At 44.2% G+C, this 144,179-nt stretch overlaps 1 protein-coding gene and 2 long non-coding RNA genes across 8 annotated transcripts; 2 read left to right on the top strand and 1 right to left on the bottom strand.

Annotated features, from left to right (window-relative positions):
* The first annotated feature begins 66,222 nt into the window (after nt 1-66,222).
* On the top strand, nt 66,223-73,372 carry LOC105856158 (uncharacterized). The gene is made up of 2 exons (XR_001146978.3): nt 66,223-66,642; nt 73,224-73,372. It is a non-coding gene; the product is annotated as an uncharacterized LOC105856158 (long non-coding RNA).
* An 8,493-nt stretch (nt 73,373-81,865) lies between these two features.
* POU3F3 (POU class 3 homeobox 3) lies at nt 81,866-83,430 on the bottom strand. Its single transcript, XM_012737665.3, has one exon. It carries the CDS (start codon nt 83,415-83,417, stop codon nt 81,918-81,920), a length of 1,500 nt encoding a protein of 499 aa, XP_012593119.1. The 5' UTR covers nt 83,418-83,430; the 3' UTR covers nt 81,866-81,917.
* A 2,242-nt stretch (nt 83,431-85,672) lies between these two features.
* LOC142870070 (uncharacterized) lies at nt 85,673-138,151 on the top strand. 6 transcript variants are annotated; one of them, XR_012918618.1, is made up of 6 exons: nt 86,686-87,608; nt 112,971-113,056; nt 125,650-125,725; nt 125,866-126,021; nt 130,061-134,198; nt 134,676-138,151. It is a non-coding gene; the product is annotated as an uncharacterized LOC142870070 (long non-coding RNA). The 6 variants fall into 6 exon arrangements; XR_012918617.1 differs by having other exon boundaries at nt 86,705-87,608; nt 130,061-130,865; nt 131,934-138,151; XR_012918620.1 differs by lacking the exons at nt 86,686-87,608; nt 112,971-113,056; nt 134,676-138,151 and adding exons at nt 85,673-85,812; nt 121,306-121,373 and having other exon boundaries at nt 130,061-130,328.
* The last annotated feature ends 6,028 nt before the right edge of the window (nt 138,152-144,179 follow it).

Here is a 144,179-nt window from a genome sequence, read left to right as displayed (position 1 = left end):
TGGCTCTATTTCAGCCCTTATCATAGTCCACATCAATTTAGGGGGGCTATGTGTGAGTGTGAGTCTCCCCCCATCCCCTCTACTGAAATGGGGTTCCCCACAGACACAGTGCCCCTGGAGAAGCCCTGTGACCTCCTCCTTCAGCAGCGGTGCTCACTGACACCTGGGGTTTGTCCCTGCGTTTGTAACTCGCCAGGGTTTGCAGTCAGTGCCAGACCAGCCGGGAGCTGGCTGCTTTCATAGTCCAGTGTTCTTTCCACTACAACACGCTGCCTCATAGAAATGTCTGAATTTATTTATTTTTTTAAAGATAAGCAGATGGATAATTATTCTCACCACAAAGGAATTTGCTATGATAAGAAAGCATTCACTGTCTAGGCTCCTCCAGATAGAAAACTCTCTGGTGGATTAAAAATATGGTGGGCTTTACAGATATCCGACTGACTACTCTTTCAAACTCACCTGCTCTGTAAAGTGAAAGGGGCACATAAAAACTCAGAACATACCAAGTGGGTTAAACAGTCACATCCTAGGAGTGTTAGTTAAGGAAAGTGGCATGGCCAGGTGAGGAAGGGCCACTCTGCACTGCTCTTGAGTTCAAGGTGAGCTTTCTGTGCAAGAAGCACTGTGCCAAATGCTCCATGCATGTTATGCTGATAAATCCTTAGGACAACCTCGAGAGATAAGAACAAAGATTATCCCCGTTTTATAGACCAGAAAACCGAGGCACTGAGAGGTTAGGTAGCTGGCTTGAGGTCAGGTCACTCATTGACCCAAACCACAATGGACTTTGCAAGAAAATGGAGATACCAGCTTGAAACCAAACTTAAAATTAAAAAAATAAAATACAGCAGCTAGACATTCACTGACTTAAAAATAGAGAAAGCATATTGACCTTCTGGTTTTGAAATTGTTTAATAACTGGAAACCAATTTCCAACTTGAGTTTGGCACAATTTTAAGGGGTCAGTCAAGAGGAATACAAAATCTCATTTTTAAAAGACAGTAGCTGCATTTTCAAGGCAATGCCATCCATCTGAGGTGGAGGGAGGCAGAGACAAAGGAGGTGTACTTTAAGCTTTTATAACTAATGTACGTATCAAGTAGAATATAAAGAAAATCCATATAGTTTTCCTAATTGTACAGTATTCAAAACATCCCTTTTTAAGGATTAGGAAAATATTCAGGTAATTATTTGTTCTATTCAACCATTTAATTACATGAATATCTTTTTCAAAATGCCCAACTACAATCTCAGAGGATATGAGTGAGCCATGTCTTCTTTATAATACTACTACTAATAAGCAAAAAGTAAATACAATTTGTTGTTTAAATAGCTTTCCTCTTTTCTTTGGCCACCCGGGCCTTCATTTCATTTAATTAAACTGTTCATTGCTGGTGAGACTATCTCTTGGCATTGCTTTCGGATACCTGGATTTCCTGATGTGCAAAAGAACAGTCCTTGAGGTTTGATACTGAATTGTGTGGTTGGATGGAGATGGGTCTGGAAACATTCTCCCTCCTACTTTGTGTGTGATAAGAGATTTGCTGAGCTTTCAGTGGCTTCTGCCTGTTTCCAGCATCTAGTGTCTTGCTTTCCATGCTGGATTCACCAACTTATAGAAAGCAAATGCTTTATAAAAATCACAAAGCACGACACAGGTACCCTACTGGATGTTTGGCAACTTTTTGCAGTTACCTGCTGCTGTGTAGGGTGTTCACTTTCGTAACTGAATACTTAAGTCTAGAAAGTTGCTTGGTTTCCACCCTCGCATCAGGGCGTTCTCTGGCCATTCCCCGGGTGGGAGCATCGTGGGGCTGGAGTGGCACGGGGTGGGGTGTGGGCTAGCAAAGGCAGGGACGACTGCCCACCTTTGATGCCTTTTCCAGCATGATGCCCTGACTAATGAGCAGAGGCCACTAATGGACAGCAAGGTTGGGTCTCTCCTTTCCCAGAGAGTGAGCCCCTTGCCCTCCTGGTCCCCACTAGCCTGCGGGCACCCAGCCTGCCTCCCGAATGGATAACTTCCGGCTCGCTGTGCTGCTCCCTGCCCTGGTGCCAGTGGCCGTGAATGACCTTGATTTTGTGTGTATTTATTTTATTTTGAATTTCTCCACCCTGGATCTTTCTACCTCCAAACCCCACTCCCCGCCTGCTGGCCCCATGTGGAGATGTTTCTTGAAATGTTAGATTCTTTCTTCCTCTATCCACCCCCCCCTCCAGTTCTGGAAGCATTTTGTTTCTGTACTGCTTTGTGAAGCTGGTGCTGAGTCCAGATCCTTGGGGCTTTAAAGTTGAATTAATTATTAAACAGGAAGGGAGCAGTACTTTCAGCAGGCGCCAAGTAACTATCCTTAAACTGCAACCTGGCACTGTTTTTCCCACCCTTGTGCTGTGGTTTGCTGAAGGCAACTGGAGATTTTTATTCTAGTTTTAATCAAGCATTTCTGTAAGTTTTCACGCAGTTAAGATTTGGCAGCAAAGGGCTGGGAAGTCAGACTTCATCACCTCCTGACCAGTTTGGCAAAAAAAAAAAAAAAATTAAAAAATAAGAAGTACATTTCCAGTTCATAAATCAATCTGAAATTGCTCACTTTCAACTGTTCACCTTTCCAGAGAACAGGGTGGGCTTTTCTCTCAAATAAATATATATTTTATATTGTTTAGTTCCCATTTGTAGAGAATGGTGCTTTTCAAATAAAACCATCAGAACACTGATTTTTGTTGCTTTGCAATTGTTATAATCATTGCTTTAATTTAGGGGCTATAGTGAAGATGTCAAATCTGTATTTAAAGGTTTCATGAAGACGCACCATAGAATTTCTTAATTTTCTGAGTGTAGGCATTGATACTTTTCAGAAATTCACAACTTATTGGAGTTGATGCTTTGTGAAATTCTTAGAAGTGTAAATGAATCTGGTTTTTTCTAACTCGTCTTTTCAACAAGCCAGTGGACCATACTTTTTTGCTTATTATAAGTAAATTTATTGGCTTATTATAATTAAACCTATTGACTGGTGGGATTTGCAGTCAAAATGTAGATACTGGGTATGGGCATTCCACTGAATGCCCATTCTCTTGTGGACGGGACAGCGCCAGTATTTTCTAGAGAAAACCAAGCCCTCGATATAGGTATCAAAATTATAGCCTTAAATGGCAGGGAGAAGCTATTGGGAACTCACATGTTGATTTTCACCTGGCTTCTGGTGTTGGGTGGCTGACCTTTCCCAGTCTCGGCCGACTGGCTTTCCACAGGAAGCTGATAGGAAGCTGCTCAGCTCCATTAAGTCTCACCCTGTAGCTGAACAGCGGTGCCGTTCAGTGCTGTGGGGTGGGGAAGGAGGAAGCGCTATCTGGGTGCAGCTGGGTGTGTGGGCAGGAGTGTGAAGCAGCCTCAAGAGAAAAGAGAACAAAGATTTGGTTAAAAATTTAGATTCATGCATATAAATTTGGAACAGGGCAAAAAAAAAAAGTAAGCCCGATGCACACAACCCTCCTGTACCCCTCCCAGCCGGCTTGTGATGAAGTGTGCATGTGAGAGCAGCTCAGAACGAAACACGGTACAGCCATGTCACCCCTAACAATGTGCTTGGAAGCCTTGCACCAGATATATCCTTAGAACTTTTTAAAAATGAGATACTCTGTGAGCCTTGCAATCCAAATATTATTTTAAAATACTTGCTTTTCCTTCAGGAATATATATATATATATACATATATATATATATATATTCTTCCTAATAATTCTCGATTTTTAAGAATATATAAAATTTTTACCACATATATATTATCTACATTTTGACTGCAAGTTCCACCAGTCAATAGGTTTAATTATAATAAGCCAATAAATTTACTTATAATAAGCAAAAAAGTATGGTCCACTGGCTTGTTGAAAAGACGAGTTAGAAGAAACCAGATTCATTTACACTTCTAAGAATTTCACAAAGCTCAAAATTCTAACCATAGATTTTCCTGAATTTCCATATAATTTTCCATATAATTTATTTCCATATAATTTTCCTGAATTGCCACCTTTTCCAGGGACTGATCCTTTCTCAATAAATCACCCTCTGTCCTTGGCGTTGACATTGTTGTGGGGCTCCTACTCTCAGGATGTCAAATTTGATCATATTATTTAGGTTTCTGTAATGGCCACACTGGAATCATTATGTTTATAACCACAGTAAATAATTTAAGACCCAGATTGCAAAGATGTAGTCCTCATCAACTAATATTTGGAAAATACATTTATTAAATGCACAACTTGTGTACAATTCCGATCTGTTCTTTATGTCCCATTTTCTTATCATTAAATATATTCCAAGCCCGTTTTAAAATTAAACAATACCATTTCTGGTCTTTGATTATATAAAGGTTCTTGTCCTTTTTATTTGGAGATGGGCTGATACTCTCATTTCTCACCCATAGAGAGTTTAAGAAATTTTTAAAAAATACCTTATCTAAAATAACCTCTCAGGAGCTGGACTTCTGTGTTTAGATATTAGAGCACTTTCACTTAGTTGGAAATGAAAACTAGCCAACAATAATAACAACCCTCTAAACAAAAAAATAAAATGAGTATGGAGATTACCAAATTGGAGATTATACGCATTGCTTTTGAAACGCCTTTTTGTTCCCCTACCTTTAAGGAAAACTATAAAAATGTTGTTGTTTGCATCGTGTGCACTAGCCTATGGTTTCCTGTGAACTTTCTTCTCTGCTAAAAAGAAGGAACTAAGAAATGTGCTTCCGTCTGATTTGTGTCAAATATGATCCAAAAAAATAACGAGGCCTTCCTTTCGTTACGAGGAATATTTACGTAATAGGTTGTCCCCGAGCAGTCGTCACCTTTCCTTGCACAATACACCCAACTGCTAATGCCAGGCAGCGAGGGCTTCTCCGCCATGTGAACAGCTCCGATCCCGACTCGGGGTGAGTCCAGCGCCTGCCGGGACTACGGCCATCTCTGCAGGTGTATGGGCTGCAGCCCTAGGCTAGACTGTCTCTGCTTCCCCAATGGTCTCAGAGCCCTTCTGCAGCCCAGATGGTTCCAATTTGAGGCCTACACTCAGTGCTGGAGCTGTATTGAGTTTCTTCCCTGAAACCAACAAAACCTGCTTCAGCATTTTGCTTGGATTAAAATATTTGTCCCTTTTTTCACAGGGCAGAAGGAGGACTCCCGAAGCCTCCGAAGGAAGGAAATCATTACAGGGCCCTACAGAAGTAGGTCATGTGCTACAGCTGCTCATAGTTTAAGAGGAAGAAACATGGGACCTCAAACCTGGAACACGACTCTTTCAAAATGCTTGTGAGCAACCCAAGAAAAACATCCTCCCGAGGCTTATCTAATAACCATGATCTATAATCGTCTCAATGTGTGCTCATGTTTCCTCAGGAGTTTGCACCTACTTCCCAGAGCTAACGAGATGCCGAAACAGAACACACAAAAAATTTAATGAAGGAGATTTAATAGTTTGTGTTAAAGTTAATATGGTCCATTAGGAGCTGTCATTTTTATAAACAGTGAAGATATGTTACCCTATTCTTGGGTGTAAAGTCATTCCATACAGGACCTGTAAACATTCGGTAATGATCTGTAGAACATGCATGAACGACAATTAAAGCACCACTTGAAAAGTCTGTTTTTCTCACATATTTGGTTTCTTGCTAAATAAACTCGTAAAGATCATACATGTGTAAGCATACGCTTACATTATAAAAATCACGTGTGTGCATTTCGTTAAGAAAATCAAAAAAGAGATTTATCTTCTAAGTGTTTTTGGTTTCCATAGGCTTGAGAAATATTAGAAATGATTAGTTAAATTAGGAGCACGGTTTCTATTTTTTTAGTTCATACTATAATAAAACAAGCACTCTTCATGGTAGTTTTAGAAGACATAAAATTAATAGTTCACGATGTCATGAAAGGCATGATTAAAACCTTTAAAAGCTTTAAATAAAAAAGTTTCTATAAAATCTATATCTGTTACAAAAATAGTACATTCTTTAATGACTCAGAGTTTTGTTTTGAAATTTAGTGTTTTAACTGTAGCAAAGACAAGACTTTAGAATTTGTATACTTTTTGAGGCTCACTGAATATGTTTGAGAAAATGCAATCTGATTGACTTTCTCTGACTTTGTAAATAGAATTTGCTTTCTTGCTTTCTTTTTTTTTTTTTTAAGACAAATGATTCACTTTCATAGGTTTTAGGTTTGGCAAACTATGATGAAAAAATCTTACAACCCCCTAACATTTTCCTCTGCCTACAGAGGGGAAGGAGGGGAGGAGAGGAAAGAAAGGAAAGGTCCAGATTAAAATTATTCTAGTTATTCACATAGACTTGAAAGCTCCAGTGACGAGTTTTGAGAAGTAGCCTCAGGCAGAACTTGCTATCAAAGAAGGCCAGGAACAAAAAACATTTAAAAGCAGATTACAAATCCCTTCTAACAAAGCAAAATCAAATCACTGATCGATAGGTGCAGCTGGGTTTAAATTGTTTCCTTAAAAAGGCTTTAAAAACTTTCTTGAGTGATAGGCTGGAGGTTGAACCTTTTATGCTTTGGCGCAAACTCCTTCTGGAAAAGTCTTTCCCATCTCTTCCAGGGAGGCTTCTCTTGGGATGAGCCGGAGTTGCTCTCTTCTCACTTAACAGGGGCCTCTGGCTGGAAAAGGCTGGCAACTCGGTTTCCAGGAAAGGGAAAGACATTCTTTGATCTATGTTGAGCTCTCTAAGATATTTTAGCTACTAGTCCCAACAGCATAGCTGGATTCCCCATGGTCATCTATGAACTATCTGTGCAATGCTCAAACCGGGGTGCTGTAAGGTCAACTTGGAGGCTAAAGAAAATCTTCAGCAAAGAAAGGCCCCAGACCCCAGGTCACGTAAGCCACAAAAATGCACTGTGCAGATTGTGGCTGGTTTTCTAGATCAAGGCCATGTGGAGGATGTCGAAGTGTACCTCCCAGCATCAGACGTAACTCAGATGATCCGGCTCTTTTAGGGACTGATTTCAAACAGGACTTTTAAGAACAAGGGGAGAAAGAAAAGAGAGAAAACCAATGAGCAAGTAGTGTTCAATTTATTCACATATGTTCCAAATGGCACAGAGATAAGCACAAAGGGTTCTGGCACATTTTTTAATGATTTTATTATCACCAGACAAGAATTGAAAGATCGTCCAGATGCTATTGGGAAGACAGGAAAAGATTTTTAATAATAATAATAATAATAATACCACGAATGGTTCCCTGCTCCTATAAACAGCCAAGGCTGACCAATGAGATCTTTGAAGTTAGGCCTATTGGCAAACCAGATTGATTAACAAAGGAAAGTTGAGATGATGTAGGAAAAAAGAAAACTTTTAGAAAAAGTGGTTCTTGGTCTGGCTCTCTCCTTCTCTCTGTAAGCGTCGCTCGACTAAGGTGGATTGTCATTTTAGAGGACGATTAAGTGGGTGAAGAAACGAGGTTTACATTCACGGAAACATAAGGCGGAGCGGTGGCTCGGCTGCGCCCTCCTCAGGCAGCCCCTGCTGTGCTCACAGCACACGTGGAAAATGGGGATCATTCCCGGGCCTGAGCCAGAGCGGGGTCACAGACCTGCCCTTTCCCTGCTCTTGGCTCCTCCTCCTTCGTAACATCCACCTTAGTGTGTAGCATTCTGCATGCACTCTCGCAAATGCCCTGGCCACTCTGGTCGGAAGAAAGCTCTCTCTTTCTGGGGTTGTCGAGGAAATAACTGGTGGCCTGGAAAATGGGTTTACGATCTATTTATGCATGTGCATGTGTGTGTGTGTGTGTGTCTGTCATCTTTCTAGGTGGATTGTAAGCTTCCTGACAGTGGGGACCACAGTCTTTCTGCTCAGGGCTGTGATCTCCTAATCGCTCAGGAAAAATTGATCCATTGCTGGGTGGCTAATAACGAAGCTGAAAATAGATGGTCAAAGTGGCATGCCCAGGGAAGGCAGGTAAGGGCTAAAATCTTATCCAAGGACCCCAACTCTGTTCAGTGATACCACTTTTGCAAGTATTGCTCAAAGCAGCCTCTACCTATGGAATGATCGAAGCAAAACCTTTTCAGAAAAGGCAACTTCCCTTTTACAGCACCGCAGTTCCTCATGAATTTCCCTCCTGAAGATGAGAGTGTGGGGACTTGGACTCCTCCGTGCCCTGATTCACCGTCATACTGTCCTTTGACTCTGTTAGGGTAAGATCTTCCATTATCTGGCAAAAAGAGTAAAACTCTCATTTCATTGAATGCACTGGAGTTGTACAGGCAGGACGGATCATTTACTTTCGGTTACGACTGTTATTTCAGCTGCCCAGTCTTTATTTGCTAGGCATTACGAATGCTAAAGCACACATTTGTTTCCCGGCCAAATATTATCGGACCTACCTTGCTACCCCAAGAAAATTTTCTGTAGCAACAGCACTGTTTTGTAATGTTGTAAATAATCTCTCCCTCCACAAAATTTTACATGACCACCGTAAAAATAAATGTGGATATCTGAGTTTTATAGTTGAAAAATTTAAATGGGTACTTGTAAATTAGATTCTCAAAATTCTAGCAATATCTGTTTATCTTTTTGCTTATCATTCTTTAATTTTTAACAAAGGGACCTCCTATTGCTTACAACAAAATGGAAACAAGCACAATATCTAGAGGTCTGGTAAGTCTGCGAGTGCTGATCTGGGGCTGCCCCTGCAACCAGAACTTCTGCCTTTGCCCTGGGTGTGACTTGAAGGGTGAGACTCTTGCCCATTAGCTCTTTTGTCTCATTCGTGTGTCACTGAAATCGTTTTTGCATGTGGCACAAATCATATCATAAAGAGGCAAATTAATCTGTTTAATGCAAAAAAACATTGATTGAGTACCCAATATGTACAATACTAGTGACAGAAAAGCCACAAAAAAAGCACGACATTTGGAAATGTGGTCATGTCTACCTTTTCTTCTTCATGTCAATAATTGGAGACAGAGTCAGCATGTGCCTTGCTCTGTAACCAAGGGGCTGTTTCCCTTAATAATTCGCTGTGTGTTTAAAGGCAGGATCATCCCTGGATTACTGCAGTCTTAGACAACACACTAACGTTTACTAATAAGAGAATGGAAATTAAAAATGTAAATTAGTGCTTGGGCTTTTTAAAATGTATGTATATGTCAGATAACCACTTATTTTCCACTGAATTGATATGTCTTGAGATACTGTAGGCAGAGGCCGAACACATATTATGATAGTATGTCTCATTTTTACTAATATTTGGTTTGAGCGACTGGCTCAAAGTGATCCAAGCAAGAACATACATAAAGTGAAAGTAATCACAGTGTGAAAATGCTGGTGAGCCCCACAATGCTTGCCAGGTTGAAACAATTCCACCTGCATTCGCCACCCTCCCTCCTCCACCCGTTCTCCTCACAGAATTTCCTGCCTTAGTTTTCTCTAGTTCTATACAGACAGATACCGTGTCTCACCAATCTCAGCTTCCTTTTGCTCTTGACTTGCTCTTTCTGGCCTGGGAACTTTTTCTTGTCATTCAGTCACTCTAGAGTCTCGTCCTCCTCTTTCCAAAACAACTTTCTAAAGCTTTGATTTAAGTAAAAACTCTAGTAAACTACTGGTAAGCATTGGGTAAATAACCTTTGTGAAATAAAATTTATTTAATCAAACTTGGAACTACTTTATCTGATGACAAGCTATGCCATCATTCACTTTGTGATATTTCTAGAAACTACAAATAAATGCCAATGTAATCTGGTCCCTTCACTTTCGAAGGACATTTGAGTTCTTAAATACTCAGTTTTCCGGTTTTTATTATGTTCATATACTTATCTGGAACAAGAGCTCTGCATGTATGTGTGCTTGTGTGTGATGCACAGACACGTACATGTGTTATTGTGTGGATTGTAAATTCCTTCAGCAGGACAAGAACCATCTTCTTCTTTTTGTTTTGTCGTGAGTCCTATTTTCACTGAATAACTATGATTGCAGGAGTCCCTTAATAAATGTTGTAAAATTACTGGAAGTTTTTTTACTTAGGGAAAATTCCTGTCACTTCAGTAAATACTTTACTTTGGAAAGAAAGATAGGATCGAATGTTCAAAGTAGCCTAACTCTGTGCTAGTTCCACTCTATAATATGTGCCCATTTAATACAAAAGCCTAATAAAAAAGAATTAATGAAGAAAATGAGTAGTTTTATTTATTTATTTATTTATTTATTTATTTATTTTAATTTTATTTTTTTTGAAATAGAGTCTTGCTTTGTTGCCCAGGCTAGAGTGAGTGCTGTGGTGTCAGCCTAGCTCACAGCAACCTGAGACTCCTGGGCTCAAGCAATCCTCCTGCCTCAGCCTCCAGAGTACCTGGGACTACAGGCATGTGCCACCATGCCCAGCTAATTTTTTGTATTTATATTAGTTGGCCAATTAATTTCTTTCTATTTATAGTAGAGACGGGGTCTCCCTCTTGCTCAGGCTGGTTTTGAACTCCTGACCTCGAGCAATCCGCCCGCCTCGGCCTCCCAGAGTGCTAGGATTACAGGCATGAGCCACTGCGCCCCATGTGAAAATGAGTAGTTTTAAAGGTAAATTTTATTCAATGTTTCTATCTCATTTTAGATACATTTTGAAATGGATAGTAACATAGTTTATAATCAGATAAACTGTAGTCTCCGGTTTCATTGAAACATTTTGTGTGTGTGTTCTATGAAGGCTATTCAACCAAATAAGTGATTATCCAAAGTGTCACTTGATTATTTATTTTTTATGAGTATGAATATAATTTTTAATTCTAATTTTCTCATTTAAAACTCTTGGCCTAGGAATTATACTACCACACCAAAAGGCGAGTTAGAAAAGGAACAAAGGGCATCATCATTTGTGTTGCATTCAAGGAAACTTATTTTATTCAGGAAATAAAGAATCTCTGCCTGCATGCATAAGAGATCAGAAACAAAACAGTGGTGTCATCCACAAGGACAAGGTGAATCTAACGTATTCCCATCAGATGTCCTGAGAAAGCTTTTGAATTTTATTTTTGAAATTCGCTCAGATATATAAAGCCCCAGTAGAGAGTAAACAGTATACTGGAGTTCAATAATCCAGGTGACAGTTCTAGTGTCTAACTTGGGAGGAAAGAAACATACAAATTCTGAATGAGGTTAAGGAATGGGCTCCTATTAATCCACTAAGAGATTTCTGTAGGGGAATTTCTACAGGTTTCAGCTCATTACAATGAGGTAGCAAGTGTAGTTCTATGGAGACACCTAGTAAAATTCCCCATGAACTGGTAACAAACCCAGCTCCTTGTATATCTAATGCCATTGCTTCTACCCAGTAGTCAGCCAAAAACCCCCACAGCAATGTACTATTATTTTCCTAAGTAAAAGCAAATGAATGAAAATCTAAATCATCCAACTTGTGCCTTAAAAAGGCACACATTGATAGAAAGTCACAGTGGGAAGTACCTAGTTTGTTGTCTGAATTAAATACAAATTTACACACCCAAATGACTAAAATAATGAAAGTGATAGATTAGTGTATTGATGCATAATCACTGTCTAGAATGCAGAACTTATAAGCAGCCTGATTTTGAGAACAATTACTTGTAATTAAAGCTGTGCTGGTTACCAAAAAAATAATAATAAATAGAGAACTCCTTTGTGTATAACACCAATTAATTACTTTTTTTTTTTCAGCAAGAATAGCTCTTAAATGTCTGTGCTGCTATTTATATCTGACCACATCCAGGAGTGGTATGAAATTGTATTGCCTCACAGTATTCCCAGAATGCTGCTTGTAACTCATGATTTTCAGCCAGTTTTCCTTAAACCCATTTAAAAAAACAATAACATCCATAAGACTCTAATGTAAGGGGGGTATTATGATTCTTGTTTTCTTAATAATTAATAAAAGCAAATGCCTAGACCCAGCTAGACAGTTTGCAAACCAATTTCCCTAGCTACTGTCCTCCCCTGAATACTATGAATAATGATTAAATTATAACCACAGTTATGCTCAGGTGTAGCAAGTTTTTTGTTTGTTTTTACTTTGCAAGGACTCAAAATATGACTCTATTTTATTTAGCCTCACAACAGCCCTGTGGGTCTATTTATTTAGCCCTTCTGGGTCAATCTACAATTGGAGATGATGGTGACTGGCAACAGTGTATCTGGATACTCATCCTTGCCTTCTGGTAGTAGGGCAGGGGCAGCCAGACGCCAGGGGCTGCGGGAGAGGCTGGTGTCCAGCCACCTTCGTGGTCCCCAAAATCTGACTACTGGCCTGTTCATCCACTCTCACTCACCATCTTGAGGTCTCTGCTGAGACTGGCCCTAGTGGGAAGCCATGCACAACTACATCACTCATTCTCCTCTTCCACTAAGTGACAGAGAAAGTTCTAAATTTTCCAGAATGGTCCTTTTTTTCAGGTGAATTTGTTATTCATTGTGTAGCTGACGGGGGCTGAATTTGTTTCCTATTGTGAATGTGCCCCTACATCAGGTGAATAAATCAGCTGTGGGGTTCTGGGGTTCTGGGTCAAGATCTGGAGTTCAGGGAAAAAAAAGTCACTGTAGGAAACAAATTAAAATAAATGCAAATATGGGTTTTATTTGGACAGGATGTCTCTGAGTGGCATTTTTCTTTACCACTCTGTTTTTCCAAGGTGTCGGTGACAACTTGCAATGAATGGCAATGCATTGTCATGGTTAAAGAGGTAGGTAGGACTGGAGTCTCGCTGCAGGGGTTCAGTTCCTGGCTTCATCCCTTAGCGCTGTACAACTTTAAGAGATTTATCTTCTTCAAGGTCTCTGCAGGTTCTATCAGTAACACTTTAATAATAAGACTGCTGTGAAGATCAAGTAAAGAAACATATATTTAAAATGTTTTTACAGTGCGTGACCCAAAAGAACTAAGAAGCTTTAGCTACTGTCATTAATTAGTTGCATTTCAAAAAATTATAAACACACAAAAATAAATTATTTCCTCATGATTTTTGTGTCTCAAACTCTTCTAATATCGATCTCTTCTTTGGTTTAAGACATTAAGGCAGATGGTTTTCCTTAAATGCATTTCAAAAATAATAACAGCTATAAGACTCACACATAAGAGGGGTGTTAGGATTCTTGTCTTCTTTATAATCAATAAAAAACAAATACCTAGATCCAGTGAGACATGTTAAATATGGACCTGGATATATTTTTAGGACATTTATCAAGAAGGACGCACACAAAACTCTTAATAGTGATTTCCTCTGTGGAAGCAGACAGTCAGGAGAAGGCAGGAAAACTTTATCTTCCATATTTTTCTGTAGCATTTGGATTTTTACTGTGTGTAGGTGTATATTTTGCATCGTCTATTACAATTATACTCATTCACCCATCGGTGGAAATGCACTTTTCAAATTAACCAGCACAGGATTCTGAGAGACAGGATGGTGTGAGTGAAGGCGCCTTGTTGGAAGCATGGAGAAGCCCCTAACCCATCTAAGGACATCGTGAGGACACACTGGGCTGCTGAGTGGGTTGGGCCCTAGACCCCACCGCTGACCGCAGCATGTCCTGATACAGGAATTACATACGGCATGTGTAATTTGGGTTCAGTCAGACCTGACATTGAACACTGGTCTGGACACCAGGGAGCTGTATGCCCTTGAGGAAGTTATTTAATTTCTCTGTGCAGCAATTTTCTCACTGGATTTTTTTTAAAGGAAGATCATAATGTCTATTCCATTTCTCCACTTCTACGTGTGTTGTGAATACCATATGATGGGGTCAATACACCTTAGCTTTTCTTCCCCTCCCCTAACTACTTGTCCAGTCAACTAGGACAATTTTTAAAAAATTTTAAACCTGCTAGTGTTTTTCAGAGAGTTAAATCCCTATCACTTTTTCTCTCTCCATCCCCTCTCTTGTTCTCCCTGCACTCTCACCTCTGTGTTTGTGTGTGTGTCTTTAAAAAGCTACCAAAAGAAAGCATACCGAACCTGGTTGTTATGAAGTGAATGTTTGTGTGCCCCAAAGATTCCTGTGTTGAAGGTCTAATGCCTGAGATGATGGTATATAATGGAAGGGGAAACTTAGGAAGGTGTCGGAGGTCTTGAAGGCAGAGCCCTCGTGAAGGGCGTTAGTTCCCTTATAAAAGAGACCCCAGGGAAATCCCATGCCTGTTCCAGCAGTGAGCACACAGTGAGGACAGTCATCTATGAACCAGGACAAGTACCGAATCTGCCGGCACCTTGACCTGGCCCAAAACTGTAAGAAATAAATTTTGTTGTTCACACAACCCAGTTTATGGTATTTTGTCATAGCAGCCTGAATTGACTAAGACACTAGTCCAAAACAGTTTTTTAAACAAACAAACAAAATAACTCCCCATCAGGAAATTCTACCTAAGAATCTAAACCTGAGCCAGGCATGGTGGCACACACTTGTAGTCCCAGCTACTTGGGAGGCAGGAGGATCTCTTGAGCCCAGGGTTTGAGGTTGCAGTGAGTTATGATGACACCACTGCACTGTAGCCTGGGTGACAAAGCAAGACTGTATCTAAAAAAATAAATAAATAAATAAACATAAATAAATATATAATAAATAGTCTAAAGCCCTTATGGTAGGGCTAATGTTCTCTGATTTTGTCAGAGTGTAAGTTCAGCCAGCAACTAGTCTTCCCTCAAACTTTGAGGAAAATTAATAGCCTTTCCTCTTTAACCTTAATTCTAAGCTAGAGAATCACTAATCAGTTGGATTTCCTTTGTGACCTTACTTCTTGCAGTTTTTAAATTATTTCTAGATTTAAGCACTTTTCTCCTACACTTTCTCCGGGTTCTGCACGGCTCACAGTTGTGGCACCCAGTTCCACATATTCAGAGAGAATATGTACAATGTCCTCCTCTCTGTGCTCTTTTGCTTCTATTTGAGAGTTAGTGTAGAGGCATGAATCAGGAGAGACAGAGGGAGTCTTGGACATTTCTTATCCAGTCTTTTCCCTTCTTCTCGTATTTCCAATCTCTCCAGCACACCCTTCCAATACCCAGGATCAATTTTACATCCATTCCCTTTGAAGACTCTTCTCACCTTATTATCATACAGTGACCTAATATGCAAATCATCTAAAGTGTTCTCCAACAAAGACATAAAAGGTTACCTTTCCCAGGCACAATTAACGTCCCAAAATGCCCACCAAAATGAAGATTGGATTTGCTGGTGGAGATGTTGGTTTCCCAGTTCTTCCCATCACTGTAGGCATGCATACAAAACCCAAAGCAGGAAACCCTGGATTGCTCCAAGGTATGCCAAGCATGAATATTCTCTTTTTCAGTGATTGCCTTCTCATCAAAGGGCTTCAGAACCTACACTGTAAGTTCTCTCTGTGCCCTGAAAGTTGCTGGATTAAAGTATCTCTGCAGTGCAAAAATTGCTGTATCTTTAATGTTCCACACTTTATAAAAATGTGCTGCACCTAATAGATACACAAGTCTATGTTCAATATTCTAGATTCATGAAGGAAGATGTGAAACTAATGGCCTTTTACAAACTGGCAAAATTTGGGTGCTGGTTTATGGAATTAGTGAGTAGTGTAGCCAGCAGAGGCTGCATTTCATAACCAAACAGAGTTATGTGTAGTTCAAAAGGGCAAGATTTCAGGAGCGTGGTAAATCAATTCCGAAAAAGAGTGAATGAATAGATCAAAAGATGGAGAGATGAGATTATGAAGTGTCCCGAGTAAAAGATGATTTGGAAAATGGTTTTGGTTAAAAATTTCAAAGGAGAAGGATCAACAATTATTTCATATTGTTGAAAATCCCATTAATACAAATTCAGATATAATTGTGAAATGTGATACTTCTTGGAGACAAATCTTATCATTAATCCAAAGCAATGAGAATGAAGGCATCCGTTTGGGCTGAGGGAGGACCGGCTGGAGGCAAACCTTAAATACCAATTGTGTTCGGAGGCAGAAGATTGGGGTCAGAGTTAACAACCCCCCCCCCACAATCGATTTTCTACATAGCAGCCAAAATGCATTTGTAAGAAAATCAAATTAATATAATCATGTCCCCACTCTAGCTAGAATTGGTCAGTAGCTTCTCATTATTCTAGAAATCCAAAATCTGTACAACGATCTATACATAGGAGGATTGCCTGGGAGAGTCTGGTTTGTGCCTTTTGTCCTGGTGTGATTTTTAAAATAATATATCTTTTTATTATGGTAAAATATACATAACAAAATTTGCCATCTCAACTATTTTTAAGTGCATAGTTCAGTGTGTCAAGTACATTCACATTATTGTGCAACCATCACTACCATCCATCTCCAGAACCTCTTTTCATCTTGCAAAAGTGAAACTCTGTACCCATTAAACATTAACTCTCCATTTTCCTCTCCCCCAATCCCTGCAACCAGGATTCTGCTTTTCTGTCTCTATGAATTTGACTACTCTAGGTACTTCATTTAAGTGGAAACATACAGTGTTTGTCTTTTCATGACTGGCTTATTTATAAATACTCCTCCTCGCTTCTGGTTACTATTTGCATGGAATATCTTTTTTTTTGAGACAGAGTCTCACTCTGTTGCCCAGGCTAGAGTGAGTGCCGTGGCGTCAGCCTAGCTCACAGCAACCTCAAACTCCTGGGCTCAAGCAATCCTGCTGCCTCAGCCTCCCGAGTAGCTGGGACTACAGGCATGCGCCACCATGCCCAGCTAATTTTTTCTATTATATTAGTTGGCCAATTAATTTTTTTCTATTTATAGTAGAGTCAGGGTCTTGCTCTTGCTCAGGCTGGTTTCGAACTCCTGACCTCGAGCAATCCACCTGCCTCGGCCTCCCAGAGCATGGAATATCTTTTTCCAACCTTTCACTTTCAACCTATTTGGTCTCTAAATCTAAAGTCTCTTATAGATAGCACATAGTTGGATCATGTGTTTAAAATCCATTCTGCAAATCTTTGTCTTTTTTTTTTTTTTGAGATAAAATCTTGCTGTGTTGATTGGAGAGTTTTTTAATCCATTTACATTTATAGTAATTACTCATAAGGAGGGATTTGCTGGTGTCATTTTGCTATTTGTTTTCTGTTTGCCTTCTAGCTTTTTTTGTTTTGTCCCTCATTTCTTGTATTATTGTCTCCTTTTGGGTTTAATTGATTTTTTTTACAGTAAAATGTTTGAATTCCATTCTCATTTCCTTTTGTGTATACTTTATAGCTATATTCTTTGTGGTTACCATGAAGATTACAATTGACATTCTAATGTCATAACACCCCAACTTTAACTTATACCAACTTAACTTCAATAACATATGAAAACTGTGCCTCTATACAGCTCCTTCATTGCATCTTTTAAGTTATTGATGTTATAAAGTTACATGTTTATACATTGTGTCTCAAAAATATAGCTATCAAACTTTTAAATATATTAATCTCTTACATTATATAGAAAACAAAATGGGAGTTACAATCCAAGATTATAATAATACTGACTTTTAAACTAATAGGTTTTTTAAAAAAATGTATCATTCTCTTAAATCACCTTAAGGATTCAGCAATTCCTGTAGGGCAGGTCTATTGGTGATTAATTCCCTCAGCTTTTGTTTATCTGGGAATGTCTTAATTGCTTCCTCACTTTTGAAAGACATTTTCGCTGGATATGGGATTCTTGCTTGACAATCTTTTCTTTCTGCATTTTGAATATATCAACCTTCTGGCTTTTGAAATTTCAGATGAGAAATTTGTTCATAATCTTGTTGAAGAACACTTGTATGTGATGAATTACTTCTCTGTTGTTGCTTCCAAGATTCTCTCTGTCTTTGGCTTTTCACATCTTGATTATAATGAGTCTTAGTGTGAGTCTCATTGAATTCATCCTACTGGGAGTTCATTGAGCTTCTTGGATATTTATATTCATGTCTATAATCAAATTTGGGAAATTTTTATCCATTATTTTTTCTAATAATCTCTCTATTTCATTCTCTTTCTTTTCTCCTTTTGGAACTCCCACAATGTGTTTGTTGGTCTACTTGATGGTGTCCCACATGTCTTTTAGGCTCTGTTCAGTTTTCTTTCCTCTCTTTTCTTTGTGTTCTTCAGACTCAATAATTTTAATTGTCTTATTTTCAACTTCACCAATCTTTTTCTTCTTCCTGCTCAAATCTGCCTTTGAATCCCTCTAGTGAATTTTTCATTTTGGTTATTGTACTTTTCAGTTTTAGAATGTCTTTTTGGTTTCTTTGATATTTTCATTGCATTCCTATGTAATTTTTCTTGACATTTTATTGGTTTATTTTTTTTCCTTTGCATGAGCCATACTTTCCTATTTCTTTGTATGCCCTTTGATGTTTTTTTTAAAAATTGAAAACAGGATATTTAAATATGATAATATAGTAACTGGAAATCAGATTCTCCCCCTTCCTTGGGGTTTGATGATTTTTATTTGGATTTTATTCTTTGATTGTTGTAAGTTATCTCTGTGCCAGGGATTGGCATGAAGTGTAAATTTAAGGTCTTTTCAGGTCTTTTTTAAAGCCTACATCTATGCCTGGGTATGTACCGTGACTTTCTACATTCTCAATTATGTGGTTGGTTTGGAATGTCCTAGACTTTAACTGTTTGGCTCCCAAAAGAGGAAAAAAGAAAAAAATGAAGTGAGAGGAGCACCAGCCCTTTAATCCTATGGAAGTTGCTTTTGTCCAAAAGGAAGGGGCTTGCAATAGTTGTGGAGGCATTGCAACAATAACTGCTTGCTTATGCACCTGCACTTCCAAAATCAGAAGCAGCAATCAGCAATCAGAACATAGATCTCCAGTTTGTTGGAGGACAGCTACCACCCTAGCTACCACAAGCTGTTGGCAAGCTGTACACAAACACATGCATGGCTGCCAGCCCTGGAACTGGGGATAGATAGTTGCTATGAGCTGAAATAGATCGAAACTAACTACAATTTACCATTCAAGCCTTCCTCTGGAAGTTGCAAGCCTTCAAATATAGTCCAGAGTTCCAAAATAGTTACATGAGACAGATTCTGCAATTGCTCTCTAGGTGGAGAGACAGATTCCTGGTGCTTCCTACTCTGCCATCTTCCCAGAATCCTTTCCAGTCCTGGGGTGATTTTTGATGGCATCCTCTTCATGCACGTGAGCATCCAGTTTGAACATGACACATGAAGCCTGTGCCATCAGCCTCATATTATGTCCTCCTCCCCTCCATTACTGCTGGTCAGCTACACAGCTGGTCAGCCTCACTGTGTTCTTCTCTTCTTTCTCTTAGTAATAGCCCAGTAATAGCCACTGGTTAGCTGAGTCCATTGTCTCATGGAGTAGAGACTATTTCTCAGCCTCCCTAGCGACCCAGTGTGGCCATTGACTGTTAGACAAAAATGTGTGTGCAAAAATGATGGACACAAGTTCCACATAGAGTCCTTAAAGGGAGGAGGTATGTCCTTCTTCTTCCCTCTTCCTGAGCCTGCTGTGTGTAACTCGGATGTGAGGAAAGACTTCCTGGACCACAAGGCTGAGACACTGGACCTCCTGACATCGTGGAGACACTGGACAGCTGTGAATGACAGAGCCCCACACCCTCCCCAGGCCACCTACCTCCTGATAGTTACATAAGTGAGAATAAGAGGGCCAATGTCTATTTACTTTAAGTCACTTTTATTTTAGATCCCTTTTACATCAGCTACATTACATCATATCCAAATAAAACAGAATTTGATACAGGAAGTGCCTAAAATATGTGGCCTTGACTTTTGAGTGGAAGTCAGTTATAAAGACTCAGAAATTGCAGGCTGGAGGGCCAGTGCCCCTTTTTCTGGTAGAACAAAATGCTTGGTGAAACTGTCTTTCGCAATAACCTGGGGGTCAGATCACATACTGACCAATCTTAGCTCTATGGAAAATTGAGAATTCTGATGGGTATTGGCTGCTTCTTGCTGCTTTTTTGCAAAGCCCTAAATGGGAGAGATGAACTCAGGCTAGAGACAGTCTGCTGGCAAGCAGTGATGGAAGGGGATTTTGTTTTGCAAAGGGCAGGGCTCAATGTCTGTAGCATAAAATGTAGGTTGACTGAGAGACTGCTTTAAAAAAATCAGCTGTTCCTGTGCCCCAGAATGAAACCATTATAAGTAAAGCTACAGGCTTAGGGGAGATAAGTTTGTGACCCAAAGTCTTTTTCATGCAGTTGTTTTGTTTTTGCCAGACAGTGGGTAGTGGGGAAAGAAGGCAGAGGTGGAGTGAAGTGGGGGGAGAAGGAGGAGGACTGAGAAGAGAGAGAAGAGAAGAAAAGTGGAGTAAATGCCAGTTCAGTGTCAAACACTGGATCAAATGTTTGTGCCTTTTCTTCTCGAGCCCATTGTTTCAGAGGGTCTCAAATTGCTATCATTAAGTTGAGAGAAGACATGGATAGAACACAAGGCTAATAAATAAAAAAACAAAGGCCTCAGGTTTAGGAACTACTGTTAATAGGTTGAAGTTACCTGCATATGGCACTGAGCAGAAGCAGCTAGACCAGGAGATGATTGAGTGTTTGAGGTAACTATATTGCTAAAGAAGTCAGATGTTTGACCTGCCCAAGCCTGTGGCCATTCCACCCCTAAAGCCACTGCTGGGCCCCTGAAATGGAACTGGCAGGAAGTGGGCTGTGAAAGCTGACCTGAACAGCTGCCAAGGACAAACTCACCAATGCTCATCTCAGATGTTGCCACAAAGGAGAGTGGATTAAGTCTACAGGCCAAAGTCCAAGAACACTGGAGACAACATGCAGGGGTGTTCCTCCCAGAAAGCAGGATCTGGGGCTGCCAGACAGACCCACACACGTGTGCACACTCCCACTTTTCACTCTGCAGACAGGGCAGATAGCTTAACATTTTTTTTTTTTTTTTATGAGTGAGTGATCACCATAAATTTTTTATCTTTCTCTTTCCAAATTGTGGCAAAAGGTATTCTTACAATTTCACTGGATATTAGGGCTGCCCTAAAAAGTACCACAAATGAGGTAGCTTAAACCACAGAGATTTATTATCTCACAGTTTGGGAGGCTGGAAGTCTGAGGGTTGTTTCCTTCAGAGACTGTGAGAAAGAATCTGTTTTGGGCTTAGCTTCTGGTGGTTTGCTGGCAATCTTTTGTGTTTCTAGTCGTGTCTGTCTTTCTGTTCATGTGCATTCGTCCTGTGTGCCTGTCTGTGTCCAAATGTCCCCGTGTTATAAGGATACCAGTCTTGTTGGATTAGGGCCCACCCTATGCCAATATGGCCTCATCTTATCTAATTACATCTGCAACAATTCTGTTTCCAAATAAGTTCTCATTCTGAGTGACTGTGGGTTAGGACTTCAACATATGCCTGAATGGGGAGACACAATTCAACCCACAGCACTCTGTTTCTTCTCCTCCATTGTATAATGGGAACATCAGGGACAGACAATTTGTCTCTTATTTTGCAGGTCCGCAGAAAGGAGTTCCAAATCTGGGCCCACTGGAGGGAACTCAGCATCGCCAAGAGGCTCTGAACCAGATGCAGCATCCAGATATGGTTTTGGAATTTTATCACTTGTGAAGTTGGTGGGTGTATTCCAAGCAGAAGAAGGTTATGTACAGCTCTTTGGGTGGACAAAGGAACAAATCATAGCAGAAATTATTGTGCTCTCATAAGAGCAGAGTCTCCAGTTTTTATCTAGGTACATGGCCGCTAAGAATAAAGACCATATTGTCAGCCTCCCTTGCAGCTAGGTGTGGCTTTGGAACTAAATTTGGGCCAGTGTGCAACTTCCCAGTCATATCCTGAAAGGGAGAAGCTATGTCTTCCTTTTCTTGACCCATCCCCCAATCTGCTGTTCAGAACACAGGTGTAGGGGCAGCCCCTATGAGCTCTGAGGACAAGGGTGGCTCCCTGGTGAGGGAGCCAGACAGAAGCCTGGCTCCTGGGACCTGGAACATACACATCGCCCCAGTCCTGGACTGCTTAGTCATGTAGTGTTCCAAGAGAAAATGAGCTTCACGCTACCTGGGGCCAGGTGTATAGTTTTCAAATGACACTGACTTTTCCTTGGTTCCTTAAAAAGCCAGGTTTCTCCCAATTTGAAGCCTTTGCACAGACTGTGCTCACTTCCTCCCCTTCTCTACTGTCCCCTTCTCTAAATCCCAGCCCCCAAATTTCACCCAAACATCACTTCTTCACAGTGACCTTCCTGTTACCCCCAGGCTTGTCCAGGCCCCTCTCTTGTGTACCCTTACAACATCCTACACCTCTCCTTTATAGCACAGAAATCAATTATAACTAAGCATGAGCAGAATTATTTCATCAATAGTTGTCTCTATGACCATATTATAAGCTCCTGAGAGGTGAGTGGTCACATTAGGTTGGTGCAAAAGTAACTGAAGTTTTAGCACCATTGAAATTTGCCGTTTGATGTTGGAATATATTCTTAAATAAATGTGGTTATGTTATACATCATTTTAATGTGCATTTCTTGATTTATGTTTTTCTGCTAATGACTTATTACTTGCTGTTTATTTTATATTTATCTTAGGCTATGGAAATGATATTAGACAAAAAGCAAATTTGAGGGGTTTTCTTTTTTTTTTTTTGAGTTCAAAATGTGTCGTAAAGCAGCTGACACAACTCACAACCTCAACAACACATTTGGCCCAGGATCTGCTAATGAACATACAGTACAGTGGTGGTTCAAGAAGTTTTGCAAAGGAGATGGGAGCCTTGAAGATGAGGAGCACAGTGGCTGGCCATTGGAAGTTGACAAAGACCAACTGAGAGCAATCATTGAAACTGATCCTCATACAGCTACAGAAGTTGCCAAAATACTCTCCGTTGACCATTCTACAGTCATTCAGCATTTAAAGCAAATTGGAAAGGTGAAAAAGCATGGTAAGTGGGTGCCTCATGAGCTGACCAAAAATCAAAAAAATCATTGTTTTGAAGTGTTGGCTTCCCTTCTTGTACACGACAACAACGAACCATTTCTCAATCAGATTGTGACATGTGATGAAAAGTGGATTTTATACAACAATCAGGGATGCCCAGCTCAGTGGTTGGATGGGGAAGAAGCTCCAAAGCACTTCCCAAAACCAAACTTGCACACAAAAAAAGATCACGGTCACTGTTTGGTGGTCTGCTGCTGGTCTGATCCACTATGGGTTTCTGAATCCTGGCGAAACCATTACATTTGAGAAGTATGCTCAGCAAATCAATCAGATGTACCCAAAACTTCAATACCTGCAGCTGGCATTGGTCAACAGAAAAGACCCAATTCTTCTCCACGACAATGCCTGACTACAAATTGCACAACCAATGCTTCAGAAGTTGAAGGAATCAGGCTACAAAACTTTGCCTCATCCACTATATTCGTCTGATCTCTCACAAACCAACTACCACTTCTTCAAGCATCTGGACAACTTTTTGCAGGGAAAACTAATATTAATATCAGTTAGGGTTCTCCATAGAAACAGAACCAATAGGATACATGTTCATATATAGATATCTAGAAAGAGATTTATTGAAGGTATTGGCTCACGTAATTGTGGAGGTTGAGAAGTTACATAATCTGCCTTCTGCAAGCCAGAGACCCAGGAAAGCTGGGTCCAAATCCAAAAACCTAAAACCAGGGGAGCAAATGGTGAAGGTCTTGTCCAAGTCTGAAGGCCTGAGGACCAGCATCACTGAGGTCTGAGGGCAGGAGAAGATGGATGTCCCAGTTCAAGAAGATAGAGGGCAAGCACCCTTTCTCTGCCTTTTTTTTTTTTTTTTTTAAAGAGATTTATTCTGAGCCAAATTTGAGGACCATGACCCGGAGCCACTGCCAAGAGGCCTTGGGCAAGTGGACTCCATTTCTCTGCCTTTTTGTTCTATCCAGGTCCCAGAGGGATTGGATGAGGTCCACGCACATTGGTAACAGGGATCTGCTTTTCTCAGTCTACTGGTTCAAAGGCAAATCTCTTCTGAGAACACCCTCATGAACATACCCAGAAGTAAAGTTTTACCAGCTATCTGGGCATCCCTTAGCCCAGCCAGACTGACCCATAAGATTAACCTTCAAAGCAGTGCATGACTTGCTCTCATGGTGGGCAACCTCTGAGATGGCCCCAGGTCATCCTTACTATCTGGGACTCCCATTCTTATGGAATCTCCTCCCCTTGTGTGTGGGCTGGCCTTATTGGCTAGCTTTGTTAGAATATGGTAGAAGTAATCAGAGGTCATTTGTGAGATTAAGCAATATTAGTAAAAAGGCTGTGCTTCTCTCCTGGGTGATCTAGCAGGAAGCCATCTACCATGTTGGCAGGCAACCCTGCAAAGAGAGTTCACACAAGTGAGCTTAGGAGTAGATTCTTCAGCCCCTGTTGTGACTTGATATGAACGCAGCCTCAGCTGACAGTTTGACCACAATTGCATGAGAAATTCTGAAGCAGAGGCACCCATGTAAGCCATGCCCACACTCCTGAGCCACAGGAACTGTGAGCTGTTTCTTGTGTTAAGCTGCTAAGTGTTGGGTTAATTTGTTACCCAGCAAGAACTGACTAATACACTTGCTCACCACTCATCCCCAGCGCCTGTCCAAATGTTTAGCACAAAGTAGGCTATCGATTAATGCTAGTTGAATAGATAACGTATACATCAAGGGGTTCTTTAATCAGGAACTCATGTAAAACTCTTGTGCTCTCTAAATCTTGATCTCTTCATTATTAGAACAAGTTAGATTCACCTTTAAATGAGTATTAAATAAAGTCTTATGTGTTAGAGTATCTCATAAGGGATGGCACACATATTAAAATTGTTTAATTTTTTATGTTTGCTCTATGTTCTAGAAATGATTTAAGGGACTGATGATTTTATTTTATGTGAAGGGCCACCTTTGCTGTGGTTGCATATTGCATGTCTATTGCTTTATGTGATAATTTCCTTTAAATACTTCACAACCAACCCTGTGAAGTTAAGATATGTGAGCACATTTGCTTTAAACACCACCCTGGGAGCGTTATTTAGCATTTGAAAGAACCTAAGCAGAAACCCATAGCTCAGGGTGATTAGTTATAAGGTGAAGGACTTTCACCAAGAAGTCCCATTCCAGAGGCAAGTATTTCAAACCTCTAAATGTGCCCTCCAGAGTTTGTCAATTAGTATAATGATTTTAGGAACAGCTTCTCTTTGGCGAAATGAGCAGTATTGAAGAAGAATCACGGTTGGCTTGAGGGATTTGGGGGATCGCCACCACGCTTATGTCAGTGAGGGTCTGGAGCAGCCGGGGCCCTGGTCCCCTGCTTAGAGGCCTCTGCGGAGCTGACTGAGAGGACAGCGGGCTTCTGGGAACACCCTGTGCCCTCCACAGGGTGAGCCTTTCATTCCGAGTGGAAGACAGAGAGCAGGGACTTCTCTGAGCTTGTCAGCATGGGTCTGCGTGATTCTTTTTTCATCCTTTGTGCCAATAAATGTTTGCGTGGCATGATTTTGCCAGAGACTTGCTTTCTGTGTAAAAGAGTGTCAACAGAAAAGAACCTAAACTCTGTAAAATAATTTAAAGAGGTTAATTCTGAGCCTACTATGTGCTACCATGACCCAGAGAGCCACGCCCAAGAAGCCTTGAGCACGGGTCTGGCTGCGGTTGGGTTACAGTTTGGTTTTATATGCTTCAGGGAGACAGGAGTGACATGTAAAGTCATAAATCTATACATGGGAGGCGTACATTGGTTTGGCCCGAAAAGGCAGGACATCTCGTAGTGCAGGCTTACAGGTGATAGGTGGGTTTAAAGACTCTTTAATTTGTAACTGATTAAAGAAATGAAACTTTGTCTAAAGGCTTGGACTGTTTTAAGTTAAGATAAGGAAGTCTGTTAATCAGAGACAAGCCACCGGACATATATCCAGACTTCAGTGATCTGTTAAGTAAATTGATGACCTGCAGGTGTGGTTTAAGCTTTATCTTACGTGGCCTTAGGCTTGCTAATCTTATTGTTGCAAAGAATAACTCCAAAAGGCACAAGGCATAGCTAGGCGTGTCTGACCCCCCTTCTCATGGCCCAAAACTCAGTTTTAAGGTATTTTTTTTTTTTTTTGAGACAGAGTCTTACTCTGTCGCCTGGTCTAGAGTGCCATGGCATCAGCCTAGCCCACAGCAACCTCAAACTCCTGGGCTCAAGTGATCCTCCTGCCTCAGCCTCCCCACTACAGCTGGGACTACAGGCATGCACCACCATGCCCGGCTAATTTTTTCTATATATTTTTAGTTGGCCAATTAATTTCTTTCTATTTTGAGTAGAGATGGGGTCTCACTCTTGCTCAGGCTGGTTTTGAACTCCTGACCTCTAGCGATCCGCCCTCCTCAGCCTCCCAGATTGCTAGGATTACAGGCATGAGCCACAGTGTCTGGCCGTTAAGGTTTTTTTTTTTTTTTGCGGGGTTTCCCTTGGCCAAGACAGTGTGCGTTCAGTTGGCTGGGAGGGGTTTAAGATTTCCTTTTAGTTCACAAAATGGTTGTGAGGCAGGAGGCAGCCTTTATCTATCTTCAATCGTTGGACACTACTCAAATCCCATCAAAGAACCTGAAGTCACTGAGCCACCGAATGGTCTCTGGCTAGTTCACAGTAGAGTACCCGTAGGGCTGCCTGAACTTCTGGCGCCATCTTGGCGGCATTGTCTGCCACCTGAAACAGGGTGCTCAGTCAAAACTTAAAAAGACTAATACGATTATTATTTACTCAGCCCAACTTACCCTAGGTCTTCCCAGGTGGTGAATTCTAATGGGAATTAGTTTTCTAGAGGTGACTCAGATTTCCAGGCCTTTGCAGTGCCTTTGTGCAGGCTCCTGAGTGGCCGCCGCCGCCGGCACCTCACACCCTAACCTGCAGGCTGCGCCTTCTGCCCCCTGTGCACATAGGTTGTACTGGTGCCTCCCTGTACCCAAGCGTTCAGGGCTCCACAGAGAGGCCAGAAGACTGTCCTTTCCCCCAACTCTGTCACCTGAGCCCTGAAATATCCCTGCCTTTTACCAGAGCTCAGGGAGTCTCTCCTGGTTTGCATCTTGTTGTCAATAGCAAACCTCCTGTCAGGGTCAGGGATGGGACTCTCCTTGGGTGGAAGGAAGAGGCAAGAGATAGACACTGTCTCTTTCCTTTTCCCTTCTCACTCCCTTCTGCAGGGAATATCAGGCTACAACAATCTCCCTCCTCCTCCCCTCCAGCTGAAGCGAAGTCCACATGCAGCTCGGTTGTGACTCAGCCTGCCTTCCACTCACCAGACACGCCAGATATCCCCAAACCCTCACGTGGACACTGCCCTGGCTCCAGCTGAAGTCTCGGCTACTTAATGAATGTGATTTGACAATACTACTTTACAAACATCAGTTCCTGGTTATGCAAAGATAGGGAATTTCCCCCCTACTTTTTACTCATAAAAAAGAAGTCTTACTCTTCAGGTCCTTCTAGAGTCAGCTCTCTCAGGTCGGGCTCCTGAAGTTTGGGAAGGAATGATTGGCTCCGACCATAAATCTACCCAGCAGAGGAGGTGGGATCGGGGAAGGAAGAGGAAGCAGAGGAAGGAGAGGAAGCTTCCTGGGAAACGTAAAGGACATACAGAAAGTGGCACTTAGATTTTACATCAGTAGTTATCCCTCGATTAAGTTACCAAGTGGATTAACACCTTTTATAAGTATGAACCCACGAATGTGTTGGAAAACAGCCTCTCCAAGATGTATGGGGATGGAGCCGTGATAACATTAACAAATTCTGGCCAACAGACCAGATAAGAAACAGAGGTGCTCATTGATACTGCTTTCCTACTAAATAGAAATATCCCAAGAATATATGCACAGAGGATAAATAAGTGTCTAGCTTTGACAGAGGATTTGGATTAAAAACAGAAAGTGAAGGACAATAGAAAATCTAGCTGCTTTTTCTAGTACCATGCAGGGGTTTCCCAGCTTAAAAAACTGATTATTCATTGTGAATGAGCCTCTATTCAAAGACCGAGATTGTGTATACTTCTAAGCAATCATTTTCCATTTTAATGATGGACAACCTGATGTGTTTGGCTTCTGTTTATTCTTTAAGTATATAAAAATCTATTCATCCAAATAATAAGAATAAGATAATGATGTAAGAATGTATCAGGCTGTACACTCAGTGTATATAAGTATGTATATATTTTCTGTATGTGTATTATACTTAAATGAAAAGTTTTTTAAAATGCCAATGCTGAAGACCGCAGCTCTTATTTGGGCCTTGGTAAACCAACATCGTTCACATACATTTTTACAAAATGCTCCTAGTATTAAATCCTGCAGCAGAGATCCTGACTGTTTGATTCCAGGATAGAGTGATGATTTCGGTGCTGGCACCTGAGTCTTCTGACAGCCCAGATAGACTTGGAGGAAAGTGTCAGGATCATTGATGGAAGCTGTGGACTTTATTCTTTAAAAAAAAGGCAGCTAACAAGCTCACGTATGCTTGCTGGTCACAGAGTGACAAAGCTCTGCTTCTGGCCTTTGGGCTGGAGAGCAAGGCCCAATGAAGCAGTATTTAAATTGCCTCGCATGTAGGTGGTTTGCAATCCTTCGGAAGTTCACTCGGTAAGCCCCACTGCATTTTTTTCTCTTCAGTCTACATAAATGAAATGAGACCATGGATCTTGAGAGCAATAATTCAAGTAATATGAAAATTTATTGGATGAAAAAAAGTCTGGAGATGAGTAATGCTTGAACACATTCCAGAATCTTCTGTCCAGAGCAAACCCAGACTTGTCTGCAAGGTGACAGTGGCCTTGGCCAGGTGAATGTCACACAGTGAAGAATCAGAAGGGCCGCTGACATCATTGTGTCTTCATCCTCGTTGGGTAGCACGGCAGCTACTCAATGTGGCTGGTAGCCGTCCCCAGCAAGCCGAGGGGTCCTCACGTTAATACTTAACCCATCACGGTGTAGACACGACCCAGGTCAAGCGGGGCTCATGCTCAGGCCTGAAGTGCCCTGACATTAAAATAAAAGGGGATAAAATAAGATAACAGAAAATAATAAAATAAATAAAATACATATCTTGAGTCTTCTTTTCAGACCCTAAAAAAAGGGGAGAAAAATGTCCCTTTGGAAATGTGAAAGAAAGAGAGAATGGTCCAGCTACCCACATACTTAATTGGAGCAGATTATCCCCACTGTGAGCCCGGTGGGGGCCACCCACACACACAGGTTATTTTAAGCATTTTTTAAAATGGCGCTCCACGGCTTTGGGGCGAGAATACACAGAGCAATGGAGTGTGAGTGCAGGGCCAGCCTTCCATGAGGGGCGGGTGTCTGTGAGTGATCACAGCTGTGGCAGAAAGGTTTCTGTACCCAAACCTTCCTTTGTACCCTTCCTTCCTTTGTTCAGAAAGCATGTGCTGAGCACCAACAACATAACCGGGTTCCCTGTGCTTGCCCAACAACATGAACAAACTCAGCACTCTGTGCAGTGACAACTATCTATCAAACACACACACCCCAGCCCCCCAGAGGAGACAGCTCCCCAGAGGGGAGTGCCCTAGGTGCTTGAGGTGGGGAGGAGCTTGTGGGCCTCTGGGCTTGGGACTGGGGGTGGCACGAACCCCCCAAAGAGCTATCAACAGGGGTTTCACAGTCAGAGGTACACTTGCATTGATCGGTGGTTGCATGGTGAAGACCTTCTGAAAGTTGGCTCTTAAATTCTTAATATTATAATGTTATATAACAGCTTGTATTTGCATATTTATTTGCACAAAGTCCTAGCCATGCCTTTCTGATATGTTGCTTACAATTAACTCTCTGTCTCTCTCTCCTTCACTCTGAGAAGCAGAAGGAAACATTAATAATATGCCTAAAATTCTCCTTACTGAGACTCTGCTTGCCCGGGTTTCTGATATGATAGGGTTCACTGAATCAGCTCTTCGTGCGTCCACGTTTGAGATGGTTCCTGTCTTTGTAGTTGTCTGCTCCTTTCTCTTCCATTTCTCCTCCCCTGCACTCTCCTCCTTACCTTAGTTTTTAACCTAACTCGTAACACTTGCAGATAAATTCATGTTTTCCATGGTCTATGTGTCAGGAGCACATAAGGGTTTCCGAGTTCTCAAACCTCAAACCTGCTGGGGGGTGCTCTTATGTCCCAGCCTTATGGGACACAATTCCCCCCACACTTATGTCCCAGCCTTATGTCCCCCCCCCCTTATGTCCCAGCCTTATGGGACACAATTCCCCCCACACTTCTCCCCACCCCCATAAGGTGCCAGCTTTACGTCCCACCCTGCCCCTCCACTGCGACCTTGAGCACCAGGCAGCACAGGGCGGTGGCCAGCCATGGCATGGCCGTCACAGGCAGCAACTCCCTATATCACTTCCCTTACGATGTCTTATGAGTTCATAAGTGGCCACACAGCATATTTTAAACATGCAGTCGTCCCTTGGTATCCACAGAGAATTGGTTCCTTGCAAATACCAAAATCCATGGATGCTCAAGTCCCTGATATAAAATGAGGTAGTATCTGCATAGAATGTACGCACATCCTCCTGTATATTTTAAAACATCTCTAGATTGATTATAATACCTAATATGATGCAAATGCCATGTAAACAGTTGTTGTATTTTTTAGTTGTATTATTTTTAATTGTTGTACCGTTATTTTCCCCCCTGGATATTTTCCATGCTTCCATTTGGAGAATGCACTCTCCTTCAGATGCAATAGTAATACTAGCTAACATTTTTGGAATGTTATGTCTTTGATAGTCTACTAAAGCACTTTGCTGTCACAGTAGTTGACAAATAATCTCTAATTTAATTCTCACAATAGTCTTATGGGGTAGGTACTGTTATCTAATAGATGAGTGAAATAAGACCCAGAGAGTTTAAGTGATTTGCCCAGTTGGTGGCTGTAAACGAAACAGGAAGAAGCAAGTTAAGGGCCCATTGAGTGGAAGGAAAGAGAACATAGAAGGCAGATTTTCTTTCTTTTCCCCTTAGTTCATACAGTAGAGAAGAGACTGCTTCTAGATATTTTGCCCTTCTAAGTCTTTGAAGAGCTGAAGACAGCTAAAACAATCACCATTGCCCAAACTTGACCTCAACTTGACCCCTAGGGAAAGCAGAGCACCCCAAAGAAGACTTGGGTTCAAGGGCTTTGACCCCATAAAGAAGCCCCTAGTCTCTCTAGTATAGCACATTTTTCAGTGTTTGAGTCTATCATAAAGACTATGGTATTTTTCTTCAGAAACTTTATTAGTACCAAAACCAGTTGTATGTTGCTCATAATGTTATTTTTTAGACCATCTATACAATAACGAAAATGACAGAATTGTGAAAAATTCAGTCAAACTCTTGGTTGGACCTTTTTTCCCCCTTGTTTACATAATGTCCAATAAAGTCAAATCTAATTTTTTAAAGAACGAGTCAGGCCCACGTTCTTCTATAAAAATAGATTTTCAGAGAAAATGGGAAATTGACAATTTCCCTAAGAATTTTATATGAAGAAGTACTCTCTTGTATTTGAATAATGACAAGAGATTAGGCATTCCTGTATTCTTTATTTTTTCCCTTTATTAATGAATTAGAACACACAATTGGTTTAAAATTAAATAAAATTCTCATAAGCATCATTCATGTCTTCATTACCAGTCAGTTGCACTTTGTAAAACTGGATTTCCATTTAAATGGCTTCATGTCAAAATGGGAGTTGACTGCGGCTGTTGGGGGAGCCCAGCTGGGAGGCAGCCTGACCTGGCCCAGCCAGCAGCCAGGGCAGTGGGACAGGCAGCTGCAGCAGGGCACAGCCAGGCAGGGACAGCGGCTGATGGGCCAGCACAGATCCAGAGGGCCAGACCAGCTGGACCTGGGAGAGTGTCGAGCACCCAGGTGACTCCTAGATCGAGGGCACCTGAGAGATCTCATCCCAGGACACTGGATTCTTGCACTGACACACACGTCCCTCAGCTGGGGTTTAAGGACTCTTCCTTTCATATCTGGGACTACCCTCTGTGGGTCTTCTGCTTGTCTTCTGGGCTCCTGTTCAGACTCTCAGGGATGCTCTGGACAGGTTGGACCACGGGCATAGTTTTCACCCTCATCGGGCAGTTGGGACATTCTTGCTCAGGTGGAAGGCAGGGGCTGGGACTCAGACAGGGCTCCAGGGCAACCTTTTTAAGGGATTTGGGCCTCGTGGTTCACTAGTTGCATGGAAAATGTGAGAACATAATGTTACACAATTAATTCTTTCTTTTCTAATTCTGATGCCGTTTTCGAGATGTGACAGATTTCAGAATAACTAAATAATTTCTAGTGTCACTTTTTTCCTACCAATATTAGTATCACATGTGAAACCTGGTATTTTGAGACTTTTCATCACCCATCTGGCTCTCTAGGAATTTTTAAGAAGTGGAAGCACTTTAAAAAGAAAAAGGAAACAGAAAGAAAGAAAAAGAATGTTTTAAAGTATACACTTATGTCCATCTTGCCAAAGTATTTTCTAGTATTATCAGCAGGACATAATCTACTATGCATCATTATCTACTCTTAACTTATGAAACAATTTAAATATTTTAGCATAATTGATGTGCCCATGCCTTACTTAGCTTAGGGATTGATTCTTTCATTCTTTGCTGTGGACCATTGGAAAATTTTTAATGAAACCATATTTTAACTGGACTTAAGTAAACCTGAGTGGTTACCCAGCTGGGAGAAAGGGAAATCCTCCTCACTCTTGCTTGATTAGAGTTGATTTTATCTTCTCCTACTCTGCTTGTGTACCACCATTAGATCGTAGAGGATCATGGGGTAACAGTGGACTGCTTGATGACTGAGGACAGGTGTACAGTGGGAAATTCCTCAGCTGCTCGTTTCTCCTTAACACGGTGGTCAGATGCTCCTGAAAGTTCACTCCAGCCTTTCTTCTACAATTCTGTGCTTTTTACTGTGAAGGAATGATTGTGTCATCTCATCTTCTCATCCAGAGCATGTTCTGAATGAACACACTATTTCTGCAGGGCATTTTATCAGCCGTGGTTGAGCTTTTAGGTATTTCTACAAAGTTATCAAAGTTTTACCATATTATAAACCTGTTCAGGGATACACATTCTGAATCTTGTTTTCTTTTTCTTCTCTATCTCAACTCCATTTCTAGAGATATGCTCATTCAAAACATATTCATCAATGACAACTCCAGAAATTAAACCATACACGAGTAACCACCTACATGTATGAGTACTCATGAATGCTGATGCAAAGATCTGAATAAAATATTGCAAATAGAAATGGCAGGATTCTTTTTAAAAGACCAAATGGAGTTCACTCAAGAAGGCAATAATAGTGCAACATTTAAAAATCTATTCATATAATTCACTGCTTTAATAAATTAATCACCAATCATTTGTTGATCTGAATAAATCCTGAAATGTCCTAACAAAGTTAGCATCCAATCCTGGTTTTTAAAAACCTTCCTTTAATGAGTCTAGATACATACATCCTTAACATAATAAAACCACATACACACACACATACACACACACACACACACACACACACACACACACACACACACAGAGATTCATTCCAGTGTCAGTATCATGTTTTGCAGTAAAATCCTACAAGGGAAGTGTTTCTATTAAATTCAACAACAAGTCAAGGGTCCCTGTTATCACCAAATTATTTAAAATTGTTCCAGAAGTACTAGTCAAAGGATTTAAAATAATAAAATGAGAAGTATAAATAGTATAAAGAAGGAGGAAAAATTTTTATTATTTGCAGATGATATGATAGGATTGTATACCTGGAAAATTCCATGAGGATTAAATAAAGCTTTAGTTAAAAGCAAAAGAAATAGGTAGTCAGTTACTTAAAAACAATAATAGGCCAGGCATGGTGGCTTATGCCTATAATCCTAGCACTCTGGGAGGCCAAGGCCAGAGGATCGCTCAAGGTCAGGAGTTCAAAACCAGCCTGAGCAAGATTGAGACCCTGTCTCTACTAAAAATAGAAAGAAATTAATTGGCCAACTAAAAATATATAGAAAAAATTAGCCAGGCATGGTGGCACATGCCTGTAGTCCCAGGTACTCTGGAGGCTGAGGTAGGAGGATTGCTTGAGCCCAGGAGTTTGAGATTGCTGTGAGCTAGGCTGATGCCATGACATTCTAGACCGGGCAACAGAGTGAGACTCTATCTTAGAAAAACCCCCAAAACCCCCACAATAATAATATTAGCTTTTTATCATACAAACATAAGACAGAGGAAAAAAGGGAGAGGCAATATCTTACTGATTTGCTCAACACATTTTTCTTGAGCACTGGGACACAGCTAACAGAGGATAGAGTATTTGTTCTCCAATAACTTGCTTTTTAATTAGAGGAGATAAACAACACATAAACAAGCAAATACCCAAACAGACAAATAAGACTTTTCAGAGAGTGGCAAGTGCCCTGAAGGAATTCAGGAGAATGCTGTGGAGGGGTGCAGGAATGAGAGAGATCAGACAGGTTGCTGGAGAGAGTCCTACATTGTGTAGCGTGGTCTGGAAGGCCTCTCTTAGGAGACAGAATATGAGCTGAGACATGAAGGAGGAGAAGTAGCCAGTCATGCAAGGAACTAGAAGAAAGAAATAAAGAAGGAAGCGAAAGGGGAGTGGGAATAGCTATAGGACAAGAGCTTGAAACGTTAGAGAGACAGGAAAGAGTGCAGAGAGTGGGGAGGGGGCTCCGGACAGAATCACACAGGACACCTGCAGGGGGCTGGGCCTTCTTTTGTACCAGTAGGACATCCCTGAGGGGAGGGTGTTGGTATGACTTAACGATTGCTGCAAAAGCTGGCTATGGCAGCTGTGTAGAGAATGGATTGTAGGAAGTATGGGTGGGAGCAGAATACCTGTGGCCCAGGTGAGAGGAGATGGCAGTGGGGTGCTGACAGGGAAACAGGCACAAATTTGACATGTATTCCAGACGCAGAAACAACTATCAGTATTTGCTAACAGATTGAGTGGGGAGTGAGTAGGAGGAGAAACCGGGGGCATAATTCAAAGACTCCATTCACAATAGAAAAACAAACAAAAACATGAAATGTCTAAGGATAAATTACCCAGGAAATGTCCACAACCGATGTGGAAAAAAAAAAAAAACTATAGCAATCTACCAAGGGCCATAAAGCAAAGATTCACATAATGGAGAAACAACTTTTCTCTCACGGAGCAAAAATCGACAGTTTGAAGAAGTTGGCCCTTTTCAATGCAATCCCAACAGAAGTTTTTTGTTTTTTTAACAAGATAAAAATGATACCAAAGTTCATCTGTAAGAATAAATGTTTATTTGAGATCAGCAAGGACAATTCTGGGGCGGGACATGGTAGGAGGAAGAAGAGCAACAACAAAAACCATTATTTACCAGATACTAACATGTAAAATAAAGCTACGATAATAAAAAACAGGGAAGTAAGTAGGGACAAGAATAGACAAGCAAATTAATAGATCCGGTGGGCAGTCTAGAAATTGACCCAACCGTAGACCCGTTTCTATATTATAAAAAGTAGCATATCTGTGTAGAGAAGTTGGATTATTATTACATGCTTATTGTGGGCTAGTGACTAGCCCTTTGAGAAAATAAAACTGGATCACTATTTTACTCCTCACTACCAAAATAAATTCAAATGGGTCAAAGACATAAAGGGGGAAACAATGAATACGCTTTAAGAAAATTTTTATAATCTTGGAGCAAAAAACACATTTCTATGCAGAATACAAAAATTAGAAAGCATGTGAGGAACGATTGCCAACTTGAACTACATAAATATAGAAAATCTTTTGTATGCCAAAGAAGCAAATAAGCAAACAAAACCCTCAAAGTTAAAATATAATTGAACTCAACAAGTTCTGGGGGTTTGAATCCCATCTATTTGTCCGTGACTTCCAAGTGCTATCTCCAGCCAAATATAACAGTTCCATGTTGTTGCGTGTTGAGCTGTGTCCTCTCAAATGATATGTTCAAGTCCTATTCCCCAGAACCTGAGAATGTGACTGTATTTGGAAATGGGGTCTTACCGTAGTAGATGTAATCACGTTAAGACAGTCATATTGGATTAAGAGTTTCCATAAGAAAAGGAAAATTTGCACACAGACACACACAGAGAGAAGATGGCCCCGTGGAGAGGGAAGCAGAAATTGGAGAGACAAAGCTATAAGGAAAGCCAAGGATTGCCGGAATCCACTAGAAGCTAGCAAAGAGGCACGGAACAACTTCTTCCTTAGAACTTAAGAAACATGGCCCTGCTGACACGCTGATTTTGAACTTGTGGCCTCCGGAAGAGTGAGAGAATACATTCTGTTGTTTTAAGCCATCCTGTCTGTGGTCATTTGTTATAGCAGCTCCAGGAAACTGACACACACGTTGATGTCTACTAGGTGTGTCGAACTTAACGTTGTTAAAACAAAACTCTTCTTCAGCTACGTATTAACACGTATGCAAATGGGCTCTTACATAGCATACATCTGACAGTCACGGTGGTGAGCCCTGGAGGGCGAGAACAGGCAGGACTCCCGCTTTCTGCACTTTGGTGCTGGTCTATTGAACGAGCTGCATGATGGAATGAAATTTTAACCCTTTGCACTCGCTTGCTTTTTTCTCATTATCCACTCGACATTATCCACACTCGACATCCGAGTGCAAAGGGTTAAAAGAAAGAAAATATATAGTAAAAGTCTGTCATAATGCCGTGCGGAATCCAACAAATTCAGTGGTGTGCAACTGAAGGTCACATTGTTGGAGGACTAACGGACCGGGATGAACGTGAGCAGCTAGCCAGCTATGAGTTCCATGTGTTCACACGCTCATTTCCAAACCCATCTTGGTCCCAGCTGGGCCTTGTTGCTGTGATGCTGGTTGTCTGCGCTGGTTAAATAGCTACAGGGTCGATTCTAGGTCTTGGGGCTGGCTGGGATTCCTGGGATCATGCCTCCAATTCCAGGAATCTCCCTATTAGTTAGAATCTGTTTCATGGGCCCAACTGGGGAGACTGGCCTGAGGCATTCGGTGGACCCAGGGACCATAGCTTTAGCCCGTCCCCTTTGAAAGGACAGGAACCGATAGCCAATCTCAGTGAACATCTGAGTTAGCCTCCATGGGGTGTCCTAAGGAAGTGTGTGTGAAGTGTTATATATTGTATCACGACTTAGACAAGGAACACTATAAAAAAATGTGTTATTACACCTTACACGATACAAAGACTCACTTCCCTAATGTTTTTATATTCTTCTTTGAGATTCACTTTTCATAGATTATTGGCTATTAACTGGATTACTTCTGCTGTATTGCCATTTGCCTTATATGTTTATTAATACTTTACTGCTTGATTATTTTGGTCAATTTTTGTATATCAATACAAATTTATACTTCCAAGATTTTTTTTTAAGAGACAGGGGTCTTGCTCTGTCACCCAGGCTGGAGTGCAGTGGTGCAATCATAGCTCACTGCAGCCTCAACCTCCTGGATTCTCCTGCCTCAGCCTCCTGAGTAGGTGGGCCTACAAGCACATGCCACCACACCTGGCTCATTTCTAGGATTTTTTTTTTTTTTTTTTTGAGACAAAGTCTCACTTTGTTGCCCAGGCTAGAGTGAGTGCCGTGGTGTCAGCCTGGCTCACAGCAACCTCAATCTCCTGGGCTCAGCGATCCTACTGTCTCAGCCTCCTGAGTAGCTGGGACTACAGGCATGCGCCACCATGCCCGGCTAATTTTTTGTATATATATTTTTAGTTGGTCAATTAATTTCTTTCTATTTTTGGTAGAGACGGGGTCTTGCTCCGGCTGGTTTCGAACTCCTGACCTTGAGCAATCCGCCCGCCTCGGCCTCCCAAAGTGCTAGGATTATAGGCGTGAGCCACCGCGCCTGGCCTAGGATTTTTTTGTCTTACCTATTTCAATCCTATTTTATGTACACTTTCCAGTGCTCCTGTCAGTGGTGTCTTGTAGACTATACTTTAATAGGATCAGATGAACTCATGGTACATCATCTGATCATCTACCAGGGTTTTATTGTTCACTCTGTGATGATTAACCCTAAGTAACTGACCCTCTGATCATCACCGACAGCTTCAAAGGAAAAGGTATCCCTTTAACGTGCTACTTTGGGCTACCTAAAATATTGGCAAGTCCATTTGCTGACAACTCGCTCTCCTGATGGAAATACCAGCTCTGCAAAGTGTGCAGATGCTTCACCCTGCCCCCCATCCCCAGAGTACCCTACCATGTCCTATTTCATACACCAGGCTCTCTGGAATCTTCCCTACCCTAGAAAGCTAAGGTTATTTCACAGCCATGGGGCTGAATCTTCCCTGTGACTTTCAGTCATTTCCACTCACCCCAGCCTTTCCTTGAGCAAGGAAAGGAACTTGCTGGCCACTCACCAGACCAACTTGAGTATCAGAGCAAAATCAGAACCAAGTCTTAATGTAGCTCATCTACGTACAAGCCAAAGGATGGAAAGCCCATCTTGCCGCAAGAATACACAGAGCCCCTTAACACCCCACAGACAAACGTTTTTCTAACAGAAAGGTTATAGGAAGGAGAGGCTGAATTTATTAACTGTCTCCTTGGCCTGCCGCTGCCCGACTTCCTTTGGGCTCACCAGATGATGTTTAGGCGCCACAGACACATATGCATGGTGCCATTTGCGTGTCTGTGTTAAAGTTGACTTAATTAGGAGAGTTTACTGCAAATAAATGCTTAAATGAATTCTCTTAGTGGTGTAACATTTTTGTCTACTGCCTAGCGCTGTGCCTTGTGGCTGAAAGAGAACAGCACATATAAAGTGTGCAGCAGCTCTGAAGTCATGTTTACATGCATTGATGTGCAGTAGGAAAAGAAAATGGGACTGGGGTCGGGTGAACTCCTGTAGGATAAATAGAGATAAATAATTCAGATTCTCATTATAATAGAGGCATATAGCTCCGGTGCTGGGGAGCGCCCTGCTTTTGTGCGAATTGGTATGCAGCGGCTGTTCAGAAGCCATAGCATGTAATCTAGCATTAATATTAACATAAATCAGAGGCAGGAATTAGCAATATTTCTAAAGTCTTATAGGATAACTGAATTCACACTATATTGTTTAGTCCTCCTGGGCATTTTAGTAATCGTGTAATAGAAATGTTGAGGTAGTTGAGGTATTCTTTATATTACTCTATGAAAGGATCTTTAACACAATGTCTTTAGTAGACAGTTTTGATAGAATGCATTGAACAAAAAGAAATATGCCTATTTTGGTAATATGGGTATGTTTCATTAGCTCAGCCTGCAGCAATATGACATTACATTCTAAAAGGAATACAATTAATAACAATGAGAGATTTTTAGCTCTCAGAGTGTAGCTGGAGGAACTAAGCACGATGTCAGGGCAATTAAGCGAAGGCACCACATTACCTTTGTCTGCACACCCTTAACATCACCCTGTCTCAATGTGTTGAATAGTTATTTCTTTAGTAGAGAATTTGTAATTTATTTTGATGTTTCCTATAATTCAGACCACTATTATAAAAAGTGATTTTTTTTTCTCTCTCTCTTTTTTCAGGTAAGAAGAAAAAAATCTTTTAAAATAACTAGCTAGTAGAAATTAATATTTCTTTGGATTGGCATAGAATCCATTTTTTTTTTCCTAGAAGGGAATAAATGACTGCAAGGGAGGTGCATACAATAACTGCCGGGAATTAACCTGAGTGGAACTGGCCTATTGGCACAGCAGAAAAATACAAGACAACCCGGAAGCATGTACAGACTGTGCGTTCTCTAATAGCAATCCGAGGGAAAAAGTTGTACTTTGAGACTGTTAAAATAATCAGCCAGGGTATTATTTTATTCAGTGTTAACCTTTATGTTTTATGTTAAATGACAGTGAAGGTTCTGGAACACGATGATTCCCCAGAGTCTCCGTAGCTGCGATTTCTTTTATCTCTAAAGAGGTTTCATTCCTCTCTGAGATGCCGAAACTGGTCTTGGCTCCCCCTTTGCTGGTCAGTTTCAATAGGGCATAACAAAAGATAAAGTGTTTGGAAACATGAAGACTCTGGTTTGTAAAAACAGATGATAGAGAGGCTGGTATAAAATCCCCTTTCTGTGTGTCCTGCCTGCTTCTAGCTTTCAGAGTCATGGCTCTGTTTGGGCAAGAGGGAGGTGGGGGCGGGGAGAAATAGAGAAAGAGAGTCCCAGCAATCATTCTTCCTCCCCAAATTTACCCTGACGGACTTTTCTTGGTGAACATCTACAGTCTGTAAGCAGGTGTCTAGAAAATGTTGCTGCTGAGTCTAAGCCTTGGGGGTATTAATACGCAACTGCATTTCCACTCATGAGTAATGTATTAAAATTTTGTAGCTAATAAATTCTTAATCTGAGAAGCTCCAGGTTATTTCTTACTTACACAGCGACTTGGTTAATGGAACACCAACCTGGCCAGGGCTCTGGCTGCCTGTTATTTTCAGTGCTGTTTTCCCAAGGCTTTCCAACGCAGTCAGCTCCACTGCTAACTCCCTCTGCCTGTGACCACTGCTTAGTTCCTGCATATATGCAGAAGCACACACCTCTTCAGACAATTAAATCACACCAAACTGCTCGGGGACTGGAGACCTGCGTGTGTTATGTGAGCAGTCCCCCTCCCCTGCTAAGTATTATTGACAAATCCATCAAGGGCAGTGATGCATTGGTTTCCACCTTACCTAGAAGGACACTAGGGCAACGGTGACATGCTGTCACCGTGGTAACTGCGGCTGAAGTGAACAGCCTGTTAGGATAGGTGACCTCTGTTGGCAGTGCGCCTAGAGATGTAGCACTCACCCGGCTGCCATGTCATGGGGACCCCAAGGAGCGGCCCAGTGCCCTCAAATTGATTCATTAGGCCCTAAACGTATCGATCGCTCCAATTTGCAGGAATTTATTATATTGATATTGGACTGATTAACATTTTGTGCCAGACTGGTTCGATATGTGCTTGTAACAGCTTTTAATGATTAATTGACTTTTATGATTCCATCTCAGGGCTGTCAGTGAGCTGTGAACTGTGGGCAGGCTCGCTCCTGGGCTGTCTCTCCAGTGGCACAGGGCAGTGATTGAATACCTAGGAAATTAGTGTCCTTGCTGTCTCATTTTATGAAAGATAAATGCTATGACATTTAATGCAGACCTTAATTTAGAACAGAACTAAGCAGATCATTTTGCAATTTAATCATAAACAGGTAAATATCAAAACTTGTTTAGCATTTTACAAGTTAAGCACACAGAAAACAGAGGCAGAGTGGAGCAGGCGAGGGGGTGGGAGCCGGCAAGAGGTAAAACAAAATAATATGGGCTGGGACTGTGCAGCATTTTAATAATCATGTAATTTATTAGGGCCAACATCCGAGCCCATTTTTCAGCTCGGAATATACTGCTCTCATTCACTCGGTGGTGAGCCGAGGGCGTGCCGCTTGGCATGGGCTGAAAAGTTAGCATTTACCTTCCCGGCTGCAGGCAGCTCTGCAATATCGCCTGGTGACTCGAGGAAAATACATTGACTGATTTGCCGCAAAAGTAAATAGCAGAATAGGGGACAGGCTCTAGTTTAATAGGTGCCCCTACATGCAATAAGGGGAATATCGCACTCCACATGGTTTATGTGTTACCTAAAACAACCATAAACATTATGAAAAGACGGCAGAAGACGAGATTTTATTGTGCTCAGTAACAACAGCGAGAGCAGAGTAAGGAGGCTGGGGGCTGTCAACTCACACCTTCTCGTATTCATATTTAAAGCGCATTTCCTTCCTTTCATTTTAATTAAAAGACTTAAGTTAGAGGGAAACTGTCTAAACATCATGTCAAATTATTCATGTTTGTACATATAAGGAATAAAACGGAACGGTTCTCCTGCTCACGGTTCTTCCTTCTTCTTCTTTACCACTCTGTATTTTTCTACCTAGTTGTGCAGAGTAAGGGCACTCTCATTTGACGTGCAGGTGTCAGTCGCTGAAGCGTCACCTAACGGCATGCAGTGTACACATTTCATGGCCCTAGCGTGAGATACACCTGAACCATAGCATTTTTAGTTTATCCAGCCCTCCGTTGGCGAAAAGGACTGGGGGTCACCCCGTCCCCATACCACGGTGACACCAGAAACTCTATCTTGCTGCTTCACTCGTTCCGACAAAGGCCTAGGCTACCTCCCTGCTCAGCTCATAGACAAGCCCCTGACATCATTTCCACTTGTACCTGGAGCTCTGTGTGGTTCTTGTATCTGATGGGAAGCAGGGTTTAAGCGGACTCCTTGCACGTGCATCTCCACAGAGACACACGCGGGCAACCTTGGAATACATGCATTTCACACTCATGGCTGGGAGCCCCTTCACCTCACAATCTGTCCCACACTGAGCCTGGCTTGGCACTGGATGCCGGTTGGCTCTGCGTGGCGTCACGATCCTCTCCCCGCTCAGCACGTGAAGCGGAGGTAGGACGAGAGCCCTGGAAAACCTCAAAGTGCCTCTCTCCTGTTTGGAAATTGAGAAAGCACAAACATAATTGCTTTTGTTGGATCACAATCCCGAGCAGCAAAAGACGTTTTAAACATCTGCCCTTCCTTTGATTGGTTTTACATCTTCTCCCTTTTTGGCTACTGTTCATTATTCTGCATTATATTCATTACCGAGAAATCTTTTCCAAGCCAATATTTTCATATGCTGAAAGATGACTTGGATTCAGGGTATTTAATCCGATCCAGCCCCACACAAACCCATAATAGACTGTGACACACCACATATAGATGAATGCTAGAGAGAGGGAGAGAGAGCTGTTTCATGCTTAAGGATCTGATTCTGTCCATTGTGCCAGAAAAACCGTATCCTCAGGCACAGGGGTGGGGGGAATGGGTCTCTTTCCAGTTTCTCTCTTTACTGGGGGGTGGTGGGGGAAAGGAAAATATCGGGGCTGTGCTGGAACCATGCCGCGGGCTCACACTGTGGCACTGCAGCCGCAGTCTCCTCCGTGAGTGCGTAAGCACACACACCGACACACGCGCCAATCCATCAATCGTGTGTTGGTCCTGCCAATTCCCTGGTCATCCTTTCGAGTGTCTCATCTGCATCACATTCTCAACACGCTTCTCAAACTAGAATTCGGATTTCTTCACTTGGTCAAAACTCATTGGTTTCTTCTCGCTTGCATTTGTTCTGCAAGGAGAATTTTCAGGAGTCACTGAATGCTCTCCGGCCTCCTCCCTTCCAATCACTAATCGAATAACTTGCTGTATCTATTTTATCTTCTGGTTCTGCTGTCAGATAGCTGTCACGCTATTAGCAGGAATTCCATGAAAAATTTAACAGGAAAAAAAAAATGTTGATTCCCGTAAGTGAACTACTGGAATACATTCTCCCCTTATCCCGTGGGTATTAGCATTCAAAATGCTTACCTTTTAGTGAACATTTTAACTCGGGCAGAGGAAGGTACGAAAAGGGTGGGAAATAATCTTATTCTAAATCTAGCACCTAAAGAAAATATTCAAAAGTTCAATCAAAAAATTCAAAAAATTTCTTACTTTTTAAAAATATTTTTTCCTGTACATTTTGTTAATAAGACCTACCGAAGGGACCACCATGGTATGATTTACTTCATAATCTCTAACTACTCATGTATAACAGAAATTATAGTACCAGATATTTTACATTTTTGATACTAGAATTTCTATTATGCATTGAAATTTTACTTAAAATTATTGCCTTTAACATTGATGGCATAATTCATCATAGTCATTTGAAGACTTATTATTTTATTCTATAATCATATTTGTATGTCTGTAATCTAAACAATATAACTCCAGGAAAAGGTATCTTCACTCAGATTCTTAGTTGGGCTGCTACAACAAAGTAGACTGAGTGACTTATAAACAGCAAAAATTTATTTCTATCTTTTAGTTCTGGAAGCTGGAAGTCCAAGATCAGGGTGCCAGCATGGCAGGGTTTTGGTGAGGGCTCTCTTCTAGATTGCTGACTGCCACCTTCTCAGAGTATCCCACGTGGTGGAAAGAGACGAGCTAGCTCTCTGGCCTCTTATCCCAGCATCAATCCCATTTATGAAGGCTCCGCTCTTGTGACTAATCATCTCCCAAAGGCCCCACTTCCAGATACCATTACATTGGGAATTAGATTTCAACATATGAATTTTGGGGGGACACAAATATTCAGTCCATAACACTTAGGAAAACAGATTTTTTGTTTTCCAGCTATTTCAGTAGCCGTATGAGTTGCGGTTTTAAACGCAGCCAAGTTTATCTCCTCATCCATCTTCATGAGGCCTCAGAGAGGAAGCCTTTATTGGCTTCCATGTTTTGGTCTTTGAAGGGCTACTGAAATGTCAGTGCACATTCAGTGTTTCCAAATAGCTAAACATGGGTTGAAATGCATACAAAACATCTGGTTTGAGGTGATGTCTCACTTTGTATCTAAATGTTTCAACAGTTGCAGACAAAAAGTCTGACTTCTGAGTCATCACTGCCTGATGCTCTATTCCTTTGCAACACCACTCGTTCCCTTGCCTGAGCCCAGGGGCGCCTGCATTGGTAGGGCCAGCCCACCCGGCCCCAGGTCAGTCCTGTGCCGCTGAGGGGAGTTTGTGTTGCCCACCACCAAGAGGGCTTGGGAGCTGGCCACTAGTGCCCTGGGGGATAGGTTTAGTGGGCGTGTAGTGCTGGCTCACTTCTTCTCCTATTCCAAGCAGGAAGGTAAAAATGGGTGAGCAAAGGGAAGCTCCTTGCTCCTTTCTCCCAGGTGTGACTCTACCAAGATGAATAATTCCTGCCAGGCTTGGGGGCAGAGGCTCAGGTCCCCAGTTCTGGGTGAAGGAGTGCCTAGCAGCTTCTATAGGAATAAAGACTCAGTACCATCAAGAATCTGGGCTTTCATCCTAGCTGTGTGACCTTAGGCAGGTCACTTTATGTTGCTGGCTTCATTTTCTTCAGCTAGAAAGTCAGGTCCTTTCAACTCTAAAATGCAATGGCAACCTTGTCATTGCACTCCTGCTGTGGTCATTAACTCCCCTCCCCCCATCCCCTACTTCCACTCCAGGACCATCAGATGTTCCTAACACAGGTATGCTAGGGTTTTAATGAGAAGCTTGTAAGGAGAGAGGAGGAAACAGGGATATTTAGGGCAGTGCAGGTGTAGGGCTGACCTGAGGAAAGGTGGCCGACAGTCAGAGTCCAAGGTACCTGATGCTCCAAGGACCAATCTGTGCTCGCACCCATGCCAAGGGGCCTAGCCTGGTGATCCAAGCAAGGCATCAAATCCCATGGACAAAGTCGGGTGGAATGCCTGCAGTCGGGTGTGAGGCCATCATAATCGTTCTGCAGAAGTCCATCTTAGTTGAAACAAACCTCTCCAAGAGATTCTGGATACAGAGATCTGCAGTAAAGCTTCACCCAGGTTCACTGAGAGGGTGAAGAGGGGAAAGGGACAGGGAAGCAGAGTACCATGAGGAAATTAAGCAGAGCGATGGTTTTGACTGTCAGCCAGGCACTCAGCCCAGGGATTCAGTGATGCCATCTCAGCGTTTCCTGAGGTGTGCTCTGTGTGCCACTGATGGTTGAGGTTATGAGGTGATTTTAAAACACCTAATTAAAATAGAGTTAATACAAAGGCATAGGGAAAATAATGCAGGTGTTATATAATGGACTGAACTTTGAAAGACACTGCATCATCTCGTGGTATCTTCGCCATAAGCTGCTGGGGTTTGGGAGGATCTTTGGCTTCGGATCTTCTAGGGCTCTTTAGGTTCAGCTGGAATCTGACCCCAGTCTGGCCTCCAGTCCACAACCTTTGGACTGTGCAAATTGTGCAGGTGAATGGGCAGGTGAATGGGCTGAGGTTGTGCAGACACAGGGCTAGGGCAGCAGGACACATGCAGGGACACCCCCCACCCCAACTCAGCAGTTTGGGGTCTAACGGGCATGGGTCTGTGAGAGGGCTGAGCAACACACAGCTGGAAGATCCCAAGTCCCTAGAGTGTCTTGGAGCTGGGAGGTGTTCTCAGCCCAGCACCATATTACTTGTGCCTGCCTTATTCTTGGATACTAGACTCTGCTCTCTGGGTTCAAGTTCCTGCTCCCTGCCTGCCCGGCTGCACCTGCTGTGTGGAAACCCAGCCTTCCTGGTCATCTGCCCCAGCCGCCCACCTGCAGGGCTGAACTGGGCCTCCCTGGCGACTGCTCTAGAAGCTTCCTAGGGAGGCATCCCTACTCCCCAAGAGCTCCTGGCCTTCAGCCCCCAGGTCCTCCCAGGTCAGATGCTCATCCAGTAAACAAACCCCATGTGGTTATGGAAATGCCGAAAGCCTTGAAATGAACAAGCATTTTCTCCATTTTCATTCAACAGACCCAACCACTACCTCTGAGGTTAAAAAGAAAAACTGGGGCACAGGAAGTGGAAAGTAACATAAACAGAGGCAGGAATAGGGGACAGAATTTCTCATTTGCATTTGTCTCCTGTGGCTCTTCTGTTTTTCTCTGTGTTTGGATATCTGGGAATAAATTCTTCAAATTTCATGTTAATTACTGCATTTGTGACTTCCATAAGTATCAGATATTTTCAGGAAAGACTATACTTATAATTTCTAGATTAATAAAATTGGAGACAAACTTGACCCAGTAGACATAATTTACTGTACTTTTCAGACAGCTTCTGATAAGGCCCCTCCTACAAGGCTATTAAGGAAAATAAACAACCCAGCAGTGGAAAGCAAAATTCTGTAAATTACCCCATTGGAAGGAGCTGAACCAAGTGAAAAGATTCACAGTAACCTGGTTGTATTTTGTTGTTTACCTAAATATATGGCAATTGCTAGTGAAAAATTTGTTTTAAAAAATACTCCCTTGAGTTTATAGCAAGTCCAATTGGCTTTGAAATTGTGAAGCCCTGTAGAGAAACAAAGCAAGGGCTCTGAGGGCCGCTCAGTACAAAAAGGTGCAGCTGCATGTGAAGTATGGAAGGCGCTTAAGGGATGGGGCCAGTGAGAAATCACACAAACACACACACACACACACACACACACACAAACACACACACATGCACACACATGCCCCAGCCTGGTCTCATAGGTCTAATTTATTAGGATTGTTTCTAAAGCTCTAGATAAAGTCCCTCAGGAAAATAGCACATTTAAGAAAAAAGATGAACACATGCACAGGAAAAAAGAAAACTCCAGGGCCAGAAATAGACTAAGCAGCCCTGGGGGAGACCTGGTAGGCCCCCCTATATGTTGACACCCCCACAGTGGGGGGAGTGGGGCCAAGGCTGAGTCTCCAGGACAGCGCATGTCTATGCAGATTTTTTAGACAGCCTGTTTTTTACTGGAATGGCTAGATGCTCTTGGTAAAATAACTCTCTGTTATCATTTACCTCTGTTTTGTGAATTCTGTCCTCAGGGGCACAGCCCAGCTATCGAGTGAGAGCTTGCCTGTGTCAGAAGGTAACAATAGCAACAAGGTGGATTAACTCTCTCCCCTTGCCCCATGCTGAGTGCAGACCTAGCCTGCAGTCAGTGCAGCATACAGGGGAGGAGGAGGGGACAGAGGCTGGCCTCTGCAGGCCTGAACTGAAGGCCCAGACCCACCACCTGTGGGCTGTGTGACCAGGGAACACACTAGAACTCACTATCTCTAAGTGGAAATTCTTGTCCACATGTAGTTCCCAAGGATCACAGGGGAAAAAAATTAATTCTTTCATATAAAGATATGAAAGCAGTTTTAAAAGTTGGATCATTAAAGTGATGTTTAAGTATAGCAAATGCAGTGAGGGAGGATTCTACAAAGAATTATTGATTTACGGCCGGGCGCGGTGGCTCACGCCTGTAATCCTAGCACTCTGGGAGGCCGAGGCGGGCGGATTGCTCGAGGTTGGGAGTTCGAAACCATCCTGAGCGAGACCCCGTCTCTACTAAAAATAGAAAGAAATTAATTGACCAACTAAAAATATATATACAAAAAATTAGCCGGGCATGGTGGCACATGCCTGTAGTCCCAGCTACTTGGGAGGCTGAGGCAGGAGGATCGCTTGAGCCCAGGAGTTTGAGGTTGCTATGAGCTAGGCTGACGCCACGGCACTCACTCTAGCCTGGGCAACAAAAGTGAGACTCTGTCTCAAAAAAAAAAAAAAAAAGAATTATTGATTTACTAGTAATTAATAATGCCTAGCATTTGCTGCATGCCAGGTATAATTCCTGTGCTGTACATATTTGACCCCATTCAGTCCTCACAGCGACTTCCACAGAACGTCATTGGACACACAAGGACACAGAGGCCCAAGAGGCTGGGGAATGGGCCCAAGGCCAGGCACCTAGTTGGCAGAGTCAGGATCTCAACTGGAACAGTCAGATGCTGGAACCCACCAGCTGACCCCCATCCTCTACAGCAAACGTTTTGCATAATCAACATGCTAATCCTATATCTGCATAACTTCATATAATATAGCATATGTATAGCTATGCCATAGGAGCTAACGTGATTTAAGCGCCTACCTGGTGAAACTCCTTTGCACATACTGCATCTTTTAATCCTTGTCCAACTCAGGGAAGTCAGTACAATGACCAGCCTCGTCAAAAACAATGCAGAGTCTGTAAGGATGGTTCTGGTCCAAGACGTTTCTCATCCTTAAGTAGAAGGTCAAACCTTGCCCTCTGCAAGTGCCCAGGAACTATTTCTTTCCCCCACATGGCCACACCCCAGTGGCATGGTCTTCTCTGCAGTCCAAAGAGCTAATTCAAACAGCTCCCTCCCCAGAATGTTGGCACAAACTTTTTCAAGGTAACATCCAGACCCAGAGTGAGCAAAAGCGTAAGCTCTCCCACTCACAATGGACCCATCCCTGGGGACCTTCCTCGCTGTAGGGGTGTTTCTATCTCACCTTTGCCAATCTGTGGTGAGTCACCACTGAGTGACTCAGGGGGTCCTGAAATTGAAGCATAAGCGTGTGCACATGGATGTAGTGTATATATTGTGCATTGTCTATAAAACTTAATCCTTCAGAACCACCCTCTCCTTACATATTTGGGCTTTTCTATGACTAAGCGTGCCATTTGAATTTAGTGAAATGACATTAACGTTGATGACCAAATCTTGAGTCAAATCATATAGTCTTTGGTGCAGGTAAACCTCGCATAGAATGCTGCCCTCTTCCATCTTCTTCCTCATCTTCCATCGTCTCAATCTAAAGCATGAATTTCTTATAGCTGGGATTATTAAACACTAAAATGACTAGAGTTGCATAAAAGCTTCATCTCCTCACTAATTCTGCCACTAACTAAGTGAATAAACCTGAGAGCGTTGTCTTGGGGTGCAAGGTGGTCGGCTGTTCTTGTCCCACATTGAGCCTGGCAGGTATTTGCTCCCTCGGCGATGGGCCGTCTTCACCGTGGGATGGGATGACAACAGTGTGGAGTTGGAAAGCGTGGCTCGCTCTGTCCCATCCTGTCATTTGATAGGTGAAGAGTCTGTGGCCCAGAAGCATACAGAAGGCTCACTGCACCGTGGGACTTCCAGCCCAGATCTCCGTCTCAGACCCAGAGTCCAGCCTCATGTCATCAGAGGGTTTGCTCTGAGCACAGGCTGCACTTGGGCCGCCTGATAGAAGAATTTTGCTGCTGATATTTCCCCTTCATACCTCAGGAATGTTGTTTCTTCAGTGAGCTGTGAGCATAATGTGCTTTAGGCTGTGTCTAAATGATGTATTTCTCCAACCAAAAAGCAAAAACTCAGATGGTTTGTACCATATTTTTGTATATTTAGAAACAGCTGGTTGATTGACTGGATTTTTAATTTTTCACAGGAACGTTTGATGTTGGGGAGACTGCGCCTTTAAAGTCCTCTGAGGAAAGAAAAGATTTATAGGAAAGTTTTTTCCATACATATTTTATATTTCACTGAATGACTATGAACAGAAATTCCGTGATTGAAGAAGATGGGCTCCTTTTCTTCCCATACACCAACTAAAGGCCTGTTTTCCAAACTCATGGACACCCACTGCCACTTTGGGGCTCTGATCACCTAAACTCGTCTTCAGAATTCAGTTGTCTTCAAAGCCTTTTATCACATTTTGAAATTAGTCTTCAAATTAATTTGTAATATATTGCTACAGCAATCATCAAACAAGCCTGAATATTTGGTGAAACTGCTTAAGTCACCTGAGTTACAAAAAATAGGCCAATATTGATTTTCATGCTTTGCACACAATAGACACCAATATATATTCATTAGATATATTCTATCAATATTTATTAATTTTTAATATACTAAAATATTAACATATAATCACTATATGTTATATAGTAATGAACCATTGGCATAAATGAGTATATAATTAAGAATATAAAATATATTAAATTGAATTGAATGACATCCCTCAGGGCTAATATACACAGGGAAGTAAAATGATTTACAGAGCTATACGACCCTGAATAGAAAGGAGCACAGGAACCAAGAGAGTAGGGCTTTACTTTCTCCAGCTTATAGATAGGAAACCTCAAGACTCAGAGAGGCGAAGGAGCTTGATCAAGGCTGCACAGCTGGGAGTTAACCCAGCTGAAAGTTAACCTAGACACGGCTGGTTCCAAAGGCCATGTCTTTACCCCCTGTATGGTCCCTTGAACTTGCTCCCTCATAAGTCTCCAGTGGCAATTTCTACCTTGTTCTGAAAATTCTACTACCAGGCTCACTTAGCAGGATTAGAAAGCAGAATCCAGAAGTCTACCATGAACATGCACCACATGGCCATGGTGGAACAGGTGGGCTGGGACCCTCTCTGCCTGGGTGTGGAGGAACAAATCAGCTGGGTGACTGCCCCCGTGCACGCTTGCCAAGGCCCCCCGGGTTTGAAATTATGGGATGCTCACTTCCCAGCATAACTGGAAAAGCACTGCACGCAGGAACAGGCCACCCAGGATAGTGAGAGGGAAGGGAGGGTGAACGACCCAGGTGTTTCACTCCAAACACTTATGTACTGAGATGTATTCAGGGGTCAGCACTTTTTATTTTTCACAGGAAAGCTTGATGTCACCTCCCCTCTCTTATCAGACTCAGGCTGATCCTCAAACAGGGAGCCAGGCTCCTGAGGCCACTGCCCTCTGATGAGTTACTGTGGTCCTGGAGAGGAAAGAGAAGGAAGCAGGGATAAACCTCAGGACGTGAGAGTCTCGCAAGAGTTGGCCACAGTATAAAGTGACGGCGAAACGGGGAGGGGGCTCAGCACAGGGGACCAGGAGGAGAGCCCTGCGATGGATTGTCCCCCTCATGCCCAGGCAGCCACCAGGTCCAATGTGTTACTTGCCCTTTGGATTCTGATAAGTCAGGGATAAAAGTAAGAACTTACTAGAAAAGATTACTTAGTAATATATTTGCTATCTATCAGAAGTGTCTGTTAATTGGGCACGTCCTGCTGCTTCTTCGTACCAGACTGAGCAATGTTTATAAAAGTTGTGGACTCATTCAATTTAACAAGCACTGACCTGGCACATGCTCTGTGCCCTCCTGAACGACGCCGGGTAGAAACACGAAGGTGAGGAAGACCTGTTACCTGTGGGGCAATTTAACTATGATGATGCCCTTTTCACGGTGGATCTCGGGGTTGCGAATTCTGTCACCTACAGAGGGGAGGAGCAGGCTTTAGGGGTGCAGGCCCCACTGCACCTGTGGGAGTTACTTCGTTCCTCTGACCCTTGGTTTTCTCTTTGCGAAGTACATAAATACTATCTCTTCTTCGTGCATATATTTGAGGCTTAAATCAGATCATGGAAAACACCCAGTAGCACAGTCTCTGGCTCCTGGTAGGAGATCTTATAATTATTATAGCCAAGAAGGTGGGGCCCTCTGAGGCCGAGTGCCAGGTGTGGCAGAGTGAGGCCTGAACACATTTGTGAGAAGCTAGCTCCTGCTTATTTCAAAAAGTATCAAAATTTGAGGCAAGGTGACCGACGAAGACAATTGAAAACAAACATCTTGGGCCTTTGCCATATCGATGCAAAAAGTTTTCCTCCCTCTTTTCAGCGGCATGCTTTGGGAAGCACTGACTCAAAGTGTTTGGATCGGTGAGAGGGAGAGCGGTGGTGAAGGAGAAAAGAAGGAGGTCTCTTAGCCAAGATTTGCAGGTGTTAAATACAAACCCCAAATTGGTGACTGTGACTCTCCTGAGATTGGGGAAGGAAGTGGGTGGGTGGACGGGTGGGGAAGGAGTGGCAAAATCAGGCCTGAAACCAAGGACTCCATATGATAAATCTTAACAGATACTCCCTCAAATTTCCTTCCTTCTCATGGGGGTGGGATTTACATAAGCGTTTGCTTGAGTCCAGATAACAAAACCATGCCTTGAAAGACATTTTACTTTTCCTACCCGTAATCAAGGCCAGTACCTTCCAAGATTCAGAAATCCTTGATCAACAACAACAACAACAACAACAAAATGTCCTCACCACATTCTGAAAGCCTTCCAGATCACGGCAGAATGAAGAACGAGGAGGTGCCAAACCCCACCGCCAGCCTGGGGTGGCAGCTGCCCTTTTGTCCCGGAATGTTTTCATCTCACCACGCAGCTTCACTCTCCTACTCTTCAGCAGCTACATTAGCTTCTTGATTTCTTGCGCAACAGAATCTAATCTGTTACATCTTCCTAATAAATCTTAACCCTTTGAAAGATATTTACTGTTTGCTCCCTGAGAACCTGTAAAAAGACGCCCACTTCGAACACGCGTGGCCGGGCTGCCTACAGGAAGAGCGAGGTGTGTGTTTTGCAGAGGAAAAGTGGCTTTTCAAGTGCAGCGTTGTCACTGCAGGCGTATTGTGTCTGAAATGGCTGCACTTTGGAAAGATAATGAATGATAGCACTTCCTTGCTGTCGGTGCCCACTCGCCACTCTTCTGAAAAGCACGTGCTGTGCAGCATTTGCAGCCTCCCCACAAAAGAAAAATTTTAGATGATTTAAATACCTAACTGTTCCTAATTGTTATTCAGAATAAAAGGTTGCACTTCTTAAGCGTCCCCTCCTTTTAACACTGCTTTTAGTACCTCCATTTAAAGCCTGAAAATAAAATGCGTTTGCATGTGAATGGATCCCTGTAAGTCGCACGTCTTCCCTGTTGGGAGGGCAGAGGGGGGAGCTCTGCTCAGCTCCTGCCGCCTCTGTGGAAAGCACCTGGCCTGGGCAAGGCCTCGGGTGGCTCAGGCACGGTAGCTCCCATGGCGTTTATGGGAGTCTTTCATGAGATGCCACACTTCGAGACTCTGTAGGGGGTACACACGAAGGGGACTTTCTGCCTCAACATCAGAAATTTAAAATTTCATTGGCAGGTAGAACTGCTTCAGTCAGTGTGTCCCCTGACTCCGGGCTTGGGACACTGAGCACGTCCGCCTCTAAAAGGGCCCCACTCCGGTAGATTCCAGCCTATGTTTAAAGTCTCCTTGGAAGGAAGTTTCCAGAGGGTCCTGTGTTACGACAGGATTCTTCCTGGCAGCCTCATCCGTGCAACTGCAGTTGTGCCTCAAGTAACGACGGGGATGTGTTCTCAGAAACGTGTCATTAGGTGAGCGTGTTGATGTGTGAACATCACAGAGTGTGCTTACACAAGCCGGCGTGGTACAGCCTGCTATGTGCCTAGGCTGCGTGGGGCAGCCTACTGCTCCCAGGCTACAAACCTGTACAGCACGTGACTGTGCAGTACTGTAGGCGACTGCGACACAGTGGTGGCCTTTCGTTAAGGCAGGGGGTGGGAGGGACAGTTCATCATCTGTGGCGAATGTATCTTGCTCTTGCTCTGTAAACCTATCTTGCCCTTCCTCAATAAACTTTGTTGCATGCTTGCCTTGCAAAAAACAAGCAACCCACAAGCAAACAGAAAACCCACAATGGTAAGGATTGATGTATCTAAGCATAGAAAAGGTACAGTAAAAATATGGTATTCTAATCTTACAGGACTACCATCATACATGTGGGTTTCCACTGACCAAAACATAGTTATGTAGCACATGACTGTATACCATTAGCGACAGGACAGAAAGTCTGCAGACTGTCTTCAGTTGTATTAACAGTGGTGTTCACAAAAAAAAAAAAAAAATGTTTGACTGACAGCATACCTCAGAGTATTCTATTCAGGTCGTTGGACAGACATTTTTCAGTAACATAGAGTTTAACTTAAATCCCCTATGTTTAATGTTTAAATCAATTTCCCCCTTTCCAGCCCTAATTAAGGACGGAAAATCATATTTTTTCTTTCACAGCCCAGGATGTGTGCCCTGCATTTTGCATGTGCAGTGGCACCCTCCCGTCCCCTCCCACCCGACAGTTCTCAGCACACAGAAATGTGCAAGGAGGAGTATTTGTTACACCTTGAGCTGCTTGATTTTCAATGACTCCCCCAGCTTCCTTGCCCCCACCAAATGACAACCTTTTCTCTTTCTTGCTGACCCTTGAAACACCTTCTAGGTTTTTCCTGTCCTGGGCTGGTGGCTCCCAGAATGGAAATCCCTCCACAATGAGAGAATGACAAAGACTATCCTACCTGCAGCCCTTTTCAACTCATCCCAGCAGGGGGCTTGGTCCTTCCACCACAATACAAGACTTTACAACCAGCTGGCCCCTCTGAGTCAGAGAAGAGTCCTTGTAAGCCTAGAACACCACACCCTTTGTGGGTTTTTACAGGGCTAGAGGGTTTCACCTCATTTGGCTCAGACAAGCGCGCCCTGCGATTATCCCCATTAGCTGCGGAGTTGGGTGTGCTGACTAGAGGTGGTGCCTTCTGCTTCCTTAGAAACCCAGCTTCCGAGATACTTCATGAGTCGCTGTGAGGCTCACAGAGCAGCTTTCCTCAAGTTGATGAGCAGCCATCAGTGGGGTCTTGGGCAGCTTCAGGGTGGGGCCCTGGGTTGGCAACATGGCGGAGGCGACATGAGCCTGGCCGGCTTACAGAATCAAGGCAGGACTGAGAGAGGGCTCCTCTGCAAGCAGTTTCAATTCCACAAGTTCTCATACTACACCTGAGCAGACATTCTCTACCACTGAGTGCTTCTATCTTCTGGTATTTGCATTTGTTCCCAGTAGATTTTTTTTTATAACACCTTCAGACAAATGTGTTTTGATTCTCACCACTTCACCAAAGTGATTGTGAATTCTAATCATATTCCATCCAATGGAATCACCCTCCTCTCTATCACCCTTTCTACAGTCCTCTCTAAGGATCATGCCAGATTGGTGTCATCTGTAACTTAATGAGCATGATCTCTATTCTAATCAGTCCCTACAGGTAAGAGCAATTCTACATCATCTGTGGCAATTTGAAAAGGACCATTGGGAAGTCACCCAGGGAAGCAAGAGTTGCAGAAAATGTTCTCTTTCCACCTTCCCCTTATTTCTTGCCCCTTCCCAGTTCTGCCCACAAACTACTGACAAACTTAGCCTTGCTCAGGCGGGGGCCCTCTAGAAACTGGGCTCTCTTCTATCCCAGGTACACGCTGAGTTCCTACCAGTGAAGGAGCCTTTTACAAACATCCCTTCTGCGCCGACCTCCGTAGCCTTGGACAGTCAGAACTGTAATGATATTCATTCCCCAGTGTTTGCTGATTTTCTGATATCAAACACACCGTTGACTATGGGAGGGTCTTGGAACAATGTTTCCCCCCTCTGTATTGGGAGGAGAGAATTGCATTTGTCAGAGTCTCCCAGATGCTAAAAGAAGAGAAATGGGCTGAGAATGGTGAGCTGGACGGAGTCCAACGCTGCCGTGTAATTTTTCTGACTCTCCTTTGCCAGCCCCTCCGCGTGCGGTGGCGCATGGCACACACAGTTCCCACGGAGGGAAGACGTGCGGGTTTCAGCCCTGCCTAATGATGGACCAGTGTGCGCGTTCATGGCCAATTTGAAGCAGAAGGGCGAAAAAACAAAACCAAAACTGTCACTGTGCATCTTCGATTGCCCAAAGCTAATCCAGGGTCTTAAAACCGTTTCAGAAAGGCCCAAGGCCTGTGGGAGGGGTGCTGCTCCCGGAGAGGCCAAGTGGCTGGTGCATTACACGCACCAGGGCGGCTCCGCCCCTCTAATGGCCCTGGGCGCTAGCGGTGGGCCTCTCTCTGAATGCAGATCAGAAAATGAAGGCTTCTTTCCTGCAGTACTTCCCTTTAATCCATTTAGAGGTAATTCCTGCAACTCTCCACAGGAAAGACTCACTCTCTATAAGAAAGCTACGTTGGTCATCTCCTCTCTCTGCCAGGAGCTTGTCTTGCAAACGCTGTGGGGATGACTTTCCCCCTGGGACCTATCTAGGTACAGAATTGCCATTTAACTGGCTATTATTTTCTGATATTCAGTATTCTTCTTACTACTACCCGTCATTTTCACCTGTTGTTCTGGTATCCAATTCTTCCCTTAATACTCTTTGTGAGGCTTCCGCTTTGTTCTGTGTTATTTCTTTTTGGTTCTTCTGGAAAGAAAGAAAGTTAAGTTTGGATTTAAAGAGAGGAGAAAAGAATCGTGTGGGAAGGTGCACATAACTCCCAAAGCACTTAGAATGTGAATTTGTTTCTGAATTCAGATTTCAAGTGTTTTAGTCACATGGTGTCAAATGAAGACTATGGAATTCACGGGATTACTCCTTCCATCAATGTTTGGGATCTTAAAAGTCAAAATCAGCAACATTTAATTCCAATATCCACTCCACGGAGAGACTAAGTGAGGCTGAAGGAAAAAAAAGGGTAAGTAAAAACACCCAGGTTTTCTTTCCAACCAGAGAGATTTTCCAATCAGAAAGCTGATTTAATAAGGCCAATACCTGAAATGTTAAACTCAAACAACCTTTCCCTTTGAAACACTCTGTATATTTTTTAGAAACCCATTCCTTAGCAGTAGATTTTATCTGCCCTAATAAGCTTTTAGTGAGTTGGTAATTTTGCCAACTAAGCAATAAACAAAACATCAACTTGTTTTACTTGGTTTATTATTTTCCTTTTAAGTGTGGATTTTACTTCTCTTTCTTCCCCCATTTTCAAAGGCAGAAGAAAAGAAGAGCAACTGAGAGGTACAGTGGGATGGAGGGAACAATGATATGTGTTGAGGGGTCGAGTCATTGCACACCTGCAAGGTCCCGCACCCCCAGTGAAGCCGGAAGCAACATCCGGCTTCTGGAAACTGTTGCTTGCTTGCCTGTGCCATGGAAACCGTTGCTTGCTTGCTTGTTTGCGCCAACTTTGCATTGTTTGAACCCCTGTATAGTGGGGCTACCAGCCAACCAATCATGTTAAGGGTCAATGCATGATCCACGCGTGATCAGCCACTGCATAGCGTATGCACCATAGGGATAAAAGGCATGCTGCAACCCCGGTCGGGGTCCTTGCCTACCAGAGTGGCCACTGCGTTGGTGCTCAAGGCTTGGACCCTGGCTAGCCAGAAAATAAACTCCTCTTGTGTGTTTGCATCCTCGGTGTCTCTGTCTCTCTGTTGGGTAGGGTGGTGAGAGGTAGTCGACTCTCAACAGTGTAAGAGCTGTCCCACCAATCCCAGGCCAGGGGAACACTCTCACTTCCTTAGGATGTGTTCACATGGCGCCAGCTCAAGCGACAGAGAGGCACCAATGCCTGTGAATCGCGTGTGATCCTCCATGTGAACCCTCCTGACAAATGATCATAGCTTAAAACTTTAATGAAGATTATATTATTGAATTCAGGTAAATTTATTGTTTTTTAGGGATCTACCTAAGGGCTATGTCTAAAGAAAATCAGGACAGCCATTGAAAAGCCAGTTTGGAAAAAAAAGATCTATGTGTGTGTGTAGAGACAGAGAGAAGAAAGAGGAGAGAGTGACAGGGCCAGGGAGAAACAGAGAGGGCACATTGGACTTTTGTGCAACCATCATATTTGCAAAAAAGATTAAATATGAATAAAAGAAGATTATATGTGAAACAAACTAGATGTTCTTTATCCTCTAAAAGTCAAAGTCTATAAGAAATAATATTTCCACCCTATTAATGTAATAAGTTGTTTCTGATACACTGTCTTTGCCTCATGGACTCCGTAGAGCATTTAAATGATTAACTGAATGTAATTCCACAGTCTCTGCCTCAGGATGGAGGGCAGCTTTGTACTGGTTTATCTAGTAGAGTAGCCCGTTATTCCCACCCCTCCCCTGCCCAGAAGAGATGAACCCTGTCCCAAGCCCTTGGCCCAGAGAAGAGGCGACAGGGTGCTCCCAGGCATTGCTGGGGGGAACATAGCGATAGCCATGGAACAGGGACCAGCAAAACATACCCTGGCTTTTGGGAGGAAAGAGGACAGCAGAGCCGAGGGGTTTTTCCTCTCCTTTATGCACGCCGGCACCCCCTCCTTGGCGTGGAGACACGAGCAAGTTAGAATGGATTTGATGGCACAGTCTGAAGAAACAAGAGTGGACTTCTGTGGTTGCTCACAGGGAAGCAGTCACCAGCAACACTTACAAATGCGGCCACTTGTCTCCACGGCAGCCTGGCTGGGGACAGGGCAGGCCTAGGACCAGGCAGGAAATGCGAATGTGTCAGGGCCCGCTAGGCTGCTCTCCTTCAAGTCTTGTGGTCTCCACTCCAGCTGGTCCCAGCTGAGCTAATCTTTGCAAAGACTGCACTCGCTCCAAGCACAGAACCTGCGAGTGGAGCCAAGGGAGGGTGTTCTCCTCCTGGAACGCTGGAGAGGGCATTGTTGCAGACTACGTGAATGAAGGAGAATCTGGCACGAGGAATCTTCCCATCCTCCTGGCTCTGGAGAGAACAGGTGGCCCCAAATCTGTCTCAGTGGTGGGGGGCGGAGGCGGGTGGGGAGAGGATGAATCTGAAAATGTAATGTCCTGAAGCTTAAATCTGAACCACATAAAGGAGAGGGAATAAGCTATGGGGCAGCAGTCCCAAAATTTTCCACAGAAATGTCACCCATGTCAGAAGACACTGTGTGTACCTGGACAAGAAGAAGGGGCAGGTATAGGCCCCAAACCACCCTCTACAGTCACGAAATGCATGTGAAGTCTTGGCTTTTGTTTTTAAATTGTATGATGATTTTATATTCAGTCGTGTAATAGCTTTGTGATTGTTTTAATATAAAAGTATAGTTTGAAATTCTCAGTCAAGTCACTTGACTTGTTCCCCAAAGAATCATGCAGTAGGCCGGGCGCGGTGGTTCACGCCTGTAATCCTAGCACTCTGGGAGGCCGAGGCGGGCGGATCGTTTGAGGTCAGGAGTTCGAGGCCAGTCTGAGCAAGACCCCGTCACTACCAAAAATAGAAAGAAATGAATTGACCAACTAAAATATATATATACAAAAAATTAGCCGGGCATGGTGGCGCATGCCTGTAGTCCCAGCTACTCGGGAGGCTGAGGCAGTAGGATTGCTTGAGCCCAGGAGTTTGAGGTTGCTGTGAGCCAGGCTGACGCCACGGCACTCACTCTAGCCTGGGCAACAGAGTGAGACTCTGTCTCAAAAAAAAAAAAAAAAAAAAAAAGAATCACGCAGTCCATGGGTGTTCTGGGAAGCTATTTCATGCTTGTCCTGTGACTTGGTTTCTGTGACCTGGGCATCTCCCGGGCACCTCTCGGTAGGGGTGAGTGGAACAAGGGAAGCTAGGGGACAGGAACTCTGCTAGTGAAACAGGGAGAGCCACAGTGAGAGGAGGAGGCCACACAGCATGGAAGGGGCAGGCACAGCGGTGCTTTGTCCCTCAGGGTCCCCTCACTTCACAACTGCTGCCCCGTTCTGCTTGCCTAGGACTATGCAGCTAGCTACCTTTACATGTTCTGGCCCACATGTGGAGAAAAACTTGTTTTTGGTGATTTCTCTTGGCTTAGCTGAGACAGGTAATTTTTTTTCTAAAAATATTAGAAAAAACATAAGGAGAGAACAGGTAGGAAATTAAGCATAACATAAAACGGCCAGCTTTCTTGCCACTTCCATGTGCTCTAGCCTGTGATAGCCACACGTTACCTTGGAAGACTGGCGGGGCTGGGCAGGCATCTCACCCAGTGTCGGCTCATGTTCCCGCCGGGGCTGGTCTCCCGGACACCCAGAGGAGGATGTGGTCAGAGCCCAGACGTGACTTAAGACACAGGCTCCTGTCCTCACTCCCTCACTCTCTCCTCTCTCTATATTTACATGTGCATATGTGTGTGTGTGTGGTGTGTGTGCTGTGTATATTGTGTATATCATGTAAATCATGTGCATATCTTGTATGTGTTGTGCCCTATGTGTGTGTTTTGTCTATGGTGTATTATGTATATTGTGAGTGTATTGTGTGCTGTGTGTTGTATATAGTGTATTGAGTGTGTTGCATGTGTATGCCGTGTGTTGTATGCTGTGTGCTATGTTTTTGTGTTGAATGTGTGTGCTGTGTGTTGTGTGAATATGTTGTGTGCTGCGTGTTGCATGTGTGCTATGTGATAAGGCTGCATTCTTACAATTGTATATGTGTGTTGTGTGTGTGCTGTGTGAGTGTTGTATTTGTGTGCTGCATGTGTTGTGTGTGTGTTGTAGGCACTTGTTGTGTGTAATACACCAACACAAAACATGGAATATAGTGCAATGAATCTTGAGACCAAAGAGCTCCAGCCTATCTTTGCCTCTGACCTAGAACCCTCCCACTTAGTAATTCCACTGGAGTGGTTTATTTTCATCAGGAGATGGTAAGGATAAGGGAACTGGCAGATTAAATAATCCTAACCCTTAGGCAAGATGCCAAATCCTATACACAGGATCTGCCTCAGCCTTGTATTCCACCAAGTGCAAAATCATGGCAGATTTATATAATAAATATAACAGTGGCACAATAATTCTAAGTGTAGAATAGTAAGAGTGCAGCCTTATCACAAAAGCATAGTGCAGAATAAAAGCACCATTGAGAATATGCAAGAGGTTGAAAATAGATTGATTTAATTATTTCGTTATAGCCTATACTATGGTGTGTGCAGGTAGACAATATTTATATAACAATATCAATGATATATCTTAGGCCTTCCCTATATTATAGGAAAGAAATTGGCAGGGAGGAAGAAGAATCCACTTAGTTGGAAATAATTCGTCCTTATTTCCAGACCGAATCCTACAAGTGAATTCAGCCTCTGAAATTTGGGCAAATTGCATGACTTTGTTTCCACTCTGACCTTAGGAATCTGGCTGATTAAGGCTGGGTCTTTAAACCAAGCTGACCTGCTAGAAACCAGCCAATTCAGCCAGGCAACCAGCTACTAACCAGCAGTAATCTTTACTGCTTACGAGTTCCCAGATTTTTTAACTGCCTACATCCAGGTGGGTGAAGAAGCCTTGTCCTTTTTCAACTTTGTTCTCTCCCACAAGGACAGGAAGGATAGTCTTCCATGGAAAGGTTCATTGTACAACTTAGAAAAGATTTCATGACAGCAATTAGGCCCAGAGGCTGTGGCCTCCTAGCCAGGCCACATGCAGAAGGCTCATCACTCTCTTGCCTCTGTCTCAGCCAGATTCTGCTCTCTCTCTCTTTGCAAGGTGACAAGAAAGGAGCCATGTAAATATGGGTGGAGATCCTCACTGCAGACTACAAAAACAGAGCACCACAATGAACCACAGTGTCCTGTCTGTGGTCTCTGGGTTTATGGGAAGGACATTTTGCAGGGTAACTGTGTGTTAAGGATGCACTTTGGCTATCTCCCCTGGCAGGGTCAGTTGGAGGGAGAGCTAATCACTCAGTAAACAGAGAGAAGAGAGATGCTTATACTCAATAAGCCATTGCAAATGGAAAAAGCAAACTCCTACCCAACACGATTCTCTCTAGAAACAAATGGCATGGATCCAAGCACTACAAAGCCCTTTCAGAATGCTGAGAGGTCTCCGGGTCCCAGCGCCCCCAGAACATAACCCTTCTGCACTCTTCTCTTTCTTCTGGAAGTAGCTTTAACAAGGGGAGAGTAAATGATCATGCGTGTATGTGCATGTGTACCACGGTCATGGTTTTTTCTTTTGTCTTAAGTTATGGAGCTCCTGACGGGCACTGCATCCCTCTCCCTGGGAGTGGGCACAGCAGTTAAAGGGGGGGGGGCAGGCAGAGGTGTTAGGAGCTGCCTCTGCAGCACCCTGCCCCTTTCTTCTGTTCCCCCCCCAACCCTGAAGCACAAAACACCACAAAGCTTTAGCGGTTCACTAAGTGGCAAAGCTGGCTTGGTGGCAGAAGGGAGGTCGAGGTCTCTGCCAAGGCTTGCTGCTCTGGTTTCTCTCATCTCTGCCCTGTGCCAACCATCCTGTCAGATGAAAGAAACAGTGTGGTTCAATGGGCCGCGTCAAAGCTCCGGCCGGCAGCCTGGGCCACGACCCTGTCTCCACGCTCGTTTACGTTTACTACTTTGTGCACACTCTGGATACTTGCACTTAAAAAGTGGGAAATAAAAACACTAACCTGTCTCCCTAGGCATGACTAATATAAAAAAATGGGGGCGGGGAGGAGGATCATAGAGCATTTTGCAGAAGCACTACACATAAATACTAAATGAAGCTGGCATGAGTTTATGACAAATACAGCCATGTAAGGAGGTAGAGGCACGCTTCGTACCTGAGTCAGCTCCCAAGCCAGGGACTTCAGGGATAGAATGACAACGTTTCTGCTTGCAGAATAGTTATTTCTCAGCCCTTTTCTTGGAAAAGGACTTCAAAGTTTCCATCAGTCACCCACATGGCCAATGTCTGGGGCACTAGCTTCTCTTTCAATTTCAATATGAATGTATCAAAGAATCCAGGAAGAAGAGAGTACTTTTTTTTTTTTTTTTTTTTTTTTTTTTTTTTTTTTTTTGCTGTCCTCTATACTTGATGGAGTGAATCTTGGGTCTCCTTCTAGAAACAAAGAAAGGAGTAGGGCTCACTAGTAATATAACCCCTTGATTTCCCAGCTTCTGATTAAAGTCAGGGGCCAAAACATGATCATCAAATAGTGTTAGTTCCGTATGCCCCTCTGTCTTAGTCATTTCACCTCTTTCTGTTTCTAGAAGTGGATTCAAAGGTTAAAAGGTAGAGATTTACCAGTCTGGGCAGCATAGCAAAACCCCATCTTTACATAAAATTAAAAAAAATTATCTGGGTGTGATGGCCCATGAATGTAGTCTTAGCTATTCCAGAGGCTGAGGCTGGGGGCTCTTTTGCGCCCGGGAGTTCAAGGTTGGGAGTTCACAGCAGTGAGCTGTGATTGTGACATGCAGTCCAGCCTGGGAGACAGAGTGAGGCTGTCTCTTAGAAAAAAGTCAGAGATTTAAAATTTAAAATAATTATTGGGGTATTTCCACTTTGCTGTAAAATCTATGGCTAATTTGCCTAGTATTATTTCATTGTGTTTGTCTATTTGTACTTGTAAAAATGTTTTAAAACCATAATGAGACAATCATATGTAACCTAAACATTTGTACTCCCATAATAAGCTGAAATTTAAAAAAGGAAAAAAAAAAACACAATGAGATATCACTTCACACCAATTAGGGTGGCTGTTATTAAAAAATAGAAAATAACAAGTGTTGATGAAGATGTGGAGAAACTGAAACTCCTGTGCATTGTTGATAGGAATGTAAAATGGTGCAGCTTTTGACGAAAACAGTATGGATATTCTTCCAAAAATTAAACATAGTATTGCCATATGATCCAGCAATTCCACTTCTGGGTATCTACCCAAAAAAATTGAAAGCAAGAATTTGAAGAGATATTTGATGCCCATGTTCACAAAAGCATTATTCAAAAATGCCAAAAGCTGGAAGTGACTCAAGTGTCCACATGAGATGAATGGGTAAACAAAATGTGGCATATACATACATTGAAATATTATTTGGCCTTAAAAAGTAAGGACATTCGATACATGCTATAACACGGATGAACCTTGAAGATGCTATGTTAAGTGAAATAAATCAGTCACAAAAGGATGCATATTGCACTATTCCACTAACATGAGGCACCTAGAGCAGTCAGATTCATAGAGGCAGAAGGTAGAGAATGGTGGTTGCCAGGGGCTGGGTGGAGTGGGAAATGGGAAGTATTTCATGGTCACAGAGTTTCAGGTTTGCAAGATGAAAAAGTTCTGGCGATGGATGTTGGTAATGGTGGCCCATTAATTAAATGTACTTAATGCCACTAAACTATACACTTAAAAAGGGTCATAAAAATGGTCAATTGTATGTTACGTATATTTCACATTTTAAAAAATACTTTGTACATTTGACAACATGTTTTACCCTCAAAACATCTACGAGGGAGGAAAACAGGTATTCGAATCTCCTTTGCATGAACTCAGAAGGCTCCGCCCTGGCCTCAGTCCTGTAACAGCTCTGGGCAGGGACTGGTGAGATCCATGCTTTCCTTCCAAATCCGCCCTGCCCAGCCTCCTCGGGGTGCCTCAGCAGGGCCCACCTCCATGCATAGAAGTAGGTCCCCAGGGCAGATGGCAGCTGTGGGGCCCCAGGAGGGGGTGTTTGGACCTGATTGGCACCTCCCTCCCTAGTTGCACAGCTGGTCAGGGACACTAGTCTTTCTGCCACCTTCCCAAATTCCACTAAGGTCCCCTGACCTCGCAGGACCACTAGTCCTCACTGCGGGCCAGAACCCTGAGGGGAGGGGCGCCTGGGCCTCCTCAAGCTCCAGCCCACCTCCCAGGTGGGCGAGTCCCCCTCGCCTCTACCCTGTGCCTGGCTTGAGTTCTCCTCCCAGAGTCCCTCCTGGGCTTCATCACTTGTCAGGCTGCTCCAAACAGCAGCCCCCAAATTCCCAGGACAGCTCGTCAGGACACAACGCCTCCCTCCAGTAGACAGAGAGGTTCCAGCTCCCCTGGGGCCACTGCTGGACTAATCTCCCTGCGCACAGCTTCGTCACCTTTATGTTCTTTCACCTCCCTTCTCCTTCCTCTGGGATCTCTTCTGGCTGCAGACCCCTTCACTACGTGGCTGTTCCTTTCAGAAAACAGGTGCACCTGCCCAGGGCTTCTTAGGACTTTCCATTACTGACCAAAAGGAAAAAGAGATAGAACTTGAAGGACAGTAGGGCCTTATCAAGACAGGTGCAAAAAGATCCTTCCACTCTGAGGAAGGCCAAGGCAAGGGTGCAGGGGAGAGTCCCTGGGTGGGCAGGTGGGAGCTGCCCCCGGTTCCTGGGAAGGTGGGCTTCGGGAAGCTCCGGAGTTCCGGAGGGTATGTGTGTTTGGTGGCGGCAATAGGGAGAGGGGTATCCAGGCCCAGAGTGCGGGGAGAGTGGGGCAGAGGACCCTCCACGCCCAGCCTGGACGCTGGGTCGGTCCTAACTTCCACCCAGCGTCAACTTTTTGCTGCTCCCGTTAGATGGCGCTCAAGACTTTCTAACCACTTGTGAAAGTGCTCCTGGCCCGGAACAAAAAGAGCCGTGGGGTGTGAGTGTGAGTGTGTGTGAGTGCGAGTGCGCGCGCGGGGCCGGGCGCAGGGCGCGGGTGTCGCCTGGCACCACGCGTGGCCCGGCCAGGGCTCAGCCGGGCCCCGGGCGGGGACGCGCTGGCAGGAGGGGCTCCGCACCACCGGCCGAGAACTTGCGCCTTTCCCTCCCTTGTCCCACTTCGGCCCGCGACTGGACCCCGTGGCGCTCCGGGAGAGAAGCCTGGCGGCCCGTCCGTGGCCTTGGGGAGCGGGAGAAAAGGGATCCCAGACGTGCCGAGGGGAGAACTGGGGCGCAGACGCGAGCCTGGATAATGCGCACGCGACAGCCCTTTCTCCGCCCTGATTTACAGCCCCAGCTCTCAGCATCCCGGTGCTCGTTTTTTAAGAGAATGGGGCAGGTGCAGGTTCTGTGGTTGCTGTTTGAACCGCTCCAATTAAAGCGGTGTTCAGTGTAGGGTTTCATAAGCGTACTGCGTGCGTGTGTTTCCAACAACACAGGGCAAAGTTTCTCGCCCCCAGTGCCAGTGCAGCCCAAGTTAAGTTCAACAGCCTCCCTTTTTAAAAAGCCCTTGGGGACCCTAGGGCGTCAGATGCGACAGCTAATTTTAAAATAACTATTTAACCAGTGATTAGAGGGTGAGGTTTCTCTCCGTCACCAAGTTCACCTCTTCTTCCACCCCCTCCAAAAAAACTGACTTGACGATAGGCGATGCCATCCCCTGGTTCTCTCCTTAATGTCAGTCTGAGCGCGCACAGCCAAAGAGATGGGATGCGTCTCGCCAACCTGGAGAACAAGCAGGAGCGGAGACCTTCCTTTGTGCCTCCCCTTGGCTGTGAACTTTCCCGCGCGGTAGGTTCGCCTTTAAGAAAGTAGCGCTCTCCATGAATATTTAATGCGGAGCGCGGCCGGCCGGGCGGAGGGGAGCCCACCGGCCCGGTTTCCGCGCGCGCCGCGGCCGGGGCGCGGAGCGAGCGCGGCCACACCGGCACGGCAGCCGCGAGGACCTGGGGGTGGCGAGGGCGGGAGGAAAGGGTTGGCAGAAGGGGGGCCGGGAAGCTGGGCTCCGGGCGAGCGGGCCGTCGCGTTCATTTCCATAAGAAAGCTGAAATCGCAGTTGGAGGCAGGATTTCTCGCCCTCGCGGCCCTTCCCCCATGCCCGGTTTTCTGCAAGAAGCGGGCTCGGAAGCTCAGAGCTCTAAGTGCGCGCTCTGGTCTTTGATGGTGTTGATAAAATGTGGTTTCAAATGTTGTCCCGAATGAGGCCGGTTTCCTGTCTGTGTGTGGAGTGGAAGGACCGCGCCGGGTGAGTCCAGAGCGCAGGGGAGCGGACAGGAGGCGCAGGGTGGAGGAGAGGGAGGGCGAAGCCAGTGGGCGCAGCGCACCCTTGCAGAGGAAATTCTCTCGTAGGCTTTTGAAGGGGGGAGCCAGGTTGAAACCAAGTCTCGGAGCACAGAAGTGTGTATGTGGTGGTGAGGGAAGAAAGGTCTCGAAAGCCTCAAAGCCCAGGAGGCCAGTGCGTGGGAAGGTCTGGCCGGCCTCGCCGCTTCCCTCTTCAAAGACCCGGGGAAACTTTCGATTGGCGCTGCTGACCCTCTTCCTGCGAAGGAATAAAGTGAACTTGCCCAGATACTCGATTCCACTGGCGGTTCAGTCCTCTCTGCTTTCGCATTGAGTTTCTTTTGGCCTTTCAGTGTGAACAGCAGCCATGTGTCCTCAATTCTATAGTGCGGGTGTGTACACACACACACACACACACACCCTCCTAGGTACTTTATGATCCCATCTGGAGAAATTAAAACCCAGATCTGTAATGTTTATTCTTAGATAGTTTACCAAAAGCAGGGAAAAAAATGTGTGAGACACATGTCTGCAAATATAACAAAAGTACTTTCCCTTCTGCTTGAAAAGTTGCCTGCAAATGGCTGGCTTCCCTTTACCGATTCTGGACCACCTGTACTTCTTAAGGAAACTAAATCGAGTCAGGAATAAAGCACCAATCAGATCGAGCAATTAAATACCAATTATGACTATTAATGACTTTATTGCTAATGACTGGAGTTGAGGACTCCAAGTCTGATCAAGGTAATCAAGCTCTTTTAAAATTCTGCTACCTGAGATTTTTTTTACAGCACTCCTCCCCCAAAATAGGTGGTAAAAAGACCGGAGATTATATTTTCAAAGAGTTTTCCAGTAGGTATCCATGGTCAATGTTGAACTTACTTCTTTCAGTAAAGTTTATTGCTACTGCTGGTAATTAGTGGAGTCTTCCCTTCTGGCTCTGTCAAGTTATGGGGAGTGTAATTAATGATGGTGGTTACAATATATTGTACTTGGTTTGGATGCAGAATTGGGATGGAGTGGGGTTCGTTCTCTCTCTAGTTACTCTGGTAATGTAGAAAACCCTGGACGATTTTTTAGGAACAAGCGTTTTAAATCTTCAGATGGGGTAATGGCTATCAGGCTGGCTGGGGGGTGAGGAAGTTAAGGCTGGCGAACCCAGACAGCAAAGAAGAAATAAGGAACTTGGTCTACATTTAAAATTTTCTTTTTGCTCATGGGTTGAAATAGCTTTAACATGTCATAAGCTGAGTGACTGAAAAGAAAAGATTACAGAGAATAGTCTATTGGTTGAAAGGCTGCTGTGTGGTGGGGTTTGTTTATTACTGAAGATGATTTGCCACCCCTCCTGGCCTCTATTGACACCCTTTCTTATCCCAAACGGAAGTCCATGCTCTCAGTTCTGGGTTGCAGGGAGGAGGCATGGAGGACAGGAGGGAATAAACTGCTGTTGGTGTCCACAGCAAGAAGACAGCAGGGAGCAGTTAGCAGGGGCTCTTGGGTCACCGGTCACCGTGAAGAAGCAGGCTAAGCAACAGGGCGCTTGGAAGAGCCAGCGGTTTATCTCCATGTAGGTCACTTCTGCTCATTGTCCCATATTTCAGCCCTTCATACTGGCCTGTCAGTACACTGGGGGTGTTTGGGGAACTGAACTTCAAGTCTCTTGCTCCTGCCATCTCCCTATCACCTCCTCCCCTGGAAGGGAGCCCATGGTGGCAGCACCGCATCTTGTTCTGATGTATTTTACCAGGCCGGTATGGAAATGCCCAGGCTGCATGGCAGAAACCTGAGCTGCTTGAGACACGCACGCTCCTCTGCTAAGCAGCATAAAAGTTTTGATACTTTCTGAGCACTGGGTGGCCTCTTCTCTTGATGTGAAGCACACAGCCCCCTCCCCATTTCTATTTTGTCAGAGTTAATTGCCCTGCAGTGGGGCATCTCACACCTCAGCCTGCCAAGAAATACAGCAGGGGTGGAATCCTCCACAGGTAACAGGATGGCATGGGATTACCTCCCACATTTGAAGGGTCCAAAACCTTCACTTGAATGAAATGGGCCTGAGGTATTCTCCTTTCAGTGGCTTCCTAGGGAAAAACCTCTTTGGCCTGGCCCATGCTGTTGGCAACTTTGTGTGACCCTGAGTCCTGAGAGTGGAGCCAGTACAGCTTAAGTGGGCAGCTGACCCAGAGATGGATCTAAATAGGAGAGCTCCATGTGTCAACAACAGATTCCCTTCTGCTCCTAAGCACCCAGAAGCACCCTGAGAACTCAGAGAACCCAGAGGCTCCTTGAGAACAAATTCCCTGCTGTCCCCATGAAAGAGGGGGCAAGAGGCGGGGACAAAGCCCCCCCCCCCCAAACTCCCCACAAGGACTCCTAGCAAACAACTCCAGTTTAGGCCCTGCCAACCCCTAAGCCTGGGGATGGGGAGTGCATGGCAGGGCTTGGGAACAGGACAAAGAAAATCAGTTGTTCCCCTTCCATGGGTCCTCTGCAGACAAGCCGGAGACAACAAATACCTGTGAGGAGAGGAAACGGATAGAGGGTGGAGCTGGCCCTAGGTTTATTGTCCCAGTGATCTCATTGAGCTGTCCTGTAGGAATTCCAGGGCTCTGTGCTGAAAGACCAGAGCTCTCTCAAAATGCCTGGAGAAACTGCACAAGCAGGACTAGGGCAGACCACCAAAAGCTATTTCTCTCCTAGAACCTGGCACCTTCTTCCCTTACTTATAGGAGGCCTATATAACTCAGGTCTGAGAGGTCCTGCTTTGTCAGGACACCTGGTGGGAGAATCTGGTAAGAGCTAGTGGCAGTTTTCCTCAACTTACAAGTTGTTTGAAAATTGACATGTAAAGAGGAGAACAAACACTGTATAGGGAGGGCCTCCATTGTGTCAGAAAACCTATTCCTTCTTAGTGCCTCCTGGACATGCCCCTAGGTGGGCCTACACATTATTTCAGTGTCAGGTGAGCTGGAGAAGGAGGTTGACCTGTTCCCCGTACCCAAGGAAATACAAATGCATTTGTTTTTCAAAAAGAAATGTCATAGCTTTAAACTTCTCCTGGCCGGAATCCACCTAATTTCATCAGGGTCTCTTGTCAGCAACCATAACGCCTCTACCTCTTTTCCTTTTTTTCTTTGTGACTTAATGTTGCATTTTAGGAGGGTTTACATAATGTTGCTCCTGTCAGTAAACTGCTCCCTGTCCCCACCCTCACCCCATCTCTCTGTATGAAATTGTAGTTGGAAACCCCCCCCACCCCCCACACACATAATCTTTAAAATTTTTTTCTGCTATTTTTCCAACTAGAAGAGTTGACAAGACATAGACATGTTAAGCTGCATAAAATCCAGTGGACTGATCAGCCAAAATGCATCTCATTTGGACTTGTTTGTAGCAGGGGTAGGGGCTTGAATCACCTATTGCCTCCTGCTGCCTCTGCCAATCCAGACTGGCTGGCTGCAATTTCAGAGCAGGCCCCAAGGGAGTGGCCTTTTGTGAGATGGGAGCCCTTGCCCACCCCAGGCCTGTGGGCGAGGGGGGAGATGGCAAGGTGTCTGAAGGTCAGGCCTGAGGGCTTGAACGAGCTTTGGCTGACCTTGGCTCTGGGTAGCTCAGGGGACTGGGATGTTTGGCAGGTGGGTGCCAGAGCTGGAAGCTGAGATCTGCTGCGATCCTCTGGGTTTCCCCTGGGTTGAATTAAAGAACGGGGACACGATGAAATAGAGGAAGTCACTGACCATATTTTAGTCCCACATCTAACCCTTCTCCCAAAGTTGCATTCTCACTACCCACTTTGTCCCTGGAGGAGGGACTCCTCTGCTTGATGGATTCGTGCACCTGCTCCTACCCCGAACCCGGCCCTGGACTTCTCACTTCCTGTCTCTTCTGTGCTGGGCCCCACTCCTGGGCCCTTGAGTTTCTGGAGCCATGCCTCTCCCACCTACTCGGAGGCACGTGGGAGCTGCACCCAGAGTTTTCAGAACCCAGTGGGGGCGCTGGGGTGAAGTTATGGGTCTTTAGGGAGATTTCCGTACCCCCCCCCACACACACTTTCCTGCATTAATTTCAACTCTTCCCTGTCTCCGGGTGCTGGGTCGCCAATCACTGTCCACCAGTTCCTACCCAGCAGCTGGAGGTCGTGGCCGCTCGGGCCGCGGGGTCACCGCCCGGGTTCTGCGGTGGCGGGGATGGGGGCAGTGGTGTGGAGGAGGATCCGGCCCTGGGGAGCCTTGGCGGGGGCGGAGTGCTCAGACTTAGCGGTGAGGAAATGCCCAACTTGCCTCTGTGCGTGCCCAACAGTGTGTCAAGCCGGCATCCTTTCCTCGGCGGCCTGCCTCCTTTCCTTGCAAAAGCCGGGGTGACTGAGACACCCCACCGACCCCCGGAGCTCCAGCTTCTTGCTCTTCCTCTCGCCCGGCAGGAAGGCTTCAGGGCCTGTATCGTCAGGACACGACCTTCCCAGGCAACCAAGGGCGAGGCATGTTGCCCAACAAGGCCACCACCTAGCAGAGCCGCCCAGGGAACAGCTTTAGACGAGGCCCTGCGGGCCCAGGCGCAGTCACTTACCCATGCCTGTGGGGACCTTGGGGGGCGCAGGGGCCCGGGCTGAGAGCCCGGCAGCCAGCCCCGCACTATTAACTCTAGGGGCAAGTCTGCGAAGCCGGGGGAGCAATCAACGGGGGCTCCACGTCTCGGCAGCTGGGGACGCGCCTGCAAGGTGTGTGATCCTTTAAAGATCCTTGGTACTAGTTTTGCAGGAAGCCTTTGTTACAGCTCTGTCAGTGTGCGCGCCTTCGGCAGCTCCCCCTCCCGGGCCCCTCGGTTCGCTCCCTCCCCGCCGGCCCCCAGCGGACAGAGCCTGGTGCGGGGGATCTGCCCAGGATCAACTGTCCTGCTCCAGATCCCCTCCTGCAGAATACTTGTGCTTTGGTTACAATCCTCCCTTCGTGCCTGGGGCAGATAAACACGGTTGGCACCGCCTGGGCGTTTGGGGCGAAGCTGTCCTGGAAGAACTGGCTTTCTGAATGTGACGTCGGGTTGCAGCAGCGACCCAATCCTGCTACTGGTGAAGGAGTAGATCTCCTGCCACCGTAGGGGTGACTGGGGGGGACCAGCCAGGGCACATGGGGGAGGGGGTAACCTGCTCTCCCACTAAGGATTTGAGGATTCTGACAAAAAGTGCTGGTTGAGGATGACACAGCTGTGAACTAACCTGGTTCCTACTGGCTACAGGGCAACCAGGTCCCAGTATTCTTGGTTACGATTGCCACCCCCCTATACCTCCATTAAAAAGTGTGACTCCCCCTTAGATAGCCAAGGTACGGCTTTAGGCAGGATCTCTGAAGAATGCCCTGGCACACAGAAGGTGGAAGTATGACTGTTTACATACACACAAGCTTACATGCACCCTATCATATATGGCTACACATGTCTCCATAGTCTACCTATTTAACTTGTCTTCATTCTCCGTTTCTAGGGCTTTCCACCTGCACATAGTTATTGGGAGAAAATCAAGTGTGTGCACCTCTCTCCGCAGAGGGTTTTGTTATGTTATGTAACACACTCACACAGGGATTCCTCAAGTTACCATTTTGCCCTAAATCGGCCAACGCTTGGTTTTCTGGTGGGGGTGTCAGGATGATGCAAATAGAGGTGGAACCTTCATTCCCTGGGGACTTTTATTCCGCTCCTTGAAACCCCAGTTCAAGGCCCAGGAACAAAGGGGAGAGGTAACTGATCTTTCCTTTGGTCTTTCTGTCCCCCTCACTTCCACCCCCTCACCTGCAGGCCTTCCTCTTTGATAAATAGAGGAAAACCTGTGGGATCAGGTACATATGTAAATACAGCTGACCTCAGCCGGCCCCTCCTCACTGAAAAGCAGAAATCCCGTTTCAGGTGCAGGCTGCTCCGTGCCTTGAGTATCTACTACTTCTATTCCCCCAGACTGTGTGGAACTCAAGGCTACTCGCTTAAAATCTTTCTCTTATTAAAAACATCCAGGACAACTATTAAATAGTTATTGGAAGAGTAAAGACCTTTCAGGTCTGAAACATTTTTAAAGCCCTGTTTGGCAGAAATGTTCAAGGCGTACAAAGTAGAATCAATCAGTAGGCTTGCCTGAGCAATTTTGAAATTTGAAACATTTTTCCTCCCAAAATGTTAATTAAAAATAGTTTGTAGATGTTATTTTGTTCCCTAATGGCTTTTTCACTATTGTAACCTGAAGATTCTCAAGACCAAGCTATAAAGACATTTATTTCCCTTTTGTTAGTTTCTGGATGATACTATACTTTCTGATCAGACCTATTTAATTTTTTTTTAACTGTGCTGGAGAGTTTTCAACCTTGGAAATATAAATGAAAAATAGGCTCCCTCATTCTGAGACCCTTAAGGGTGCAGATTGGAACTAGCCTGTCTGCCCCTACTCACACCTCAAAGTTGCCCTGTCTGAACCTTGGTAGAGTGAGGGTGGTAGGTTTTGACACCTTTTATTCCAGCTCTGGTGCAAGAGAGCTCTTTGACATGAATATCTATCTATTTCAGTGTGCAATGTTCCAGCCGACTAAATGGGCTTGCCTTTTGCGGAGAGGTAGTCCTAGAAGACAGAACAAATGTGTGATCTCCCAGGAAGCTCTTCGTCAAAACACCTCCTGTCCTTTTCTTAATTATTAAAATAAAAGTGTTTTCACTTCCCTCTCAGTGTCTGTCCCATTATTTTGTAGTTACAACAGTGAAAGATGGGCGGTGGTGACCATTCTTTTTGTTCTTTGTAACCATGTCAAATATTGGGAACTTACAAAGCCCAGACATATCTCAGGTGTGTTCTGCTAGTCACTGCGTCTCACTGAAAACTCACACTTGATTCTGCCTTCCTCCGAACAAGAACAACTCTCCCTCAAACAACACCCTTCTCCCAACTTTTAGGGGAAGGGGATTCACTTACAAAAAACTTTCTGAATTAAAAAAGACCAGACTCAAGTTCTCCAGGTAAGGTAAGTGATCCTGGCCATACTGGTGACAAGGAAGCCATCACCTAGCACTCTACCTATGTATAACTTCTTTAAGGAAGGAGGCAGGCCAGCAGCTACATTGCCAGTTTTAGACTTTTCTAAAACTGTGCCACCAACTGAGTATGTTTTACAGATACAATTGTGGTATATTCCCAGCCAGCTCAAAGTATTTACATTTTGGTTTTGTTCACCTGGGCACGTGCTTACACACACACACACACACACACACACACACACACCCACCCCAACTAAGGTGATACTACCAGCCCATTTCCACTGGGCAACTCTGGTGACACCAACTGTACCCAACAAACTTCTTTTCTGAAGAGTGAAAAAAACCAAAAACCTATCAGTATATTTTAAAGGGTTATTTTATACTGTTTAGCATGCCTACAGACGAGAATTGGTGGGGGCAATCCTGCTCTTTTTTCAAGGAGCAGGTAAACTAACCACTTTCCTTCCCTTTCCCAAGACATGGCATTTTTTAAAAGCTAAGATTTGTTTCCAAAGGGAGGAAAAGGAACGAATTCCATTAATGAGTTACATACATGGAATGCGGCTTGTCTCGGCCATTTGTATTTGTAAATAAATGGCTTTCTGTTTATTATGTATGTTTTACTGAAAGAAAAAAAAAGAACTCTAATGCCTCTGAGCATGTCGTAATACAGCAAACATTTCCACTTAAGGTTTTTTTGAGTTCCACTGGTTTTCTTTTTGTACCACTAGACCGAAATCAGGTTAAACTGAGTCAGTGGTGGGGTTCGTTATCTTTAAGTGTCGGCTGACTTATGGAAGCAGTACCCCTAAAGTTCTCAAGTTTGCCAAAGTGCAGAGGTAGGGGAAGGGGGGGTCGGCTCCCTGGGGGTGTTATCCGGATCGATCTGGGGGTTTCGTTTTGCCCCTGGATCTTTCTAAAGCTTCCATTTGCAGCTTCAGAAGCGAAGCCGAAGCTGGGGTGCGATCTCGGTGGCGGGTGGACTGGCACAGGCCCTCCCGTTGGCATCGGTGCCTTGCCCTGCCGCGGGTGCCCGCACACCGCCGGGGTCGTGCTATGGCTCCGCAGGCCCGGGCCCGCAGTCCTCGGGTGGGGACAGGCCGGGCCCAGGCAGCCTACCCTAGAGTCGGTGGGGCGCGCTCGAGTTTCCCACTCCCGGGAAGCGGAGGCGTGGGCCCAGCGCCCGGGGCTACCCAAGAACTCGACCGCCCAGTGCGGTGAGCAGGGCCCAGCCGCCCAAAACTTCCACAAAGCCGCCGGCCGCCTCCCGCCCTGCCCCCGCTCCGCAGTCCCAGCCGCCTGGACGTCAGCGCACTCCCAGACAATGTGACCGGCGCGCGCACGAGGCCCTTCTGCTCTGACCCCTGGCCCCCCGCACATTCGGACTGCAGCAAAAGATCGTGGGTTGGAACCTCTTTCCGAGGCAGCACATCTCCCTCCCCGCGCGGCATCCTGCGGGAGGAGACGCAGAGTGCGCCCCGCACCGAATTTGCAGGCTCTGGTCTCTGGGCTGGGCCACAGGCTTTGAAGACCCAGGGGGTCACGGGTCCAGCTCCGTCTTTACTGCGGCCTCTGCTCCAGGGCTCCGGGCGGCAGGGAAATGGATTTCAGAAAGAGAGCCCGGGTCAGCCAGGCCCTGAACTCAACCCCTCGGCACTCCGCTGTCTGCAGAGGGAGAGGCAGCGATTTTATCCCCGGAGAGGATGCTGGAGCCCAGGACGGAGAATCCGCAAACGCAGAGCAGAGACCCATAGGCATTCTGCCTTACTTCCCACAGGCCTTCCAGAAAGTCACCGCCAGGACCTCTGGGACCTGAGCGACTCCAGCCTTCAAGGACTCTCCCCACCTTCCAAGGAAACTTTCAGAAGTTTCCTTTTCTCTCCCTCTCTCCTCTATTCCTTGGACTTTCTCCAGCCGCCGGGCTTGTTGATTACTTTGCTAACTGCCCTTTAGTGTCTAGAGCTCCTAAGGCCTGAGTATTTCTAGAATAACAACAACAACAACACCAATAATAGTTGTTATTATTAATTAGGCCGAAGAAGGAGAACAGGATCAGAGAGTAGGGGGGGTCTGAGGGGGAAAGTAGAAATGTTGATGAAAAGGGATATTTCAACCTGTGTTTCAAAAGGTTTCAGTTGACAATTATCAGTAACCCCAATAGACAACTCCATTAAAAAAAAAAAAGAAGAAGAAGAATTTACTACTGCTCTTGAAAGCCGTTATTTTTTACATCGCTTTTAGGAAGATAGATGAACAAAACATCGCGTTTCAAGCCATTTTGATCTGTAATTGAAAGGCAGGATCGGTTTGTATTCTCCTACGGCTTTTACAGAAGTTGCAGTGATCCAAAGTCGGGTTGCTGTGTCAGAGTGGCATTTTTATTAATGAGAATACAAAAAGCTTGCATATTCTTAGCCCTGCTTGAATTTAGTTGCTAAGCAACCGGTGTATGGTAATTCATCCGCGAAATTTAAATCTTTGAGAAAGGATCGTGCATTTTGCTGAATGGTCGCCACGAGGAAAACAACTTGTGGGACCCGCAGCAGCTGCCACAGTTGGGCCGCCAGGCCGTGCCGGGTCGACCAGGGACCCGGCCGCCCCACAGCGACCGCCACCGCCCTACCTCCGCGCCCAGTCCTGCCCTCCCTCCCGGGGGGAAGCGGGTTTTTGGTGCCTGGCTGCCCTGGGTCCTCCTCCTTCCCCCTGTGTCCTCTGACCCCAGGTTTTTGCCAGAGGCAGGCCCTGCACCTGACCAAATCGCCTGCATCCCTAGAGCTTCTGAGTCCAGACCGCGAATTTCTGCATCCTCCTCCCCTCACACGCACCCACTTGCTCAAGGCACTCGCACACACACACACACACACACACACACGCACGCACACACACACACACACACACACACACACACACACACACACACACGCGCGCGCGCGCGCGCACACTCACACACTAGCGCATGCACCGTGCCACCGCGACAATAATGCCTGTTGCCCTCTTCCCAGACCCCTCTGAGGTCACTTCCAGAGCCGGCTCTTCCTTGAGGAAGACCGGACTCATCAAGGACGCAGCCCACAGCCCGCCAGAAGGCCAGGCGGCCGCGCTGGCCGGCAGTGACATCATAGGTTCCTGCTTGCCAAGCTCGCGCCCACATTTTAGGATACAGGAACAAACACGGATGTGAAATCAAGAATGAAAGAGAGAGTAATCTAATTAATAGGCCATGAGCCAGGCTAACAAAATCAAAGAATCTGATTACACAAGTACCCCTCTTGCTATCTCCGCTGCCCCCACCCCCAGCTCTTCCAGCCTGCGCACTATTTCCTTCCCTAGGCTGGAACGTTCAGGATGCAAACGCAGAGCCCTCTGATTCCTTACTGAAATCAAGATCAAGCTTACAGTGGGGTTCCCGCAGCCTGGAGGTCACATGGGTGACCTTCAGGCCCTCAGACCAGCAGCCCTGAGGAACTGAGATGACCAAATGCCCTACAGAACTTAAAGAGCAGGAGAGGTGGCCCCACACTTCTTAATTGCATCACTCTTAAGAACTACAAGACCACCTGTACTGATAGCTTATACTTTCAGTAGCAGGACTAGGAGAAAAGAGTTTTCTCCAGCCAGTTACTTTTAAAGGATCTAATTTTTTTTTTAACCTAGCACAATTTTTTTTTTTTTACAGCACCTTGCTTTTGGGTCAGTGATAAACTCAAACTTCCAACTTCGTTCCCCAACATAGATATCTGAGCATAGTCAGGTATTAGTTTTTTACCATTAAAACACAGCATCTGTTCTAATAGGTACAGCCAGCCATGTGCATTTCATAAAAAAATAGATTTCTCTAATTTTTATCTTTCTGCCTTCAAAAAAAAAACCAGGTCCACCTCCTAAATAATTAATTTCAAGTCTGCATCCAGTGCCAATACTTGTTGCATCCATTTTATAGTTGATTAATTACCCTGCAACTTGAACAAACTAAACTCCATGTGGAGAGACTGTTTCTTCCTTCAAATTAGTTCTGAAAGCTACAAGTTATTGATGTATCTTACTCTATTTACATACAAATTGGTGCAAATATGCCCATCTCTTAAAGTGCATTTTTTATAAATATATAAAAGTGTCATTTTTGATTTAGCTTGACGAGGTTGATCATTTATTACAAAAATAAACGAATAAATACAACAATATATTGTTGCTTCCAACAGGATAAATACTTTACAAATATATAATTTAAAAAACAAATTTAATTGTTAAAATTATTTAAAATATTACACTTATCGATAAAACTATCAATAGTATATACTGCATTTAATATTAGAACCAATTATTCTCTGAATGTTGAAAACCATTCATACAAAACAGATTATGAGCATGGTAATGAGCAAACACTGGAGGCTACAGGAAAGCAGAGGGAATCTCTAAGATCAATAATGAACAGTTCTATTTTGGAACAAAGAAGTAGTCCTTGGCTAAGTACAAAAAAAAAAAAAAGGCAGAGCAACAACAGCGAAGTGACTATTTTAAATACACCTTGAATGATTTATGGCACAGACTTGCCAGGGGAAGATGGTTGGATGAATGAGGAGACCAAGGCTTGGACAACTGATTAAGAGCCATGGGAGACTGTAAACTGCAAATGGGCCTAGCTTGGGATTAGCCAGGCTGATGGAACAGAACTTTGTCACTTTCCTTGGGGTTGGAAGGGGAGGAGGGGATGGGTTGAAATGGAGGAAACAAATGGGCACTTTACAAAGCACAAGACACTTGCGCTGCAAAGGAACACAATGACCAAATTCATTAAAAAGATCTGGTGATATATAACAATATTTTCATTATTTACATGTGTAACAATATAAGCCTTAGCACAAAACCTCTCAGTTATATCTGCCCTCTTTTGTTTTTCAACCATGAATTTCATTTCATAAATACATTCAAAGGGTTGATCAAAAAAAAATGGAGTGCAAGCCTCAGCTCACTTTATAAAAAATGCAAAATAATGAAACAAGATGGGCTTGCTTTCCCAGCTTCTCTTATTAAAAGTTACTCTGCTAAATCAGGGCTTCTTCCAAAGTAATCAGCAAAGTTAGTTTTTTAATAGAAAACAGTATGAAATCTAATGTTAGCTTTTTTGTTGTCAGCTAAATCAAGTAAGTAGATACCTCCTAAAATTTTAAATAGACCCCATTCCTTGTCTAATCAACCACCACTATTCCTGTAGAAAAAAACAGGATTCCATCTCACGTGCCAGTAGTATCCACCACTTAAAAACAACCTGCACAATCCTCAGCTTTCCAGTGAGGACTTCTTCGCTTGCCCCTTAGACCCTCAAAAAACAATGAACTTCACCCCCACCCCCATTTCAGGTTGTAAATTCGCTGGGTAGAGCCATTACAATAGCAAGAGAAATAGAAAACAAGAAGGCAAAGAAAAGTAAATTGTGGTTTCTTGTCTTCATTTTTTTCTTCTCTCTGTTTAATAAATATGGCCTTTTTCAGATTTCACAAATCAAAATGATTGTGATTTTTAGTACAATTTGGTGTTTAAAATAATGCAACCCAATACACGGCCATCTGGCTGGGCTTGATTTATGAAAGTGACACAGGGCCTGTCTGGGAGAAATAACTGTTCCTTGTTGCTCTCACAGTTTTCTGGGTTTTTTAACCCCTGTATTGATATCACAGGGAGAGAGAGTAAAGAGGAGAGAAGAAGGAAAAAAGTGAGTGACAGCTAAGTGAGATTGGGGAAATTTGTCTATAGAGTCATTGCTTTATCATCCCTAAATACTTTTTTTTAAAAAAGTACAATACTTAGGGACTCCACTAAGCAGAGCCTTTATCATCTTTAGTATTCACAACCTGAGGCATTACACTTTCATTTTCCCACATTGTAAATATTGAAACATTAACCTGATAAATGTGACCACTATGCAGGATTTATCTAAAAAAATGATCTAAAAAGCTAAAACTCCCAGCACCAGTAAAGAAGATATAGAATCATACTGGGGAAAGACAAAAACACAGAAATGTAGAACCTTAAGTCTGAGCTGGTAGTTGCACAGATGGATGCAGTGTGGACCATAATCAGGATTTTAGAACTATATTCTTTCATTCTAGGAAAAAACAAAAAACAACAAAAACTTAATAATTTAAATTTAATTACATATAGTTATTAATGGAAGTAATTGATATCAGAATATTTTATAGACATATAAGCTATTCTTAACAACTATTAGTCTTCAGAAAAAGAGAAAAGAGACAGGAATATGCTGGGGGAATGAGAAGAAAAAGAGAGGCTGAACTTGGGGGAGGGGCTGTATTAACCATTAATAATCAGCTGGGACATTTTTACTGGTGATGTAGTTCAATCTTCCAATGAAGAACACAGGTATCTTCAAGAAAAGGGCTAGCATCTAGACAATCTCACCTAAAAACACTAAAGACACCCACTAAAATTAAGGGAGAGAAAAATATTGTGAAATTTATGGATTATCAAGAAGTGATTACTACGTTAAAATACTAGCTGTTTCAGAAATGCCTGTCTTTTACTCTAGATTTCCAAATATACCTTAAGTGGAGCAGGCTCTACTTCCTCAATGCAATTACTTAAGGATTTTCATTAGTAAAAAAATATTTCCTAAAGAACTCTTTTCTTCCCACACAGTGTTTATGCATCAGACACAGACTATTTCATTCTAACAAATTTATTTTCTCGATCAGCTCTTACGGAATCACTACTCAAATTAAATTACAATCAAATGATCACATCAAAAGATACCCTTATTACCTAACAACTGTCCATATTTTCATTTCATTTTGATTTGTGCTCGTCTGAAAAAAACACGTAATACAAGATCTGGGGAAAAATAAATTACCGTTTTGCAGCAGTTCATAAGTATTCTGAATAAAATATTAAAAGAAGTCATTTAATGAAAATATAAAGCAAATATTTTTAGATCAACAACGGATCTAACAATTCTATATTGCCGTCTTTTGAAAAGTCTGTTTATTAAAACCTACCAAAAACACTGCTTGGAAATGGCAGTATTATATAATCACATCCACAGCACCCATTCAATCAAAGTTGGCAACGGATTGAGGAGAAAAGTCCAGAGAAGTGCAGCGGCTGGTGCTCAGTCTTTCTAAATTCCTTTATCTGAGTCAGTCCAGAAATAAAAAATAAAAAATATTAATAAAAAAAATATTAGCGGTGGAATCTTTAGGCATGGTCCACCCCGAGTGGCAGGCGTTAAAGCCTGGAGGTCGGCGGCCGGGCCTCCCTCGGCGGCCTCGCGGGCTGGGCCCTCGCTCCGCGCCCAGTCCGCCCGCCCGCGGCCGCCGCGGCCCGACTTGGCAGGGGCCTCTCGCCACTCCTCGGTGGACGTCCCCCTTTCCCTCGCCCATCCCTCTGCTCTTCCGCGATGTTATTATTTCCAAGGTTACTTCGAGGATACTTTTGGCTTTGCTATTCAGTCTGTTAATTTCAGAAGCTGTGGATATTTTATTTTCCTGGAGGCTTTTCCCCCTTCTCCTTCCCATTTCATAGTGGATTTGCTTGTTCCTAAATGACTTTAATATGGCCAAGAAAAACAGGGTCCCGGAGCACTGAGCTATCCCCTGATGAAACGCGGTGCCTCGGCTTTCTTTCAGGTCGCTCCCAGGAAAGAAAGTTTCCGTGGATCTGTTTAGGCAGCCCTTCAGGAGGGAGAAAGTGAAAAGAAGGGGGACCTTTTATTTTTTATTTTTTTTCCAAGAGGAGAGCACGGGGCAGGTGCTGTCCTCCTCTGCCAAGTAGGTCAGCTCAGGGTGGGAAAAACCTCACGAGTGCAGTTTTGGTGCGTTAGGCATCTTCACCCTTTTATATAAAAACAAAAACAAAACACGGAACACCACCATGGTATAAACGAGATCTCATGATCGCCCCCTTTTTCTCTTCCGGTTTTGTTTGTTGTATATGTATATGAAACAGTCTGGGTATTTATTATGCTTTTTAATTTTTTTGGTCCCTCCTTCCTTGGACTTCAAAAAATGTCTCCTTGGCCTGTCTCTCCCTCGCTTTTTTCCTCCAAGGGCGGGCATGCCTGTCTTTGGCGGAGGGGAGGGCGGCGGCGGGGCCTGGGCTCGGCCGGGACGCGGCCCAGGTGCAGGGTCGCGCGGCGGCGGCGGCGGCGGGGGCGGCGGCGGTGCTGACGGCGGCTGCGGAGGCGGCGGCGGCGGCCCTCTCCGCGCTGCGCCCTAGCCTTCACTGCACGCTCGTCTGCAGCCCGTGGTGCGGCGGCGGCGTGTCGGCGCTCACGGTGCCCACCTGCGAGTAGACGTCGTCGGGCGTCTGCTGTTGGATCCCGGGCGGCGTCATGCGCTTCTCCTTTTGGCGCCGATTGCAGAACCAGACCCGCACCACCTCCTTCTCGAGCTGCAGGCTGTCGGCCAGGTTGGTGATCTCCTGCGCAGAGGGCTTGGGGCACTTTAGGAAGTGGCTCTCGAGCGCGCCCTTGACGCTCACCTCGATAGAGGTCCGCTTCTTGCGCTTGCGGCCCTGCGCCGCGATCTTGTCGATGCTCGTGGGGCTGCCGGTGCTAGAGTCCGCCTCCTCCAGCCACTTGTTCAGCAGCGGCTTGAGCTTGCACATGTTCTTGAAGCTCAGCTGCAGGGCCTCGAAGCGGCAGATGGTGGTCTGCGAGAACACGTTGCCGTACAGCGTGCCCAGCGCCAGCCCCACGTCGGCCTGCGTGAAGCCCAGCTTGATGCGCCTCTGCTTGAACTGCTTGGCGAACTGCTCCAGGTCATCCGACGTCGGCGTGTCCTCGTCCGAGTGCGGATCGTGGCTGTTGAGTCCAGGCCCCGCGCCGCCGCTGCCGCCGTGGTGCGGGGGTCCCTGCGCGTGGTGCGGGTGCGGCGGGTGCGGGTGCGCGTGGTGGTGGTGGTGATGGTGGTGTTCGGCCAGCTCGGGCGTGTCCCCGCGCACCAGCCCTGGGTGCACCAGGCTCTGGGCCCCGCCGCCCGCGCCGCCACCGCCGCTGCCGGGCCCTGGGGGCGCGCTCAGCATGCCGTTCACCGTGAAGCCCCCGGGCTGGGAGTAGAGCAGACTTTGCGGCGGGGGCTGCTGGCCCCCGGCCATGGACGGGAGGTGCGCGGCGGCTGCGGCGGCCGCAGCGGCGGCTGCTGCTGCGGCGGCCGCCCCCCAGCCCCCCGGGTGGCCCTGGTGCGGGGGTGGCGGTGGAGGTCCGAGGTGCGGCGGCCCGCGGTGGTGCAGCGCTGTGCCCGCGTGCAGGTCGTCGCGCCCGGCGCCGCCTTTCACGTCGGGGCCCTGCGGGGGTGGCGGCGGCGGCTGTGGCGGCTGCTGGGGGCTGCCGGCCATGCCCACGGCGCTGCCTGACCACGGCGAGCTCGCTTCCACGGCGGCGGCAGCGGCGGCGGCGGCAGCGGCGGCGGCGTGGGGCAGGGCCGTGACCCACTGGTGCGCGTGGCTCAGCATATGGCCGCCGTTGCTGGCGGCCATGGCCCCCTGCATGAAGTCGCTCTGGACCATCTTGACAGAGGACGGGTCCCCCCGGTAGGCGCCCGAGGTCACGGCGGCGCTACCCGGCTGCATGCCGCCGCCACCGCCCCCCGCACCGCCGCCACCGCCGCCGCCGCCGCCACCCCCGCCGCCGCCAGCCCCTGCCGCGTCGGAGTGCACAATAGAGCCGGCCGCGAGCAGGCTGTTCCCCGGCAGGTAGGGGTTAGAAGCCGCCGTGGCCATGCCGCTCCGCTCCCGCCACCCCACCGCCGCCACCACCGCCGCCGCCGCAGCAGCAGCCGCGGCCGCCGCCGCCGCCGCCGCCGCGCCCCCCCCTGCGCCTCCCGCCTCCTCCCCCCCTCCTCCCCCGCCCCCGCCCCGGGCCCCCGCCGGCCCCGCCGCCTTCGCCTCCTCCTCCTCCGCCGCCGCCTCCGCCCCCGCCGCCTCCGCCGCCGCGGCCCCCGGCTGCAGCTGCAAGGCCGCTCGGCAGGGCGCGGGGGTCGCCGGCCGGCCTTGGTCAGCAGCAACAGCAGCAGGAGCAGCGCTCTGGGGAGGGGGGCTCGCTTCTCGGGGCGCGCTCCGTGGCCACCCCTTTCAGGGGGGGTCGTGGCCGCCCCCCAGCCCCGGCGCACTCGGCTCGCTCCAGCGGGCCTCGCCGGGCGGGGCGGGGACTTGCACTCGGGGCGCTCTCCCGGGGCGCGCGGGCTCCCGCTCCTCCTCCTGTCCTCGGGCGAGCGCGGATTCTGCCCGGCCGCGGGGCTCAGTCCACCTGCTAAGTGAAGGTTTTACGGGAGACAACAAAGAAAGAAGCTGTTCCTTTCTTCCTTAGCGAAATTATGGGTGACCAGCAACCGGCCCGCTCCTTCCCTTGTCCGCTGTATTCTTTCCTCCTCAGGAACACATTTCACTCGTTTTCCCTTAGAGTAGTAAAACTTTTTTCGTCCTTGAAGGCGTGGTGATGCTTGCTGCTCGTGTGTGCGGAGAGCGGAGGCTGGCTCCTGCTCTCCCCCTCTGGTCCTCTGCTTTCAAGTTTTGTTCTGTCCTAGGAAAACTTCTTGCGATGGTGCATTTCTCTGAAGTTGCTATTGCCGGAGCTCTTGGTTGCCTCTGAAACAAGAGTCCTTTTTCATTCTCCTCGCAACAGTCACAGTCTGATGCGACATCTTTCCTTTTGGGCAGAAATTAGGAAACAAATATAACAAGGAAAAAAATTGAACAGGAAAAAAATGATGTCGAATTGCTCTGTTACCTTGTTGCTGATGGTTGGGATTGGTGTGTTATTATTTTCCCAGCAGTTGTCTGGAGAAGGAGGAGGAAGAAGAGTGCATTGGTGGAGGTGGAGGTGTGTGTGTGCATATAGGGGATCCTTGATATACAACCAACTCCTGGGGGCACGTTGCACGGCTCGTAGAGTGCACCGACGGCGGGCGCTGGCGCTGGCCGTGCTGGAGCGGAGTTGCAGCAGGAGCTCGCTCTGTGCCCTCGTTCGCGCTCTCTTTCCCTCTCTCACTTTCCCTCTCCCTCCCTCTCTCTCTCACTCTCTCTCCCTTTCTCGGGCGCCCGCTCTTGCTCGGATCTGACAGTTCGCTCTCTGTCCCTCCCTCTCAGAGCAGGGACTGTCGAATGTTTACCCTCCGCCGCGAGCGCGCACCCACCACCACACTTTCCCAAATACAAGGAAGTCGAGCACCAGGGCCCCCGCTGATTGGCTACCCGCTGGGTGATTGGCAGGCCCAGAATGACTGGCTCACGACGCGCGGCCCCCCTTCCGGCCGTTCCGATTGGTTGCTTTTTAATTTAGGCAGAGCGTCGTAGAAGCTGGAAATCTGTCGTACCCCAGCCTCCCTCCCCCTCGCCACTTTCCCCTCCCCGCCCCTCCCCCGCCACCCCCTCCGCCACCCCCTCCGCCACATCTTAACTCTTAGTGTCCGGCCCAGAGGTTGGCGTTCCCTCAGCGATTCTGGGCGTTCGCAATAGGTCTGGGAGGGGGAGAAGAAAGGGAGAGAAAAAGGAGGGAGGGACGGGCGGAGGGGGGAAAGAGAATCAGAAGGAAAATGAAGAGGGAAACAGGAAAAATAGCAACCTACCCACCCCACCTAGTACTGCGTAGTGTCGCCCCCCTCCCCCGCCAGAAATCTGTAAAGCGCGCGGCACGATGTACCATTCAAGCTAATACCTATAGACAGATGTGTCCCCAGTGGTTTCAAAGTTTCATCTTCCCTTCACCAGCCGGCCCAGATCTCTGTCTCGGTGGGGGTGGGAAGGGGGGGCTCGCATCGCCAAGAGCTCGGGTCGCGGCCACGCTCCTTGGAAATCCGCCACCGCAACTTTCCGCAGCCGTTGCGCGCCGGCGGCGGCCCCCTTTGTTTAAGTTCTCGGATGCCATCATCTGGGAAACCTGCAGCCCAGGACCAGCGCGGTGCCCGCGCGTGCGAGACAGACCGCTCGCTGCCGCTGCTCGCTCTCTCCCCCACCCCCTCTCTCCCTCTTTCGCTCTCCCTCCCTTCCACCCTCCCTCCCTCCTCTGGGATTCATGCAAGTAGCGTGCGTGCCCTTGTGAGTTTGGAGGGTGCCGGTCAGCGGAGCCATGCGATGTATTTGAAAAGCAATCAGTCCGACCTTCCCCCATAGATTCATCGTAAGTGTATTCGACCCAATGGCTTTAGGAATTCCCGTGGCAGCAGGAGCCGGCAGAAGGAACCGAGATCCACTAGCCGCGCCCTCCGCTGCTCCACCGCTTACTCCTGTGTGTGTGTGTGTGTGTGTGTGATTCCAGTGTGGTTGTTATTAGTGGTGGGGTTTTTGCTCTCTCGCTATTCTCAGCCTTGGTGGTGCTTTTTTTCTTTCTTTCTTTTCTGTCTCAGATGGGTGTGCGCGGTGGATGGGGCTGGCGGCGACAAATGCTTTCTCAGCTCCAGCCCCACTGAAAGAGTTAAGGAGGACGGGAGGGGGAGTGCGCCGGGTAGGCGAGAGAAGCGGGGGTGGGGCGGGGTGGGGGGACGCGGCCAAGCGGAAACGCTGCACAGAGGAACCTCAGCGAACCAAGAAAAAAGAGAAAGTGGCAACGAAAACAAGGGCAAATTGAACCCTCCTCGGGGATTTCCAATGAACTAACCCAACTCGGACATTCAATAAATACATGGTTCCTAATGAGTGTGCGTTGTGTGCGTGCACCCCGCACCCCCAGCTGCGGGTGCGCCAGCCGTGAGCCCGCGGCAGCCTGCCTGCCTGCCTGCCCCTGCGCCTGGCAGTCCCGAGCCCGAGGGGCGGCCCAGGACGTAGATGTGGAGCGGGCGGTGTGCTCCGAATCAAATGTGAACGGGCCTCCCGCCCTTCTTTCCCGGTGCCGAGCGCAGTTAGGTGAACTCCGTTAAAGCCGGAGCTTTCCAGCCCAGCCGCAGCTACGCAGCCTTGGCGTGATCTGAGGATTAACGGTAGACGCCTAGAATTAATGTAGCATCCTGTCCAGCCCCTGCTTGCCTGGTGAGATACCATCGTAGGTAGGTTTTAGCAAAGCCGTTATTGCCAAGGTATAGATCTGAAAGGCAATGGTAACCAAACCCCAAACAGAACGGATTTTTTTTTCCTCTGGGTCCCCCAAAGGTTCCTTTTTATATTTATGTATGCGTATATGTATATATAAAAGATGGAACACAGATTTCATTGAATAAATCTGAGATCTCCAGGTGCAGACGTTTGAATAGTCGGTGCCAGCACCCCGTGTTTTCCTTTCCTGCCGATTTTGCTTGGATCCGGCTCAAAAACCGAGAGAGTCTCGTGGTTTTGTTTACACTGAATGGGGAGGATAGGAACAGAGCCATGGGGCCGCCTTTCATTAATATACAGTGAGGATTTTGTCTAAATTACTGCTATGAATTTCACAGTACACGCTTTCAAAAGCAGTCTCAGGTGGCCCGATGAAACGCGATAGCGCCTCTGCAAACAGATCCACTTTCTTTCTTTTCAAGGAGGGTGTGTGCGCGTATGGGATGCCCCCCAAAACGCTGTGCTCCCCGATAACAGAAATATACTTCTGTTCCGAGGTCTGTCCCCTTCTTCCTCCCCCCTTTCCTCGTACTTAGTTCTTGAATCGCTCCCGGCACCCCCCCCTACGCCGCCCCACCCCATCCGCCCCCTCCCTTTGCGGAGTGTGATTGTTTTGTCTGGAAAAAAAAATCCAAAGTATATAACAAGGGGAGAACAGTTAGTGCTGATTTTCATTTGCATACATTTTCATATATTTTGGTGAAAATAATAGACTAGTGGAGAGCTGTGCTTAGAGGCGTCAGAGTAAAGGGAAGGCTAAGGCTGCGTCGGTTCTGGAGAGTTGAGAATATGCCTTCCCCTCCGCCCCCACCCCAGTCCCCTTATTTAAAAAAAAAAATAATAAAACATCTTCTTTTATTTAAAAATCTAACCCTGGAAGTTTTCTCGGTAAGTGTTTTTCATTTTCTTTCCCTGCTTTCTCTTCTTCCCCTCCTTTCTGGCTTTTTTATTTTTGTTCTTGTAGGTTTAGGAGCTTATTTTCAATGCTTGGGACGAGGGAGGGTTCAGGGAGCAACTGTATGAGGGAAGGAAGAGAAGGTGTGTTGGGGGGAGTAAAAAAAAATCCAACCCTGCTAGAATATTACATAAAAAGATGGACTCATTCCAAAGCTATACACAGCAAGGCATTTTACTTTGGGTGGGGGGGGTGGTGGTGGAGAGGAGAGTGCTATTCATTTTAATTGTTGATCGTGAGGGAGAAAAAACACCCTGGAAAAGAAGTGATTATTAAGCATGCAGTGTATAAATATTTCTTGTTTTGGAAATTTTTTCCCCCCCAGAGAATCAGGACTAGAGGGGAAGAAAGCCCCTTTCTGTAGCCAGTGGTGATGTCGTGAACTGCGTGTGCCCGCTGGGATTGGGGTGGGGGGACTCATGCTGGGAGCAGGAGGATGGAGTTGGGGGGGGCTTGGCAAAGGGAGGGCAGAGAGCTGGGGAAGGAGGAAGCGAGGCAGGAAGTCAGGGCACCCCTGGTTAATGCCGTGTCTGGGGAGCAGGCGTGGAGCTGCAGCCTCCCAGCTCGGTAGTGAAAGCCCATCAGAAAGAGGGTGATCAATCAAAACTAACCAGGACATCCCCACACTTTATTCCCAAAGGAGGCTGGAGCTTTAGTGGCACAAACTAGATTTTACTTTGTTTTCCATTTTTGACAACCCCACTCCACTTGCCCCCTCCTTGCCACTGTCCCCGGGGTTTTGTAAAAATCGAGGGTGCAGTCACTTGCGAGGTGCAGTTAATTAGATAAATATGGCTGGAGGAAATAGCTAGGCCAAGTCCAGGCCCCTGTGAGCGCCTTACCTTAGTGAAATAGGCTGGAGAGGATTTTAAAAGCTTCTTGGTTTTGTTCTTTTAAAGGAAGCAGCGTCTGGGGTGATGAGGGGTAGAATCAAATGGCTGGAATTTTATTGCACTTTTGTACACAGAACACCTTACAATTTAGAATTGGTAATTTATTTGGAAACAGTTGATGCCAAATCAATGAAATGGTTTGTAACGAGGGAGGAAGAGGTTTAAGTTGGGGAGGGGGGCAAGAATCGCCAGTTTTCCATTCCTTGTTTACGTGCTTGGCAGCTTTGCTTTTGACTGGGGTTAACTCTGTGTGCTCCATTGGACCAGATGCCATATAGAGCTGCTCCCTGAAGATCATTTGTTTCCTTGATGGGGAACATTTCTGAGCAGAGCGTATTGGTTGCCATAGAGAAAGAAATAAAAGGAAGAACACTAGTCACATTAAGCTATATGTTTGTGCACTGGGCTTTAGATAAAAGGACCTTGGTTCAGCCAAAGAGAAGAAGCCAAACTAGAGATTTCTAGTGCCACTAAAACTAGCTTTATTTTGTTTTGGACTTTTACAGTTGAAACATATAAGCTAATTTTATTGGTTGTTGTTAATTTTATATGACACGGTTTACTGAACAAAATAAACTTTGCTCAGGAGTAGCACTATTGACTTGTCAGCAGGGGGCGCACTGACTTGCCTTAGCCGGTACTGAGTAAAATGTAGCCGTTTCAAAAGCAAATCTGCTTTTCCAAACTTGCCAAAGGAACAAACACCCCTACCTTTCTATGCATACTCACAACGAGGAGTGAGTTCATTGCATAACACGGGGTTTTAAAATATGAGGACAATGACTTCCCCACCCCCACCCACCCATGTCTGTGAAATGGTCCAGAAAGAAATATAGTTCAAAAACTATTCCTCCATGCCTCTCAGTGAAGTGTATAGAGAGCTGGAAAACAGAAATGGGTTGTGAAAAGCAAGAACCATTTTTAAAAATTATTATTAAGGGTATTTAATAGGCTACTTTAAGAAGCTATCTTTCAGGTTGTATTTTTTTGGGAAATAGTCAAGAAAAAAATGCATTCTAAGGTATTATCTGTTAAATAATGAACGTTCTTCAACCTGATACATGCTTTGACTTCTAAATAAAATTCAGGGTCCTGAAGATTCAGTTGAAGTGCCCAGGATCTCTTTTACTCCATTTGCTATTTAGTGGCTACTTTCATTCTTGGTATGGCTTATGGTTTTAGAAAGATTTTGGATTTGTCTTTGGCAGGCTTGCTAGGGGAAAAAAAAAAATACAAAATAGCCATGGGTTGGTTAGAAGGCTTGAAACTTTTTAGTACATTACTTAACCTAGTTGAAGAAAAGTTTCAATCGAGCACAAGGTTCCCCCCTCAAAGATTTTTAGATTCTGCTAATGAAGACTGAATTTTATTGTGGTAAAGGATGAGAAAGATATGTGGAAAACTTCCGAAAATAGTGAAGGGCAAATCCTGGCTGGTTCTGAGGAATTAGTCTATTTGTCACTAACAATTTTCCCAAGGAGATTTAGAGAGCGTGACCAAGAAAGGGAAGCCAGGAGTGACTGCAAGTGAGAAGCTGGCTTCCACGGTTCAGTAGCCCAGCGCACCTGTGAATGTGTCACAGAGCCTGTTTAGTAAGGGCCACATTACGTGATGGCTCTAATGTTCCTGTGCAAGAGGGGAAAAGGTACCTTATTTTTTCTAACATAGCTCCGAGACAACCAGCTTCCAACCAGGAGAAGTTTTTCTTTGAAGCTAACTTTAGTATGACTTACGAAATCCAAACCTGCCTGGGTTTGGATTCAAGTGGTATATATTCTAGGGGGGTTGAAAGATTATGGGCATGATAAATAAAAGCAAAGGGGACAACACTCAAACATTTTCATTCCGTGATTTTCACTATCGAGCTCTCAATTTAGAGTCAGGAAATGTACTCTCAGGTTTGCGCTAATAAAGTGGAGAATTGAGGAAACTGTAATTTGAACCCAAACATTGCTTTTTCTTCAGCTCTGTGGACACTTCAGACAAAAGACTTCTGGGGGAGATCCACATGAATTGGACAAATGTCTCAAAGCTCTAACTTACTTCACACACCCAGAGCTGCTGAATGCCTTTAAAAATTATTAGGGAGAAAAGAAACTTTTCTGTTTAGCCAGACGTTTTGGAAAGCACTGGCGGAGCAATCATTATATATACTTAGAGCATAATTTTTTCACGCCACTTTTCATGAGATCTGTGATTGTTACTGTCTAGGCTGCTACTCACTTTCCCTTTTTCACAAATGTACTTAAAAAATTAAATGAAAAGAAAAAATACTTGCCCCTTATGATATCTATAGTCCTAGGTTTCTTAATGTAAAAGAAACAGAAAATAAGAATTCTGGGTAAAGCAACAAGTTAATTTGAAAAACTGACACATATAGAGCCAGCTTTAGCATTCTATAATGATTTGGGGGTGGAAATGATCAAGCTGGGTATGAATTAAGATCCAAAGTGCTGGGCAAAGATACAGACTTTTAATTGTTGGGGATGGTGAAATTGCTTTTGCCAAATGAGAGAATGAAGAACATTACCTAGGTCAAATGTACAAAACTCAGAGTGGATATTTACTCATTTGCTTCTATTTGAGAATGGCAAGGTGCTCTGATACTGCTGCAGTTCGGAAGCACATTTGCCATTAGCATTTACAAGTAGCATGTTAAACATACTCACAAACCACACTGTGTATTATATACAAAGGAGAGGACTCTTCCACGGTAGCTTTTGGGTGGAAAAGAGTATTTGTTGTCTTGGCAGTGGATAAGTTGTTTTTTGGTCTTGTTAAGTTTTTTGAAGGGTACCCATGCTTTCTTTGTATCACTTTGATAACTGATTTATCTGATCTGTAGGCAAGGAGCAAGCACTTGGGTTTTTTTTTTTTTAAAGATGGGTTTGAAGAAGTAATTATAAATTCAAAGACACTATGATTTCTCACCCAAAAGCAAGAAGCTTGCTTTGGGATGCTTATACGATAGCTTTAAACTACAGGGTATTTCAGATTGTGGAAAATAAATTAAGAAGGCACAATAAATTGGTAATCGAGTGTATGCTTTTAAAACAACTCATTTCCAACAGTTTGCCCACTGTAGCTGCATGCGTGCACCTGACAAGTCTGGTAATGAAAGCCACCAATCGCTAGAGAAGCTGGAGCTGCCATAGTGTGATGGACTATTCTTGTCTGCCCCCTCATCACCCTCCCTGCATCCCCCCAATGTAATGGTCTTCTTTGAATTTAAATTCATAGGGCTAGGTAATGCAGAGCCCAGCTGATTGACCAGAGTGATGATGATGATTCATTAACAAAAAATGTGGGTATGTCCTAGCTAGAAAAATATTCCAAGGTCAACTTGGTGGTTTTCTGTATTTGTGTGTGTGTGTGTTTAAAAAGAAAACCCAGAAATATTAACTCAGCTTTACCAGAGGAGTGGTTAGATTTTTTGAGCTTGTGGTAGTCCTAACAGAATTGAACTGCTTGCTCTCTCTTGGGGACACTCCCCACATCAAATATTCCCTATACATTATACAGCATCTCCTTTCTGGGTCGGAACCGGGTCATCTGGAGGTGGATAAGAGAGTCTTTGTGGCATACCAGAAAACAATTCTTGCACTTTGGCACCTCTGTTTTTTTTTATTAGATTTTTTTTTTTTTTTTTTGACATTTGAACTTAGCTATTGTCTGAGGAGCTGGGTGCAGATTGCAGCGTGTCAGGCTGAAGGCTGCTCTTTTCTGCATTTCCCCCGCAAACGGTGCTTCTGTACTGTCTTCTCTAGAGTGGATGCTGAAGCTTCCACTTCACTGTCTTGCTCCTTCCGTGGGCTCTAACCCATCCTGGTGCCCACCTCCGGCAGGCCAGACTCAGGGGTGTTTTCAAGAAAGTGTGGTTATTGTTCACTTTTAAAATATAGTATCGAGTGTATTCATTAATATTTGATACTTCAAATATTCCATGGTTTGCAGCAAGATATTTCAGCACTAAAATATCTGGTAGTGACTTTGGTGGTAGAATTAAGTGACCTTGTTCACTGTAGCTTTATGCAGCTCTGGTTTGTTAGTCCCAAGTTAAAATTTATGTGTCCAGTATTGCTTTGAACACTCAACTCTCTCCCCAAATTTTCTGTAGGGAGCCTGGTTACTTAATAAAGCCCAAGGGGAGGATACCAGGCTTACAGCGGCATTGGATAGACAATCAAATGTTAATTTAGTATTAAATCAGGGTGCAAAAGCCTCCAGAAGTCAAGGCATATATTGTTCAAATACTGTGGGCTGTGTTCCCTTTGTTTTTAATTCACATCACAAAAACAAGTAAAACTTCACTTGGAAAAACACTATTAAAATATCCTAAATTCGAAAATACTACGATTTTATTGGAGGGGTCTGCTAAGCGATTCCTTTCTAGGGCTAGAAAGTACGATTAGAACTTTCCCCAGAAAGGTTTACCTTGGATACCCCAGCGCTCAAGGTCCCCATTCCGGAGCGGCGGGGTCCTCCTTTCGCCCCCTCCCCATTCCTGTGATCTGTGGGCATGAGAAGCGGCTTGTCCCAAATCAGCAGCGATTTGTGGGGCCCCAGGGCTAAGCTCGGCTTCCTTAGATCGCATTCTAACGGCATTTTATTTTATTTAGAGCACAGTTTGCATAATAAAATTAAAAGGCTCCCATTACTCCCCCTTTCTCCCTAAGCACTGCCCAGTAAGGTCTTTCAGACTGTTATTTGAACATCTAGAGCGGGCTTCAGAAGTCAAATTAGCATTGCTTTTCTATGGAAAAGAAAAAGGGAAAGAGGTAAAAAGGGCAAAGTGAGAAGGGGGTAAGGGAAAAGGAGGGAGGTGGAAAAAGAAGAAGGAGGGAGAGATGGAGGAGACTGGGGACGGAAAAGGACAAGAGAGGGAGAGGGGGGTGCGGGAGGCAACGAGATAAACGCTGAGTCACCCTAACGGGTCATTGGGTACACAAGAGCGAGATGTCGCAGCCCAGGAAAACTCAGGGGCAAACTGCACCCCATATTTTGGGCCTCCTTCCCGCCCAGCAGTAGGAGCGCAGGCTTGGCTCTCGGCGCGGCCCGCTAGCCTTTGTCCCCAGCTCGGTGCGCGGCCGCGGGCTCCCGCGGCGGGCTTTGTTCCGGCGGAGCAGGGCAGGACCCCTCGCACCGCCACGTCCCCGCCCTCCCCGAGCTGGGGACGGTGGGGGTGGGGATTGCGCGACAGGGACCGGGAACAGAGGAGCGTCGGCGGACGCCTCTGAGCCTGGGATTTCGTTCCTTCGCTCCTTTTCGTAATTGAGCTGTTCTCCCTTTGGGGAGGAGGCTGGGGCTGCGCGGGAGGAGGGAAAGCTGGAAGGGGGGCGCCCGCTCGCAGCCGGCTGCAAGGGCGAGGCGCAGCTCTCCGCGCCGACGGCCGGGATTTGCATTGTATGCGTGTACGCACGCAGGGATGGATGGATGGATGCATGTATGGATGAGGAAGACCGTTGAATTGGGTCCCAAGTTCTAAGTTTTCGGCTGAGATTTTGGCAGCTGCAGGGCGCCTCAGGTTGGTGCCTGGTTAACCCTTAAGATTCGCTCTCGAGATACTTTGGGGCCGCGGGTGGGCGCTGTGGACGCTCCCTGGGTCGGGGGCTGCCCACCGGCGGCGCGCAAATCCCCGCCGTGGAGGCCTGTGGCGGGGGACAAAGAGGCAGACACCCCGACGAAGCAGACGGCAGGGGCGCACATGTACCCACGCACGCCCCCCCACCCCCGCGCGCTTCCCCTGTCCCGGGCCCCTCCCCATGTTCCCCGGCGCCTTGGAGCCCAGGGATCTGCGTCTGGAAAGTTCGCCCCGTGTAGACCCTGCTCCCTCCTCTCGCCATTGCATTTAGCAAGCGGCGTGTGAACGTATGTCACCCTCTCCCCAGCCACCCCCCTCAAAGGTGTGGGCAGATTGCAAGAGTTACTGCTCTGTTATTGCTTGTCAAACAGACCCCCTCTCTTGGGAGAGGGTCGAGGGGCATGTGGCGGATCCCGGGCTAGGATTACATTAATCAAAGCATTATTTCCCCAGAGAAGCCGAGCACAAATGAGAGTAAATCCTAATAAAATTGGATCGCGCAGAAATGGAACGCTTTAAGTAATCTGTGCTGCCTGATAAAAATCTCACATTTACAAGATGTGGGTCTTTAAAAAAAAAGTCCTCACACCTCTGGCCTCGGCTTGGCTGCTGGGTCTGGGTCGGGCTGGGGACAATCACTACATGAAGCTCAGCTGAACTTCTGGAGTAACGGGAGGTGGACAGCCCGGGCTTTGGACTTTCACAAAATCTGGTCTACTTAGGCGCACTTTCGGCCCTGGGCGCTTCTCTGGAGTATTTGCAGAACCCCCGGGTCCCATGGAATTCCCACTGGTGCCCTGCGAGCTCGCGAACTCAATTCCTCTGGGAACGTGGGCCCCCACTTTCCCCTTCGAGCGAGGCTGCAGGGTAGGCAAAGCCCCAACAAGAGGGAAGGAGGGCGCGGCCCACTGGCTCGGCAGGGGCCCGGTGCTGCGCTCGCAGCTGATTCCCGGGTCTCTCCTCCTCCCATGCCCCGGTTCCCCATTTCAGGGCCTGCCACGTCCGCAGAGCTATTTCCTAGGTGGCCTCAGGTCCCTCTGGCCAGAGGAGAGGAATGCGTTTGAGGTGACTGCCGGGTAAGCCGAAGGCGCAGCTCGCCTGCGAGACTTCTGGTACTTTCGGAGCGTCCCAGCCAGGAAGCAAGGTTCATCCGCCTTCGTCCCCCAAGTGGTAGAAAACTTTCAGACGCTTTGCGTGGCTCTGCGAGGACAGAAAAGCAAAACTCCCCCTCCCAAGCCCACAGTAATGATTGAGTCAAGCAAAGCCAACACAAGCCAGGAGGCAAACTCCCCCTGCCATCCTGAGGCCTCCTCCAGACGCGGAGACGGGAAAGCGGACTGCGACACCGCGCGGCCCCTCGTGGGTGACAAGTGTGACAACACCGTCCGGGTCCCACCGGCGAGCACCAGCCTCAGGGCTGCGCCTGGACCTCCAGAGAGGCGCGCGGAGGGAACCAGTTCCCGTCCGGGTCCTCCGCGCGTGGAGCCCGGCGCCTGGGGCCCCGCGGGGCGCGAGCGCGCCGGCGCCCCCTGCAGGCTGGCGCCGGGAGGGTCTGCGGTGGTGCTTCGGCCGCGTAAAGTCCCCGCGCTGCCCGGTCCAAGCCCGTCAGCGCGCACTCGCCTCGCCACCCCGCCTGGTCCGTGGCGCCTGCAGGCGCTCGGTGCCTTTTCTAAACGGGAGCTCCCGACGCCGGTGGAGCGGCAGGGTGGGAGGGAAACGAGAGAGAGAGAGCGAGCGCGAGCGAGCAACGGAGGGAGGCCCAGAGGGAGGTGGGGGGCAGCCGGTGTCACCCCTTCCCCGCCTTCGGTCGGCCGCTCCGCTCCCGCCCCCTCTCCAGTCCGCGCCGGGCAGCCCCCGCCGGTGTCGGCGGCCGCGCGCCTGGTGTCCGGCCCGCGCGCTCCGGAGCACTGAAGGCCGCGCCGTCCCCACGCTGAAGCAGCGCCCGGCGCCAGGAAGGGCTGGGCCGCCTCACCTCGGGCGAGCGCGCCGCGGAGGGGTCGTTTCCCCAGCGGTCTGGCGGGTGGCAGGGCTGGAGCAGTGTGCGCGTGTGCGCGCGCGGGGACGCGTGTGCGTGAGTGTGGTGCGCGCGCAGGGCAGGGCAGGAGGCGCTACAGGATGCTCTAGTGCAAGCGTATCCCTTTCAGCCTTGAGATCTAAATCTGCAACCGAGGAGCTTATTATTTCCCCCCTCCCCCCCTCCGTTTTCTACACTTGCATCTCCCTCTTTCGCCTAAGTCTTCCCATCTGGTTCCCAAAGAGATCCCCCTTGTGGTCCGGGGATATTCGTGGACACCATGACCCACGTGAGCCAGGGTAAGGCTGAAACGGACAATGTTAGCTGGGAAAAGATGCCGAGAGCGTGTCCATCATCCAGCCTGCTCTTTAGACAGGATTTCACGCGCCAGGGAGCCACGTCTTGGGGACTTGTGTATCTGCTTTCTCTCAGCCCTGGCCTTAAAAACTGCTGCATAGAGGAGGTTTTTAGTTTTAGAGGGATAGGAAGAAGGTAGGAACCAATTGCAAATCACTTTTGGGGCGTCTCTTTGACCAGCTGTAGTCCTGTTGTGTGCACCTTTCCAACTTACTGGCTCCTCTCCAGGGATGGGAAATAGGGGAGCGAATTTCCAATTCTGAAATAATGACTCTGCTTTCCTCCAGTCTGTGATTTCCATAATTTCATACAAAACAGAGGCTGTCAATGATCTTTCCATAAGAAGAGAAAGCGGCTAGTAGAAGAAAACTTGGGCCAAATTACATTCTTCCTACTTAAAACATTAACCAGGGACTTCCTCCCTCCCTGGTCCCACAAAGCTTGTCCAGCTCTCAAGAGGAAACAGGACAGAGAAAATCAGAAAAAGGCTATAAACATTTCTTTCCTTCACTGACGCTATGAACCCTATTGCCAGACTGTATTTTTGATAGCCTGAGATCCAGAAGATTCCAAAAAAGAAACTTTGTACGTGCTTTTAGTTGTCCTTTTTTCCCCCTATTGTTTGCATCTGAGGATTTTCAGGAATTTAAAAATACCTGTGATATATATATATTTTTGCTTGTTGGATTTATGAATATTAGGTGGTTTTACTGTTAGCCATAATTCTTTATAAGACCGCCTATCCTGAAGAAAGGCTCTAAGTAACATTTCCACACACTCACTAGCTACTCAAGAGGCCCTCGCCAGCCAGTGTCTTGATACAATTTCCGTCACTCTTTTTCATAAGATAATTTATAGACAGCTAAATTTTAACAAAGAATGTTAATGGTAAAATGTGGGTGTTTAAATAGATGAGCCTTTGTTTTTAGAAGCAAAGTTTAGTTTTTCTTTGAATTATTTATCAAGCTGTTTCCCCATAGGCCTTCCTGAAGGAGGGGAAGGGTGAAGGGGAGGGTATCACTTTTATTTATTTAAAGCAATGTTGACATAAAATTTTAAAACTAGCCTTTTGGAAAACAGCAAATTACTATGTCTATAAACACCCACCTATGGGACTGTGAAAAGCAAAAAACAAAAAAAACAACCTAATTACTTTCACAGAAAACAGTACTCAGTTAACTAAAATATTGTATGGCAATCCTTGGAAGCTCCTCCTCCTCCTTAAGTATAGTACAGTTTGGTAATATACTACACATATTTATACATGATGTAAATATACATATGCACAAGGGTAGATGTTTATGTACATAACATAACAAAATATATACATACCCTAACTGAATGCATTTGCATATAACGTGCCTATGTGTAATATACCAAACTTCTATGATTAACAATACATTCTATAAGAGATAGTCTTAAAATAAGAGGAAGTGAGTAAATCTTATTCATATTGAAAAACACTTCAAAATTTCTTTTGAAGTCTGAATTGTGCTAACTGTAGATGGCACCACGAAAATCAGTAAATAGTAGATTCATAGTATTAATAATTTACGCACACCCCATTTAAAAGTACTATGAACTTAGATAACTTGTTTTCCATAAAATAAAAAGGGCAGCATACTTTAAAAATGCATATTTAAAATATAAGCATTCTATCTAAAGTCAGGTACATATTTTTTGTCTTTTTTCACACTTTAAATATTGTTGCCTTAGAACAAAAACTAAATTCAGGATGAAATGAAAGAGAGCAGTAATTTTATTTTCCATTCTACTGTAAAGAAGACATTTTTAACTAGTTAATCTTGTGGTCCTCTCCCTGCATTAAAAGACATTGAGTACTCGTGATAATTCAAAATGTAAAAGCAAATTTGAAGCATATATTAATACTTGAAATGATTTGTATAATATGGGATTATATGTTACTTATTTGCTTCTTTTAATGGTTTTTTTGAATCTTTGGATTGTCAGGTGCCTTTTTTGGTTAAAATAAGAATTACAGTTAAAATGAATACTTTGGTATTCATTGGCAAGCATCCACATGCTCATTTGTGCTGAGTAAATGTAAATAAATGTTATATCTGAATTTTATATTTTAAATGTTATTTGTCCTAATTGATAAAGGAATCAAAATGATAAAGTTTTGAAGTTTTCTTAAAACCATAATGAAATGAGCTCTCTCATGGAATGAGTTATTTTTACTGACTTATAAAATATTTTGTTTGCTTTACAATGTTTATGTAAATGTCTTTCTTTACTGAAAAACATATATGATGTTTATGATGACATTTATTCCTACATGTAATTTATCATTTGTTTGTTTCAGAGAGAGTATTTAAAAGACTGATGACTCATTGGTGGTGTCTAAATATTAGTAATGAGCTTGTGAAAATGGAAATCAATTTAGCCCAACTATTTTTTGAGGCTTGTTTCTTAATCTCCTAAAAATTTGAGTTAAAATAATGGAAATAGCACAAGTGAAAATTAAAAATAAAAAAGACTTTTACTTGGAAGTAGGTAGAAACATTTTACTCTAGTTGGGGTTTAAGATCAACTGTGTAAGTAAGTTAGTCTTTTATTTTAGAAAGTTTTCTATCTGATGGTGTGGAGTGATTTCAGGAGACATAGGCTATATAATGACATAAAAATGCACAACGTTCATTCAAAAATTTGGATGAAGAGTCATTCACTACAAAATTGTAAAATAATCTTTTCTGTCAACTTAATTAATGAACTGGGTAAAGGACTATTTTAGTAGGCTCAAATTACATATGGAGAAAGATTTGTAAGAATAAATACTTTGGCATTCTGTGGCCTAAAAGCAGACAGAACTATAATATAGCAAATAAAACTCCCCAGAATGTAGGCATCCAAGATTCAATTTCATTAAAAAATTTGGCAGTTAAAGAAAAGAAGGAAAAATGCTTATTAAATCAGGGCAACTATAAAATGTTGACAGATCTCAAGTTTCATATCCAACTAGGCGCTTAGGAAACTGCTGGGATGTTGGTGGAGTATAAGTTATTCTGTCAAACCATTTTTTATAATTAATTATCTTTTCAATACTCTCAAATTTAAACTCCAACTTCATAGACTAACCATTTTCTCCTTTTTTTTCTTCTTCTTTCTTCCTTTCTTTCTCTCCTTCTCTCTCCCCTCCCCTCCCCTCTCTCTTCCTTCTTTCCTTCCTTTCTTTCTCTACTAACCTCTCACCCAAGTCTGTAAGCAGTTGGGTGACGATATTTAGTAAGGTTCAGAGAGACACCCTGGGGGTGGATTGAAGGTCTTCAGCCTCAGTGGTTAGACATTATCAATGACACACATCCAGTATATCTGTGCTCTCTCAAAACACATTTATTTTCTTTCCTCATCCAACTACCCGTGTCTTGTAAAGAGAGAAGCAGGTGATGTCTACTGAAGGCAAAATAAATTGGAGAATTGAATTAATCATTTGGATAATTTAGGTGTTATTGCCCTCCCTTTCTTCTAGCTACTAAGAAAAAAAAATGAAATTTGAACAATCTATAATAGATTGGCTATCATGATTACATTTGTAAGATATCAATTAAATCTATAATCTATTGCCTGATTCCTCATTCTACCAATTTTCACAGAGATAGATACACACACCTGAGTGGACCTCCAGTGGGGTCATTATATGCATTAAGACATTCACCCCAGATTTAAATAAAGGGAGTTGAGGGGCCTGACTTGCCAGGTTTTGCTGAATACATTGATTGAAGTTATTAGATAATTGTTCACTTTTCTACTTTGCCCCATGAGAGGAGACACATGCACATATTATAAAATACTTTAAATTAATATTAAATAGTTCAACTGGGATCACTAAAGTTATTTACATTTAGCAATGGATTAAAATGTTAGCATTATACATTTATTGAATTAAGATCCTCACTTCCTTGTGTGCTCTGACTTGGAAACATTTGATAAACAAATCTTCAAGGGTTTTTTAGGGAGGACAATTTTCTCAGTGTAATTCGGTGGATTGAAAGGTGCAGTCCCTTTACTTTCTGTGGGGGACAAAATCAAGAGAATGAGCCAGGACAAGGTTAAATATTGTAGGTGGTAATTAGACCCATAGGCTATTTTAAAGTAGTCTTTGGATAAGATTGAACATAATTTGAGTTTAGTCTCAAGAACATTTGTAAATATTAATTACAGGCAGTTTTAAAAAAGATAACTTGTTGCAAATATTATTATTTATTTATTTTAGTTGTTGTAAATATTGTTGAAAAAAGAGCACCTAGAATTTTATTAATAAACTTTGCTTTCTTTCTCAAAAATTTCTGGAAAGTTGTGTCAGTTTATTTTTGTATTCATCTAATTAAATAAACCGAAGTATTGTTCTAATACATAAGGAAAAAAATATTCCAAGAATAAATAAGATGTGCTAGATAAGAAGAAAGTATTAATGATTTCATTTTTGCTATAATTTTAGAAGAGAGTGGCTAAGCGAAAACTATGCGCTAGTAATGCTTTCTATTTATTTATAAAGTTGTTTTACTATACTAACAGAAATTACTGATTAACCTTAGAAAAAGTGTGGTAATTTTTTGAAATTGTCGATGACTCCTTTTTCTGGATGCACTTAAAAATAAGGAAATTCTTGATAGTTTTAATGTTTGCTTGCACAGAAATTAAACATATGGAAAGGTATTAGTGACTAAATGAATAAAGGATGTTTAACTAGACATTTAGACCTAAGATTGTACTTTGCTGGTTAACAACTATTAGCCTATGCTGGGTTTTTTTTTGAGCCTTTAAAAACGTATACAGTGTGAAATCGTTACAGAATCACTATTCTTCACCCCAGAGCCTTTTCAGTAAAGGGATGCGATCCATGGAAGATTTAGGCAAAACAAAATAATAGACTTATTATTAGGAATTTCTCTTGGCATGAGTATTTATAAGATTTTCTAAAAAATAATGTCTATAGGAATATTTATTTTGCTTTTTGTCTTTTCTCAGCTTAGAGGTAGGGCCTAATTCTCCATGTTGGCCGTTGATCTCGGTGGAGGCTGTTGAGAGGTAGCCATGTAATTTCTTTATCTTTCACCTGCAAATTACACACATTATTTTGCAGCTCAAAATAAGCATTCCCAATGAGTTGCATTCAGTAAATGTCTTTCACAGCATTAGTACAGAACTGAGGTACAAAAGAATATTAATCTAATACATTCCAAAATTCAAATACTTGTGATTAATAAGCATTATTATCTATAAATAAGGCCCTAATGATACTTTGGCAGTGTTGTAAACACAAGAATCAGAGGCAATTATTGTCATTATTGTTCGGCAAGTACTTCCCATGAATACCAAATGAGTATTGCTGTCCAGCTACTTGGCAAGTAAGGTTCCTATAAAGAAACAGATGTTGGCCAATCAGGACTGGCTACTATTAACTGCCCATAGCCCAAGACTTAGTTAGCATCCTTAAAGAAAGAAAAGAAACAGGGAGTCCAAAACAGTTTTGATGCGATTTTTAAAAACGCCCTTTATTATAAATACAGCAGCATCTTGAACATAATGCTGCTTTCCAATACTGACTTTGGAGAACTAGATACATTAGCAACCATTGTGTTAGTTGGAAGCAAAGGCCTCATTTGTGAGAGTTGCAAGGCACTTAGACCCCTTGGGATGGGGCACCCTTGCAGCAAAATCAGTGGACAATGAGAAATAAGTTCCAGCCACACGAAAATCCCTTCAAAGAGCTTGGGCATGACCAGGTCTCTATCTTTTTTCCCTTCCCCAGGCCACACAGAGCTCCCTCCTCAAGGAAACACCACCAGCCCAACAGCTCCAGCTCCAGCACCCTGTGTGGGAGGCAGGCAGCTGTGGTGCACGTTAAAGAAAGTTCCTCACAGGCCCCGGGCCACACATTCGCTCTGCACTCAGGGTCTTAGCAGTCAACGCAGGACCAGCTGTGCCAACGAGCTGATTTCAGCTTGCAGTCTTAGTAAGGCCGGTGGCATTGGCTAACCGCCAAATTGGTTTTTGTGGAGGGGGTTGGGGTGGGGGAGTTTTGTATACATTTTCCTAAGGGAGAGGTGCATTAAGCATTGAAGATAGATTTGTTTCCTATTTTTAAATCTCCTGTGCCAAGCCTTATGCTTTAAATATGTTATAGTTCTGTGCAGCGGGAGTTGAAAAAGCCCAGAAATGGTTTTCCAAGGCATTGGAGACACAGAGGACACAGGGACTGGGGTGTGGTGGCATCAGTGATGTTGGGAAGAGACAGCCTCTTTGCCAGCCAGTTGCTGGCTATTGGTTTCAGCATGGAGTGTTCTTTACCGAGAATGCGTGGTTAGCATGAGAAGCTAACCAACTGGAGGCAGTGACATTGTTCAGTGAGGATTCCACCACTCCTCCACCCCCAGAAAACTCTTTATCATAACTTCAAATTTGATGAGATTTGCCCTTCTTGCCCTCAGGGAACCGAAACATAACTGCTTCCATTGTCTTCACAATAATCTGGGAGAGGAGCCAGGGGAGTGTTACCTGATGAGATTTTCTGAAAATCTTCTTGCCACTCTGGGCCTGGACTTTGTCAAGGGAGCAAGGTGGCCACACCCATGAATGCACACAGTGGGACTCCAAAACTGTTGCTGACGGGAGGCAGTTGGGTTCTAGCCCAGGCCCACAGCACTGTCTCCTCTCTTCCGTTTTGAATGCCTCTGAATGAGCTGGAGGGAGACTTGTCCACCAGAATTTAGCAACATGTGCTCAATCTCTGAGTATGGGGAGATGAGAAAAGGGGAGTTCTTCCAAACAAATCTTTTCTCATTTCCAAGCATATTGACCCAAAGGAGAGGTTCTGTAACAACACTGGTGATGACAATAATAACAATCATCATAATAAAATCTTACTAACCACTTGCCAGGCACCAGGTACTGAAACATGTCCTTTATGTATACTGTATTTAAGCCTCTAAAAGCCCTCTGAAGTATAGTTTGCATCTAGGTTTGACAGGTGAGCCAACTGAGGCACGCGGGGCTAAGTCATCTGCCCAAGGGCACATGATGGTGGCACCAGCTTTGGAACTTGGGTTTTGTCTCTTAAACTCTGAGGGACCCTGCTGCTCTTTACCTTTCTGGGAGCTCCCCAGACATTGCCCCTTTAGGGTGCTTGTAAAGTGGTTCTGTAACATTTCATGAGTTCAGCCCCACCCCGTTTCATATTAAAACAAGGACCGCAAAGGCTCCTAAGGCCTCTTTACCCCCCATTACTACACTCTCTGCCACCTCCCCCAGCCCTTCATGATCATGAGGACAGAATAAGGCTCCTCTGCACATTAACCTGAAATCATTATCACACTGAAGCGTGGCAGGTTATGATAAGGGTCTCAGAAAGTGCACGTGTGTCTATCTATAAACCTCTTGCACCAAATGGACATATGGGCATATGTCTGTTTCTCTGTATATGAGGGAGGGACAGGAAAATAACCATTAATGGGAAGCAACTTCCCTAATTCGTGACATTGACTGTTGACTGGGGAGCTTGTGCCTGCTCCAGGCTGTGAGGGAAGCCACGGGGCTGGCTTGTTGGCTCGTCACCGTGTTCAACTCACGCGCACCTTAGCAGAGACCGTGTGGATGCCTCAGTGCACATAGACAGGGCTACTGTCCAAACACCCTCATTGGCCTTGGCATTGTCCGGGAAACAATGAAGCTGTTTCAGGCACACCCAGCGTCCATCGGTGAGGCTGGACTCTGGAGCCGGACCTTGCCCTTCCAACCAGCGTGTGTGGGGACTCTGAGGACTGCTCCTCTGGACCCTGCCCAGGTAGGAGAGTGTGCAAATACTAGTTCCTGGCAAGAGGGAAAATATGTGGTTTTGTCTGGAGCTTGAAAGGACGTAGAGTCAGCTGTGGAACTTTGAGAAACACTGGCACTCCACTCACAGCAGCAGTGACAGAAAGTTCAGAAAAACTTCAATAATGATTTCATTTTAAATGAAATCTTCATTGCTGCCACTGGACCTCAAAGGGCAAAACATTTTTCATAAAGGTTGAAGTGAAAAAGTTAGTTGGCTTTCAGAAAAATGGTTTTCACCTAATTCATTAATTAATATTCAGCCTCATTCCAAGAAAGAATTTGAGGCAGTTTATAAAAATACATTTTGGAAAGAAACTAAGGTGGGGAAAATGAGCCAGTGTAATGGTAGTATCCACTAATGCTCACATTTAAGTACTGAACTCTGCTTAGAAATATTAGAAAGTCACATAAAATGGGACGAGATAGGGATTTGTTTTCTCCATAGCAAAAATTTAAAGTTTTACAATAAGCTATTGATCTATGTTAACTTTTATTTAAAAAAGGAAAAAAAAAAGATACTGTTTTCAAGGTGACCTATCTATGACATGTGACTTGAAAATATTTCCTAAACATCTTTGATATATTTAACCCCAAAGAAAAATGTTCAGAGGGGAATTTACTACGACATCTTTTGTAGTCACAATAAAAAAGCTAATCTTGAGTCTATTAGAATTTTACATTGGAGAAAGGGCATATGATATTCTTTGACAGTCTTTAATGCTAGCAATTGGCATTTTACTTCCTATACTTATTTTCTGTAAGGCAATTTGACAGTTTGCAAAATATAGATCATGTTCTGCTTCTTCAGTAAATCCCAGGAAATCAATAAATGATATATGTTTTACTGCTTCTTCTATTTGTTTAGGTAGTCAAGAGGCTGAAAATATAAAGAACTCAGTAAGGTTCCTTATTTTTAGGGATATATAAATTCATACACCCTATGCCACAACCAGCTTAGTAACTTGGTTGCCTCATATAACCCTTTTGGTTTTAGTTTTCTTCTCTGTTAAATCAGGGTGTAGGAATTAGTTGATCTTTAAGTTGCCTTCTAGCCATAAAATTCTGTGTTTTGAATTTTCTGTCATCTAGAGAATCCATTAATGTAAGCATGATTTTTTATATCTAGTTATATTTCAATTGTTACAGAACTTGCATGTAAAGAAGAATACAGGGCATTCTATTATGCAGCGTAAATCAATAAAATGAAAATGTATCCATTGACAACATTTGTATTTTCACCTATTACAGAGCTGTGCCATCTCTTTGAATACAATACACTTTTATGCCCCATTAAAGCATGCTTGACATAGCTTTCAACTACTTGCAAATGCTGAGAAGTTGAAAAACATAACATTTACAAAAGATACATCTGGTGCATATTTATATGACTTGGAATAAGGAATCATTTAAATACTGCTGAGCCATCTCCATATTAGGAGAAAAGATATTCCATGTCCATATGTGAAATTGGTAGTAAAATACATGTAGGTTTAAATTTCTCTTGCACATTTTTTTCCCCTTGACACATGTTAAAAATATGGAAATATTGATTAGGAATTAAATCATCTATTTGAGTTGTTGGAATTGCTTTTCCCTCGAATTTTATAGATTACATCATTAAATCTAGTTTATATTCCAAAGGTGATAAGTTTTCAAAGGGATTAAAAGTAGCACTTTATATTTAGAAAAGCTGCTTATTCAGGCACCGGAGTTCTTAACTTGGGGAACATGGACTCCTTAAATATCTAGAAATAAGCTTTCCTGGGTTCTGTGAACCTTCTGAGTTTATATGCAAACATTTGTATGTGTATATGCATATGATTTTTTTTTTCCTGGAAAAGGTTTAACTTACATCAGTGTCTCAAGGAGGCTTATGGCCTTGTGTAGTGGAAAAACTTGGAATTGTAAGAAATACTTGGGGTTACTCCTTACTAATTGGAGTAGGTAAGCCACCTGCCTTTTCTAAAATAAAAGGGTTGCACTGATAATCTCAGATACCTTTTTCAGCTTCAGCATTCTGTAGCTCTGAGTCAGAAACTTACCTCCATCTGTCTAAATCCTTAAGCCATCAATGCTGTCAGCACTTGCTCTATGGGACTGCATTCATTTTTAGGTTGTTATTGAGGAGGTCCTGGGTGGAGTATAGGCGATGTCATGCTGAATAGTTGTAGGGCTGCATACATATCAAGTTGGGAAAAAAGCACACCTAAAACTTGTAAAGCTCTTCTAGAATGCCATGTGGTACGGCATGTGAAATCTAACTTCTACCCTCCAGCTCACACACACTGTAATTAATGTTATGGGCTGTGCTTTAAACTGAGAGAAGTGAGAAAATCAAGGTTAAGGACGCTCTGTTCTTTACTATGTAGAAGAAAAAAAAGAGACAGCTATGTAAATTAAGGATTTCATATCTCCTTGTCAATTTCTTATCTGTTGTCAGTTTGAATGATTTCTAAATCAGAAGAATGGTGAAGATCTGTTTTCCCATCAGTTCTGAGCCTAAGGAATTTGGAGCTGGAGTTGTGAGCCAGGAAACGGTCCTGTTTTGAATTCAAAAGCTCTACTGCTGAGCACAGATGCCAGGCTTATGATAAATTCCAAAAGGTTCAGCTTGATATTTCGACCCTAGAGGTCAGAGAGAATTCCTCAGAGGGGGACAGATGAAGAATAAAGAAGGTGGCCAGTGACTCTCCAGTTATTCCACTGGGAGAGTTAATGCCTCGACAGGCTTTGGTGATGTGGCCAGCCAGGAGGGACCCACCTGTATCAAGTACTAACAGAATACTGTTCTAGTGGGTCCTGCTGGCCTTGGGCTATAAGATATTTCTACATTTTCATATATTTGACATGGGGTAGCTTCAACATATACATTTTTCACCTTAATTAGTTATTATGGTGCCAAATAGACTCAACCTCCAAAGCTGATATGATCTATTGTGCAAAAATTCTCAAGTTGAGAGGTATGAATTGGAAAAATTCTCTCAGTATCTTATTTATTTTTTTTTTTTCCCTTACGATCAATCATATCAGTGTGGTAGCCGTGCCTGTGGACTGGAGTTTCAGATTCCAATTTTAAGGGCAGGCTCCCAGCCCTACCTTTCTTTCCTTTCTTCTTTGCCCAGATATCTATGCATATTAAGGACCTATCAAAATTCTTTCACTGCAACAAGGGGTGATAACTTTTTCTGAGTTCAAACCTCTATGGAGACTAGATTTCAGGAAGGATGCCTGAAAGGATCCTATAGAGCAGAGATGTCTGCAGTGATGAACTTTACATGAAGTCTGCCTTAAATCACATACATTATGATGTTCACTCATGATCCTTGGAAACCGGAGGACCATGAGATTTATTTATTATTTATCTATTTATTTATTCCAAATTCGTATTTTTTATGCTCGACAGAACTTTTCTTGACCAATTGAAATGAGCAAAAAAGAGAGAGAGGATTAAGGATTGAAATATCACAGACCAAATTTCAGTGAGGAAGGAAACAGGCTAGAGAGCTAATACATGCCTTTTTTTCCTAAAGGACCATAGCTCTAATGCTCTAAAGCATTGTCAAAACCAGAAATACATCCTGCACTAAATTTTTCCTTAAGCAATCCAGTCACTGATCTGCCTCTTACATTATTTACCTTGATGGAAAGATACATCGGCTAAACCTGAGTACCGGCAACCTAAGGAGGTGGAAGTTCAGAGTAAATTTGGCTAATGATGCTGTGTTTTCATCTTTGGAAGGAAGGGAAATAAAAGACTGCCAACTTTTGGTGACATTTTGTCTCCATTAGGAGAGATCTGAAATGACCTCTCTCGTGAGAGCTCTGGGTCCTGTTCCTCTTTGTTTCTCTGGAGCCCACCCCAGCGAAGTTCCTCCTGCTCAGCAGTGCACACGCGTGCAGCTTGGCTTTCTACCTAGGAATGTTCTTGTGGGAAACTCTTTGAGCATACTGTTGACAAAGCAGTCACAGGGAAATGGAACGGCTTGCCATCGATAATGCTAGCTGGCTTAGGTTTAACTATACTCTCTTCAATCAACAATGTATCTGTTTATTCACATGCATATACGCAGGATTAATACCATTTGACTTCGTTATAATAAAGACTTTGCAAGAAGAAATGAAATCAAGTGTGTCAAAAGCTCCTTAGAAAAAAACTTCTTTATAAGTCAGAAGTATTGTTGCTTTCACAGTGACTCAGTGTTGCCATGCGGTGGGAGGTCATAAGACATCCCATGAAAGGTAAGGTGGTACAGAAACAAACAAACAAAAAAAGATCTCTGACACACTCTTGCCATGCACTTGATTCAGACTTTTTTAAGTCCCTTTGCTTAGGCCCCCGTATTCCCCGCTGTGCTGAACATACGTTATTTTAATTTGGAAATACCACTTGTTTATCATGATAATATTTTTTTGTTTGGATGTTATTATTCGGAACTGAGGACGGAACTCCACCTTAGAGAGGTTATGCATTTGCGTAGGTGAGAATTGAGATCCTTCAACTCAGATTTCCAATCTGGAGACTGCCCAGAGAATATTTTCTTATGTCTCATGAACTTTGCTAGTTATTTCATTAATTAATTATTTATGTGAATTCTAGAGTAATTTTGCTAAGTAAATATGAAACAGCCTGTCTGGATGAAAAATAAAATCAAATATTCTGCCACGTTACTCCTCTCCAGCAAAATCCCTGAGACCCGAACTCTAAATGATTCTTCTATAGATACTATTTAGAAAAGTATGACCACTTCTTTACAAAAATCAGCCAAGGCAGTTTCAGAACACTGTATTTTTATGTTTGGGGCCGGAAAACATCATCATTTTAAATATAGGAACAATTCTTTTTTTACTGATTGTTCTAAGAATACTATACAAAGTCTTAAATTTCCTATTTTCATCATATTATCAATAAGGAAGATTTCACTGATGGAAAAGATTACTAAAGGAGATCAGAAAATGTTCTTTTAAAGGCATAATTTTCCATAAGAAACGACGTGAGCTACAAAATTATCGTTCCAACTTTGGGAATTTATGTGTTGGTGAGTGCTATAGTGAATGTTCATATTGTAGATCTAGACCTTAAGAAAAGCCATTTTGCCAATAATCTGCTGTGGGGAAGCGGTGCAAATTAATTAATATTGAGGAAAGCACATTATATGTCTATATGCTTAAATGGCTGGCCCATTTGGACTGAAATGAGTGATATATTCAGCTATAAATTCCAGTTAAGTTAGTGAACCAGTTAACTCAGTAAACGAATTAAGTAGGTCTAAATTTTAACAAATGAATTGGACAGTTCAAGTAGATAGATCAAAATCAAAGAATGCTATAAAGGAATATGGACATAGCCCCCCAAAATGAGGAATTTCTGTGATGCCATTTGCAAAGACATCATGAAATAGATTACAAACGTTTTTTTGTAATTATTTGAGATAAATGTGTATGTAACTTTTTGTGTATATAAAGTAGGAAAATAAACAGAGAAAAAGACTTCAATAAAAATCTGAAGGTTTATAAGGAAAATATTTTTTAGAAACCTGCATATGTTTTGAATAACAAAAGATTTTCCTTTCTCTTCTTTTGGTTATGCTTTTTAAAGTAGCTAATATATTTATCAGCATTCTTAACCCCAGTTAGATGATTTGGCCCTTGGTGATTTTACTAGTGCCTCTTGTGCAGATTTCAATTTGTTTTCTAAGGGGAAGGTATTTATTTACTTTTTGCAGAAATAATTTTGACTATTTCAAACCTTTCTGGTTTAGTTTTTTTCATTTTGCTCTTTGGATTTTCTTTCCTTTTGTCCTTTTTTCCCTTTTAACGTTTAAACTTGATCTCCAATTTTCACACTTTTTTTTCTTTGCTTTACTCTTTGGTTTCCATCCTTCTAGTGATATTTCTGGAGTTATTTCTCTGCCCGCACCCACTTTCCCTCCCAATATTCCCTAGCCTTTGCCCATGGCATACTAGTGTCTCCCTGTTCTCTTTGATTTTATGGATATAGTATATCGTGTTCTTCCTATAGAGATTTCTACAGGAAGTTATTGGAAATTTCAAGCTATGGAAAACTGCAAACCAATGTATGTTGATAGACAACAAATTTTCATTAATTTTCTAATTGGGCTTGCTCCTAAATTTCTTTTCCACAGTTGTCCCATCTTGCCCTTTCTTCTTCATGAGCATAGGTTATCTGCTCTACACTTACTTGTTCAGATCTTTCTTTGTAAGGTAGGCTTTAGTCACCTCTAAGAAACTCTAGGTTGAGAGTCCCACCTAGCCAACAGAACCTGGGCAGCAGGAAGACAGCTTAGATGGGAGGTGTGCATGTTCTGTCTACGGACACTCAGGGATTGGACTTGGGTGCTCCACTTACTACTATTTGCGTAACCCTGGGTTAACCACTTAATTCTCTGCATTTCTCTGTATTCTTGGACTTATTTATTCCCACCTTATAGAAGGTTGTGGGGATTTTGTACTTGGAGTAATTCCAGAAAGTGTTAATTCTGTATGTTCTTACCTAGGTAGAGACTTCAGAAAACGTAAAACTGTCCAAGTTAGGCTGGGCGCGGTGGCTCAAGCCTATAATCCTAGCACTCTGGGAGGCCGAGGTGGGTGGATTGCTCGAGGTCAGGAGTTTGAAACCAGCTTGAGCAAGAGCGAGACCCCGTCTCTACTATAAATAGAAAGAAATTAACTGGTCAACTAATATATATATATAAAATTAGCCAGGCTGGTGGCGCATGCCTGTAGTCCCAGCTACTTGGGAGGCTGAGGTAGAAGGATTGCTTGAGCCAGGAGATTGAGGTTGCTGTGAGCTAGGCTGACGCCATGGCACTCACTCTAGCCTGGGCAACAAAGTGAGACTCTGTCTCAAAAAAAAAACAACAAAAAAAACCCCCACAACTGTCCAAGTTAAACACAATAGACACGGTGGATGCAGTAGAAACTAGGAACAGTAGAAATAATGCCATTAATATAACGTTTTCAGTGTTTGAAAGCCCACTCATATCGTCCACTTCGTTTTATCTTCACAATGACCCTTAGGATGTCTGAGGGCCCCCAGCCTTCTCAGTAGGGAACTGGGACATCTCTGTGAGCCACTGTAGCCACTTGATTCATTTGGGAGGAAATAAATGCCCACTAAAAAGCCACTTAGATATTATGAAAGTAATGGCTAGTAAGAGATCATCCTGAGTGTGGAAAATTGGAGCCATTCAGCCTTGTAGAAAAGAGGAGTTTTATGTTTCATTCCCAAGTTCAGAGAAAAGAAAACCTTTCCTTTTCTTTCCTCTTTGTTGTTTTTGGCAAGCCTCTGTAAGACTGCAACTCACATAGAAGACGCAGTGGGCCAAATTTTCAAAGAGCCTCTGTACTTTGCATGTGTTAGATTTTTCATGCCCGGCTACAGCTCTGGGTGGTGGTAGAGTTTGTGGGGTGGAGGGGAGGGTAGGCACAGATGGGCTTTTCACATTTGCTGCCCCACTTTGAATGTGGAAATATACTAACTTTTATGGGATTTGGTTTTCTTAAAAGTAGAGTTCCTTAAGGAGGCTTATCCCTCGAGCGGTGCAGTCTTTCAGTGCATAGTTCTGAAAATGATAAGGAGAGCTGTGCCTGTCTGCCTGGATGGTAGTAAGAAGGTGGTTTGTTGTCTGAAACAAAATTCAGCCAAAAGAGGGCTCCAAATTATCATATGGCTTTTGTGAGCCAGAGTGACTTTCAGTTGCGTGCAGGTCATGGGGTACTCCCCTCCTAGACACCTTTTGTCTAGAATAAACCTTCACTAGAGAGCAATTAAATGTCTCAGAGTTAGTGGTTGAGAGTTAGCCTTGAGAGTTTGGTTTATTCTGGGAGATACGTAGATTCCTTCTGGGACCACCGGTGACTTTACACTCCCTTGTTTTGGCTTTTTGGCATCTTTATCTGCTAGGATAGGGTGGGTTATTCTGTGTTAGGAAATAACCACCAAAATCTCAGTGGCTTCAAACAATGAGAGTTTCTTTCTTGCTTTCACTGCATGTCTGTTGTCGGGGTTGGGGTGTCAGGAGTGTCTGTCATGGACACTTGGGGACCCAGGCTCCCCCCTCCACCTGCTTCCATAGTCTCCATAGGAGGGAGGGAATATGGTGAATCTTGCCCTGGCTTGCAAACTTCTGTCCAGCAGTGATACTTGTCATTACTGCTCATGTTTCATTGGCCAAAGAAAGTCATTTGACCATGCCTACCTTCAGAGCAGCTGGGGACATTCAATCCTACCCTGAGCCTAGAGGGAAGAGAAGAGAAATATTAGTGAACTGCCTTATGACTATGCCGCCATCCGTTGAACAACCACACAAGGAAGGGATTTCTCTGTGTATGGTGATTAGTGCCATCAGTGTGAATTTCTCTATCCCAGGCAATTCTACATTGGTAGAAGAGTATTGTCTCATAGCTCTACAAGAGTCTCAATGAATTGAAACTCCCGCATTGAAACAGCAGCCTCTCAAGGACTCTTGGTACTTTGAAATGCTTTTAGTGACAATGACTGTGATGAAAATAATGAAGCATAAAAACTCACCCAATGAAGAGAAGTATATCCCTTAAGCAGTTGCTTTTACTTCATTTTTTTCTTTCTTTTAAGTGTACTTTCAAGTCTTCATCAAAGAACAACAATTGTGATCAGATTAATCGACATTTGATGGAATTAAGGAATTAAGACTAGAGAAGGTCAGTAGAGTAGATTTCTCAAGTCTCTAATATATAAGTTAAAATGTTTAACTTATATTTTTGGATTTGAGTGTAATCACCACTGTCACCACCATAACTACCACCACCATGACTACCATCACCATCACCACCACCACCATCACCATCGCATCACCACCATCACCATCATCACCGTCGCATCACCACCATTACCATCATCACCATCACATCACCATCCACCATCATCACCATCACATCACCACTCACCATCATCATCATCACCATCACCACCACCACCACCACCATCACCATCACATAACCACCATCACCATCACCACCATCACATCACCACCATCACCATCATCACCATCGCATCACCACCACCACCATCATCAGCATCACATCACCACCACCACCATCATCACCATCGCATCACCACCACCACCATCATCACCATCACATCACCACCACCACCATCATCACCATCGCATCACCACCACCACCATCATCACCATCACATCACCACCATCACCGTTATCAGCATCACATCACCACCACTGCCATCATCACCATCACATCACCACCATCACCATCATCACCATCACCACCACCACCATCACCATCATCACCATCATATCACCACCATCACCATCATCACCATCACCACCACCACCATCACCATCATCACCATCACATCACCACCACCATCACCATTGCATCACCACCATCACCATTATCACCATCACATCACTACCACCACCATACCATCGCATCACCACCATCACCATTATCACCATGACATCACCACCGTCACCATTATCACCATCACATCACCAGCACCACCATCATCACCATCACATCACCAGCACCACCATTATCACCATTGCATCACCAGCACCACCACCATCACCATCACATCACCACCACCACCATGACTACCATCACCATCACCATCTCATCACCACCATCACCATCATCACCATCACATCACCACCCACCATCATCAATATCACTACCACCATCACCATCACCACCACCACCACAACTGCCACCACCATCACTACTGTCACCACCACTGCCATCATCACCACCACCACCACCACCACCATTATCAATATCACTACCATCATCACCATCACTACCACCATCACCATCACCACCACAACTGCCACCACCATCACTACTATCACCACCACCACCATCACCACCACTACCACCATCATCATCATCACCATCAGCACATTCCCACTGCCACCACCATCTCTGCCATCACCCTCATCATCACCACCACCACCATCATCACCACCACCACCACTACTATCACCACCATTACTACCAGCCCCACTAGTGCCAGCATCTGTCACACACTTGTGTGACTCATGTAATGTTTTCTTTTCAGACCAACATGGGAACTATATAACTGAGCAAGATTTTTAGCAATTAAGTTTGTTTTTCTCTACATTGTATAATCTGGAAATTAAAAAGATCTATGGAAGGAAATTGTCAAGTCAGAATTGTCTTGGGGATTGGGTTTAGGCTAAACTTTTCTTTCTCTCTGTCTTTTGTTTCTTTCAATATTCTTCTTGCCTCCTTTAAACTTAAAAGAGAACCCAAAGCTCAAAAATGATACATGCCCTAACCTGCAGGTCCCAGCAAGGGGGTGTGTGTTACTACAGCACTCACTTCTAACTCCTTTCCTATTTGTACCACTCAGGGATACCCCTTTAAGGTGTAAAGATGTGGCCAGGATTTCCAAAGGTAAGGCTATTTTCCCAAATTCTGTTTAGCAACCAGCAGGAGGAAGCTAGAGGGACCAGTCCAAAGTAGGGTGACATATTTACCAAATCAGCAAGATTTGGCAGAACCATCTCAACTGGCATATCTCACTTCACAAACTCACCTGTCTGTTCTGAGTTGAAAGTGATGCTCTAGGCGTCTGGGAATAGTGTTCAGAATGGGCACTGGAGGGGACTCCCATTGCTCACTGAGCTGTAGAGATCAAGGTTGTGTTGTGTCCTCTAGTGTGTGTGAGAAGGGATAGGGTCTTGGACCCCTGCCCATAGCCTGTGCAGTTTTAACAACCCTTTGCAAGGCTCCCAGGCATTGGTGTCTTTTTTTTTTTTTTTCTTTTTCTTTTTTTAAACTTTTATTGAAAAACTGAGGGGATGTGCTGGATACCTTTTTAGAAAAGCCGCTTCTCATACGAATGGAGGCTGTGGACACCACCTTCCACCTGAGCTGAGGATGTCCTCTTCTCAAACTTAAGCTCCCCAGAGTACATCATGGCTCGGACTTGGGTCAAGCTCTTGGCAGGCATTGGTGTCTTTAAACACCCTAGCAGGCAGGGGTAGCAGTAGAGAATGGAGAGATTCTGGCCCAAGGCTAAAGCCTCAGAGCTTTACCCTTCCCTTTCAAATATTAATAAAACAAGGATGTTATTAAATTACCAATACTGGTTCCAATTGAATATTTGCCAAGAATCCCATGCTTCCACCTCACATAACACACTTTTTCTTTTGGGGATTTGTTTTCTGAATCGGTTTACTTCTCTGTGGTCCAATAATCACCAAATGGAATTCTCTCCATCTTTCATCCTTCATCATTAGGAGAAAAATACAGTATCATTTCCTGGCAAGGAATAAATATCTCAAAATGAAAGACAATATTTAGTGACCAAAAAAACAAAAAACAAAAAAAACCACCAAGCTTCAAGAGTACTACGTTTCTGATGAATCAGAACTGGAAGTGATTAAGGGCTCAGTGCATTGTAACAATGCGCATTCATATCTTCTCCTTCATTTCATGAGAAAATCAAATGTCCTTTAAGTAAGTGGGTGCTGTTTAACCCAACCCTTTAAGTTGGCCATAGATAAGTGCATTGGCACGGCTTGAAGAACTGCATCCAGGAAATTCAAAATATTTATTTTATTGAACTAATAGTAGTCCCTACTGGAGATCAAAATAGCAGTTGATCCCATACCCGCGAGATAGATACTATTCAATAGTTTAGTTTCTATTTCTTTAGTTCCTAATTGTCAACTTGAACTTGAGTAGAAGTTTGAAATTGTAACTTACTAAATGCTATAAGTATTCCTTGACTGTAAAATGGGGTTGCCTCAGATTGTATTTTCAGGTAAAAATGTACTTAGTTTGAGTATTTGAATTGGTGAAGATTATTTTTCTACATTCAGAATTTGAAATTCCTATGAATCTTTAGGTTGGGTAAAAATTGGGCATGTTATAGAGTAGTGGTCCCCCAACTTTTTTGGCACTGGGAACTGTTTTCATGGAAGACAATTTTTCCACGGATGGAGGTGGGGGCAGAGCTCAGGTGGTGATGCGAGCGATGGGGAGCAGCTATAAATACAGATGAAGCTTCTCTTGCTTGCCCGCTGCACATTTCCTGATATGTGGCCCTTGGTTCCTAAGTTTCATGGGAGACAATTTCTCCTTGGGGGAGAGACAGATTGGAGGAGCTCTGTTGGGTGCAATTGTAGAGCATTATCATTTTAAGATCATATATTTTGGTCATACTAGTTTGGAAAGTTACTTATGCCATGTTATAATGCATTTTGTAAGAAAACATCTTTAAGGGCAGTATTTAGAAATCAGGGCTAGCTAGTTGTTTTCATTTAGGCTGCTGCCTCTTAGCTACTTGCATCAGAGCATACTGTTTAAGTTTGCTTGTGTTCAGTTTAATCTTCAATATCTTCTGCATGGATGTGCAACTATAGTACCTATTTAATTTTTAGTTTGAGTTTATAAAGGAAGGCATATTTGGAATGCAACCTGTTACACTGAGACAGCCATATTTGCTCAGGAGGGAGATAGTAGCTACAGAAATAGGTGAGTTTTAATGAGTGCTTACTAAGTACTATGTTCTAGGCAATGACTTAAAAAATTTTATGCCCATGACTTTGTGTGGAGACAGCAACCATATGCTGTAATTATAATTACCATCATTTCACTGGTGGGGAAATTGACAACTCAGATAGGTTACCTAACTTTTCCATGTGCTCCATGCTGGCAATTGTAGAACTGGGGTGCTCCTGAGAAGCCAGGCTGAGTCTTACCACCAAATATGGGGCCTCTCTTACGATGCGCTACAGTCTGGGGATTTAATTGTGGTCTTAAAGCTTCTGAGATGAAAGGTGACAAATGCAAATGCAAGGCTAGATTCCCATTCTCTTCCACTTGGCAGAAATGGTCCTGCAAAGCAAACCATGCATTTTCAAGCAGGCTTTCCATGGAAAAGCTAGCGTGGGCACACACTCAATTCAATTCCCAGAGTGCTTTCTCACAGAGGTTCTTCCACAAGATTACAAAGACTGGGAACCTAGCCCATTATTATTAATATTTTTAAAAAGTTATTCTGGCTTCTTTCAGGGCCATATCAGTTTCAAAGATCGCTGTCAGGGTGGGAGCAACTGAAGTTGAAATGGTCTGAATGTTTAATGTAGCCTCGGAACGGAAACTTTTCTTGGGAGTTGAAAAGTCAGTGGAATATTCATAGTAACGTAATATGAGCACAGGATACCAAGGCAGTGTCAAAGCTTTGTTCCAAACCATATTTGCTGTTTGTAAAACTGGCTTCTCAGGAACTGGCTGGGGGATAAGGTAAGAGAATGGGTGGTTTGGGATCCCACCTGCCTTGAGACAGGTTTGCAGGTTGTGGCTCCCCTTCCGTCCACAGGACTTAGGTGGTAACGGGGTCCAGCCCTTCCTCCTCTGGGAGGACCATCTCTGACTCAGGTATGAAGCCCTTTCTTCATTTTGTCACCTGTATTTTGCCTGAGAAATAGAAACTTCAGAGGAATCTATACAAAAATCATTGTGCAGCATTTGCAGGTGCAGAAATGACACCATTTGCCTTTTCTATGAAACTCTCCTGATCAGGTTATTGATTTAAAAAAAAATATGGAGGCATAGACCCTGATGGTCATCATCTTAAGATTCTGGAATTGTATCTTAAAATTAGCAAAATGAATAAAAAACTGATGACCTAAATTTCCCTTCAAGAATTAACAAATCTCTCTCATTTTTCCCCCCTAGGAACTCTACTCATCTGTAGTTAATCTAAGAATTAACATTTAGCAAATTACTGCCTCAGTGCCTTAAATGAGGTATGTGCCTAGTGGCTCACTTGATTAGAACCCTTGCTAATGAGGTCATAGGTTCATTCCCCAAGAGGGCTGGTTCACTTTATTGTGGTCCCCCTCGAACCTCAGCTAGGTCTCCAAATGGACACTGGTCACAAGTGGCCTTCTGGGGAAGAATCAATACAAATTTTTGACCATTTATGGGAAAAACAACTCAAAGCAGATGCCTTGATTTAATTTGGAATATGACAATGATCCCATGGGGTAACAAAATGGTACCCTAGAGGCTGCAAGAACTACTTGCAGACTGTGCCAAGTGCCACACTTCCTGGGGGTGGCTTCCTTGCTGGGAAAATTGATTGATGTGTGTGGGAGGTTCCAATCCTTCCAGTTAAAGGGGACTGCCTTCTATTAACAGTAGGAGGCTGAATGCTTATTCAAAGATGCAGATTCAGAGGGAGACTTTAGCAGAATTTTGTTGAATTTTCACTAGTCACTTCTCTAAAACATGGATCATTTGGGGCCTTCTGATTAATGTATCTAGTTGTGCAACCCATGGGCCCATTTCTCCCATGCTGGGCGTTTTGTGTCCAGCTGGCAGGAGACACAGCAGCTGAGAGCACTCGAAGTGAGGGTGATTCTCCCTCTCATACCTTCTCTCTATTTTCCACTCCCAAGTGGTTTCTGAGAAACCACTTTTTTAGGTCCAGTTTTAGGTCCAGTTCTAAGGGCAAATCTCACCCAAGCATGACTGGCTGCATGGATAGTCTCTGAGACCATTTCTTGAATTTAGGGAAGAATAATGCCCAACGAACTCCAGCCGGGCCTGGTGGCATTTACTTGTTGAAACCAGCAAATCCGATTGGCTTTCTCCCATTTACCAACAGTACCTTCTCCAGGGGAGAAGCCAGTTTTTTTGTTTTTGTTTTTTTTAACTTTGACCACTGAACCCTTATCACCTAGCAGAGTGCTTTGTATATGGGAGGAGTTCAATAAATATTTGTTGAATGAGTGAGTTAGTGGACAAAACAATCGAATGTACAACTGCTTCCATTTAGACAAAGGCAGTTTTTAATGTTATTGTTTTCTTGTTTTCCTCTTTACAAAAGTATATGTGGTTATTGAAAATAGCTTAGAAAATAGAGATGAACAGAAATGCAGAAAATAAAAAATCACCCATAATGCCATCCCATCTAGATAATCTTTCTTGCCATTTGGGGGTGCATGATATCTATACCTCTATGTGTACCTATCACATATATGGGACTCTGATAGTGTGTATTATTGTATAATAGTTTTACTTATTATATCAAAAAGCTTTGTATGATATATATTCCTCTACATTATCATTTTTAATTTTTTCAGATCATTTCATTTCAAGACTGTACTTCAACTTATTCAGTTGAGTATTAAAATATCCTTGTAGCTAAAATGTTCTGTGTAGCTTTGTTTTTTCTTTGGGATAAATTCCTACAAGAGGAATTACACAGTTCTGTGGTTTTCTAATTCGTGTTGGAAAGGTATTGATCAGAGAGATTTTACCAATTTGCACTCCCACCTGCAAAAATCTAATGTACCACCATGGTCTTCCTTTGCTAAATAGTGAATATTATCATTCTTTTAAATATTTGCTAATTTCACAGGCAAGAAGTATATCAGTGTTCTTACATTTTGTGTTTCTTTTGCTAATAGTGAAATAATTTTTAAAATCTGGTCATTTTCATATCTTTTTTTGCAAATTTCTAGTTAATATCTTTTAAGACATATATACTTTGCATATATACTTTGTCTTTTAAGACATATATACTTTTAAGACATATATACTCATCCCTTTCTGTTTCGGATGACTGTTGAAAGAATTTGTTAAAGTACTCTATTTGAAGCTTACAAAGCAGTACACAAATGTGCTGATCAAATGTGTGACCTGGTAGGGGGAAGGTCAGGAGACAGGGTCACTGCAGACAAGTGGGCTGAGTAAGGGGTACTAAGTGAGGGCTTGGGTAAGCTTCGCTGGAGGAGAAATAGGAAGAGACACCTGGGGAGGAAGGGAAAGGGGCCCTTGGGAAGGTCACTGGAAATAAACAAGGTCAGAGACAATACTGGGGCTGGCAGCTGGAAATGAGAGCCAATTAGAAAAAGAAGGGATCGAGACTGGCCAGGGGAGTATAGGAAACCAGAAACTGACAGGGGGTGGACAGGCAACCCACCGGCTGAGAAGGGGAAAAAACAGAATTGCTACTTCTCTGAAGACTCCCCAGAATTCCAGTGCTACCAAGGCAGCAGGGGTGTTCAAGAACTGAAAGGGAAACTGAGCACCACTGGAGACAAGAGTGGTCCCAAGACCACCAGAGCACATCCGTGTTTTCCAGGGAGTCCTTGGAGTAGCCACATCTGGGAAAGGCAAAACATCTAATAGCTAGATAAAGACCAAATGCTGCACTAAATTCCCCCAGCGTGGATATGAGCCCACTCACGTAAAATGATATATAAAGTATTAATATATATATAGAATGTGTAATGTATATGCTATATATTATATATGTATTTTTATTCCATCTCTCTATATTATATATGGATATGTGCATATCCTTGCATGCCCTTGGGAATCTCAAATAAGTGGTAATGAGGTGGGATAGGGAGAAAGAATTTTATTTGCTTTTATTCACTTTTTAAAGTATTGTTTCACTTGTTCCAATAAGTATGTATTACTTCTCTAGTTTGAAAATAAAGACAATACTTTAAAGAATAAAAAAGATGCAGAATATGCTGTAAGTGTTGCTTGCCATCCTCCACCCGGCAGCACAGGGTGGGGAATTCATGAGGTAACCGGAGCTAACGTTCTGGGCTGTCACCGGAGCCAGTGCTAACTCTGGCAGGAGAGTCCCAGGGTGCACCTGAGAGTCACACTTGGGCCTCTTAGGGCACCAGGCCCATCGCCAGCTCACAGTTAGATAAGAGGATACTTAGGTGACAAGGGGACACTGCACCTCTTTGGCAGGCAGTACCCTGAACAACAGGAAGGACATTCTGCGGCTGGGAGTGCACAGGGGCCTTCCTTCCCTGTGAGGTGGGCGTGGCTGCCTTGCAGGGAGGAGGCACCGATTCGTGGCGGGGGAGGGGGAGAACTTGAGCTTGGCGGAGGAGGGGAAAAATAACTTTCTTCTCCTTTAGTTTAAGGGCCGCCCTTGCAGGGGATGAAACAAAGTACCTGACTGGGGTTTTATGCTGTTTGACATCAGGTGAGCTGCTTTAAGGCAAATCCTGTGTCCTGTGTCATTCATATGCCATGCACTATGTTGGGGGCCTGGGGACCAAGCGGGGAGACAAAGCTGAGGTGACTTCTGCTCTCCTGGAGGTGACAGTGAAGTTGGGGAGATAGATGGTACAGGAGGACCCAAACCAACAGTGGGTGTCGTCACACGTGGTAATGACGGCTCCGAAGGAACCCAGCACGAGTCAGGAATGAAGAGGGGTGGGCCTGTGAAGATCGGGTGACCCGAAGGAGACCCGGAGGTGGGTCCTGAGCGTGGCTGTTGTCTGCAGAGCAGCGACCCGAGCTACTGGGTCCATGCCAGGTGAGAGCGGTGGGCCTGGCCACCTGCGTGGCTCAAGTGCGAAGCCTAGGAAATGTGCTTAGAAATCCAACAGAACTCAGCGTGTGATAAAAAAGTTGCCAAATGAGCGCAAAACAAATACAGAAGACTGATGTTGCACGTTGAGAAACATTCCATTTTATTTTTTATTATTTTTAATTTTTTTGATACAGAGTCTCACTCTGTTATCCTGGATAGAGTGCAGTGGCCTCATCATAGCTCACTGCAACCTTAAACTCGAGGGCTCAGGTGATCCTCCTGCCTCAGCCTCTGGAGTAGCTGAGACTACAGGTGCAGGCCACCATGCTCCGCTAATTTTTGTATTTTTAGTAGAGATGGGGGTCTCCCTCTTGCTGGGGCTGGTCTTGAACTCCTGAACTCAGGGCATCCCCCTGCCTCAGCCTCCCAGAGTGCTAGGATTACAGGCACTAGGATTAAGCCACTGTGCCTAGCCTATTTGATTTTTTTTTTAAACTTTGGTTTTGACTTCTATTACATAAAAAGTCACTCCCGTTTAGATTTATTTGTGCTGAAAGACCCAGTGACAGTGGTGAGAGTAGTGTGATGTTTAGCAACGTGCCTGAAGTTGGAGGAAAGGTTCATGAGAGGTGGTCTCCTGTGCTTTCACAAACAGGATCCTGTCTCCTCTCTCATCACGAGGTGCGCTAGGTCGGGCAGGTATTCATAATGTCTTCACTCTGCAAATAAGCAAATGGAGCCTTGGAAAAAAGAAAAAAAGACTTGGCAAGGTCCCTGGAATGTGTACCGCTGTTCTGGCGAGCTTCCGGTGAGCCAGAGGCCAATGGTGGCCAAAGTGGTCACACTCAGAATTGCTGAGGCTCCTTCTAGTGGCCACAGAGATGCTGTTGTAGGAGTTTGTGATGAGCAGGAAGGAACTTATGCTTGGCCGTGACTGACTCCCCATTACCACGTTGGGGCAGCCATGTTCGTGTCTGCTCACCAGGTAGACCACAGGAGACTCAACCCCCCAATCTCACTCTGTGATCCACATCCTAGTCTTAACTGGGGCTCCGATGTCCTGAGCTTGGGGTAGGGACCAAAGAAGATCAGTGGAAGTTCTGGCTTTCTGCCCCTGTCCTAACACTTAAAATTTTGTGGCTGTGATGATTTTGGACATGCTACTTGTCCACAGATTAGCATCTAGGTCCTGTCATCCTGGAGTCTTGGCCTAGCCTTCTCCTTAGACTTGTTTCTGAGGGAGTCTACTGTGATCACTGGAATCATCTCTTATTGTCAGAGATTCACTTAGGTATGTCAGCATTTTGGGACATACATGTGGCGCTCAGACTAGAGAGTGTAGATCTCTAACCACCTTCAATTTTGCATATCCTGGCAGGATCCCACTGGTAAGATTTTGGAGCAAAGCAATTCATTTGCAATTTAGTTATCAGCATTTGGAATATATTAATAGTATTCCTTGTCCGTTGTCTGAGCTTGAATTGAAGGAACCCACAATCCGTGAGTTCTAGCCCTTTAGAAAAATGGCAGTTGCCACATGATGTGAACTTGGCATTTGAAATCAGCAGACACTTGGGAGTTAGTGTTAGGCAGAGAGACAAACAGGCCTTGGGGATGGGTAGGTCTGCATTCCAGACTGTGCTTTGCACTTGGGCCTGTGGAGTAGACAATTTGTAGGATCTCTCCAAAGCCCATTTTAGCATCTTTAAAAGGTGGGGGAATACCATCTACCTCATAATATATCAGTGGGGATTAAAACAGAGGAATTAAAATATCTGGCACACAAGAAACACTCGAGAAATATGTTTCTATGCCCCTTTACTCAATAATTTAATGAATCCCTGTAAAAACAGAACATCCTTCACAATAAAATCCTACTAATTTGTTGTGTATGGAACATCCAAAGGGATGTGAAATTCTTTTGTTTGATTTGTGTTAAATTGGCTTTGTACTTTAAAAGGGGAAAGAGGAAACCTCTAGTACCTCAAACAATGAGTCTTTTAAAAGTCTGCATTGGACACCAATCTCAAAGAATATTCTTATTAACATACTTTCTTATAAATGGAGCTCTACTCATCAAATATTTATAAGTAGTAGCCGGAGAAGCCAGAGCTGTGCTTGGCAAGCCTGGGGACGTTTCCCACGTGCGCTGTGGGATGGCGTAGGCAGGGGAGACCCTTTAATTTTGTGACATGGTTTGGGGGGGGTTCCAACGTGAGCTAATCTTAGCATGGTTTCTCTCAGCTCTGGGCCTGTTCTGGGGCCCACCAGGACTCCCACATAGCCTGTCCTCACAGGCAACTCCTTTTGAAGTCCACAGGAGCTCTTTGAATGGAAAACATACACAACGGGGTGTTGATGCAAATAAGAATCAGGCCCGATGTTCGGGAGGAATAAAGGTGCTTCTCACCCCAAATATTAGCTCTTTAGCCCAGAAACTATGGTTTGATCATTAAATAAAAGAGCCCTCCCCTCTCCTCAAAAAAACCCACAATCCACCACCAAACTCCATCATCCATTTGCTCAGGAGATGATAAACCTGCTAATTACTGGAGAGTCTTAATTAAGCAACAGATATAGTCAGTGCAGGGCTCTGTTTTTACTTTAAATGTGTCGATAGAATAAACATTCTCAATTCCAGGGCAACTTGCTAAATGAAAAAAAATAAACATTACTCTCTTTTGAGATATCACTCATCGAGTGTGATAATTTAGAAAAATATCTCTATTAGAGATAGTTAGAGATTTTTTTTGGTTGGAAATGCAATCGCCGATGGAGCACAAAGCTGCAATTTGTAGACAGGTTAAGTAAATTAAATCACTCACTGTCTTTTTTTCAATGGCTTTAAAAGTTAAAGGTAATTTGCAAAGAAAATGCTCAGTTTGAATTGGTTTGTAATATCTGTTAATGATCTTTAAAAAAATCCACTTATTCACAATTCTGTCCCTGAGGGAATTCCAGTGTGCTATCAGAAAAAATTTCCAAAGTCTGAAATGTCATTAGCTAGTGATTTCTTTGAAGTAAAAAGCCCTGAAAAAAATAAATTACATAAGGTATACAAGCGCACAGGACAATCACTTTGATGAATAATATCTGTGTTTTTCATAATGTTTCGTACCCAAAAATGCAACAATTGAAATCCTAGCTGCTAAATTATAGAGCTGTCTTTTGAATTACCCCAACATAGGCATACCTTCTGTTTATTTCGCACATATATTGAGTTCTTCCATATATTTATAGATTGTTGATGTAAAAACAGTAGTGTTAGGAGCAATTTTGATTATATTCATTGTGTTTACCTTTTGGAAACACAAGGTGTTGCCTAAATACAGGCCTACAGGTGTTGCCATCCGGAGTTAAAACAATAGCCTGTTTCAGTACAGCATCCTGTATCCCAGAGCCAGGTGCCTGAATGGAGGTGCAAATACTACACAGCCCTGGAGAATTGTTCAATATTAGATAACAGAGTCGTGAAATACTACACCAAAGGGAAAATTTTCTTCCTGACCCCAGCTGGTGATCAGTTTTTGCCTGGAAGCAGGAGAGTCTTTGCAATACAATACTAGTCAGTGTAACTGCAGATGCTGGTTTGGCTCCTATAAATAGCTAATCGTTTGTGTTTTTTTTTTTTTTGTTGTTGTTTTGAGGGAGGAGCTGGATTTTACTAAACCATTGGCTACAGGTTAATTATACATTTCATAAGAAAGCATTTTCTTGTAGCCAGCCTAAATTAGTTACCCTTTAATCCCATTTTATGTAATAAGGCTAGAATACATGAGCCTCCAACAGGCCCATTATTACTGTCATTATTTTATACATTGGGCCCTCAGCTCTCTCTCTCTCTTTTTCCCTTATGCATTACTCACTTCTTAGCTAAATTGCAGAGGGTCCACGTTTCATTCCTCTCCCTCACGGGGAAAGCATTCTCTTCCTTTTTATCCAGCAGCCCTAAAATCACATGGATGGTTCTTCCTGTTTCCTGCTCTGGAGCTGGCATCAGGAGAGCAAACTGAGTACAGGTAAGAGCCAACTTGCTTGTCAAGTTAAAATCGATTGATTTTCATAAAGATATTCTGTAATATTTTCTTAGTCTCTCCATTCACTTCATCTAAGAAAATGGAAATCTACATGTGAAACTTCTTAATTGAAGCTTTATTAGGGTTCTAGGTATGGAAGATGGCACAGAGCAGAAGCATGTGACTGGAAGTGTTGACCTAGAGTGGACACATCCCATAGCCACCTCCCAGGACAAGAAAGAGAACATGGCCATGTTCCCAATGTCTCCTGTGATGGAACCCCATCTTCCCCCTCCAAGGTAACCACTCACCTGGCTTCTGACACCATGGACTTGCTTTGCTTTTATTGAACTTTATATGTTAATTTATATATAGTTTATAGTTTATAATAATATTATGTAATTATAGCTTATCTTAGTAATATATTATATAAATATAATAAACGGAATCATATGGTGGGCATGCTTTTTTTTACAAGATTTTATTTTGTTATGGTAAGAACATTTAAAGTGGTTAAGGTATTCTTTTGTCTGGCTGCACTCTCTCAACACTACATTTATGAGCTGTATCTGTGTCGTTGGGGGAACTAATAGCACATTTTCCTTGTCTTTGCTGCATTGTATCAATAATTCACCACAGTTTATTCATTTTCCCCTTAATGAACATTTGGGATGTTTTGAGTGTTAGGCTATTTTCAGAGAGTGCTGCTGTAAACTTTCTTGTGCATGTCTTTTTTACATGTGTACATGCATTTTGTTTAGTTTATGTATAGATTAAAGGGGAAATTACTGAATTGTAGGGCATAACTATGTTCAACTTTAATAAATAATGCCAAACAGTTTTCCAAAGAAATTGTACCATTTTGCACTCCTACCAGCAGTAGGTGAGGGTCATAACTGCTCTACATCCTTGTTAGCACTTGGTGTTTTCAATCTTCTTTACTTTGATCATTCTGGGGGTATACGGTAGAGTCTTGTTGTGGTTTTATTTCCATCTCCAGGATTTTTAATAAATTGAGCGTCTTTTTCATGTATATTGGTCATTTGCATATTCTCTATTGTGAATGATCTTATCAAATCTTCTCATTTTTCTATTGGATTGTTCATCTTTTCTTATTTATTTGTAGGAGACATTTATATGTTTTAGATATATCTTTTTGGTTATATGTGTTGCAAATATATACCATTCTGAGCTTGACTTTTCACTTTCTTTATGGTATCTTTGGAGGGACAGAAGATTTTAATTTTAATATAGTCTCATTTACTAATATTTTCTTTTATGATTCGTGCTTTTGGTGTCCTATTTAAGAGTGCTTTGCTTTCCCTAAGACCATGATAATATCCTTTATATTATCTTTCATAAACTTTGTTGTTTTACCTTTCACAATTAGATCTACAATTCACATGGCACTGATTTTTATAGATAGTGTGAGATTGGGATCAAGTCTGATTTTTCCTCTGGGATTTCCACTTACCTTGCACCATTAACAGGAAAGACTTCCTTTTCCTAATGCTCTGCGGTGATACTTTTGTCATAAATTAAGTACCCACTTATTTATAGAATGATCATATGACTTACTTCGTTTATTCTGTTAGTGTGATAAAATATTCAATGGGTTTTGAATGTTAAGCCAATCCTGTATTTCTGGATTAAACCCAACTTGGTTGTGATGTATTATTTATTCTATGCATTGATACATGTATTTTGCTCATATTTTTTAAAAATAATTTTTATAGCAATGTTTATGAATGAGACTTGCCTGTAACTTTCTTTTATTGTAATGTTCTTGTCAGGTGTGTTATCAAGGTTCAGCTGGCTCATAAAATGAGTTGAGAATTATACATTCTTTTAAATATTAAAACATAAAAGAGTCCAATTTAATATAGTAATTAAACATGTATGTAGTTTGTCCTGAGTAAATACCACAGTTTTCTTTCCTTCCAGGCTTCTTTGTATTTTAACTTAGACTTATAGGAGGAATCTGGTTTCATGTGAGTTTTGCATGGAAAAGTAAATAGAAATACGCTCATGTGCTCAAAGCTGAAATTTCTTACTGCATCTCAATTCCAGGACCCTGATCAAGGGCCATCAGATGAGGAGTCTTTTTGAACATATGAAAAATATTCAGATAAAACATCTGATCACCACCAGAATCTTCAAAGCCAATTTTATCTCTGACTTTTGACTCTTTCAGCCAGTGTTCCACAGACTTTATCATTTTTACTTTTAAAATCTCCTTTAGTATAGTATGTCTTATTCCTCACCCTATCTTTCCTTTCCTACTTTGTGTTGTCCCAGTTCGAGGCCTTGCCACCTCTTGCCTGGGCTATGGAATTTATGGGATACCTATATCATTCCCTTCTCAGCCATGCAAGTTCTCATTCTGAAATGGAAAGATGACCAGGTTGATTCTTTGCTGAAAATCATGTGGTGGCTCTGCAGTGCCCTGCAATATGATGTCTAGGTCACCAACATGGCCCACGTTTTCTCATGACCTGGTATCTTAGTGCATTCAGGTTGCTAAACAAAATACCTTAGACTGGGTGACTTATAAACAATAGAAATAGTGCATTCAGGTTGCTAAACAAGATACCTTAGACTGAGTAACTTATAAACAATAGAAATATATTGCTCATAGTTCTGGAGGCTGGGAAGTCCAAGATCTAGGCACTGGCAGATTCAGTGTTTAGTAAGACGTTAATAGATGGTGCCTTTTTGTTGCATCCTCACGTGGAAGGGACAAGGGAGCTTGCTCAAGTCTCATTTATAAGGACACTAATTGCATTCATGAGGGTGGAGTCCTCATAACTGAATCACTTCCCAAAGGCTCTGACTCTTACTACTATCTCATCGGGTATTAGGTTCTAACTTATGAGTTTTGGAGGGACATCAACATTCAGCCCACAGCACCTGGCTCTTGCTTACCTCTCCAGTCTGCTTTCCTGTCCCACTTTAGTCTCTGATTTTATACCCTCACAGCTCTATCTGCTTGGTAGCTCTATCTGTGTCCACCCAGGATTTCTTTGTGTTCCTGCTTTTGCCTGTGCTTATCTTTCTCCCTGCAATAGACTATCCATGCTTTAACCATCAGCTAAAGACAGATAACTTTATTCCCACTCAGCTGTGGCTGCTTGGCTCTCCTTTCTGCCCATGACTTGTCTGTCTGATTAGACTGTGAGCTCTTTGCAGGCAGGGTCTGGATCTTAGCCATCTTTGTACACCTGTAACTTTCTGTGTGCTGGCAGATAACAGGTGTTCAATAGAAAATTATAGATCCAAATAGAAAAAAAAACCAACAGTGGTTGACTATTTTGAGTTTCATTCCATCTCTTTTTGGAAGCCTGAGATGGAATAAAAGGGCCAAAATGCCATGACCAGAGGGAGGCAGGAAGGCAAGGGCTCAGGGAAATCTGTAGATAAAATCTCTTCCTGTATAACTGAGTTCATTCCAGCTGATTAAAATCCTCTTATGGTGGAATTCACTTTTTATAGAATGGATTAGCAGCAAGGATTTTCCTGTGAAGATAGATTTTTTTTTTTCTCAGAGAAACAAATTTGAGCAATTTAAGAATTTAAATTAAAAAAATCCTGCTTATTAAAAGGCAAATCGACCAATATCCTTCCCCTTTCTCTTATTAATAAAAGAGTTTACACAGACACTCTTTAGGAAATTGTGTGAGAGATTCACAAGGATCATTAAAGTCTCTAGTAGACATTCACTTTCACTTTGTAAAATTGGCTATACCCTCAAAATGGTGTCACATAAAATGGACTTTCTGGGGCTCTTATATATGAATGGGTCCTAGTTCACAGTGATGCCATTCATTTTATTTGGCCCATGTATTGCAAGTACATTCTAAATTTGGCCTTAATTATTTTTCCTTTCACAAAAATATTTTGTGGGATCTTTTTGAACCCTGACTACTTCCTTCTTGCTCCTTAAAACAGAAGCCAGGAGTGTTATTTTTGTTCTCTTCTAATTAAAATAATTGCTTGGTTCCTTTTAACTAGATTCATGCAGTTATTAGCCTAATACATGGATGGGTGCCATGGAGTGCTTGAGAAACAAAATGAAAAGTGATCATGTAGCTTCACATGAAAAAGATTCTGTGGTGCCAAGGAGCATTATTGCCTTTCAGCCAGCATTTTATAAGGGCCTTTCGTAAACCTGGCCCCCATACCCTTACTAAAAGACTATTAAGTGAAAGAATAGTTCTATTTTCTTTATTAAGGTATACAGCTAGCTCAATACAATTTGAAGAGGGGCACTTGATACGCTGAGTATGGCACAAAGACCTCGGGACTGGTTTTAATCTCTGCCCCTGCTTTGTCTTTCAGAATAACTGCAATTGAAGAGAAAATGCTCCATGGCCCCTCTGCCAGTTGGTGTTTATCAAAGGACAGAGGAGGAAGAGAGACAAAGTGCCTGAATATATGTGTTCAGCAAGAGTAGTCAGGACCCTGCTTCCAAAAGGAAGTGCTAGAATGACGTTTTTGACAAGACATTCCCCAGAGATGATGTAGTCTATGGGTTGGCAAACAAGCCTCCATCAGGTTAAATCTGAACTGTCACCTGTTTTTGTAAATAAAGTTTTATTGGAGCACAGACACGTCCATTTGTTTATGTATTGTCTACAGCTGTTTTTGTACTGCAACATCGAGTAGTTGTGACAGAGACCACATGGCCCACGAAGCCTAAAATATTTACAATCAGGCTCTTTACAAAGTTTCCTGACTCCTGATTTTTTTTGTCCAGTTCATTGTGTGTTTACTAAATACCTACTTTATGCTGAGAAATAAATTTGTGGGTATTTTTATAGTAGTACTCCTTTGAAGAAATGCTCAGGGCCTTTGTTAACGTGCTAATTTTATGAGTGCTCAGAGCAGGTGTGTGCATGGCATGGAGCAGGAAGGATTTAGGGCAAGAAGTCATGGTTAGAGAAAAAAGTCTGCATTATTGTTCCAATGGCAAGTCATTGACTATGGCCAGCTCCTCTTTTGCCTGCTACCTGGAGAAGAAGGTGTAGACAGGGCTGGAACTTCTGGCTTGGAGTACACCTTTATACCATCAGGACATTATGGTCAACATTGTGAACTTCTGTTCCAGGACCAGTTGGTGGCTTGGAGGATCAAGTGAGAGAATGTGAGTCCAAGTGTTTTCTAAGCCATAAGGTACTGTGTTTGTGGTGTAGATATTATCTATAAAAGCATTAGAATAAATGCTGTTATCCCTGTTTGGTATGAGAGAGGAAATGAGATTTAGATAGTATGCCCAAGATTAAACAGTCAGCCAGTAGAAGACCTGGAAGCCAGTTCTCTGCTCTTTCACATATACCATGATGCTCCCTGACATAACATGTCTTTCCATAGTTTCAGAAATGTGCTGTCTTTTAGTTCACGTGTGCATTAATTCATTTGCCATTCAACATTATTTAAGAACTTACTATGAGCTGGAAAAAGAGCTGAATTTTCCCAGAGAGTGATAACTATATAAACATGAGTTGGAATACTCTTCAAATAATTTTGTTCTTGGAATCCTGTGGCTGGAATCCTTCAAAAGTACATAGATTATCCTCTAGATTTTCCCTGTGCTGCTCAAGGAGTAGACTTGGAGTGGAGAAAGAGAGAGTAGATGAGTGGGGAGGGTGAGAGCAATGCTGTCATTCTGCACAGTGTTGCCTGACACCTTGTTTTATGTTGTGTGTATGTGTATGTGCACATGTCTGTGTGTGTACATACCATGAAAGGAAAGAGAAAGAGAGGTAATAAAATGTTGATAGCAGATTATACTAGCAACTAAAAGAGGAAGATAATCTAGGCTTGGGAGATTTGAAAATTAAGATTTTGTAAATAAAATCCAAGGGAATCCATTCCAGAAAAACTATCAAATGTGAATTGTCTGGCTAAATGGCATATATCATATTAAACATGGGTTTGCCAGAGGTAGACTTATTTTATCCTGCTGTTATATACAGTCTGCATTCAGATATTTATTCAATGAGATAGATGTCTTGTAATTCTTTTAGATGATGATGATGATGATGAAATGTGCCTGGAGGTAGCAGGTTTCACCAAAATATTGAATTTGCCTTATCATGGTAGGAGAAGTGAAGTTCTTGAAAGTTTCTGTTTTTGATATTCATTCTTTTAACAGGGAAGTTTGCCAATATTTTCCTCATATTCAATGTTACTGGCTACTTGTTCGCTGCAGATTTACCTGTGAACCTAAAAGCTCTGAAACAAAGGTGCCAGTGAAGTTGCCTGATGAAAAAAACCCATCTTCTAGAATCTTCCATTGTATAGTTGTCACCTGCAAAGACCTCTAAGAGGTACAGTAGAAAGTTCTGCTCTATTCCTCCCATTTCCCCCACAAAAGGCAGTCACAGCCCTGCTGACTGAATTTGGAGGTGATGATATCTAATTCAGCAATTCATCCACGAAGGTGTGTTACTTCTCAGATATCCCTAGAGCCTGGGATACTGCTGTTTTAAGAAATGTAATTTGTTTCAGCACACAAAAGGCATATTCATAGCAGGACCTAGTGCTGCTACAGATAACACTTTTCATCTGTAAGGAATTTGTAAACATTAACTAATTTATTTAACTTTCTTGTAATAGAATGGATTTTCTTCCATTTGCTGTGGAATACACTTCTTTTTCTAAGTCTATTCATTTGGTGAGTATTCTACTGAAGAATTGTCACCAGGTGGGAACTGTTTTGTAGAGGAGGAATAAGTCTTTCAATACAGTGGAACATCCCACTGCAATAGATGGCCTCCATTCCCCGAGTGTGTAGGCCTATGTTTCAGTGATTAAACGATGCTCTGGGAGAAAGTTAAACACCTTTGAAAACTGTGGAAACAGTTACTGTACTGCTATTATTACTGTTACTGCCATTACCATACGCACTGTCTGCTACCATTACCATTACACATACAACTCTGGGTTCCCTAGAGAGTAGAGCTTGAAGAAGTTCTCATGTGCTGCCTCTTTAGTTGGAGAGTTCGATCCCAGAGTTGTAGGAGTTCGGGAGACAGATAGTGTGGCTGCCATGAAAGGAGCGAATACGGGGGCATGTTATCGACATAGCCACAGCCTGGCATGAAGCATGAGTGATTGCTCAGTCATCTGGGACCTCTGGGAGGCTACATACTGGCCCCTAGATATGTTCACATCCTGATCCCTAGAACCTGTGAATGTTACCTTCTAGGGCAAAGACTTTGCTGATGTCATTAAGATCTTGAGATGCGAGATTACCCTGGATTTTCTGGGTGAATGCTAAATCCCATTACAAATATGCTTAGTGGAGGCAAAGGCAGATTTAATGCACAGAAGAGGATAGGGCAGTGTGATCCAGCAGTCAGAGATAGGAGTGATGTAGTCACAAGCCATGGAGTGTCACAGCAGTCAAATAGGAGTGATGTAGTCACAAGCCATAGAACGAACCGTCACAGCCACCAGGAGCTGAAAGAGGCAAGGAAGGAGTTCTCCCCTGGAGCCTCTGGAGGGAGCACAGCCCCCGCCAACACCTTGATGTGAGAGCACTGAGGCTGATTTCAGACTTCTGGCCTCCAGAATTGTAAGATAATAAATTTCTGTTGTTTTAAGCCACCAAGTCGGTGGTGATTCGTTACAGCAGCTATAGGAAACAGATACAGGGACCAACCCCCTAGAGCATAGATAGCTATTAAGGCTCAGGACAGACTGATTGGGTGGAGGGAAAGGGAGAAAGGGAAAATAATTTATTTGCCAGTTGCAGCCTCTGATTGGTAAATGGTTTTCCTCGTGGGTCATTAATAATACTCCTTTATTTCATCCTCTTACCTCTGGGTTGAGCATGCCTGTGCAGAGTTTCCTGGGACGTGTCATGCTGTAGGGGTGGCAGAGGAGCCCCAGGGTAGGAGGAGAGAAGTCAGCCAAGGACCTGAGCAGGGGCCCATTGGGTTGTGCCCTGTGCTGTCTGTTGCAAGGCAGCCGGGTGAACAAGTGGCCAACGGCCCTGAGCAGGTAGCGTGGAAGGGGGTTCTGAAACAACGATCTCCTTCCTCTGCACCACAGCACCACAAGGCAGTGGGATGCGACATCCACAATCAGCACTCGGCCTCCAGTCTCTAATCCCGCTAGCCCCTCAGGGCTGCACGTCCACTGTCCGGTTGCGTCATTGGAGTCTCTCTCCCTTCACTGGAGTCACAACCTGCCTTCTGTGAATTTTCTGTGATTGGTTCTAGTCTTGATGCACATATAATAAAGTTTATTCTTACATACGAATGCTCTTTCCATATATTCAAAGATAGTTTTTGCCCTTTTTTTTTTTTTTTTTTCTACCAGGCAAAACACTCTCTGTTTCTTCAACTTGGCTTTATGGAGGAGTTTTCTTTTTGTGCCCGGTGGCCACACAGTCTCCTCCTCGGGACAGGCTGCAGTTTGTCTTCCTCTGGCCTTACAGGGTGGCTCACAGAATGCACCTGGACTTCAGGTATGGTCTGTTCAAGTGCACAGGACTTATGCTTCACTAATGTAGCCAGAGATCGATTTTATTTTATTTTTTGGCAAGCACATCATTTTTAGTTGTGCTACACTTAGTGTTGATTACAAAGCCCTCTTTTTACACGTGGGTACAGATGACTATATGGAAGCACATAGTCCTAGAGGCAGCCCCAGAGCCCCAGAGAATCAATCTGTTTACCAATAGTATCACTGTGAGAGATCAAAATGTCACCTCACGTCAGGGCGAATGAATACTCACAATTTTCTGCTGCATTGAGGTCAGTAGGTGATTCTGATAGGTTGGTACCAATCAGCCACGCCAGGTTAGGGAGTGTTCTCAGCCAACCCTTGCTACTGCCAACCTCCTACCAAAAACAAAACAAACACAACAAAACAAAACCAACTTTTGGAGCACTCTCTGGAGGTAGATTTACACAGGTAAAAATGTTCCCCTTCATGTCTGTAGCAGGCAGCACTGATTTGGATTCTGTCCTGGTCCAATCCAAGTCCCCAGTGTCCTCCTATATGAGAAGAGTCATTACAACAGACTAAAGAAGCACGTGTGGGCAAGAACTGCACACCCACCGCGTCTCATCCTCACGGCAACCCTGTGAGGTGGGTCTTACCATCCTCATTTTACAAATAAGGAAAATGGGGCTCAGTTAGAAAGGACTTCCCAGGAACATAGAGTAGCAGACATGAGTTCAGACTCAGCAGGTGAGACTTTCTGCCTCACCAGCTGGTAGCCAGAGTGAAGGGAGGGGGCCCTGTGATCTCCGCAGGTGGCCCGAGCCTGACACTGGCCCTTCTGGGCCCCTGAAGGCACTGGGTGGCACATAGTTGGTACGGAGTGGCTGAGCCTCTGGGGCTCTCCCTCGGTGACTGGGCCTCCTGGAGGTAGGGAGGCAGGGTCCGCTGCATGCTGGCCTAGCCTCTGCTGCTCCCAAATGGGAGAGCTTCATTGGCCCAACGTCTATTTACCAAGTGGCTTTTGGGTCTCCTAGGCCAAGCTGGAGTTAGGGTAGAAAAACAGAGGTCCTTGGTGCAAGTCATGCAGCCCCTGAGTGAGTGGCAGGGGTTCTAGTGTGAGGTCTTGGTGTCTCATTCTCAGAGTTCAAGTCCTGAGGTGGGTTGAAACCAGCATGTCCCCTGGGCTGTTGACACAGACTGAGGTGTTGAACTCATGAGGCGGGAGGGATAATATTGTATGAAGCATTATCTAATTTTTTACCTCTCAGGTTTTTTTTTTTTCCACCTATATCTCATTCAAGCCACTGCCCAGAGCCTGCCGGTGCTTTGGGGAGGGAAGTGACGGTGGAAGATGAGTTTCCTGGTTGTGGCAACTCTTTCGGTTGCCCCCTCAGTCTTCTGTTCAGTCCCCTTCTGACCAGCATTTACCTGCTGTGGAGGCTGAAAAGCTAAAGTCTCACCTTCCAGACTCCCCTACAAATTGGGGTGCTCAGATGCCGCCAGCGCTGCCCTGTGAGCCTCACGCCGCAGTCTGCCGTGGCTGCTTCTCCCAGTCCCAGTGCCTCCTGCTCCTGCCGCACAGCTGCCGTTGCTAAACAGAGGCCTGGGTGGAGACAGAAAGAGCCTGGCTCCTTGGTTGCATCCTCAAGCACTGTACCAGATGTTTTTGTTGTGTCCCACAATAAATGTCTATTTGGCCAAGCCTCTGTTGTCCGGTTTTTGTGATATTCATCTGAATGCAAGCCTTACCCAACACACTGTTTTGTTTTGCGACAGCCCCAGCCCTCAGGGGGACAGAAAGGTTGTAGGGCACAGCGAAAGACTTGAGAGAGCACACCCGGAGCGACAGGCAGGTCTGTGGGGGAGTGACTGGTCATGGGGGGCAGTCTAGAGGGACAGAGTCCTGTCCCTGCTCTCCACACACAGCCAAGGGGCCACGTGGGTGGAACAAGGGCGTGTCCGGGGCAGTTTGGGTGAACTGATGTCTGAAGATCAGGTGGAGGGAGTGAGTGACATGTCAGAGGTTGCCTGAAGAGACACACCACATCACAGACTCGTGCGTCTCCCCCTACCGAGACTTAGAACTAAAGAGTCCCCAGACTCAGCCATGACCTGAGGGAACCTGAGACCGTGGGACTGGGTCCCTGCCACCCTTAAAGGATGAGGCTTCAAAATAGAAATCAAATTGTAAAAAATTATATTTTTTATATGCTGATGTTGTGGACCAAGATTCTCCGCAGCCACTATTAGAACACATCTAAGTACTCTTGAAAGATTAAAATGGGTGGTTCATGCTGGGTGCTGAGGATCTGCTTCCTTCCATGCTTGCTGCGGTCCCAGTGCAGAGGCAAGACTATCCGGGCTGGGTGTTGGGGGCAGAGCTGCTGGAGTTCACAGTTCCGGGGGCTCAGGCTGACCTCTGATCCTGGTCCTTGTTCTCTGTAGCAATCCCTGCAGCAAGTGTCAGTCCCAGGGTGGTGCACGTTCAGGATGGTGATTCAGGAAGAGGGGCAGGGAGAGGATGCTTGTCTCTCTGAGGCACTCACGGAAATGTTGCTGAGCACTGCTGAGATGCAGGGGGAGAACTGGGCAAATTGGTTTTTATTTTGGAGAGGATTGTAATTAAGCCTAATCATTTCCTGCCTTCTTTACAGCCCGCCACTTTTCCGATTTTCTGTTCAATTAAATTCAGTTCCTCTGAGCAGCCACATAGTTGTTACCTGGTACTCTCAGCGGTGGCCTGGCTTTGTATGCCTCTCTAACACCTAATAACCATGTGATCTTGGGTGAGTCATTTCATCTGTCTGCATAGACTGTAAAAAGGAGGGAATAACAGAACTTACCTCACAGGGTTGTGTGAGGGGCAAAGCCTTGGAACAGGGCTGGCTCATAGGAGGCAGTCAACGAACACATGAGCCTCAGCTTCCCGCAGGCCTCTCTGAGTGCTGGCACCGTCAGGCTCCCTCACCAACCCCACTGTTTCCTAGGAGACAGCAGTGACCAGCAGCTCAAGGACAGACCTTAACTGTCAGGCACTAATCTAACACTTGCCTTTGCATAAGAGCAGCAAGCAGCATGCACGAGTTACAGCCTTTCCTTGATGGCCTTGTAATTGAACAGCCTCACCTTTTGCATTTGGTTTGAGAAGAGGGTATTTGCTCCAATTAACTCCCCTGACACTTCCTTGCAAGGTATCTTCTCATCACTGATGACCTACACTCCACCCCAGTAGGGGCTTCCAAAAATTGGTGAGTCGTGTTGCAGGGCTGAAGCCCCCATTAGGAAGTCAACTAAAGTTGGAATAAACCTTTCAAAATAAAATCCTACATTGTGTTGATTATTTCCTTTGCTCGAGTTTAGCCCGTGAAGATGGTGATGATCACAGCAGCGGACCCTGCTCCCGCCCCACCCAAGGAATGGTTCTCAGTGACAGTTGGTTTCACTCTGCTGCTCAGAAGAGATGGATCCCGATGAGCTCCTTCCCTTCATTCATTATGCTGCAATCATATTGCTAGGGGACAGAGATGAATGCTGTGTACTTATCTGATTAAACTGCCTGTTGTTTTAAATCTATTTTCAGGGAGACTTTTTTCTTCTGGTAGACATTCAATGACACAACACATTAAAAATTATATCTGTATCAATGGTTTCCTCCATTGTATTTACGTGGTGTGTGTGTGTGTGTGTGTGTGTGCACTCTCGTGTGCTACCCATGGGTCTCTTGTTATGATCAATACATATTCAACGATTATGAAGCAATTGCAGCTTTTAAAAAAGCAAAGGCCATTTTCCTCCTATTTTTGCTTTTGCTTTTCAGCAAAAGTCCTAGGGAATAGGACTGCAAATGTCTCAGTCCTTGCCTGCTGCCATCATTAGAGCCTTCATTAATCTTTGAGTTCTTTGCCCCTACTTTGCCAACAGAATAATGCCTCCCCCAGAATTACACAAAAATCAATGGCAAAGTTAATTGAAATCTGGATCTCTTAATATTTTTCTCTTTCTTAAGCGATTGCTTGGTTTCTGAAAAGTGAGGTTTAACTCAAAGGACGGCTTTAATTGAGGGTGAGTGAATTGATAAGAGAGAGAAAGGAGAGGTAGATAATTTTCCAAGTGACTGAAAGATAGTGTTTACATTTAGGATTTCATTTCCTTTCAAGTTTTACATCAGGGCTTAAGGAATGTGAGTAGATGGGAAGAATGACCAGAGCATTTCCACAGCACAGCTTGGTGCTCTATTGTCTCTTAAAAGGGCTAAAAAAGGCTTTGAAGGAGATGGACTGGTCCCTTTCCTCCCAGAGAGTGGGAGTGAGAGCCAGAGAGGGAGAGAGAGAAAGAGAGAGAGGGAGGGAGAGAGAGAGAGAGAGAGAAGAGAGAAGAGAGAAGAGAGAAAAGAGAAGAAAGAGGTGGGAAAGGAACTGACCTCTAGAAGGTGGGCAGCTTCTTGGCTCGAACAATTCCCTGTTGTTTTGGTAATTGAGGTATTCAATCATAGGTACCTGGGCCTTTAACTCGGATTAATACAACCAATAGGCGTTGTATTCAGAACAGTTTATAACACTCCAAGTAAACTATTTTATGGGATTCTTACATCAATGTGCTGAGGCAAATGGGATAGAGATTTTCTATGTCTACTTTGTAGGGGAAAAAACTGAAGCTCCAGTGAGTTGTAGTTTGTCCAAGGCACATCCCAGCCAGTGACGAAGGTGGGATGGTGGGCACAGGTCTTCAGGTTTTGGGGGGAAGAGAAAAGGGTCTGAAAGGTCCAGGACTTTACCTTGACTGCAGCTCCTGGTGGCAGGTGGGCAGGGCTCCTCTTCAGCCCGTCGGGACCCATACAGATTCCCCCAGCCTAGTCCCCGGGCTGAGTGCCAGTCCGGCCACTGGGTGCTGCAGTTCCAACTCTTGTTGGTATCTGCAGTTTCCAAAATATTCAGACAAAGGACTCTGAAAGGCATCTGGCCAAGCTTTGCAAGAGGAGAAAACTTACCCTCTGATTCCCGCAGCCCCGAAGTCAGGGATTTGATTACGCTTATCATGATCTCAGCTTCCACTGCTCCAAATGTGATTAGTTTTGTAATTAGTTAATGTCATTACCTGTCATCAAATCCAGACAACGTTGGCCTCTAAAACCTCCCGTGGCAGAAAATCCCACAACCTGACATCTTTCCACTGTTGAACACAGTTTCTTTAATAATCCTGGCAACTGTCCCTCATTCTTAGACCACAGGTCTGAAAAGGCAGGAGAAAGATGTGTTTCTTGTATTTTTTTTTTTAAGGCAACTTAAAATACTTCAGTCTCAAAACATATCTTCACTCCAAGCAAAGCATAAATATAATCTTTTCAGCAAATTTTGTGCCCCACTATATTTTCCTTCTTATATATCTTGGCTATATTGCTTTGGGCAGAAGGGCCAAAATAAGACCCACTTTACCATAGGGAAACACTCTGTTAAGGAATATTTTTATGTTATAAAAAATGCTGCTTGTCTCTTATTACTTAGTTTCTGTCAAATACTGGGCAAGCGGTTTTCTTCTTTGCTCCAATTCAGTCTTGCAACAGATATTCTTTGCATGCCATTGAGTGCACGCAGGTACTTGGGACACAGCAGGGACAGGACTGGTTCAGTTGCTGTTTTTGAGGAGCTTCCATTCTGTGGGCTGAGGTAGACAACGGGAGATAAGCATTTAAAAGTAGAGTGCACGGCATGGGGCTGGACATTTCCAATTGCCTCTGCAGACCCCTCTACCTTCTCTGCCTTGCTTTGCAGAGGACCCTGGGGAGGTGGGTCATTAATGATGGTGTCATTGGCTTCACGCCCTCAAGACCCAGCTGGGTCAGGAGCTGGAGGCTGAAGAGCAGGACAGTGAGCTAAGGGTACTGAAGTCCTGTCCCTTGAAACTTGCTTTTTCACTGGGAGGAAATCAACAGTCCCCAACGGTGGGAATTGGCCCAAGCCCATCGTGGGACCCAGCCCTCCCCAATGCCACCGCTTAGGAGTGGTAACTGCTGGGCACCATTTTGGTTTCCTTAACCCTGACAATTCCTCTGTAAACGGATCCTTCAACAGCCTCCCCGCTGAGTCAGATGTTTGAATGGGCCATTTGTTTCCCACCAGGACCCTGCCGGCCACAGTAGGTTAGAGGGCAATACATGCTATGGAAAAATGTAATTTCTTCCACTTCCCGGTTCATCAGTAAGAGTGCTTGTTCTTACCTGCACGGTTTTGGACTAAATGTCATCTGGTGCAGGCTGCATTGCTCCTCTGTGACTCGATGACTCGTGGATAAGCCTCGCAATTCATCATTGTACACCATAAAACAAGGGGAGCGCTCCTGCACGCTCTCTGAAGGCAGCGGCGTGTTCTGCAATGCTTGGCTGATTCGCAGCTCCTCATGTAGCATGAAGCAGACAAAGACCTGCTCATCCATAACCCGGTCCAGCAAATTCCCAACAGTCTACAGTCTGCAGGAGGGTGCTGTGCTCCCCAAGACCTGCCACACCCAGCCCTGCCAGTCTGGCCCCTGCTCTGTGCTCACGGGGCCACTTGTATGCTCCTACTCCCCAGTGTGCTTTGATTCTGCCGTGAGTAAACACACCCAGCTCAAGTGTCTTCTTCTCTGAAGGCTTTGCTGGGTTCATGATTTCAAGGAAGGGGGTGGGGGAGGCTTTCTCTTTAGCTTTGGGAGGCGCACATTTGTATATTGCCCGGCTGTCTCGGTTGACTAGTACCTTTTTGTTTTCTAAGGAACTTTATAGATCCTTCTACTCTTTTCCCTGCCCAGTTGACACTGGCCTGAGCTGTGTGGGTAAGCCAAACCAAGTATTTTCCTTGTCTGCCTTTAAGCTCATTGCTTAATTTTGGGGAGTGAATCTGGGCTCAGAGCGCTGCAGTTCAAGGCATCTCCTCTTTTTGAAAATAGGTTCCAAAAATTCAAATGGCCTGGAGCGTGCCCCACGTCTGCGGGTGGTATATATACCTATCAGTTTCCTTCTGGAAGCCCCAGATGGATGCCATCCGGTCAGGGAGCTTTGCTCCTCTGTTTGAGTTTTTTAGGTTACTCCATAACTTCCCCCCTAGAGACTTCAGTCTGTGTTAAGGCCACGCTAGGATTTCCTGTGCAAAAAGCCCTTAAAATGTGAAATGCCCCACTTCTCTTGATGATAAAAGTGATGCAGAAAGAAAGAAAAAAAAAATAACAGTTTCATTACCTGATGGTACTTATTAGTTGGCCCCCTCAGAAGCAGAGCTGAGAGATTTCATGTGGGTTTGTGGGTACTCTGGGGGAGTTTGTCCACATGTCCCACCAAAGGACACCATTCCCATGTGCGTTGTTTGCATCTGTAACAGATGAAATAAGGATAATATTCTTCATTTGGTAATGTACTCAAGTATCATTCAATATAAGTTTAAGTTTAAAACTCTCAATTTACAGCAGCCTATTAAAAAAAAAAAAGAAAAGAAAACACACCAGTCTGGCTAAAAAATATCCTCAGGAAACCAGCCTGGAAGAACAGAGAGTGAAACATGAATGAGCTATTTAGCTTTTCTTGGAAAATGGCATAATTCTCAGAGGAATGAAAGGACAAGCATTCCCCAGATTTTTCTCAGACACATGTGCCAGTCCACAAAGTGCTGGAACCCCAAACAGAGAACTTGGATCGACTTCAATTTCAGTAATTCAGGTGTTTGTGGCACAGAATAAACACCACCCAGAAGGCAGTGCCGTGAGTTACCAGAAGTTCCAGTGTGTGATAAAATTTTAGGCAACGTTTTCAACTTCTACACAGGGATACTAAGTTAGTCATTCAGTTCCAATAAACAGAATATTTTACTATTTAGAAAAGCGATCCTGAGTCAACCAATGTTTGGGACTAATCTGCTGAATCGATGTGTTTCTCTAGAATCATGTACACCTCACTTGAATCTGTGGATGTCACCATTTGAATGGCTCGATGGCATGCTTGTTGAGTGGATGTGATGCAGCCCCGTTGTGTTACATGTTATGGGCTGCCAGAACCCCCCAACCTCGTTCCAGCTGCTTTCAGAAAGCTTACAGTCTTCCCAACGAGATACATGCTTATGAAACAATCAGGGGAGAACACAGGATGTTAAATAACAATGTGAACAAGTATGGGACAGGATTTGAGAAGGGAGAGGCAAGGAGCACTGGACTGTTTCAGAGGAGACTTTAGGTGACAGGGTGACTTAATAGGCTGGAGGCATTTGATGGGGTTGAGGAAGAGAGATGGCTCGCCACGCTGGAAATTGGCAAAAGAAAAGCCATTAACTGAAAGAAAAATAAATTAAATACCTATCTGTCAGATATTTCTTCTTAAAAAACTGAGAACTTTACATGCATTAGTGAATTTAATTTTAATAACCATATGAAGAAAGTATTTTAGTTCCCATTTTGGAAGGCAGCAAACTGAGTCTTAGGGACACTAAGTAATCTGCTGAAGGTCACATGGAAGGAAGCCACTAAACTGGGATTGTCTTGGGGACATGGAAGAGGTTTGCCTGTCTACTTCCTTCACTGCAAATGAATACAGCTGGCACTCTGGCCAATTGCTTTTTGCATCTTCTTATGCCATGAGTAAAGAACTGAAGGTGAGAATTCAGGTGCTAAAACAAAATGCATCTGGACTGTTTCTAAGCCTCAAAGCCAAGAGAGGAAAGGACAGGTTGAGTATGTTGGAGTCTCAGTATTGGAGGTGGTGGCAGTGATTCTGCCACCCTTAAGTTGTGCTGCCTCTCCAGCCCCTGTGAGCTCTACAGCACAGAGGGGAATCCTGGGTGGGAAGTCTTTCCTGCCCAGTTAAGGACAGAGTCTGTGCACAGGCTCCATGACCCACCGGCAGGTCTCAGAATGCTTTATGCTCAGAGAGGAGTCTAGGAACATCTGGCAGATGCTGAGTTTCCCCCAGATCCATTTTTCCTTTCTTCCTGGGTGTGAAGTCATTCAGCTACAGACTACTTCCCAACCTCCCTTGCAGGCTGCGAGACTGAGTTATTGCCTGTGGGATGTGAGCGCCAGTGATATGTACAACTTCTGTTTCACATCTGAAATGGAAAGCACCGTTCTGGGCCTTGCTCTCTTTCTGCCGTCCAATGAACCTTACGTGCTGGCAATCCTGTTCTAGCCAGCAGATGAGCACTGCCCTGCAAGACAGAGGAGAAAAACAAGGGAAGAGTCTGGATCTCTTATTCATTGTGTGAAACAGAACATCCCGCCAGCCTGGACTGTTCAGCTCCACAATGCTATGTAAAAGAAAACTCAATTTGATCTTACAAGACACTGTATTTTGGGGTCTGTTTAATATAAAAAGTTGGGTTTGACTTTGAATAATGCAGAACATTTCCAGGATGGGAAGTAAAGCATCAACTTCAAGTCAGTATTTTGTCTTCCTTCATTCTTTCCTTCCTTCCACGAATATTTATGGAGCACTGACCGTGTACCAGGCAACATGCAATTTGCTGGTGATGGTAGACAAAGGAGTCATGTCCCTACCCTTCTGGTGCCTGCATTCTAGTAAGGGAGACAGACAAAAGCAAGTAGACAGGCATAAAATTAAAACACCTACAGACTGAACAAAAACTCGAGGCTGAGGTAGAGATGACTGGTTGGGACAAGGCTACTTTAGACAGCACGGTCAGGGGACACCTCTGTGAGGAGGTGACGTATGAGCTGAGCCCTAACAGAAGAGAAGCCAGGTGGGCATGAAGTGGCAACCTGCCACTCCAAGCAGAGAGGAGCATGCGCAAAGGCCCTGGGGCAAGGAAGAAGTTCTTGACCACAAGAAAGTGAAGATAAGAATGAAGAGGGTGGAAAGGCACAATAGGATATTGGCAACATGAGTGGAAGCCAGGCCTGGGTTTTACTCAGTGCACCAGAAAGCTGTCGAAGAGTTTTCAGCCAGGGATGGGTATGGAGGGTGGGATAATTCACTTGGTTATTGTTTTAAGATAACTTTCACTGCTCGGTGGGGAGAAAGCACTGT

This window comes from Microcebus murinus, chromosome 3 (genome assembly GCF_040939455.1).
Source record: "Microcebus murinus isolate Inina chromosome 3, M.murinus_Inina_mat1.0, whole genome shotgun sequence".
NCBI classification, from domain to species: Eukaryota; Metazoa; Chordata; class Mammalia; order Primates; family Cheirogaleidae; genus Microcebus; species Microcebus murinus.
This window is presented reverse-complemented; position numbering and strand designations above follow the sequence as displayed.

Coding starts and splice junctions, on each gene's coding strand:
- POU3F3 (XM_012737665.3), bottom strand. CDS start 83,417: ATGGCCACGGCGGCTTCTAACCCCTACCTGCCGGGGAACAGCCTGCTC.